At 46.9% G+C, this 142,715-nt stretch overlaps 1 protein-coding gene across 8 annotated transcripts; it reads left to right on the top strand.

Annotated features, from left to right (window-relative positions):
* The first annotated feature begins 23,290 nt into the window (after positions 1–23,290).
* PRDM2 (PR/SET domain 2) lies at positions 23,291–132,292 on the top strand. 8 transcript variants are annotated; one of them, XM_047082921.1, is made up of 9 exons: positions 23,291–23,364; positions 40,632–40,749; positions 42,599–42,702; positions 54,412–54,564; positions 60,717–60,843; positions 85,304–85,441; positions 91,487–95,864; positions 125,656–125,799; positions 130,429–132,292. In XM_047082921.1, the coding sequence occupies exons 1-8, from the start codon at positions 23,356–23,358 to the stop codon at positions 125,774–125,776; spliced, it is 5,148 nt and encodes a 1,715-aa protein (XP_046938877.1). In that variant the 5' UTR covers positions 23,291–23,355; the 3' UTR covers positions 125,777–125,799; positions 130,429–132,292. The 8 variants fall into 8 exon arrangements, with proteins under 8 accessions (XP_046938877.1, XP_046938882.1, XP_046938878.1 ...); XM_047082920.1 differs by lacking the exon at positions 23,291–23,364 and adding an exon at positions 36,373–36,471 and having other exon boundaries at positions 85,304–85,414; XM_047082919.1 differs by lacking the exon at positions 23,291–23,364 and adding an exon at positions 36,373–36,471.
* Positions 132,293–142,715: the final 10,423 nt, after the last annotated feature.

Raw genomic sequence — 142,715 nt, 5'->3', positions numbered from 1 at the left:
AAAAGGAAAGAAATTCTGACACACTCTACGATATGGATGAACCTTGAGGACATTATGCTAAGTGACATAAGCCAGGCACAATTTTAAAAAATTTAATGTTTTTATTTATTTTTGAGAGGGAGGCACAGGGTACGAGTGGGGGAGGGGCACAGAGAGAGAGCAGGCTCCAGGCTCTGAGCTGTCAGCACATGAACCGTGAGATCATGACCTGAGCCGAAGTCGGATGCCCAACCAACCGACTGAGCCACCCAGGTACTCCAGGCATAATTAAAGACAAAATACGGTATGAATCTTCCAATTATATGAGGTACCTACACTAGTTTAATAACGACAGAAAGTAGAATGGAGGTTGCCAGGGGCTGGGGTTGAGGTGGAATGGGGGGTGATTTTTTGATGGGTGTAGAGTTCCAGTTTGGGACAATGAAAAGAGTTCTGGACAGGGACGGTAGTGATGGCCGCTCAAGCATGTGGATGTACTTAATACCACTGAGCTAAACACTTAAAAATGGTTAAGATGGTAAATTTTACGTTATGTGCATTTCACTATAACTTTTTAAAAAGCTGTCTATAATCTCATGTAAAAGATTAGCTTATTCTCTGATAAAATATTTGTTTGCTCTTTCATTATTGTGGCTGTAGTATTTCACCAGGGAGCACAGATACACACATGGTCCATAAACAGGTACACAGTATATCTGTGATATTAAAATTTCATGGTGAGGGAGGCATAAGTTAGAAAGAAATGTCTAGAAAGGCTTCTGGGAATACAGGATGTCATAACAACAACAAAAGGTTGAGGTATACTCCTTTTCCTTGACAAGTTCTTGTTTCATATTCCAATAGAGCAGGCAAATGTCTGAAGGTGAGACTAGAAACTCAGACGCAGAATAATCTATGGTAGGATTTCTCAACATTTTGACATCTTGGCCAAATAATTCTTTGCTGTGGGAGCAGCTGTCCTGTGTATCATAGAATGTTTAGCAACTTCCCTGGGCTCTACACATTAGAGGCCAGTAGTATCTCTCACCCAGTTCTGAGAATCCAAAGCATCTCCAGACATTGGGAAGTGTCGCCTTGGGATCAAATCTCACTCTAGTTGAGAACCACTGCTCTGCAATTAGTTAACGTTAATCATAACGTGGCCAATGGGTAGGTTTTGCATAGAAGCTCAGACAGGTTGATTACAATGTTTAGGATTCCAGCTCAGGTGTCTCAGCCCTGGCAAGTATTGGCAGGTGCCATCTCGCCTGTGACATTTGTATGACTCAGTACTGTATAAACGATGACCTCTGTGACAAAGGAATGCCATGCCTTCTGACACTTGTTTGTGAAGCTTTAGAAAGGTTGAGGAGGGGGGAGGGATACACAGCCAAATTAAATTGGAAGAAAAATGAATTCAAAGCACAGGCCCTGAGCTCTTTGTAAGTTATGGCTGAAGTGTTTCTATTTCACAGATTAGATTTAAATTATAACACAGTGCACAGATCTCTATCAATCAACAATATTTAAAAATTTTTTTTAATGTTTTTATTTTATTTTTGAGAGAGAGAGAGAGAGAGAGACAGAGCATGAGCCGGCAAGGGGCAGAAAGAGACACACACACAGAATGTGAAGCAGGCTCCAGGCTCTGAGCTATCAGCACAGAGCCTGATGCAGGGCTTTAACTTACGGACCGTGAGATCACGACCTGAGCTGAAGTTGGATGCTTAACCAATTGAGCCACCCAGATTCCCCTCAATCAACAATATTGATGAAGGGAAGACTCTCCTCTACCAGTGTTTGGGTAATGGAAGCGTGTACAACTGTTTTCATTAAGGGCTTAGAATAGGTTTGGGACTTGAAACATCTACATGCAGTAATTGGACCACAGTGGGACGGAGCATATGGATAATTGCTGATGGTGCATATGTAGGGATTCATAAAGAGAGAACGTGATCAATGTGGGGTTCACATCTGCACTGATTGAATAGTGTGCCCCCAAATTCATATCCACCTGCAACCTCAGAACGGGATCTTATTTGGAAATACTGCCTTTGCAGATGTAATTAGTTAAGATGAGGTCATAAACTCATGGCCCATGGATAGGGCCTTAAATCCAGGGACTGGTGTCCTCCTAAGAAGGCCATGTTGAAGACACAGAGAGACAGAGGGAAGAAGGCCATGGGAGCATGGAGACAGATTTGGAGTGATGTGTCTAGAAGCCAAGGAACACCAAGACAACCAGCAGAATCTAGGAGAGAGGCGTGGAACAGATTCTTCCTCAGAACCTCCGGTGGGAACCAATTCTGCCAACACTTTGATTTCAGACCTCCGGCCTCCAGAACTGTGAGAGAGTTAAATTTCCGTTGATTTCAGCCATCCAGCCTGCGGTGCTTCGTTAAGGCAGTCCTAGGGATCTTATGTAACTCCTAAAGGAAAATTTCATCAAAATGCTGGCTTCTGAGAGGTGAAATTCAGATGGAGGAGAGAAGGAGTGACAGGTGAATTCTAGACAAAAAAAAGCTGAAGAAAACCAGAAGGGTGGGGGCGGTGGGAAGTGAGGACTCACAGAGCATCTGATTCATGTCAATGGTGAATGAATGCTGTCTGGGTAGGTAGGACGGGCCAACCTGTTCATAGACACCCCTGTAAAGGGACACACAGGAGCTTCCTATCTGGGGAAACAAATGCAGGCTTTACCACCTCAATGCTTTGTGCATATTTCTGTACGTAATTTATCTTCTATTCCTTCCCGTGCTGCTTGCTATTTCCTGCTGAAAAATATTTTCACTCTATGTTTTCGTTGCCAACCTATATGTTTTATTCATGTTCTCATGGTGGCGTATTAGTGAATTAATTCCGCCTTCAAGGAAAATGAAGACTTCAATAAACTTCTCTTTGTATTCTCTCGAACAAAACTACATGGGCCTTCGAGCCTGTTATACTAGGGGCTCTGAGACAGGAGTGGGTGCTGCTACTCAGGGACGTCTGCATGGCAAATTCTGAACTTTGAAACTGATTAATTAACATGTTTCATTCTAAAAATGTGGTGTAAGGAGTGTGATGGGAAAATCTAGAAACGGTGCTCTGAATTTTCTTTTTTTTTTTTAAGTTTATTTATTTTGAGACGGAGAGCAAGTGGGGGAGGGGGAGAGATTTTCTTTTTTTTTTTAAGTTTATTTATTTATTTTGAGACGGAGAGCAAGTGGGGGAGGGGGGGGAGAGAGAGGAAGAGAGAGAATCCCAAAAACTGGAAGTTTGGACCTTCTGATTACTTTCACCCATTTTGCCCACGCTCCACACCCTGCCTCTGGCAACTACCAAACTGTTCTCTGTATCTATGACTTTGGTTTTGTTTGGTTGTTTGTTTTAGATTTCATATATAAATGGGATAGTATGGTATCTGTCTTTCTCTGAGTTATTTTGCTTAGCATAATGCCCTCAAGGTTCACCCAGCTTGTTGCAAGTGCCAAGATTTTATTTTTCTTTATGGCTGAATAATATTCCATTGTGGTTATCTGTCTATCATGCTATATATAATATATATGGGCAGATATAGGAGAAGTACAATATGCATATCTTATACTGATGATATATACCGACATCCATATATATCTACCCATCCATTGATGGACACTTAGGTTGTCTCCATATCTTGGTTATTGTAAATAATGCTGCAATAAACATGGGAGTGCATCTATTTTTTTCAAATGAGTGTTTTCATTTTCTTTGGCTGAATACCCAGAAGTACATTGCTGGATCACGTAGTAATTCTAATTTTAATTTTTTTTTTGAGGAACCTCCACACTGCTTTCCAGGGTGGCTGCACTCTACATTCCCACCAGCAGTGTACGTGGGTTCCCGTTTCTCTGCCTCCTCAGCAACATTTGTTATTTCTTGTCCTTTCGATAATAGCCATTCTCACAGGTGTGAGGTGATCGCTCATTTTGGTTTTAATCTGCATTTCCCTGATGATCAGTGTTGAACATGTTTTCATGTACCTGTTGGCCATTTTTACATCTTCTTTGGAAAAACGTCTATTCAGATCCTCTGCCTGTTGTTTTTAATCGCTTTTTTTTTTTCTGTTGAGTTGTATGCGTTCTTTATATATTTTGGATATTAACCCCTTATCAGATGTATGATTCGCAGATGTTTTTTTCCCATTTAGTAGGCCGCCTTAAAGTAATACTGAAGAACAAAAAGCAGTGGGGATCAACCCCCCATGGGGCACACAGGGAGCATAGAGATGTTGTTCTAGTCTTATACAATGCTCTGCAGGGCTTTTGTAAGCAAGCCCAGACTGCTCCACTAGAAGCTAAGTTCTTGGAGGGCAGGGATGGTGTCTTTGTCCCTTTGTGCTTTCCTCACTGCCCAGAGATTGTAGTGCTAAGAGCATTACGGTGACTGGGAAGCAGTGGCCAGTAGACAGCTCATGGACCGTGACACCAGACGAGTTCTTGAACCCTACCTCTCTGGCACTCACCAGGCTGTGCCCTTCGACAACCTGGGCTTCTGTTTCTTCATCTGTGAAACGGCAGCCGTCGTTCGTGCTGTGCTGAGGACTTCATGAGAAGGGCAGGCTGGTCCTCGGTGGAGGTCACCTCCTTTCCCCTTTCTGCCTTTCAGTCTTACTGCTGCTAAGGCTCCTCTGTACATTTGGAGGCTGCAGAAATTTTCACACGAAAATTATGCAGCCCAAAGCGTCCGGTACACAAGAAGATGTATCATTAGCCTCCTGAGTTTCTATCTTTGAGCTTCATTCATTCATCTCTAACCAGAACCCAGAATCCAAGTTCCAAATCTTTTGGTTGCTGGTCTGCTTGCTGGGATGTTGTTCCTTGCTTAGGTAAACGACATGGCAGAGGGATGCTGAGTGGAGAGGGAGAGGTGAAGAGGTTGAGAGAAGAGACTCTGGGTCTCATTGGAAACAATATACGGTCACCAGGAAAGGAGACCCAGGCGATGTGTTCTTTGGACAAAATGTGAGTTGATGTGATGCTGTTGCCCTTAGACACCCAATCCCCTTTCCCGTGTTCATGAGACATTCTTGTGGGACAGCCCAGAGGGACTATTTAGAATGGTCTCCTTATGCAGATATTAAAAAAAAATACATCCCAATTCCTACCCCAAGTATCTGGGTTCAGGAATGACTAGTTGAGCGCACGTAGTGGCAGAATTACCTGTTACCAGCTCTCAGGCTTTTTAGTGTATGTGTGTGTGTGTGTGCGTGTGTGTGAAAGAGAGAGAGAGAGAGTGTATGTGTGTGTGTGTGTGGGGGGGGAGTATAGTTTACTTGTTAAGCCTGCAGCTTACTAGGGAGCTAAGTTGTCTGGGTTGAAAACCTGGTTCTGTGACTAACTAGACAGGCTCTTTCACTTTTCCTGGCCTCAGTTTTCTCAGTTGTAAAATGGGGATAGTTTATCGTGTAGGGTTGCTACGAGAATGAATGAGAGATGGTCTGTGTAAAATACCTAGAATAGAAGCCAGTGGAAAATAAGCACTGTTATCATCCGAGGAATTTGAAAAGTCCACTTACATTCACGTTGGTGATGTGTTGTAAATTCCTTAATCTTGGTTGTAAAATCTTTCATCTTTTTGAGGGGCTCCGCTGTAAGTCTTCTGGCTGCTATCCTGAGCAGGAGTTCTGTGGTTTCCATTATAGCCATATGTTGTCTTTTAAGTGCATGATGTCTTTGGTCCCACATACTTGCTGTAATCCGGCCGCTTCAGAAGAGTCAGAGAGAAGGCTTTCCCCTCCCCCCCCGCCCCATTAAAAACATCTCTCTAGTGTCTGCTATGTGCCAGACAGTTCTGGGTACCGGGATGTGGTGATGAATGATGATACATGCTCTATAATGCTACCGCACACCGAAGTACAAAACTGGCCAGGATCTATACTAGATGCACCTGTGTAGAGTGGAGTTCCAGCCGTGTTATAGATTTAGACAAAGAGTGCATTTTATACTTCTGTCCCAATATAGAAATTGCCCGTAAGATGTGGTGAAAATGTCTGAATTTCCTTCCCTCACCCTTTAGCAATATATTTCACCTTTTCAACAAGGCAGAAGAGTAATACTTAGCATATCGGATAATAAACACTCATGAAATTACATTGTATTTTCGACAGAGAGTGTCTTTTTTGGGTTAAGTTGGTAACATATACATAGTATTTATCCTGAGAAGTGGGACAGGTTGGAAAATATAAGCCCGTTCAAGAAAAGCACACAGGGGAAAAATTTGCAATGGCTGATTAGGGGGTAATTTAGAAGCCGAGGATGTACCCAAGTGTGGCAGGCTAAATAATGGTCCCCAAAGATTTGTCCGCATCCTAATCCCCATATGGAAGGAGGTCTTTGCAGAGGTGATTAAGTGAAGGATTTTGACATGGGGAGACTACCCTGGATTATCTGGGTGGATCCTAAATGCAATCACATATATCTTCATAAAAGGGATACAAATGGAAATTTGACCACACCCGGACAAGGTGATGCAGAGATGGAGTAGGGAGATTTAAAGATGCTGGCCTTAAAGACTAAAGTGATGTGACCACAAGCCTATGAATGCAGGCAGCCATCAGAAGCTGGAAGAGGTAAGGAATGATTCTCCCCTAGAGCCTCCAGCGGGAGTGCGACCCTCCTGATGCCTGAATTTTGGTCCATTGATACAGATGTTGGACTCTTGGCCTCTAGAACTGAGAGAGAGTCCATTTCTGGTGTTTGGAGCCACACAGCTTATGGTAATTTGTTACAAGAGCCACAGGGAACTAATACACCCAGTCATCTTAATGACAGGAGGACAACCACGGGCTACTCGGTCAACCATCTCTTGGCATGATGGTCTCTAGTATATGTCAAGTATATGTCACCATGGTCCTTCTAACCTGATGCTCCTTCATTTTCCTTTGTACTCTATTAAATGCCAGATGGCATAGAGTTCTTCTTTTAATTTTTTTGATTTGTATGTCAGTGTCTTATTTTTTAATTTTTGTTTATTTTAGAGAGAGAGACAGACAGACAGAGCATGAGTGGGGGAGGGGCAGAGAGAGAGGGAGACACAGAATCTGAAGCAGGCTCCAGGCTCTAAGCTTTCAGCACAGACCCCAATGTGGGGCTCGAACTGATGAACTGTGAGATCGTGACCTGAGCCGAAGTCAGGTGCTTAACAGACTGAGCTAAGGTGCCCCTGTATGTCAGTGTTTTCAGTGGATGGAATGGTGGCGTCTCTCTCTCTTTCTGTTTTGCAGATACTCCAGATAATTTTAATGTATGGATCATGTTGCAAGGCATCGATTTAGGTAAAGGATGGAAAGTCTGATGTCGTCTTTGATCCACAGCAGAGTATGCTATTTTAGTAACATACCTAGATAGGAGTATCTCCCAGATCTGGGACCTCTTTCCCTGGAATGGTAGCAGAAAAAAGGCAAACACTTGAGGCTTGATTTCTTTTTTTCCCTAGGCTCTGTACTGACCCTATCACTTTCAAAGGCCTTGATGAAATTTATTCTGATGAGATTATCTTGATTTTTTTTTTAACTATGCCTGACTAGGTCATTGGCTACATCATCCCTTTGCAGTAAGATTATAACATACTGTATGTTAGATACATCAGGTTTTCTTAAGATTAAAACCCCAGTTAACTAAGTGGACTTGCACACCTGCATCTAATTTAGTGTCTATTCTTTCCGGTGGGTCCTTAACACAGAGGCTTAATGTTACCCATTACATTTTAAATTCTCCCTGATTTCATTCTCAGGGCGTAAGTTTATCTTGAAGTGCTCACGGCTTTAGATACCACCCACATTTGAGAACCCCCAATTTTCTCTCCCTGACTCCAGACTCCTTTCTAACTACCTGCTAAACATCTCCGACTCAACCCAGTCCGCCTCCATGACAGCATTTATTCGTAGCCACCCACCCCATCTATTTGTAAATAATAAGATCCATCAGGACAAGGCCAATGTCACGTTCTGGGCCGGATGTAGCTGCAGCACCGAGAACAGTGCCAGGCACATGGTGGGCAGGCAATAAATACTTGCTCCAAATGAATAAGCAACTAAATCCAGGTGCATCTGCCTCCTTGGAGCTTGAGCTTTTTGGGTGAGGCAAGGTTGGTCCTTTCGAGACGCGCGAAGAATGGGATCGACGCTTCTTTGCCAGGAACTCGGTGATGAACCCATTTTTCGCCTCCCCGCACCTTTTTATTAAAGGCTATAGATTCCCGTAGTAACTTTTAATCGTGCAGAATTACCTCCCCCCCTCCCCGGGTGCGGTCGGGCTGGTCGTGGCGAGGCGAGGCGCCGCCCGTGGGGTCCGCGCTGTCCCTGCGAGGGCGACCGGGCCAGCGCGAGACCGAGGGGCGGCAGCGCCTCGGGGTCGGGGCGGCCGGAGGTCGTCGGGGCGCGTGCGTCCCGGGGTGGGTGCCCGCGCGGCCAGGGGTCGCGGCCCTCGGCGACGGCGCGGGCGGTGTGGGCTCTCGCGGCCGCGGCCGGCACCGCCCGACGTCACTTCCGACCGGAGCCAAGATGGCGGCGGCGCGGCCGCGGACGCCGGGGCGGGCGGAGGGGCGGCAGCAGCGGCGGCGCGGGCGGCGGCTCTCGGCGCTCTGAGGCGCGGGGCGCGGCGGGCGCAGGTAAGGGGCGGCCGGGACGGGCGGCTTCCGGGACGGCGGCGGGCTCGACGCCGGGACGCCCGTCCCTGCCCGCGAAGAGCGAGGCGGCGGCGGGGGCGACCCGCGGGGACCGGGCGCGCAGGGCTGGGCGGGCCGGCGGACGCGCCCCCACGGAGGACCGGGCGTCCCGGGCCGGCGGGGTCCCGGAACCAGGCGCGGGCCTGCCCGGGGCTCCCCGCTTCCTCCCTCCCGCGCCCGAGCCCCCGGGCCGGCCTTGGGGCCCGCGGCGGCGAAGTTGTGCGGTTGGCTTTGTGGCCGTTGGATCGCCGCGCGCCCCGCGAGGGGGACGCGTGTGGGCGGCGGGGCCGGGCGGCGGCTGCGAGTCCACCCGGGACCCGCGTCCCCGGACAGCGAAGGCGCACGCGGGGTCCCTGGGCCGTGCCAGCTTTTTGCTTTTTCTCTTTTGTGTTCAAGGCGAATGTGCCTTTCACACTTGCATTCTTAATTTGTTTTGTGTCTTGCGTCTTTGTGTTTCCTAAATAGTTTTTGTGTGGTTTCACCCTGCAAATTGTCTCCCTTCGGTATTCCTATCTTAGACCCACCGGTGTTTTGTTTTTGTTTTTAACAGACGTGCACTTATGTATTATTAATTTTGTTACTAAAGATATCCACGAACCTATTTTTTGATGGTGGCGAGTGAGACCCGAAGTATAACTAACAGTTACGGGTATTCCCAAATCTCCGTGGTTCCTTCCGACCCACGAGTGAGCCGCTGAACTGCGACTGGCCCCCTTTTGTCGGGCGGTGAGCTTGGGGAATAAACCCACATTTACCCGGGAAGCCCAAATTCCTTTAACCTCGCAGCTGTAATCCCCCGCCCCGAGAAGGGAGATTCATGCTGGCCCCTCATTTTCCATTCCGTGTTGTATTCAGGTTTTGGTTTTATTTCATAAGTGGAATTCCTTTGGTGAGTTCCAGTAGATCTTTAGGCCCCTTAAATCAGACCCTAAAATGGTTGTACCCAGAACACGACTAATATATTTCATAAAGTTTTTGTTGACTACAGGTTTATTGTTAAAAACAACCCTAACGTTGAACAAGAAACCTAACCTTTCAGTGATTCTCTTACCTACCATACCAGACTTCATATCCAACTGATCAGATACGGCCAAGTATTGGGAAAATGTAAGGCTTTAGAATTTATTTCTAACATGTTATGAAATTTGTTGTACAGATACTGAGGAGGAACTGAGACGCATAATCATGTTCTTTTTAAGTAGGGTTTTGTGTTTGAGATGGCATGCAGCTGCCCCATCATTCTCTAGAAGCTTCCTTACAAACGTGCAACCATATTCATCATGTGTAGAATCTCATTGTAGCCTTGAGAGGACCTTTAAAGATCATCTGATTAAACACTCATTTCAATCTATAGAAGCCGAGATTGAAATTCACACGGGGACTAAAATGGTTCACAGCCTCTGTTATTCCAGGGCTCATCTTTTTTTTCCGTATCTCTTTTGGTTTGATTTAAATAAGTTAATACATTGAAGTGTTTAGAAGAATACCAGACACATAATAACAACTCCGTGAAAGTTCGCTTTTGTGGATTCTGAAGGTGGTTTCTTTAATTGAAAGGTTGGCATATTCAGATTTGTTTTTTTCTCATTTTGTGGACGGTTCCTGAAACAGTACGGTTTAAATTTGTATTTGTGATAATCTATTCGCTTTGTAAGTAAAAAACTAACAAATGATTCTCAGTGTAGGATGATATGAAAATAGAGAAAGGCACAAAGAAGGAAAAGAAACCAGCTCTGATCTTCTTGTTCTTCAGATAACCGCCGTTAACATTTTGGCGGACCTCCTCCTTGTCTGTCTTGTGCATGTGTGTGTTTCTTGTATGTATTTATTTGCTTTTATATTTTATACAGAATCGATACCAGATTGTGTATATTATCCATAACCTGTCTTTTTACTATATTGTGAGCGTCTATTCATGCCATTAAATATTCTTCGATGTGATTTTTAATGGCTGTGTAATATATGGATGGGCCATAATTTATTTATCAATTCTGTATTGATCAGTAAGGTTTCTAAAGCCTGAGATTCTCTTTTCATTAAGATTGTTTAGGTTTTTCCATTGTGAATTTTGAAGTTTTGTAATCTTTTAAGGTATGTGAAAATGTAAATTATGTTTTTTAGCCTCTAAATAGGTATTTTTCCTGCCAATGCAGTTATAGGAAGCAGCACTCAATTTCAGCTTCCTTTTATTCTCTTCTCCCTGAGCCGGGTCTGTGCAGTTCCATATATATGTATGCACGCATATTCTTTTGATGATTATTTTACGTTAGATGTTTATTTATTCATGGGACTGTTTCTTTAAGCTGCCGATCTCTTTTCAAGTTCCAGTTCTGATTTACAAACCTTTTAAGTCCCGTTAAATCATAGACTTTCCGGGATGGAAAGCACCTTAGGTTATTTACTATTTTTGTGTCTTCCAACTTGCTTTTCATGCTATTTTTAATACCCAGGCAGGGAAAAAAGCCCGTGGGCTGCATGGGAAAACTCCATAGTGGGGAGTGCAAGGGGAGTAGGTGGACGGTGGGGGGAAATTGTCAAACTTGTGAGGCGATGTGCAGATACAGGGAGTTTCCAGATGATGGGGACATTACCTGACAGTCATTACTGCTGATACTGCTGACGTGTGGCCAGTGCTCTGTGGTTTGCGTGGTGCCTGTCAGTTACGCTGTCACTCCTCATAGCATTTGGTTAGAGATCTGGCTCTCTCCTTTTGAAGTGAGAAGTTTATAATTAGAGCCGCTAAAATCATCTTCCTAGAGCGACTGAAAGCTATGGACTCCATTACTGAAAAAGCATCACTTAGGTTCCGTTAAAGCAGGATTTCTTAACCTTGGCACGATTGACAAGTGGGGCTGGATAATTTTTTCTTTTGGGGGCGGTCCTGCACATTGGAGGATGTTTGGCAGCCTCCCTGGCTCCTACCTGTGAGATGCCAGTAACAGCTCCCCCCAGCCGACACAACTGATGAAGTCTCCAGACGTTGCCAGATGTCCCTTGGTGGGGACCCAGTGGTCAACCACAGCCTTAAAGAAAGGCCCATCTGATGGGATGGTTGAACCACTAAAGCAGTGTATGGAGTCGCTTTAGGCAAAGAACTGGAAGAATAGACTACGGTTTACATGAAGCCCACCTTGAAGTTGGGGAATAGACTTACTCCCCCGTGGAGGTTCCTTCCTGTGTGTGTGCCTGTGATTTTATCGAATCGTACACTTTTCAGCAGTTCTGTGGCAAGAGATAAAGCAATTTGAGATAACCTGGAGAGTATGAGGGGGTTTTCATGACATAGTCTGTAGATTAAATTATTACGGATTTAAATCAATTTGTATAGAGTTGATGCGTGGTGAATGATGTAAGCTTGTTGCCTGTTATCCCGAATGGCACAGAAACAACCGTCTTCTAGAAAATGAGGGTGAAGCAACCCCTTGAAGATAGATGTAGGCAGCCAGACTAGTTTTTCTAAGATCTTTCCCCGCCCCCAACCAGTTCAGGTTATGCATTGAAAGCGATAAGTTTGTCTTGAGGAAATAAAGTTTACTTTTGAAGTGCTTACCCAACTTCAGCTTAGTACTTTATAATTTAAAGATAGCTATTGATCTTCATGGCATACATGCATCATTAATGCAACTACCCCCGGGCAAAAAAAGTATAGGTTATCCAATCTACATTTGCAGTCTTTGGAGGAGCAGAATAGATTGAGTTTTTATCGTGGCATAAATAATTAGCTAGGGCTTAGTGATAAGGAAAATGTAAAAAAAAGAGATGTCCTGTTGGACCACATTTGGTAATGGGGTGGTTTTCTCAATTACGGAATATCTGCATAATTTCGCTGGAATGAATGCATGTGCCATTCAAGTATGCTTTCTTAAAGAGAATGCCTTTCATTCCTCACCCCACTTCCCTGAACTGTGAATTAGTTATTGTACGTGGTAAATCTGGTTCATTTGGAGTGAAATATGCTTATCGTATTTTCCTCAGTACTGTATAGTGTTTATTCTCAGAGTCTCGGTTCATGTCATACCTATGCTGTGTTTCATTTGTTAGTCTTTTTGGAACGTGCAGTAAAGGAGGTTTCACTGAATTACTTACATATTTGCCAGCCATTTTGGTGAAAAGAATATTTTGGAGCTCTTGCACTAAATTGTACGATAGGCTTTGCTTTGAAAGAGCTAAATTGCTTCTTGGCACAGCTTGCCTGAAATATGTAAAACTAAGTGCAACTGTTAGTTTGATTATTGTGGGCAGCTTGTCTGGGAATTGGTAAAACCTACAGCTTTTCCGTGTGCGTGTAAGTAGTTCCACTAAGACGACATTAAACTCTGGTGGGAAAACTCCATGGCATTTTCAAGTAATTTAAATGATGCTATTAAAATTTGAAAAGAAATTGGAGGTTCACCAAACCCTTACATACTTCAGTGTGAATCCTGTGCATTGCCCGGGAGGTTATTAAGACAGTATAAATCAAGTGTAACTTGGAGTATCAGTATAAATGTGACATTCTGAACGTTTCTCTGAGGCTTATTTTAGGGAATTCGCTATAATTCAGAAAGGCCTAGTTTTAACGTACATCTGAAGATAGGAATTTTAAGAAGGGGGGCTCTTGGGATAAATTTAGATTTTTAATTATGAAGCTGTCTTACCATTTGTTAGAGGACATTGAGCAAGTCAGTTTTACCTGTTTTGGGAGAGGACTGTCGTATCCGTGCGGTCCCATAGTAATTTAATTGAGCCCTGCCTTGATGCACAGAATAAACCGTATCACAGATTGAGCGCAGGGCCTGGGTTATTTCTGGCAGTGGTGGGGGGCAGGTCGGTTATCCTCTCCTCTTCCTGTCTGTAAAGTGGGGACAATGATTACTTCTTTCTTTCGTCGGGATGTTCTGAGGCGAATAGATGAAGAATATGAAAGCAATTTCAGTTACTTTAGGTTTTTTCAAAAATATTAATAGCGTTTTTCTTAGCTACTTCTCTCAGTGCAGTAAGTCTTGTGGGATAACATGGCAAAATTATTGCTGAGAGAAACCCTTCCGAGTTACCTCTGAGTCCTTAAGCTTTTTGCCTCCTCCCCCCCCCCCCCCCCCGCCCCGACATGGTGGAGGGGGCAAGTTTCTTTCTAGTCCCTTCCATGCCTGTCATAAAGCCAAATCCTTAGAAATCCTTAGTCTTCTCTTCTCTGTGGATATTTTTTCCTTTGGCAGTTTCCTTAATCCCTAGGCACCCCCTTGTGGCTGAAGACTTCTAGATCTCCATCCCCAGCCATCCCCAGCCATCCCCAGCCTTGAAGGCAATCTGTGCTGGGACTTTTTCCCCCTCATTTAATGGATGCAGCTTTCTGTGTGGATGTCTGGCCTCGCCTCAAAGTCTAAAATGGAGCTCACCACCTTCCACTTAAATACTGTCCCTACTCTGGCTGCTCGATCTTTAAAAACATATTCATTCTTCCGCTCAGTCACGTTGCATATTCTGGACTCCTCTTCACCATCTCTGTTTACTTCCTGTTTAGTTCGAAGACACGTTTTGTCTATTCTTCCTGTGTGTGGCGTTGGTCATATCACACCTTCATCACATAACATCTTGGATTCTTAACCGACTTGCCCAGTCCCAGTCTTTCTGGCTGCCGTGTCCCCACCTCGCTCTTTCCTGTCCATTTAATCTTTCTAAACTGTTAGACGTTGTTTTGTTTGTAGCATTCCTCAGTCAGAAACTCCCGGTGGCTCCACGCTGCTCATCCCAGGTGGCGGAAGCTGCTTGCCTGACAGACAGTCATGGAATCAGGCTCTTGGCCCTGGTCTCCCAGGTGCACGTGTTCACGGGCTGTGCCTTTAATTCCTCTTGCATCTTTCCTTAAAGACCTCCCGGGCTTTTGCAACGTTTTTTTTTTTTTTTTTTTTTTTTTTTGGGACAGAGAGAGACAGAGCATGAACGGGGGAGGGGCAGAGAGAGAGGGAGACACAGAATCGGAAACAGGCTCCAGGCTCCGAGCCATCAGCCCAGAGCCTGACGCGGGGCTCGAACTCACGGACCGCGAGATCGTGACCTGGCTGAAGTCGGACGCTGAACCGACTGCGCCACCCAGGCGCCCCGACCTCCCGGGCTTTTGGAGTGGGTCCAGAGGGAGGATGGGTGGGATACTAACTCCTCACACGACATCTGGGGAGCCTGACCCACAGGGTCAGATTTACATTTAACCTGGGACTCACACCCCTCCGGAACTCTCCCATTTAATCTGTTAGTGCTTTTTGCACACAGTCTCGCGTGAGTCGCGCTCTTTGGTTTACCACTGCTCGTAGTACCAAGAGATAGGCTTTCATTCTTTCTATCATAAGCGGGGGAGTTACATATCTTTACCTTGAAACGAGAACTACAGATGATTTATTTGGAATCCTGCTTTCCCTTAAAAAGTAAAAACTTATGTATGTACCAGAGCCACTTAAACTGCAGAGCAATTCACAAACATTGCTCTGCAGACAGTAGGTGTTGCTGTTCTTTCAAAACGCTCTTGAGAACAGAAGTACTTGTATATTTAGAGGAGCGACCCTAAACCTCAGCCTTTATTTAAAGTGGAGTGAGTCACTCCCTCCCAAAATAATAAATACCTTAATAAACTCTTGGGAGAAGACCTTGAATCTTGTAGTGACATAAAGCGTGTCTGGGATCTTAGCAAGGTACGGTGGAAGTTGTCAGTCTGTCTGGGATAACTTGCAATTTTACTTTAGGTTCTTCGCTGATGAATTCAGGAAGCCTTGTCATTTCCGTGTAGCTTGTGGAAGATGAGTTTTCCTACGTATTTTATTGTGTGGGAAAAACCAGAAAAGCTGTCAGCAGCCACTTGTAAGGTGATTCCGTTCACTTGCTTAGAGAGTCCTTGCGTGAGAAAATGAATACTTGAGTGCCAGGACCAGAGCATCGTGTTGCAGAAGGTTGCTTCCGTTTTCCAGGAAATTCAGAAGTATTTTGTAGGGTTCCTGAAGATCCCTCCGTTTTAAGTGTTTAATCACAGAAGTGACATCTGTATTGGCAATGACAGTGGAAAAACATTGACTCAAAGGGGTCAACTGAGAAGTCCTTGTATTTTAGGGATTGTGAAATGAACTACCATGTGGCATCTTGCTTTAGAAATTTTGTGTTTGAGTTGGAAGCTTGACATTTAAGTGTTAGGGAAGAATTGACTTAATTTTCCTTTGAAAATAACTTAAAAGTTTTGCATGTCTAACATAGGGAAATATCAGAAAAGTATCATTTTATAGAAACTGCTTTGGTTTGAATGCTGTTTGGCAGAATGTACAGCCAGCATTTGGTTAAGCTGAACTTCTAGGAGAGATGGGAGCCCAGCTGTGTTACAGAGCTGGGGGCTGGCATTTGTGTTCTTACCCACCCGTCTCCCCAGGTGGAGTTTTACATCTAGACTTCTTGTCAGGTAGCCTTGAAAATAAGGAAAGGAAAGTAACTTTTTAATTCAAGCATATTTTAAATTGATGGAGTTAGTTCATCTGGGAAAATGGACAGTGATTCTTTAGTTTTTAGTGCCTTGAGGAAGGATATCAGAGGAATATGTTAAAGTGGGCATAATATGTTTTAATTTCTGTAGAGAAACTGGGTATTTTAAATTGTGGGGTTAGAGGGTATTATTGTAGAAACGCTAAACAAAACCTGAAATTTGTGATGTAATGTAATATGATGACATGGGTGTATAAATATAATCCAAAGAAAGGAGAGCATTTGTTAGTAGCTGCCCATGACATAAACCACGTAAGCGATAATCAGCATTTGCTATACGTTTATGAGAGCTAAGCTAGCTCTTCATTAATGGGTGCTTGAAGCAATATTTTATGAAAAAGTTTTCTTGAATCTCTCTCTCTCTCTTTTTTTTTTTTTTTTTTTTTTTCCTGTAGAGATATTCTAAGGGAGGAAAAAACCCCCAGGGCGCCATAATCTAAATTCGGCTTTATAGTACTTTCCTCGCACATCCACAGATCTCTTAACATTCTTCCGTGGTGTTAACTTACATATTTCAAACAAAAGCTCTAATCAACCTCATTTTCTCATTGATTTCTGCAGCTCTGAAGCCATTCAGAACGGCAGACTTTCTGTTTTTTCCCTTCCTTCTTGTGGAAACCGTGTTGTCAGGATCAGATTCTCCCACCAGGAGTAGATTCGCTGGACTCTGCTTCCCTGTTTAGGTTTGTGTCAGGACACCTTGCTCCAAGAATTTGGAAGATCAGGCCCTGAGGTATTTTTGTCCATAGTGTTCTAGGCCTCGTTGGGGAAATCGCTTCATTGAAGTAGGAGAACGTACAGATTTATTTGTGAGCGTTCTCTTCAAATCTCGTTTACTTTTCAGGCAGAGAAATTCCTGTGTGATCTAGTGTGTTGCATGATTGCCTTTTTGCCTTGGGTAGAAATCGTTCTAGATGGGGAGAGAGGCGGGAGGGTGGGGTGTCAAGAAGCAAGAGTTCACACTGGCCGAATCTTTGCCGTGTTCTGGGTCTCTTTCTCTTTACGCACACAACGGGTGCACGTGACCTCTTTATTCTTAAAATGATAAACATATCCGGTTTGATTTTTCACTTTGGCTGATTTAATATGGTAATAGAATCTGCCTTTTATGAGGGGAGTTGGGAGTATGTTTTTTAGTGTGAAACTAGATGTTCTAGATGATTATTCTTGTGAAATTGTGTTTGTATTTGACAAATTCCTGGGCAGATTCAGTATTTATGAATTACGTGTTTTTGCTTAATCTGAATAAGTGCCAACTGTTTTCGTTATTGATACCTAGAGTTTATAGATTGTAACTTGGTGATTCCATTCTTCTGGTAGGAATTAGGAGTGGTAGTTTTGAATGTCAAATATGCTAGCTGTGTTTGTAAATTAATGAAAACTGCTTTTGAGAAGTCGGCATAGTTTAGATATTTTTACTGTTTTTTTCTAGAAGTTTCTGGATTTCAAGAATCTTCTGGTCAGAGTAAGTTGAAATCAGTGTTAAACACTGTAAATCTACTCCACTAAAAGCTGAATCATCTCTGCATTTGCTACAATGGTACTTACTTACCATGAAAGATCTACTTTATGCTGTGATTAGTTTAGAATATATATATATATATATATATATATTTTATCTTATATAGGCCATAAACTTTCTAAGACTTCTTTCACAAATTGGTATTTAAAAATTTTTTTTTTTAACTTTTATTCATTTTTGAGACAGAGAGAGACAGAGCATGAACGGGGAGGGTCAGAGAGAGGGGGAGACACAGAATCCGAAATAGGCTCCGGGCTCTGAGCTGTCAGCACAAAGCCCGATGCGGGGCTCAAACTCACGGACCATGAGATCATGACCTGAGCCGAAGTCAGATGCTTAACCGACTGAGCCACCCAGGCGCCCCACAGATTGGTATTTTTAAAACTTTTCTTTGCATCTAGCCCACATTTTTAGGGCATTTATGATCTTTTGCATTTTGATATACCATACTGGTTTTTTAATTTTTCTTTTAGTATTTGCCTGTAAGCTCTATGTTGCTTCCTGAGTCTTAAAAGTTAGTTTCTTCTGAGTCTTGATGTTACAATATGCATTTTTTTATAACTTAAAATAATTATAAAATAATATTAATGACTTTGTTGCAAATTTAATTAATTATTTTCCAGATAGCTCCAAAAGATCTAAAATGACCCGAGAGAATAGTTGTAAAATAACATCAGTGACTAAAAGGTGAATATGCAAATCAAATCAAATAATTATCTTCCTAATTCTCCCCCTTCCTTCTCAGATTTAGACTGATCGTAAAGAATCTGCTGTTGCTTTTACTCTGCCTCTCATGTAGTTTTGTAGATGGACGGGTCTACAAGGGTAGATGTGACTGTTTAACCTGTTCTGTGTATTGCATTCATGTTACTTTGTGTTTGTCTTCAGTTTAATCTGCCTTATCTCTGAGGATGGGTGATGGGTGATGGTGGTGTGCCCTGGTGGGGCTGCCGGGCTGGTCTGACCCAGGGACGGGGGTGTCCCACGTATCTCTCCCTTTTCTGGTCTCTGGCCTCCATGTCAGAAGACAGCAACTTACGGTTCTTGACGTTGTTTTGCCACTTCAAGGGACCATTGTTGGAATAAAGACCCTAATTATTTTATTGTTGCTGCATTGATACTGATCACGTATAATCAAATCATCTCTATAATATTAAATTAAATACTTGTGAGGATGATTTGCCCTAGAATTTGGAAGCAATATCTTGAAAAGTTAAGTACGTGTATATTATTAAAGCCATGGATATGTAAAATCAAGATCAAGCTCTTATTTTTCTAAGAATGTATGCTATTAGTAAAGTACAGTTGATGATAAAGATTCCCATACTCTTAGTCTGTGTATCTGCCTCATGTACTTTATCTGATAAATGTCAGGAAGCTGGAATTCAAGGAGGTTTGGTCAGGTACAGAAATCCAAAAAAGAAACTAAGGCATAAGCCAGGGTAGGAGAAATCCTCGTGATTTTAAGATTTTCAATATTTACCATTGGAAAACCAGAGGCACTTAACTGTTTAGCTATTTTTTTTCCCCTAACTTGATAGAATTAGTAAGTTTCAGTGATAGGTATGGAAAGATTTTTCTCTGCCACTGCACTGATAGGATTGTTGGTTCAAGTTTGTACATATGATAAAACTTTGACCTTGAGATTCTATGTTAGTTAGGTGGGTATGTGAAAATAATGCTGTTGAAGTCAGCACTGAATATGAAAATAGGTAGGATTGCCAGGACGCTTCCACAGGGGTTTTGAATCTAAAGTTACTTCAGTAACAACTTTCAGAGTCTGTAGTTGCTTTTAAACATACTGTCATATTGCAGCTAGTTACATGATTATTACAGTTCAGAGGTTCTCAGCTAGGAGGTTATTTGGGAGGTGTGTAGGTATTTGTGATTTTCAAAACAGTCAGAGGCACTGCCGGCATTGATTGTGCAGGCATGGCCATGGCCATGATAGAAGGGACAGACAAGGCCATGGCCATGATAGAAGGGACAGACAAGGATTAGTTGCCCAGTCCAAAATGCAGTGGTCTTCTATTGAGAGCCACTGCCAAATTCTCAGTTCTTGTGTTTAACATCCCTTGTTTTCAGTATAATTTAGTAAAAGATTTAATTTTTAAAGTATCATTTGAGAAGTCAGTGTCGGATTTGCAATGCTTTTCACGTAAAATATTTTAGATATATAATTGACGATGTCGTGAGTTAAGAGAGAAAAAAAATGAGACTCTGGTTTTTGGCAATTGGGATTAGAAGTGATGGAGAGGAGGGTCCAAGCATGCATGTATATAAGTGAACTCTTAAAAAAAAAAAAAGATGTTACGATCCTTTTCTCTGGAAAGAAATGATAAGCGGATTCCTATTAGGACAAGGAAGGAACAGATAGTGCGGAAAGTCAGAGAGAAGCTTATTAATCATTTAACAACCTGAATTATGTTGTAACTTTTTATTAAGAGAAAGTCAGATTCATTGAGAAACAAATGAAAGACTGAAACATTCTGAATACTTTAGTATTTGAGTTCTTTGGGATTAGAGGCCATCGTATCTCAGTTATTTGTGCCTGTGAACCAGCAACTACAAAAGGGGAGGGAAAGGAAAGGAAGAAAATGTTAAGTGAAGAGGAAAAAAGCAAGGAAAAGCAGATGGAAAGGAAGAGGCAGCATCTCCTTCTATGACAGAAAATGGCAGCTCCAGCCTTCCTTGTCCTTAGGATAACAATCTTGGTGTCATCCCTGACTTCCTCTTCTTTCATACCTGATATCTCCGGTGGCAGCAAATCTTGGGGGCTCTGTTTTAAAAATATATCCGGGATCTGATTACTTCTCACATCTCTTCTGTGCGGGCCAAGCCAGCATCATCTCTTGCCTAGATTGGGGCATTAGCCTCCTGAGAGATCTGCCTGCCTCCACCCTCTTCCCTTACAGTCTCTTTTTAAACCTAAGTCACACGAGGTCGGCCACCTTGAGCCTCCCAACGGCTTTCTATCCCTGGATGGAAAAGCTCCAGCCATTCTGGTGAGCAGTGCTTACCTTGCTAAACCCATACTTTATCTGCCTTCCCTGCCTTTCTGAATCCCCTCCTCCACTTTCCCTGTCTGCATCCTTGCCCTCCCTGAAACACCTGGGCATGGGCATGCTGCCGAATGGGGTTTCTCACTTCATGTTCCCATACCGTCCTGGCCCATAGCTCTCCTTCCGGCTTTTATGCAGATGTCCTTTTCTTACAGTGGCCTTTTCTGACCATACTTACTCTTGGTTTCACAGGCATAGAGACAGAGATGGTAATTCCTACCTCCTTCTCCCTACCACCTCTTCATTTTTCCCTAAAGCACTTTCATTATCTCATCTACTGCACATTTTACTGATTTTTTTTTTTGTTGTTGTTGCGGGTCTGCGGGTCCCTTTCCCCAGAGGCAGGGATTTTCTGCTTACTGCTGAAAACAGTGGTTGACACAAAGATAGTAGGAGTTACGGTGAGATGGGAGTAAAAGTTGGTGAAGTGTGGTTAAGAAGCAATAGCAGAAGGGCACCTGGGTGGCTCAGTCGGTTAAGCATCCAACTCTTGATATCAGGTCGTGTCGTGATCTCATCGTTCATGAGATTGAGCCCCAAGTTGTGCTCTGTCCTTATAGAACGGAGCCTGCTTGGGATTCTCCCCCCCTCCCCCCCCAGAATAAACAGGTAAACAATTTTTTTAAGAAGAAGCACTAATAGAAACCAGTTATGAGACTCAGTTATGGCTGAGTTATCCAACCTCCTTGAACTTGTTTGTTGAGGGTGCTAGTACTTATCTTTGTAAAAATCAGCTGGACTGATTTACGTGACCATAGCACAGTGCCTGCTGGTCTTGGGAGGAGCATCATAAGTGATAGTTACGATGATGATACCGAAGATTCTCATGGGAAGGACAAGACCATCTGAAGGGAATGGTAAAGCATCATAGCTCTTTCCAAAAGATCTTTCATTACAGTACTGGCATTTACTGCATTTTTTTTTTTTTTTTTTTTTTGGTTCCTTAAAGAGAGCTCCCTATGGCCGATGTTACTAAATCCATCCATAAAAGCTTCGTAAGAGGGCAGGTGAAACCATTGATATTTTATTCACTTCTGGGTGCCAGGGTGTCCCTCATGGCCCTCCTAGTGGACTGTGTGGCATTCAGTAGGCATTGGTGACAGAAGGGGTTGAGGGACGCACACCTCGGGCCACTAACCTCATCACTGTTTGACACCCAAATACACTTTGAACTTTATAATGATTCCAAGTCTCATAGAAAAGGATCCATTATGTTCAATGGGAGATGTATACTACAGAAAGACATGGTAAATATATATGAGAAAGATGCTCGATATTAAAATTTAAAGGAATGGACCTCATGGGCTAAGCTCCAGTTACCTGAAATCATATTCTCTGAGTATTTCCTCATTAAGAGTTTGTATTGGTTGGGCTAGCACTGAGCTCTCTAACAAGATGCAAGTTACAGAATACATTTCCCTGTGCCATTTGTGAATAAAAACTAGTTCAGATGACCAGGCCCTAACTTAAATACAGTACCTTTGATTATTAAAGCTGATCAAGGTGAGTGTGGTGAAGTAGCTCAAGGGGAAATAAAAACCCAAAATCTTCATATTAATGAACTGGGACAAAATGTCAAAGCGCTGTTTTTTATGATAGTGGGCAGGCAGCATATTTTGAGATGAAAAATGTCCCACGTTCCTTGGTTTATTAACAATTAGAACATAAAGTTCTACAATGTGAGTGGAGTCTTGTGGATCTAGGAAGGAAGGATAATTTATTAAAGCAAGTTCGTGAAAAAATAGGCCTATGACTGATGGTATGTGTGCCTGTACCTGCCAGAAACATTTAGAACGTTTCTGTGGAAGTGCTACTTAAAGCAGCACGACTCTCATTTATTGTGAGTGACTTCCAGTGCCTCCTAGGATGTACGTGGCAGAAAGGACTGTCTTCGTAGATCGTCATTTAGAAACAAGTATGTCACATGCATTTACAAGAAATGATTTTGTCGTATCGTTTTAGTGTACTGTGAATATACGAATAAAGATTGTAAAGGAATATTGCAGTTCTTTCCAAACAGTTTTTATGAAAACATTTGTATTTTACTACATGGTTTTTGTTTTATTCCTCAAAGAGAACTCCCCATGGAAATGTTAGTAAATTCACCTCTGTACTTCAGGAACTTGAAAAACTAAATAATGTAAAGGGTCTAATTGTGTTTGCATTCAACACAGTATTGATATAAGTAAAAGAAAAACATTTACATTGCATAATAAATTACTCAGCAGTGCTTTGTGTTTCTATTAACAGAGCTAATCTGTTTCTTCTTAGGAATGATGCAATTTCACAGCAAAAATTTGATGTCATTCTAATGAGTCTGCTTTCAATTGTAGAGTACAATGAGGGCCTAGTAAAGATTAGTAAGAAATCTATTTTATTGTAGATAATAAATCTGCAAAGTAAGCTCTCAGCATAGATTGAAGTTGACCTGGCATGGAGTTGCTTTATGAATAGCCCTTTGAGCAAACTCTACAGTTCTGTATGTGGTTTGAAATCACTGTAAATGTGTAGGCAGGTACATATTACAATTGTCTGTTTTTCTTTTTAGGGCTCATGTAATCAAAGAAGTTTCTTTGTTGTGTGTAACTTTTCAGAACACAACAGGAATTGAAAATGAATCAGGTGAGTTTAAAAATAAGAATTTATACAAATACATTACCTAGATGCTAGACCAGTTCTTGATTTTTGAAGGATCAAAACACACACATTCATTTTCCCCTGATTTTCTTTTCTGTTTCTTCGCACCATTAACTAGCTCATTGCTTTCATAGTGTGCATTTGTTTGTGGAGTGGCCTGTGCTCTGTTTGGGCGTGGCTTGGCCTTTCTGAGGAAGCCTGCTCAGGGGACAGAGTCTTTGAGACCTTAGTTCAGACTTTCTGTTTTTACCTTTCCCCTGCCACGTTGTAGTGTTCATTTTTTGGTTTTGTTTTGAAGCTTATTAAGCTTTCATTCTTAATATTTTTTTTATTTTGTAAATTATCCATTGGTTGAAAAGGGAAGATTGAAATTTATTTTTAGAAGCTGAAACTGATCAAGTGGGAGACTTTATAAGCACTCTGTCCTTGAAAACCCTGTTAATAGAATACAAACAAGAAGTCAGATATTGAAATGTAAGATGTGTTTCTTAGTGGAAGAGGGTGTGGAGCTACCTGGGGATTAAACAATTCTGCTGTGGAGATTTCTGGAGCCTCAGGGCTGTTCTGATAAGTAAAACCAGTTATATGGACTTAATGTATTCTAAACGAGGATTCTTATTTTCTGGTTTATTATCATTTTACTTGTAGTTAACAGAAATTCATGGGTGTTAGAGACACTCTCTTGAGATCTTGATAAACATTTAAAAAATATGAAAGACAAACTTGAAAATGTGAAGTCCAATTAGTAGTGTTGAGCTTAAAACTACCAGACTTGAAAACATTTTGTATCCCTCACTATCTGAGATTTTGGACACCTTTTCATCATTCACAGGTGCTTCTAACTGGAGTCCCACTTTTATTGGGGTGGGCTGCATAAAGTTCAGTCCCGGGTTGCATTGAGAGATGTGACTTTTTTGGAATGGATTCTTTTGATTTTGTTTCATTACTTTTCTTTATCAAAAATATGTTTATTTTAATGCGGAGGACCATACATCATAAAAAATGAATCTGGCGAACACATGGGGCACATGGTTCCTATTATTTTACAACTTGCAGATTTACTGACATGCTTTTGAAGCCAAATTAGTTTTGAAATGGTCAGATGGGGGAGGGGAAAAGAGAACAGTGGATTGCCCTAGTCATTGTTCCTCAAAGTTATGTGCACATATATGTCCTAGATTTCATTTCTCTTTCTCTCCTAAGACTGGTTCTATATGTGAACTTGGTCACCCAAAGGAACTTGCTTTTCTCCTGCCTAGGAACTGTTGTTAGGAGTCTTGATTCTGGATTAGAACGATTGCGAGTGCTTCCATAGTGGAATCCAAATGTTGACATTGCTTTTGTTGTATTGCTAATCAGCAGCCAGTTATTTTCAGGTGGCTACAGCTTTACCGGTAGGCTTACTAACGCATTAATTCTTACACCATATTAGGCTACTAATATTTTCTTTCTAACGTGTCTCGACCTGTTGGACACCTCATACTTTTCACTCTGTGGCTCCCCTTACATCACACGACCTTGTGTGTGGAGAAAGTCCACATGCCATTCAGAAGAGTTGTAGCAATAACCATTTCTTTTTTGGCTCTTTTACAATTTCATTTTGTTTTTGACAAGTTTTCATATCAGATCTGCAGAAGACTGCCTTTGATGCCAAATGCCAAATATCAGGGGAAAAGTGTCCTCTTATGTTTCTAATGGTTAGCACATTTCTGATTTGGATGTAATTTACGTGGTCTGGTAGTAATGAAACTTTCATTTGGAGTATAAAAGTTGTCCACTTTTTATGAGTAAAATTTTCAGCATCTTTAGTTATATTTTCATTATCTGAGGAATATCAGTTGTATGACATTTAGACCTGATTATTATGTCATGGCATAAAATCTCTGAGTGTTTTTCAGCAGTTGTCTCAGTAATTTTGAAAAGTTAAGGATTGTTTCAGGACATTTTATCTTTTTCCCTCTTATATTTATTTTCCCCTTTTCAGCCAGTGAAAATGAGCAATCAGTGCTTGAGAAACTTGGAAGTAACTACACAAAAATTCGGATATTAAAGTCTTAACTTGAATCAGATTGATTTTTGTTTTTTTTTTAGTTTATTTATTTAAGCAATCTCTGTACCCAGCGTGGGGCTCGAACTCGTGACCCTGAGATCAAGAGCTGCATGCTCCACCAACTGAGCCAGGCAGGCGCCCCTGAACCAGATTGACTTTTAATTAAAATCTTAATGGTGATGTTACGCTGAGATTATTCCCTGTAGGTACCAAGCAGCTTTGCTTAGATGAACTTTAGCAGTCAGAGCAATCTCTTATAGTGGGAATGGTCTCAAAGAGAGTAGTACTGTATCATTTATTCATGTGTTTGCTGGTTGAGTTTTAGGGACTGAAGGATCCTCTGAGTGAGCAGACCATACTGTTTGTAAATGAGTCCTTTAGAAGAAACAACAGACTCCAGAGTCTCACGGTATATTAAACACTAACTATTGGAGCAACATTCAGAACTGCTCAGCCTTACCAGTGTGTTCCAAGTCGTTTCTGGTGTGGTAGCTCACCAGGCTCTCTCTCTGACCCTAGCCCAGGGCTGCACAAAGCCTCCGGATCCACATGTTCTTTGTCCTTCTTTCTCTTCCAGTTTGTTCTCCATTCAACACTTAGCCCTTCTCCTCTCTTCCCAACTCGGAACTCCACTCGTGTTGCCCGTGAGCCTTTGTTCCAACTCAGTCCAGGCTGGTTGGCAGACAAGAGGAGAGCCATTCTGCTTCCCGACTTCCTTCTCCCAGTTTCTTTTCTCTCCCGTTTTAAATCACAGGTGTCCTTTACTTCATTAACATTCTACACCCATCCCAATATTTAACTTTTGAGATGTTCCACTATTTTCTTTCTTTTTTCCCCCATAGATTTATCTAGGAGCATCCAAAACTTTAAAAATTACTTTCTCGTTGAATAAAGAGTTTAGAATGCTTTACTTTATAGAATATCAAAGGTGAGCAAAGTTCCATAATGTGAATATGCTTATAGTAGCTTAAAATAGGTATGCTAGAGTTTAATACCACTTGCTGTCTACTGAGTGCTTAACCAACAGGCCAGGCACTCCATTAAATATTGCATATGTACTTTCTCACTAATTGAGTCTTTGCATCCACTCTATGAAGTGTAGGTAGTATAACAATTTTATGGACGAAGGCAGTTAAAGCCCAGAGAGGTGGCCGTGGTTTGCCCATGGCCACTCAAACAGTAAGTGATTGAGCTCTGATTCACACCGTCACTCGTCAAATTCCAAAGCTAAGGTTCTAGGTCACCATTTTATACTGCCGTTATTAGTCAGGATAAGCTCTGTTATGCTGTGCTAACAAAAAGCAGCTCCAAAATCTCAGGGGCTTAATACAACATTTGTTTATTTCTTGTTCTTGCTACACATCCTGTGTGGATCTGCCTTTGTAGTTGCTCAAGAACCAGAGATGATGAAGGCTTTGTCTCAATATACATCACTTCTACTCACATCTGATTAGCCAAAGTTAGTCATATGGCCACATCTGACTTAAAACTCTGGTATTAGGGGCTGGCTGGGGGGCAGTGCAATCCTGCGGGGAAGAGAGGAGAACTGTGGCATCTTGGGTATAGCCTCGGTGATTTGTTTCCCCAGCTTTATTGAGATCTAATTGACACGGGGCATTGTGTAAGTTTTAGCCCTAATGAGGTAATACAGCTGCCTTGATTTCTGATTTATTGAATCACATGTAGGTGGTTTTTTTTTTTTTTTTTTGAATCTTTGCGTAACTCAGGTTGTTACTGACACTTGAAACTTTCTGTCAACAAAGCAGCTTATGAGTGCAGCATTTCTACATCCAGATGAACGATCTGCTATTGCCAGTAGCAAAACAGTTTCAGCAGCTTAGCCTTCCAGACTTTAAATAAAAGTTTTGTACAGTGAAATAACAAAAGAAGCTTTTAATCACTGGGTGCTGCAGATCCAACCCTGAGCACTGGGATAAGCAGTCCCCGGTTCCATTCTCTTCTCTGTTCTGGGTGTTCACTTGCTCCCTCATTCATCCTGCCGTTGATGGACTGGACGGCACCCCTGGGTGTTGTGGGTTCCACAGTGAACTAGATAGGCCAGGGCTCTGCTCTGCTGCTTACCTACTCAGAGAGAGTTGAAAAGCGGAAGACGAGACCATTTTAGATAGCGAAAAGTGCCGTGAGGACGGCGAAACAAGGCGGTGTGATAAAGAGTGATGAATGGAGGCAGCGGAGAGTTTCTTCGGATTACATGGTCAGAGAAGGCTGCTCTGAAGAGGTGACTAACGGTTCAAACAGACTCAAGTGGTAGCCAAGAACCAGGTATGTGAAGATCCAGGGAGAGAAAATTCTAGGTAGAGCGATCAGTAGTGAGTGCAAAGGCTCTGAGGTGGGAATGAGCTTGCTGGTTCAAACACAGAACAGGCCAGGGCCTGGAGCTTGGCAGGCATCAGGGGGGCTCTGAGGCAAGATGGAGTTGGGGAGAGGCTGGGGTCAGATTTATAGAGCCTTAAGGGCCATAGGAAGAAGCTTATGTTTTACTCTAAGTGCAGTGGGAAGCGACTGGACAGTGACGTGATCTGGTTTCCGTTTTTTAGAGTAGCACCTTTATCTTTATTGGGCAAGAGTATAGTAATATGTTTGTTCACTATTGAGATTAATGCCGTAGTTGAAGATAGTTTCTTCAGGCGGACAATTTAAAGGGCCTGCCAGCTTTTTGAAAGAGGGTACTTTTTTGGTGTGTTTTAGAACTCTTTGGCTACTGTTGTTTTCCAGAGACCGTGTAAAGGTTGTTTTGTTTGGTGTCCGCATCTCTTTATTGTTATTGCGGTCGTATTCTTCTGCTCATTCCTTAACCAAACACGATTTAATGCTGTTTCAGTAAACTGAAGCTTGTTTCATCCTCTCTCCCCCTCACTGTTTGCTCCCAGAATAGTAGCTAAGAGTCTTGTTTGCAAGTTTAAACAAAGAAGACTTGTTCATAGAATTTGAAATATTAGCGCTCTAATTCTTGGATGTCTTTTGCTGGTGACAACAATGAACTGTGGTACTTATCATTAGTCTGTTGTAGAATAGCATGTATCTTAGTGTGATATACTATGACACATTCTCGATGTCAAGTCATGTTCATGTTTAGTCTAAACTCTTCTGTCAGACACTGCTGTTGCTCTCCAGTGTTGATGTTTACGTTGATGTTTAAGGGGCGCCTGGGTGGCTCACTCAGTTGAACATCCGACTTTGTCTCAGGTCACGATCTCATGGTTTGTGGTTCGAGCCCCATGTCGGGCTCTGTGCTGACAGCTCAGAGCCTGGAGCCTGCTTCGGATTCTGTGTCTCCCTCTCTCTCTGCCGCTCCTCTGCTCATACTGTCTGTCTCTCTCAAAAATAAATAAACATTAAAATTTAAAATAAAGTTCATGTTTAAGAAACTAGGTGCTTTAATTAAATTGATGAAAACGGGTATGATCATTTATGGTCGTTTTCTGGATAGAGTATGTAAAAAGAGTTTGATACAAATTTATTTTATTAAAAATTTTTTTAAATTTATTTTTGAGAGAGAGAGAGAGACAGGGTATGAGTGGGAGAGGGGCAGAGAGAGAGACAGGCAGACACAGAGTCTGAAGCAGGATCCAGGCTCTGAGCTGTCGGCACAGAGCCCGATGCAGGGCTCTAACCCATGAACTGCGAGATCATGACCTGAGCCGAAGTCGGACGCTTATCCAACTGAGCCACCCAGGTGCCCCTAGTTACTGATACAAATTTAAATGAGATACCAGTAAAACATGCTTATTTTTATATTTTTAAAAATGAAAACATCAGTACATATTGTCTATGTCAGGTCGTACTTGCAGCCTCCTGTAACAGCAGCCAATGCCAATGCCATGCTATATATATAACGCCATGTAGTGGAGTTACCTTCCTGATCCCAGTGGATGTGTATCTAAGAGGTGGGGGCTGGCTAGGGAGCAGAGCAGGCTGGTTCTAGGGCACCTGTGTGCTTGGAGCAGAGCAGATGAAGGAGGAGAGGTGTGGGCTCAGCTCTGTGGTCATTGTAAAGAACAGAGTAGACTTTGCCTAAGGAGATGGGAGACCGTCGGAGGGTTTTGAGCAGAGGAATGCTTGAGTTGGGTATGAAAAAAATTTTGATTAAATAATTTTTTTTACTACGTCATCAGTATTTTTATCTTTGGTTTTCTGGGACCATTACAGTTTCATTTGGACATGATTTAAAGAGGACAGTGTATAATTCATTTACTTATTTTACTTTAAAAGCCCAACATTGAGGTATCATTTGTGTGCATTAAATATACTCATTTGAGAGACGTCTGGGTGGCTCAGTTGGTTAAGCAACTGACTCTTAATGTCAGCTCAGGTCATGATCTCACGGTTTGTGAGTTCAGGCCCCACATTGGGCTCTGCATTGGCAGTGCAGAGCCTGCTTGAGATTCTCTTTCTCTCTCTCTGCTCTTCCCACACACTCTCAAAATAAATCAATAAAGTTTAAAAAAATTTAATTTTCATTTTTTATAATGTTTATTTTTGAGAGAGAGAGGGAGAGAGAGCAAGAGCACAAGTGAACAGGCGTCAACAGGGGAGGGGCAGAGAGAGGGAGACGCAGAATCCGAAGCAGGCTCCAGGCTCTGAGCTGTCAGCACAGAGCCCGACACGGGGCTCGAACTCACGAACCAGGAGATCATGACCTGAGCCAGACTTGGATGCTTAACTGACTGAGCCACCCAGGTGCCCCTAAAATTTTTTTTAAATGTACCTGTTTGAAGTGTGCAAGTCTTAAGATTGCCAGATACCTGCACTCAGTTCTCTCAAGGTACAGAACTCTTCCATTACCCCAAAAATTCTTTCCTGCTGCTCTGCAGTTAGTGTCACTTCCCCACCCACCCAGTCCTTACCCCAGGCAGGCACTGATTGGCTTTCTGTCCCTGTGGATTTTTTCCTGTTCTAGAATTTCACGTGAGTGGAATTGTTAGTACTTGCCCTTTTGTATTTGTCCCCCCTCCTTTTTTTTTTTTTTTTAATGTTTATTTATTTACTTAGAGCACGAGCAAGGGAGGGGCAAAGAGAGAGGGAGAGAGAGAATCCCATATAGGCTCTGCACTGTCAGTACAGGGCCTGAATTGGGGCTCAATCCTATGAACTCTGAGATCATGACCTGAGCTGAAATCAAGAGTTGGACACTCAACCGACTGAGCTACCCAGGCGCCCCTGTGTTTGTCTCCTTTTGATCAGCGTGGTGTTTTTGAGATTCATCCATGTTGTTATAGGTGGTAGTTTATTCCTTTCACAGAGGATGTTTTATGGGGGGCAGCAGACCATGTGACCCTTCAGATACATCTATTCATAGATGTATTTCCAAAGATTTGGTAAAGCCTTGAATGGCTTTCTATCTTTGGTTTTAGGTTATCTTCCCCACTTTTTTCCTAATCCTGGGTATATATGCATAATGAGGTATAAAACATTGAAACCACTTTTGCCGTTGTAGCATATTATTAATATAGAATTAGATTTTTATAAGTAATTATAAATGCAAATTTGATTTTTCAGGCTTTTTATTTTTTTTTTTTAATTTTTTTTTTTTTCAACGTTTATTTATTTTTGGGACAGAGAGAGACAGAGCATGAACGGGGGAGGGGCAGAGAGAGAGGGAGACACAGAATCGGAAACAGACTCCAGGCTCTGAGCCATCAGCCCAGAACCCGACGTGGGGCTCGAACTCACGGACCGCGAGATCGTGACCTGGCTGAAGTCGGACGCTTAACCGACTGCGCCACCCAGGCGCCCCTTTCAGGCTCTTTAAAAAGAGACTTCCAAGTAAGGTGATTCTTATGTGTTATGACTTAAACTTCGATTAATGAATGTATAGTTTAGAAAATTAACATGTTTAATAATGATGGCACTTAAATCTCATTTTGAATCATGTATTCTACTAGATAAATTGGCAGTTTTTATAAGATCTGGGACATTGTCTTTGTGAATGAAAATATTAGATTATTTCTGAAATTTGAAAAAGAATTAGCATCTTGGATGACATTTTTCTTATATAACTGTGGGAGGAACTCTGGCAAGAAGGTTTACATTTTTTGTTATTCTGATATTAATGCTTTGGCAAAGAAAAAGGTTTTGCAGGATTGTTTTGCTCTTCCTCAACTTTGCTGTGTGGTGACTCACTTTCACCCTCAGTCCTTCACAGGACTCCACAGGGAGTGGACTTTCGTCCTTCACAGCCACTCCATCTGTGTGACCTTGGGCAAGTCACTTGACCTCTTGGTATTTGCTTTCCTACCTGTTAAATAGAGATAATAGTGGTGACCACCCCATGTGGTTGTGGTCAAGAGTAAATGAGTTAATAAACGTCAAGGCCAGCGCCTGGCATGTAGGAAACACTGTAGGTATCATCATCACCATTATTTTCAGCTCGTAAGCAAGTGCTGATTCTGCCCTGTAACATACTTTTCTAAGCACTGTTAGTGCTTTAGTTCAGACCAAGTCATTACTTTGGATTTTCACAGAAACCCCCTCATTGAGCACTGCTTGGCTGACGGTCTCTCTCTCTGTGGGACCATTCTCTGTATGTCTTGAGTACTGTATTCATACAACATAAACCTGAGCATATAGGAAATTAGAAAAGCAGGCAATTATCGTGAGTTGTTTGGAATGTCTTCATGGATGAATGGATTTGAACTTGACCTGGAAGGATATAGAAGATATTGACTGGTCAGAAGAATTGAGGGCCAGAAGGATCAGTGGTCTGGGGCCCTGTTGGCTAAAAGCCTGATCTGTGAAAGACGCCAAGGAGTAGGAGGACCTCCAGAGAGTGGTGCCTGTAGGGACTAGGGAGGAACTTTGAGAGTAAAATCGAGATTTTTCTGTGATTTCTTCCAGTAGAATTTTTCTTTTTCTTTTTCTTTTCTTTTCTTTTTTTTTTTTTAAGGCTGTGGCTAGACCAAGCAAACTCCCACCTGACTTGAAAGGCTGTTGCTCCTTGATTTGCTGCCTTGGATGAAGGTGGTTTGAAATTTGGCAGCTCAGTCTCAGCAGTAACAGACTCCCTAGGAGGCAGCAGAACCCTCCTTCAGGGGCATGTCAGGTTGAGAAGAGCTCTTAGGTCTAATTTACTTTGCTTCTCTTCAACCTCGAGAGACTCTACAACCAGTAAAGTAACCACTGGTTTATTTAGAAAGTTAAAAAAAAAAAAAAAGGAATTCTGAACCGGATGCTTTTATAGGATGATTAATCAAGAAGGCAGAGGGTTTAGAGAAGTTGAATAGGGAACAGACTGGAAGCCAGAAGACCTTCTCATCACGTCATGTCACTCCCCTGCCCAAGACCTTCTAGTTGTGTCCCGCTGCTCTCTAAATGAGCTCCAGTCTCTCTCTACCCTGACCTTCAAGGTTCTGCAGGTTCTGGCGGCAGCCGCCTCTGCTTTCTCCCTGGCTCGCTGTGACCTGGCCACGGTGGTCTCATTTTATTCCTGAACGTGCCAAGCCCTTTGTCCCCTTAGTATGTTTCCCTGGAATGCTCGATCCTTAACGAGTGGCCATTCTCATCTTTCAGGTCCAAGTGTCTGTGTGTGATCTTCTCTAAGATGTCCCCCCGCACGCAGCTGCCCTGACGAGGACAGTGCCCCCTCCTTATCTGTTTATCATACTCTTTTTAAAAAAAAAAAATTTTTTTTTAAAGTCTTTATTTATTTTTGAAAGAGAGAGACAGAGTGTGAGCAGGGAAGGAGTAGAGAGAGAGGGAGACACAGAATCCGAAGCAGGCTCCAGGCCCTGAGCTGTCAGCACAGAGCCCAACGCGGGGCTGGAACTTACGAACCGTGAGATCATGACCTGAGCCGAAGTCGGAGCTCAACCGACTGAGCTGCCGAGGTGCCCCATCACACTCTTTATTTCACTGGTCCCAGTGGAATACCCGGTCAGGTGGGCAGAACCCATCTGTCTTCGCCGCTGCTTTCCTCGGTAGCGCAGTGCTGGCACGCGGGGTGCTCGTCTGCCCTTCGCAGGATGAGGGGATTGCTGTGTTATTTCAGGCTGAAGGGTGACTACAGTGGTGGGAAGTGGAGAAGGATCAGATACCACACATACTGCAAGCTCACCAGCAGATTCGACTGTTGACTTCTCCCCCTTCGTGGAACCTTTTCCCCAGCCTTTCTGACATCATGTTCTTGATGCCCCTTCTGCCACGGTGACATCGTGCCTGGTCTTACCTCCCACTCTTAGATAGTGACATCCTGAGGGCTTTGTCCTTGCTTGTCTCTCTTCTCTGATCTCATCCACTCCCCTGGACTCCATGGCCAGTTGAGTCTGTACACCCTCACAGCCATCTCTGTGCACACAGACCTCCTGCACTTGACTGCCAGGTACTTGTTTGTTGACAGCAACCACTGCTCGGGGCTCGGCATCCTGTGCCAGGCGCCGGGTGCAGCGGTGAGTGAAACGGAACCTGCCCCCTGGGTCTGCAGCTTAAACCTGCCTCTGGTGGAGAGGCCATTAAACCAGCCAGCCAGTAAGTGCTTACAAAGTGCAAAGTGCTGGGGGAGGTGGGGAGAGGTGGGGCGTGTGGTAATGGAGCCTTGAGGGAAATCCTGCTTGGTAGGACAGCAGGGACTGGCTTCCTTAGGGCAGGGCAGAGGCCCAGAGCCCTGCAGGCAAAATGACACCCTCCTGCCTTGATAGGTCTTGGCCCAACCAGGCTGGTGCTTAAAGTAAGGGGTAGGAACTCTCTTCTGCTTTTCTATCCGACCCGGGCAGGAGCCCCGAAGGGGCATGGACAATAACTGGTTGCCTTTAATTGCCTTTGAAGCTATTTATCCCAGGTTGTTCTGGTATGCTTTGCTTGTTCTCCGTTAGCGATTCAGAGTGAAACCCTTAAAACGGACCCCCCCCCCTTGCCTGTAGGGAACAGCCCCTCGAGTTGTAGTGGAGAAGTTGGGGAGGTAGGGTGCGAATGTGCGGACCCCATCCTCCTTCCTCCTCTTGGTTTAGTTAGTCTCTCAGAATCTCTCCTGATCTCTACTTCTCAGTCCTGAGATGGGAGGTGCTGGAAGAGCAGAGGTGGTCTCTTTCGTGCAGCAATCATCAGGCTTTTGTTTATGTGCATTAGATCTTTGGATATTTACCATGTGAGAAATTGAAGCAATTTTTTTTTCTTTTTTGTGAAGTAAACTCTGCAGCCACTGTGGGGCTTGAACTCACGACCCCAAGATCAAGAGCCCCAAGCTCTGCCGAATGAGCAAGCTCTACCGAATGCGCCCCTTGAAACAAAAATTCTTTGAACAATGTTGAGGGAGTATAGCTTCACAGGAAGTAGCAGAAATAGTACAGAGCCCTATACTCTTCTTCACTCAGTTTTTCGCGGTGGTAACATCTTACTTTATTACAGTATCAAAACCAGGAACTAGACCTAGTTCAGGAGTTGGTTAGACTACAGTCCTTACTCATAGTTCAGAAATTTTTAAAACATGAGATTAGACAATCACACATCCATTAGCCAGTGGAATGATGACATCATCACTTGTCATAAACCCTGAAAACCTCCCCTCTACATGCCTGAGAATGAAAAAGGCAGGTAACATCCTAGGACTATTGTTGAAATAGCCCTGACCCTGTGGCCCCCCCAAAGGTGGCCCTAAATGACCGTGAGATACCCCACTGGCTTGGTTGGAACGTGCACTCTGGAGTCTGTCTGGACTTTATCTTGGCTCTGCTACTTTATTTTTCTTATTTTTATTTTTTTTTATTTTATTTTTTTTTATATATGAAATTTATTGTCAAATTGGTTTCCATACAACACCCAGTGCTCATCCCAAAAGGTGCCCTCCTCAATACCCATCACCCACCCTCCCCTCCCTCCCACCCCCCTTATTTTTATTTTTTATGTATTTTTAAAAATTTTATTTTAGAGAAAGAGAGTGTAAGAGGGGAGGGGCAGAGGGAGAGAGAGAGAATTAAGCAGGTTCCACACGCAACTCAGAGCCTGATGCAGGGCTCGATCCCTTGACCCTGGGATCATGACCCGACATCAGGAGTCCGACACTCAACCGACTGAGCCACTCAGGTGCCCCTTGGCTCTGCTACTTTAAAACCACGCAGCTTGGGAGAGTTACTTGACAGGGCAGCTCTGTGGCATAGTATTTGAGAACCCAGACCCTGAAGCCTGACTGTCTGGGTTTGAATCCTGCTTCTGCCGCTTACTAGCCATAACTGTGGGCAGGTCTCAGTTTCATCTGTAGAGTGAGGATCATGAAGGTGCCCACAGCCAGAGTGGCGGTGTAAAGATTAAACGAGCTGGTTAAAAGATTAAAAGAGCTTGCAATAGCATCCGAATGGCGTCCTGAACATCCATCGGTGTTAGCTGTGATTATTGCGAGGTAATGCAGGAAAAACATTTAGCGCAGAGCTTGGTCCAGAGGAGGGAGTAAAAGTCATACTCCTGATGCTCCCCCACCATCCAGCATGGGAAGTCATCGTGAGCCAAAGGAAAGGTGTTAGGTATTAGGGGAAGGGAAAAAGCAGTTCTCTGAAAACTTTGTGAGCAGAGGGCCCGGATCAGCTTTGTGGACCATCGTACCTTCACTGCTCAGCGCAGGGCCAGCCTGGAGCGGGCTCTCAGGAAGTGTTTGTTAATGACTGAGTGATGGACTGAGTGAAGGAGAGCTGCTTGTGGCCACGAGTCGGGGAGGGGAAGGAATACTGACTGCCTTCTTTTGAGTTTGAGTTAGGAAGTTGGAGACCTTGATTTAATGAGATCAGTAACAAAGCTTATTAAGTTAACTTAAATTTAACACATTAAATTTAACATACGCTGTTCTAGATCAGTTCACTGATACATGTTTGGAGCCTTTACTTCATCAAGCGGTGAAATAAACGAGCTTTTCTGTTTCCTGTTACGTAATAGGAAAGTAGAGAAGTCCTTGTAACGTCCTCTGTGCTTACCACAGTGATCGGTGTCCAGAAACCCTTGAAACAGGAACGTGCCTTTGTTCTGGGATGGCAAGGATGGGCGGTTGGCCACTCCAGAAGGGGGAGCAAGGGTCCTTCCTGGAGCCTGCAGTTTGGTCTCTGGTTGGTCACCTTCTATTCTTCATATTCTGTGTAGTTCAGCAGGTGATCCATTTCTCCTAAGGTGTTACCCCTACCTACCTCTCTCTCCCGCGTCAGCTCCAGCTGCTTTTCCCTCACCTTCTCTGCTCTGGACTCGCTGGTCTTTTTGCCTGTCTGTTCTGTGATCATATCAAGCTTATTCTTGAGTCAGCAAGGGTCCTTGCTGATTACCTGTCCTGGTGTGTTTGCCCCCCATACTGTCACATGGTGCCCTTCTACTTCTTGAAGCTCTCTGTTTAAAATAGCACCCTACCCATCTCCGTCACTGTGTCCTCCTCTTGTGCCTAATTTTTCTTCAGAGCATCAGAAAGTACCAGGCATTGTATATCCTTGGTTGATTTTGTTGGTCTTCCTCCATAGAGTGACACATTGTTAAGGCAAAGGAGGTGCTTAAAACATTGCCTGGCCCGTAGAAGGGACTCAGAAATTGAGTAGATGCTGCAATTTCTTTTAGAGAAAAATTGACGTGGGAAGTAGTCCCAGGATCAAATGGTGATCTTCAGTGTAGGAACCAACATGACCTTGTTTAGAGTATAATATTACATCTAATACTCTAAGGATGTTCATATATATAAATAGATGTGTATATGTATGTTTGTGTGTGTAAATGAGATCCTAGTTTATATATGGGTGGGGGAGAGAAATTTTCTTTTAAATAGTCTTTTGTTCTAAAGGTTTACTTGTAAATTGCGTGCTAAGAATTGAAAGCATATATCACATTTTCTAAAAAAGAATTCTCATGTTGACCTAGAAATATACCTACCTCACATTCAAGAAATTCAGGCACATGGAAAAAATGCTTTCCCATAGATGACCCAGCTGTTTTATTTATTTCTAGCCCTCCTTTTTCTAAAAAAGTTTTAAGTTGGTTTACAAGAATTATGTATTCATTCAATTATTTAAATGACAACAAACATGTTGTGTCCCCTGCTAAGCATTGGGAACGCAACATCGAATAAGATAGATACCATCTGGGGCGCCTGGGTGGCTCAGTCGGTTGAGCGTCCGACTTCGGCTCAGGTCATGATCTCACGGTCCGTGAGTTCGAGCCCTGCGTCGGGCTCTGTGCTGACAGCTCAGAGCCTGGAGCCTATTTCGGATTCTGTGTCTCCCTGTCTCTCTGACCCTCCCCCATTCATGCTCTGTCTCTGTCTCAAAAATAAATAAATGTTAAAAAAAAAAAAGATACCATCTGTCTTCACTGTAGTTTATCAGAGGAGGTACGTTAAACACATAATTTTACAACTAATTATTTAAAATTGTGATAAGAACTATGAAGGTAAACTAAGGAAGGGAAGAGTCAGTTTCCAGCTGGAGCCATCGCAGCTGGAAAGGTGAGAGCCAGGTCCTGGGGCTGCCAGGGTTGGCTTGGTGTGGTTGGAAGTCTGCAAATTTTAGTTGAGTCTTGTAGTGTGAAGGCTACTAAAATATAAAAAAAAGCTTTCCTCCACTAGGTAAATGAGCCCAAATTTACAAGCAGAGAGGGGTTCACCAAAAGCAGGTAAATAAATGCATAGGAATTTGTCTTTTCTTTTTTCTTGTGGCAGTTCTGCTGAGGTCCTTTCTGTTCACAGGTGTATCAGAAATGTTAACACACGTGGTCTCCAGATTACACTCCAGTGACACATTTCCCGTGGGAATGACCATTCCTGCCTGCTGTCACTGCCATGGAAGTTGGGAGGTTTTAGGGCAGAGGTTCTCAGATTCTGTTCCAGCAGAATTTTTTTCTTTTTTTTTTTTTTTTCAGGTTTATTGAGGTATAATTGACGAATTGTAAGATATATGAAGTATACATAGTGGTAATTTGATATATGTGTAACCATCTAGTTAATTACCCCATCCATCATCTCTCATATTTATCCTTGTCCTTTTTTTTTTTTTTTTTTTTTTTTGTGAGAACATTTCTCTTAGCAGATTTCAATTCTATAATACAGTGCTATCACCTAGAGTTAACATGTTTTACATTAGATCCTCAGACCTTATCCAGCAGAATCTTAACTGGAAAGAGCACAGTAGTTATGAACATGGGCTCAGGGTCAGACAGACAAAGGTTCAAATCCTGGCCTTGAGCAACTTAGACCACTTCCCTAAGCCTCAATTTCCTCCTTAATGGGTGTGTTGGTGTGGGGGGTGGGGGTGAGGGGATAGGGCAGGGGCGGTGCCAGAGGAAGCAATGACAGTCCCTGCCCCTTGAGCTGTTTGGAGTAAATGCCATCATGCATAGAAGACGGTTAGTACATTGCCTTGTACTGAGGCCCTGAGGACTTTCTCAGGAAATGCTAACTTATTAGTATTATTGTCATTGTGTCTGGAAGTACCAGTTTAGAGTAGCTGATGCACTGTCTTTTCAAAGCTCCTAGGGAGGTTAAATGGTGTCAGGTCCTTTTAAATCTTAGGCTAGGGTCCTATCTGAGGAAGGAGAAGAAAACTTCCTCACGCTGCTAAGTGGCCACGTGCTGATGGGACTCAGAGCCTTAGCTAAGTACTTCTTCATGTTTGTCCATGTTATTATTTGTCCAGTAATCATTATGTAGCCTAGGGTGCCCACTGCCAGTTTAATACCTGTTCCCCCTTTGGAAAAAAGATTCCTGTTTCCAGAATCACCATTTATAGATTAAAGTTTTAAAAATGGGGTACCATATTTAGAAGTGAGAAATTTGTGTGCTGAATTTATTCACACTGTAGCTAATTAAAAACACCATCAGACCCATTTTCGGGGGCAGTTTTGGCATTCTTGTGTTTTGAAAGGCATTTAACGTGTGCTTGGTATTATTGTCAGAACCAAGCTGTAGATCCAGCAGGATCACGGCGCTCGTGCTTCCGCAGTGCCGGCACTGTGAGCTTTTGCCCTGTTTGAGAAGGGAATCTCCGTCCCTGGGGGCCCGCTTGTGCGCATCCCGACTCGAAAAAGGCCAGAGAGTGGACCTTCATAATGAGTTGCTCCTTGCTGGCGGATTTATTTCTCTTAAAGCAGCCTATTGATACTTTAAACAAACAAACAAACAAACAAACAGCACAGAAAACATCAAAAAAAATAATGTTGGGATTACACAAACGTGGATGATTTCTTGTCTTTGTACAAAACATTCTTAAAAGCTGTAAGAGCTTCATTGTGGGGAAGTTAACTTCCTTAGGTTGGAGTTTGCTTTTTGCTTACTTTGGTATCTTTGAAAATCCTTGAGAAGTGTTTCCCTTTGCAGTGAAATAAAAAACACCTAAGACTAAAGGACCCATCATTCTTAGTGGTGTTATGATATGTACATCGGTTCTTTGGGAGTATGTGGGATAACAGTCAATACAAACTTGGCTTTCCTTTGATTGAACGTTATTTTCAAAGTAACAGTCATGTTTTACCAGTTGCCTCAGATTTTTGCTTCCTCTTCCCTTATATAATACGTACCTAATAGTAATGTTATCTCTGAAGATTAAAGTGAATTTTGGTTAGTAATTATATACAATTCTCTATTTCTTGGAGACTGTGATATTCTGGCAACTTTGCTGTTTAATGTGACTTGATAGAAGCGGTAAATTACTGCTTCCGGGAAAGGTTGCATTTCCATTGAGGGCCCAGAAAAAGTTGTGGTGTTCTTGTCGGAATATTCAAGCCCCTGTTAAAGGGGGTGTTGCTGCCAGAAGGATGAAAACATAGGTGGGGTGGGGTCTGGCCGGCTGGCTGGGCCTTTGCAGTGTGTGCCAGAAGTATTCGTTTCAGTAGGAGTGTTGATTTTTATTTTTTAAGCGTTCTAAAATGCTGGTGGTAGCCTTTGACCGAAAAGGAAGCTGAAGCCGTATTTTACTTCCAGATTCTGTGGGAGTTGAAAACAGTGTGGTGCCAGAGATTCACATAGTTTGAAAGTGACTACAGGTGGCTGAACAAAACAGATTAACACAGACAGACTTGAAGGTTGCAGTCGTTTCCTTTGGAGACTCACAACAGTGAAAGCAACTCCTGAAATGCTCTGCATCTCGCATCTTGTAGTCTCCGTCTGGCTTGCCAGCTTCAGGTTGCAGTTACAGTTTTGCATATTTGCTTATTGGACCAGAAAAAAGAAAAAAACCAAAAAACCCACCAACTGGGTTTGCTTCCCTCTGCTCTGATCCTTCTGTTCCTTGACTTGCAGAACGCCACCGAGCCTGTCGCAGCTGCTGAGAGCCTGGCTGAGGTACCTGAACATGTGCTTCGAGGACTTCCGGAGGAAGTGAGGCTTTTCCCATCTGCTGTTGACAAGACTCGGATTGGTGAGTACTAGGGTCCCCAGAGGGGATGGGGAGGAGAAGGGAGCAGCCTCTGTGGAGGTGGGGAGCTCATCATAAAAGCAACAGGTTTACACTTTGATTTAGAACACTGTGTGGTGTTTCTGCATTTTCCAGTGAAGAATCCAGGGTGGACATAGATTATAAAACTGAACCAGAAATATCTCCACGCCCACCACCTCCCGTCCTTCGTGATTCAGCCCGCGTGTTCCCTTCCACGTTTCCTCGGGGCTCTTCGTACTACAGAGCGTATTCCTTCCTGTCTTGTTTCACTGGGACTTGAGTGTGATTGTGCTGTTATATTTAATTTCATCCTTGTGTATCGTCACATCTGCCCTTGCATTGATTTGAGTGCCTTCATTTCTCATTTCTCTTTATGTCTCCAGTACCTGACGCATTATGGACCTCAGCAGGTACTTGAACGAATGATGATCCGAGTGTCTCTGAATGCTTCTGGCTGGGATTTCTCATTGAATACAAACCGAGCTTTTGTGTATTTGGTTTTGCTTTTGTGACCTAATCTTTAGACGGAAGGCTAATAAGGAAGTAAATCATAAAAATTTAGTCAAAGTACATTTTTGGAATCTATCATGTTTGTATCCCTTTTCGTTTTTTTGTTTTTTTTTTTAAGATGTGTTTTTGATACTCCAGTTTATGTGTATATGTGTGTGAATAAATTGTTAATAAATGCTTTTCCTAATTCTCACTGAAAAAGTATTCAGTAAGCAACTTGAGCGCTTACATCATTCACATGAAAGTGGTTGATTTTATAGCTCCACTAACTGATCGTTAGCTCTGTTATCAAACTGGATTCATAGACTTACAGAAGAGGGAAACTTGAACCTCCTAGCTGGGCAGGACTGGCTCAGTCTCCGCCTTCCTTCTGTGCCTGAGGAAACGGAGACCAGAAGATGAGGGAACTTGTCCAAAGGGATGTTGTCGGGGAGCGTCACCTCTGGGTGCCGGTTCCCTTGGCCCCACCGCCACCTTCCGCCGTTTGGCCTGCTGCCTTCTTCGGCCCGTCTGTTTGCCTGTGGGTAGTGCACAGAAAAACAACAGCCTAGGAATACCATGGAGCAAGCAGGAGCAGCAGGAACGGCAGCGTATAACTCTTGGCTGTTTGCAACTCTGAAGAGTGAGTTGTTACAGTAGCCAAGTTTTCAGGAGACCTAGCTGGAGAGGAAAGAGTGTTCCGTTGTGAGCGAACTTCAGAAATACTTATTCACAAAACTGTATTTCTCAGCCTTTGTAAAAGCAGTTCATGTTCATTGGAGATCATTCCAAATCTGCGGAAAAGTAGAAAGAGTTAAAAATTATTTATAGTTTCGGGGCGCCTGGCTGGCTCAGTTGGTGGAGCGTGTGGCTCTTGATCTCGGGGCCATGAGTTTGAGCCCTGTGTTGAGTGTAGAGATTACTTAAATAAATAAATACATCTTAAAACAAAAACATTCCCTCGAAAAATTATAGTTTCACTCCTCGTATTTTTTCTCGTTAAGTTGTTATTGTGCAGTTCTCTGGGTGTTTGTGATTGTGCCATCTGGGTAATTTTACATGTGAGAAATAGAAACAAACAGATATAAAACATTCTTTCCTGCTTATAAAACAGTGTAGGTTCTTTACAGGCTATTTGGGAAGTACAGAAGAATACAAAGAAGAAAAATAAAAATCCTCCTGGAAGACTTGATTTCATTTAATTTCACTTGCTCTCCATTGATTTAACGTTATCTTGCTTTTAGACTGGCTAGCCTTTTAACTATTTTGTGAAACAGAATTGACTTTAATGCTTTGATCTTTAACCACAATACTTTATAAAAATATTGGTTTTATTTTCTAGGTGTCTGGGCCACTAAACCAATTTTAAAAGGCAAAAAGTTTGGGCCATTTGTTGGTGATAAGAAAAAAAGATCTCAGGTTAAGAATAATGTGTACATGTGGGAGGTAAGAAAGAATTCTGGTTCTTTGTTTATCAGCATTCAGTACGTTTTTAAAGAAATCATTCTATTCTCTCAGGATTCGACATTTGAAATTAAAATAGTTTGCTTACTACGTTCTTTAAAATAAAAAATGTTTTTATTAAAGAGAAAATGTGTCTCTTTGGATACAGACCGCCGTTTACATTTGTATTTTGAAGCGGCTTGGGTGTCCTCAACGATGAATGTCAAATCCAGTTTTTACATTGCCTTGTTCAGGGTGTTTTGCTTTACAACCAAGACTTTGGTCTGTCCCTTTGCAGGCTTCCAAATAGGTACCATAAAAGAACACTCTGAGGTGACCACAAATAAAACACTGTTAGGGTCTTCTCTGTGTTTTAGAAAATAATCTCTGTGTTGCTGGAATATTCAGAATTGGATGTGTTTAGCACATGGCATATTTATAGAGTGCTTCGGACTTCTCAGGAGGCTTTAATTTTGTGCATTTCCTATTCTCACTATGATCCTGGAGGACAGAGTAGGGCATTAGCACATTCCTTACAGAGGTGAGGCCGTCAGGAACAGAGGTGAATTGTTCCTCCCCGTGAGGACCCGTGTCGAGAGTGGTGTTGATGCAGAGCTAGGACCCATGTCTCCTGCCCGACAGTAAGACATTTAAAAATGTTTCATTGGATTACCTGGTTTCAGATCCTACCTTTATTTTAGCCTTGTGACTCTGGGTGTAGGGTACTTAACCTCTGGGCCCTAAAATCCTCAATTTAAAAACGGGGACAAGAAGAAATCCCTCATTAAGATAGCTGTGCAGGTAAATAGGTTGTTACTGCTTCCTGGAGCGTTGCATGCAAATTCATCATTCTTGTGGAATTTTGTTCAGATCAGGTGCTCTGGGGAAGCTCTCGTGGTCTGATAGGATCTCAGTGGTGTGTGACTCCCTTTGCAAAGCAAGTGAAGTTTTTCGGTGGTTAGGAAAAGCATTCCTATCAGATTGTCTTAAATGGAATCACATCTGTTTCACACGTAAACATACACAGACCTAAAAACAAAATATGCCTAGGAAATGTCTGGATACTTTACATCAAGAAGTTCTGTGACATTTGTACATCAGGTATGTCGCTGCTGTTCTCAGTGTTCAGAGCAGTGTTTCTTAACTTGAAGATTCCTCTGGTTTCTTCCAGTAATTTTTGAGGTTCTGTGTTTGTCGTGAGTCCCTTATAATAAATCTGATGACAGTTAACCCGAAGGGCCTTAGGAAATGAGGAGTTAGCGTGAGAATAATCACATTATGCTATTTCACTACTTTTGAGGTGAAAAGAGCGCTTATATTTGTAGAAAAACTGCCCAGCCAAAAAATGATATTAATTACTCAAGATAATGCCTGTATGATTAAAAATGTCTGGACCACAAAAGTATGCCCCCAGATAAACTGCATTTTTAATTTTAGAAATTTCCCAGGGAAGCTAACAGATATGTTCTACTGGGTCCACGCTAATCTTAGTGAGGACAGTATCTGGAAACCAGGAGATGTGTTCTCTAGTTCCGTGTGTGTATTGCTGAGCTTGAACAAATGTCATTAATATTACACCTAAGTTTATTGTACCTAGTTTACCCCCCTTAACAGTTTGTTATTGTTGGGCATAGTATATAAATCATTAATAGTGTCTTTTGTAAATTAAGCTTCGTTTGTATTGAAATTCGTACGTAGTATGAGTTCATAGTAGCTTGGTGAGTATCCTAATTTGGAGCCATGACATATTAGGGATTCGATTTCTACTTACAAACATGTTAAGATCGCATTGTTAACTTAGGTACTTCTACTTCTATACCACCACAGTTTGTGAGTCTTCTGACATTGCCAGTTCTTGTTATATTTAAAACTTTAGTTCTTGTCAAGGCTGGCTTTTCCTTCTTGGAATTAAAAACAACTGGATGTCATTCAGGTAGTTCCGACTACAAGGTACATAGTATTCCGTACAGAAACCTGCAAGCCTTTGCTCTGTTAAAATAAAAGTAGATACATGTATATGTAGAGGCATGCATTCGGCAAAATACAGGAAGCAGCAGTTATAATGTCCATGTGTCTTGTAAAGAAGGTAAAACACCAAGTAAAATTTAGTATATCCCCAGTGATTTCTTCCAGCCTTGGTCTGATCCTCAGACTTGCATCAGAATGGCTTGTATTCAAGTAAGAGAAACTGCTTATCATTAAAATCTCATCTTGGCATTTTTTCTTCTATTAAAGCCCCTTAAGACCTGCTTGTCTTTTAGCAGCCTCGTCTTTTGCCCCAGCTAGAACTCCATTTTAAAGCTAACTAAGACCAAGTGTTAAGTTGCTTTTCTTGAGCGCTTGGTTGTCTCACAGAGTCTTACGTCCCCTAAGCTTTCACTGAAAACATTCTAGTAAATCAGAAACAACAGAAGAGAAACAATAAAGTATCCTCAGGGTGATGCCCCAAACAGTCAGGTTCTCCTAAGAGGAGAGCAGTTGTTCGAGCAGTTTCTGGTGGGGAACTGCTTGCTGGCAGCTGGAGTGCTGGACTTGGTGTGATACTCCCGGGACTGCCCCCACCCGTGCCGAGAGGTCTGCGGTGATCTGCGCTTCTGACAAAAGCCTTTCAGATTCGCTTTCGTGGGTCTCAGATGGCTTCTGTTGCACTTGTGAGTTGTTTGCATGTGAATTGTTTTGATGCGTTTTTTTCCCCCCTAGATTTTATTTTTTTAGAGTAGTTTTAGGTTCAGAGCAAATTGAGCAGAAAGTACAGAGTGTGCCTGCATACCCCATCCCCCCCTTCCTCCCACCATCGCACCAGGGTGGTGCATTGGTTAGACTTTCAGAGAGCCTGCACTTATGACACATCACTGTCACTTAAAGCTCATAGTTTTCATTAGGGTTCATTCTTGGTGTACATTCTGATAAGTCTCTTTTAAATTATAAAAGTAATACATGCTCATTGGAAAATAACGTAAACATTACAGAACACTATAAACAAGAAAGTAAAAATCATCTGTGAATCTTTTGGTGAACGTTCCAAGTCTGTGCTTCTCTGCCCGTTTTTCTTCTGTCTCTCACACAGGCTGGTGCATATACAAACACCATATAGAGATGCTTCGTGCAACTGAGATCAAAGCGCACATGCAGTCTTGTGACGGGTTTTTCTCTTTCAGTTTGCTGTGGACGTGCCCATGTCAAACAGTTTCATCTGCATCATTATGTCCTGTGGCCACATAGAATTCCATTGCATTCTTCCACTATTCAACCATTTGTCATTTAAATAGTTTTCATCTCTTCATGGTATTAACAACTCTTCTGACTATGAAACTCACCGTGTATACATGTGTGCTGACTTGTCTGGTTATCTTCTTAAGATAAATTCCTGGAAGTATAAATGTTAAGTCAGAAGTTATTTACATTTTAGTCTCTGGTGAATTTTGCTAACAGACCTCCAGAAGGATTGCACTGATTTGTATACCCACCAAAAGTACCTATTTTTTTCTAGCTTTTTAAAACCCAGTATTGTTAATCTTTTTAATGGTCCCCTCCTCCGCCCCATTCTTAGAAGTGAAAACTGATAGTTCACTACTTCTGTTTGCATGTTATTCATTTAGGCAAATAACGTTTGAATCGGGGATGGTGGGAAGATGTAGAATTGTATTTCAACTAAAATTGATAAATTACTGCTCTTCAATGAGAAGACTTTCATCATTTGAGGAAGTGAAAAACGTTTTATCCATCTGCACTGTTCAGATTAGACATGAGCAAGTGCATTCCCTAGTCTTGGCTAGCTCAACACTTCTTTTTTTTTTTTTTTTTAATGTTTATTTATTTATTTTGAGAGAGAGAGAGAGAAAGCTTGCGCACGTCCATGTGCACAGGGGAGAGGCAGAGAGAGGTCCCAAGCAGGCTCTGTCTGCACTGAGCGCAGAGCCCGGCACAGGGCTCTATCTCACGAACCGTGAGATCGTGACCTGAGACGAAGTCAAGAGTCTCACACTTAAACGACTGAGTCAGCCCTGGTGCCCCCTAGCTCAACACTTCGAATTTCAGATTATTTCTAAGTTAAAAATGGAGCCAAGAAGAAAAAAGAGCAGAGAAGTCAGCCAGCTGATCCTGTAGAACCTTTTTCTAGAAAGTACTGCTCAGCTCTTCTTTCCATCTTCCAAACCTGCACCAGAGGGGGGGGTGCCAGAGGAAGAGACCTGGGTCCCATGGAAATCAACCTGCCACCTGTTGTTTACAGTCCCACAGCCAAGAGTGCTTTTTACGTTTGTAAGTGGTTTAAACAAAAAATCAAATGTTTCGTGACACATAAAAATCATATGAAACTCAGATGTCCGCTCACAAATCAAGATTTATTAGAACATAGCTGCGTTCATTTGTTTGTATGTTATCGATGGCTGCTTTGGCCCTACGGTGGCAGAGTTGAGGAGTTTAGACAAGAGTCCGTGCAGCCTGCAAAGCTGAAAATATTTATTGCTAGTTCTTTACAGAAAAAGTTAGCTGAGCCCTGGTCTCAGTGTGTAGAAAGGAGAAGCAAGTGGGGATGAGTGTGGTGATGACTGGTGTCTTAGGTTTACTGTGAAGCTATGTGGTTGATGGCAGTGAAAAGATTTTTTTTTAATTTTTTAAATGTTTATTCATTTTTGAGAGAGACAGAGACAGAATGCGAGTGCGTTAGGGGCAGAGAGGGAGGGAGACACAGAATCCGAAGCAGGTTCCAGGCTCTGAGCTGTCAGCACAGAGCCCGACCGGGGACTCGAACTCAAGACACGAGATCATGACCTGAGCTGAAGTCGGACGCCCAACCGACTGAGCCACCCAGGCACCCCGGGAGTGAAAAGATTTTGAACTTGGTAGTTACCAGTGGAGTAGCTGTACAGTTGGTGGTCGTAGAAGCTTCTAGGCCGATCATACTCTTTTCTGTGGAACTTTAGGGCAGATGAGGGCATTGCAATACAGAGAAGTAAGTGAGCCTCCCAAATAAGTTAACTTTTACGCAGATTGGCAGCTTGGTCTGGTGCAAAAAAAAAAAAGAGTCTCTGGGAGGGGCTTTATTTTAGCCCCTATTTGTTAAGCCTTTGGCATGTGCTTTTACCAGTGTCCTGAGTTCTGGAGCACTGAGTCTGACATACAATATTCGTGGTATTGCATAGATTACTGGCAGTACCCAATGGAGATTTTTGTTTGTGGAATAATAGGGCACTGGAAATGCCCTGAGTCTTTCGACAGGTGAGAAATCTGTGTGAGGTGGCTTGCTTCATGCCTTCAAGCTGCCAGTCCCAGAGTCTGGCCTCGCGTCCAGGCTTCCTGGTTGCCTGTTCTGTGCCCTTCCCTCTAGCAGAGCCCGGAGGTTCTTACTTTTTTTGTGGGTTGTGGGCCCTTTTGAAAATTTCCGCAGAAAATGTACAAGTGTGTGTATGTACACAACATTTTGCATATCATATATAGGGTTATATGGGATTCTTAAGCATCTGTAGTCCAGAGTTGGAATTTCTAATTTATTTGTTTGTTTTTAAAAAATTGTTTATTTAAAAAAAAATTTTTTTTTTCAACGTTTATTTATTTTTGGGACAGAGAGAGACAGAGCATGAACGGGCGAGGGGCAGAGAGAGAGGGAGACACAGAATCGGAAACAGGCTCCAGGCTCTGAGCCATCAGCCCAGAGCCCGACGCGGGGCTCGAACTCACGGACCGCGAGATTGTGACCTGGCTGAAGTCGGACGCTTAACTGACTGCGCCACCCAGGCGCCCCCAAAAAATTGTTTATTTTTGAGAGACAGAGCGAGTGAGCATGTGAGCACACGAGTTGGGAGGGGCAAAGAGAGAGAGGGACAGAATCTGAACAGATTCCACACTGTTAGCACCGAGCCCGATATGGGGCCCGAACTCAAGAATTGGGAGATCATGACCCGAGCTGAAGTTGGAGGCTTAACCGACTGAGCCACCCCAGGTGCCCTGAATTTTTTTCTTGTCTTTTTTTTTTTTTTACATTTATTTATTTTTGAGAGACAGAGCACAAGTCGGGGAGGGGTGGAGAGAGAAGGAGACACAGAATCTGAAGAAGGCTCCAGGCTCTGAACTGTCAGTATAGAGCCCGACGCAGGGCTCAAACTCACGAACCGTGAGATCATGACCTGGGCCAAAGTCGGACGCCCAGCCAACTGAGCCACCCAGGTGGTCCGAATTTTTTTCTCTTCTAATGTTAGAGAGTATGGCTGTATTTTGAACCAAAAAGCTCTAACACAGTGTGTGTGTGGGGGGGGGGGGGGCAGGAGGAATCCTGAAAGTGACTTCTACAAGCTGAGTTACTGTTTACTTATGGAACACATGAGAAGTAAATGCTCTGCAAGTTGGGCCTGTAGAGACACGAGCCTCCTGTCTCCCCTTTACTCCTTTTGTCAGTCTCCACAAGTGGAAATAGATATTGTCTCTTCCCGGGAACAGGTGGGGAAAGTGGCAAACAGTGTATGGATCATAATGTTGGAAATTCAGTAAGCTAGATCCCCAGAGGTATAAAGATGGAAAGGAGCCTCAGGAGCATGGACCTCCCGGAGAGGTTCTGTCCCACCATTAGTAATGTATCAGAGCTGTTTGAAGGGCAAGTCCAGAGAACAGCCAACAGAAAGGCTGTATCACTGTAGACTCTAATTTGCAGGGGGCTGGGGGGTTGTTTGGATGAATGCAAGACGTATCTCAGCATGAGAGTCGATTCAGTATAAGGAAGCATCTTTAGTGCTCTGTCTTAATTCCTGGCAGTGATTTGTGTCAGAGTAAAGTTCGTTACTGTAAGTTGAGAGTGGGTAAGGATCTCCTAGACAAACAGTTGAGGATTCAAATGATGAATGTTTGCATTAATTGAATGAGAGGTTTTTGAGTTTACAAATTTGAATGAACACATGTAGCATATAACAAGTAAATGATAAGGACGGATCTAAATGAAAACCCTCACCCCCAACCCAGGAAGTAAGTATGTTTTATCAGTTTGGTTCGTCCTTTGCAAAGCATCCTCTGTTCTTCAGGAGTCTTTAACTTTGATGCATTTTTAGATTGCGGTGTGTATTGGATTTTGAGTGTAGGTGGTTTTATGGCTATTTCAAAAGGATTGGATTAAATTGCATGGCAATTAGGTGGTGTGAAAATTATGTTTTGTTCGACAAAGAGTTAATACCCAGGCTGTGCTCAGTGGTAAGGGCAGAAGGGAGGTCAGGCTTGGGTGACTGAGGGAAGGTCCAGGATGGGAGGAGAGGTTTGGAAAAAGGGAAATTGAAATGGAAGCATAACTGAGGGGACCGGGTTTGAATCCTGGCTCAGACTTTTAGTGACTTCAGTGTTCTAGTAAAATTAGCAGCCTTTCCTAGTGTCTCGATTTATAAAAGGGGCTTACTTCTATATCATAGGGTTCCTGTAAAAGCTAAATAAAATCCCTCATTAAGCATCTAGCCCGGGGCTTGGTGTGGAGATGCTTCTCCCTGAGCTCTGTTTCTCCGAGGAAGGAATTTCCACTTGGAAGTTAATTTGTAAAAATTGTTTTGTATATACACAATCAGGTATCCTTGCCTTGCCTTGTATAAAAGGTGTACCTTTTGTTATGCCTTGTTAAAGGGTATACCTTGCTTTGTTAAAAGGGACTCCTATAGATTGGATGAGGAAAAATTATTGATTATATGAAAATATTTCTCTCTGGGATCAAGTCAGCCGAATATTTTTTGGTCATTATAAAGATTTGGAAATTGGTTGGTTGCATATCATTTATTGAGCTGGAGCTGGAGTGGGCGTTTGACCTGCCTTTGCACTCGCTTTGTGTGAAAGAAGGGATTCTAGTTCGTTTCCCGCTACCCTAGCCTAACAGTGCTGCAGCGCCTTTGTGGTCTAGTTTTGGCGGTTAACGTGAAGCCAGAGCTGTCACATGTTACCGTTTGGGTTCTGTGTGTCAGCCACTGAAATTGATTCTGATTGGAAGCCCAGGTTTGGCCAGCTAAGGTAGAAATTGTATCAAAACATGTTTTCATACCGGTTTCTATTTATAAGGTTAGACTCTCAATAAAAACGAGAAAGCTGCAGATTTAAACTGTGTGTGATGACGGTGGTGATGGCAGGAGGAAGGAGGAGCATCGGTAGGGCCTCTGAGGCCTTCAGTCCAACGTGGGGTTTCACGCCGGAGACGAATTTGCTCTCCCACCCTGTCCCTTCTTTACTTTGAGATCACACGAAGTCAGTGGAGGAAAGGCGGAAAATTCAGATAAACAGAAGAAAGAAAACAAAAACTATGGATGATCCCACTTCTCGGAGAAAACCGTTGCTGACAGTTTCATGTATTTAGTGTCAGCTTATTTTTCTCCTCAGGCAATTCACATGTTGAAACACAAATGGTGCCATCTTAAGCCATACTTTCTATAACCAGCTTTATTCAGTCATCACTAGTTTTGTGTCCGCCCTTTGCACCAGTAAAAATACTTCCCCAGCTCGTGGTTATCTTGGTTTTCTTCCAATTGTACAAATCATGTGTGTTCATTGGAAAAATTCTTAAGGGATATAGAATTATCTAGCAAAATAAAAGATTCCACATAAACTGACAGTTTGTACAAAAGTGCTTTTTAGGTCTGCTTAGTGTTCTGCTCTGTGCATGGATTATCATACTGCGCTAATCCGTAGTGGTTTTCACTTAGCAACTGATTGGAAACAGTCTGTAATAAACCACACCGTTAGGAACATTTTTGTACATACGTCTTGGTACAATTGCCAATTATCTCATGAGAATAAATTCCTGCAAGTGTGTATGCTCACTAAAGTGTGTGTACATGTTAAAGCTTTTTTTTTTGTCATCGACTGTTAATAAATTCCATCCAAAAAATGATACCAGTTTATTCTCTGATCAGCATTGTTTGGGAGAATGTCTACTCTCTGGTCCTGTGTTTTTTTCCTTTTTCTCTTAAAAATTTCTTTTTACCAGTCTGCTAGGTAGAAATGATCTAATTTGAACTTATTTTATGATTATTAGGTAAACTTAATTTATTTCCATGAGATTTTGGTCCTGTGTATTCCTTTGTGAATTATTTTTGCACGTTAAAAAAATTGAAGTGTTCATCTTTTTCTGTGAAATACGTATTTCAGTTTAAGTATGACTTAGCAGATGCTGCCATCGATTTTGAAACAAAATGAACCCTACGTAAATAAATAATTCACTCGAGTGGGCTGCCTTGCTCTTTGCAGAGGTCAGTGTTGACCAGGGTGTCGGGAAATTCTGGCATGGCTCATGCTGATATCCTCAGGTTGGTGGGTGGGCTTCGTGTCTCTCCCCAGCTGCCCTCTTTGACTGTGTGGGGTTTTCCAGCACCATCTGTCTCCCGTTGGTTTCCTGGAGCGGTGTCAGGACGTCGGATGGGGTGTGAGTAGGACCATGCCATCCTCTGTGATAAACCGAAGCAACGCTTTTGATCCCTAAATGAGTCCAAAGTCACTACCTACTGTGGACTGACTGTTAAAGTAGCGACGGCTCCCATTTTCCTTAATTCACCATGCTGACAAATGTGACAGACGTCTCTTAAACATTTTAAAGTAAAGCCACTTCTGTTATTTTGGCATTTAAAATTTAACTTTAAAATTTGCATTGTGAGGCTCTTGGTAACACACCGTTTGGGGCTTCCCTTTCTCTTTGTTTAGAGGGAGAGGAGCGGATGGCCCGCGCAGGTGGCCCAGTCGGTTAAGCGTCTGACTTGATTTCGGCTCAGGTCACGATCTCATGGCTCGTGAGTTCGGGTCCCACGTCGGGCTCCGTACTGACAGTGTGGAGGCTGCTTGGGAATCTCTGTCTTCCCCCCCAACTCTCAAAAAGAAATAAGTATTAAAAAAAAGGGGGGGGGGAGTGTGTGTGCACGCATACTTGTATGCGCTGAGGGTGAATGAGAGTGAGTTTGAAGAGGGGTCTGCAGCAACAGGGAGAGCTTTTCTTTGGAGTGGTACAGAGAGGGGTTTCAGTAAACAGACAGTTTTTGAAGAAACTCACAGGGGATGGCCCTGAATACCTTTATGTATAACGGCATCCTTACATCCGTTCCATAGTTATTTATTGAGGGCCTGCTCGGTGCCAGGTACCAGTCAAGATACTGGAAGCACTGCAGTGAGTGAAAAAAGGCTAACATGTCTTCTCTTCATGGAGCCCATACTCTGGTGTGACGATGCAGTCACCAGATAAAAAAAGTAAGTCCCTGAGTAGATCTCATACTTTACAAGAGCATAAGTGCTATGGAGAAAACCAAATTGGGGGGGTGACTGGGGGCTGATGGGAAGAGAGGGATTCGTAGTTTTTAACCAGGATGGTCAAGGAAGGTGCTGATAAGTATGGTAGAGGTCAGGCAGATTTTCTTTTCTTTTTTTTAATTGGGTGACTTTGGGAAAGTTCAATTGAATTTTGATCCTCACCTTCCACATGTTAAAAAAGGAGATGATAACGAACCTACCCTGTTCAATGAGATAAGATGCAAAGCATATAGCACTGTGCCTGACATCCAGTTCCCAATAGGAAGGAAATATGGTTAGTACCCAGTAAGGTTGGGCGCTGCCCCCTGCCAGACACAGGCTTGGAGATGCAGGTATGGTCAGAAGAGCTGAGAGTGGAGAGTGGGAGTTTTGTTCCAGAAGGAAAGTTGCAGTAAAGAAGAGTATGCAATGTGGGTGGGAGAGGAGAGAAGAAATGAGTGGCGGGAGTCTTCGCTTCATATACATAGGGAAGGAGTGGAAGCATCGAGAGTCTTTCCTTTCTTTCCTAAAGAGAAGTAAAAGACTCATTTCTTTTGCTTTATTTTTGACAGGTCTATCACCAGTTGGTCCTGCAGCTCTAGTTCAGTGCCTAATCAAGTGTTTTTACGGTCTAGTTTGGGGGAAGTAAAAAAAAAAAAAAAATCCATATATGTGTGTGTGTGTGTGTACAAAGATAAAAATAGTTGCTAAATAGATTTTCTTTAAAATGACGGAATGAGAAGTGCTGGACGCGTGGTAGAGGCCAGTGGGGCGGGGACATTGACCAAGAGTGGATGATCAGGGAAAGTTTCTTGCAGGAGTAAGTTTGATCTGAGTCCTGAAAAGCGGCTTGGGTTTCCGGTCTTGGAAGGACACTGATATTTCCCGAAGTATGTTCCATGATACCTTAGTCCTGACAGACGCTTAGATAAGGTTTGGAGAGTCAGCTGGGTCTGCCAGGGCTTCGTACGCCGTCACTCACGTGGACCTTCGTACTGCACGTTCACTCACTGAAGTTCTTTTTCAGCCTTGCAGTAAAGGGACCCGCCAAACCGTGTGGTCTGGCAGGACCAGGCCCCTGCACTTGACTTGCAGAACAACCCAGAACACTCAGGGGATTTGGGTGCGGTGGGGCATTGCTGGGCGCTCACTCTTCTTCTCAAGTTCATGTAGGGACTAGGACTGTCACTCGTCTTTGTGTACATACAGTATTTGCAGAGCATTTAGAGATCATTAAACACAATTACTACAGTTGTTTAGGTTTAGGAGAGAAAAATGACTCAAGTCCAGATAGAAAAATGAGTAGTGAGGATTATCTGTTTTTATCTTTTCTTTTTCTTTTCTTTGCTGCTAATTTAGTTTCTGTGAAGTGTTTTGTAGAGTACTTGGATATGACGAAAAAGAGTTGTCTTAAAAGTTGAAACTGGAAACATTTTAAAGACATTTCTATTTTAACAAAGGTGTTTACCTCCCCCTCCCCCCCAGGTGTATTACCCAAATTTGGGATGGATGTGCATTGATGCCACCGATCCAGAGAAGGGAAACTGGCTGCGGTATGTGAATTGGGCTTGCTCAGGAGAAGAGCAGAATTTGTTTCCGCTGGAAATCAACAGGGCCATTTACTATAAAACTTTAAAGGTAAGAGTGTTAAAGCTGGTCTGCTCTAGTCACTCTGCGTGCAGTTTTGCAAAAACTGTCCTCACTTGGGACTGACAAGAATGACTTTGCCGACCTTGAAAGGATTATATTTGAAAGTGGTTCATCAACACATGGGAAGGTCTTTGTTTTAAATCTACAGTTGCCACCGCTTTGTGTGCGCTAAAGCACGAAGATCGCGTTAAGTAATTACACCCTGCCCCCTCGCAGAGACCAATGAGTGAGGTGTGTGGCAACTACTTCCCTCCTCCTACGAAACGGAGGCGTCACGAACGGTCTGACTGGCAGACGTGTCGACTGTAAGCAGCTGTCGCCAGCTGCGGTGGTTCTGTGCTGACCAAAAACGTGCACTTGGTCTTCGGTATAAGGCAGCCTTGGATTATTAGCTTTTCTCTTCTGTAGATGTGATTCAGAATGGAAATTAAACAGAGCGGGTTTCTTCTTCCTGCCAAGTTTTTATTTAGAGACGTTAATTGTTGAGATGAAAAGAAGAGGCAAATCATTTTTTAGAGTTTGTGGTGAGGTCACAGGTCACCGAGTGCATTCAGGGTACTGAGTACATTGGGAAGCACTGAGTATCGTCGTATTTCTGCAACAGGCGAGTCTGGGTCTTTGTCCCTGCTCTCAGGTTCTCTGGGAAGGCGAATCTGTATCGATCGTGCACGGAAATGTTCTCTAAAGAGTCTTACGGCTCTAAAGATAGATGATGATTGCTTTTTGGAATACATATGTTTACTAAAATTGCTGTAATTCACATTTCTGTTTATTCACTTCCATTTAAAAATGTCATAGGCTGGGGGACATTCCGTGAAAACAGATTATCTCCACGGAGTTGAAATCTCTCGATGAGCAAGCATTGAAGACCGTGGTCAGCTTTGCAACATGCTGAAATTTGCCTGTGCGGGGGCACTAGGACTTCTGGAAGTTCAGTTAGCACGGAGCTGTTTAATTTTCCTCTGCTGTATTTTTCCTGTCATCTGTAGCCAGTGGGACTGCCCTTTACTTCAGATACACCCATGTCCTTGATTCTAATCCCTGCAGGAGATATTTTTCTGTGGTGTATTCTCATTTAAAACGTCTACAACCTTCGTTCCTCATTTTCTTTCTGGTGACGGTAATAGCGTGATTTCCTAGTAGGTACTACTATACGGTTTTGTTACACCACAGTTTGAAATTGGAGTCAAAATTTGATTGGAGAATTCACACGTTGTCTCTCAAATTTACGTAAAGTGAGCATTACATCTGGTTAAATCGAGGTAGGATCCTGGTGGAGATGAAGGGCGGGCGAAGGGATGAATAGGAGAGGATCGAGGGAGTAGAAGCGAGGTTCCAAGGGAGAGCATGTCCGGGGTGACGTTCCCTCACTGCGGTTCCTTTGCAAGACTTCCGGTTAAAATGTGTTCACCTCCCTGGTGGCAAATCTGAGAAACAGCGAGAAGCAAGAGAGAATAGTGTTTGGGAGAGTGAACTCTGAAGCCCGACTGCTGCATTAAATCTGGGCTTGCTGTGTGACCCAGGGCAAGCCATTGGGACTTTACCTAGCTGTGCAACCGTAGGCAGCTCACCTTTCTGTGCCTTAGTTCCCTCATTTGTAAGATACAGAGAAATACAGTATCGACCTCACGGTGTTACCATGATTACACAGGTCAGTAGAGGTAGAGCTCTAGCGCCTGCTCAGGGCTAAGTGCCGGCTGTTATTTTTGGTGAGGTGGTATAATGCCGTGGTTAGGAGTGGGGACCCTGGAGCAGACTGGCTTGTGAGTGAATCTGGGCTTCTAGATGTGCGAGCATGAGAAGTTGCTTACACCGTTTTCGTTTTCTCCTCTGTAAAAATGGAGTTAATAGTACAGTTAACACGTCTAGGTGTCGTGAAGGTTAAACGAGCCACTGTAGGTGAGGTTCTGTGAGCAGTTCCTAGCCTAACCGAAGTGCTCCCAAGCGCACGACTACCACCATTCTTACCTGTCTCTGTCTGAAGTGACATAGTTCTGTCTTTGCAGACTTCCCCTGGTCCTGACCTTTGGTGTTTGCTCACGTATGCGCAAGACCTTTCAGATTCCTTGCTAGTGATTATCTGACTACAATCTTCCGGATAAAGCTTTCTGTGGGTTAGGTTTTGTAAATGAAACTACATGTGATGTTCTTCTTGGCTATGTATAGCCTCCTCAACTATTACCCAGATAATTAGGAAATCTCAAGACTGGTTTTGTTTGTAGTATGATGAGAAACTATTTTAAATTTCTGAAAGTTAGTTGTTAGCCTGTCATCCATTCATTCATCTCTTCATTACTTTGATAAGCATTTATTGAGAGTCTACTGTGTACTAGGTGTTCTCCTGTGATAGTGAACAGGACAGTCTCTGGTCTCCTGGGACTGCAGTTTATGGCAGAGGAGGCAGATAATAAACAATGAATAAAATGATAATTTTGTGAAATTACATAGTTATACGTATATATATATACATACATATATATATATATATATATATATATATATATATATATGTATATCTCCATCCCTCCTCGTGGGTCAGGGAAGACAAGACAAATGTGAAGCCCCTCTCCCCACCCTCGTACCATAGGAAGGAGCCAGGCACACAGAGATCTCTGCAGAAAGAACAGTCTAGGAAGAGGGGCCCCAGTAGAAGCAAAGGCCTTGAAGTAGGGATAAGCTAGACTTTTTTTTTTTAAGGAATAGAACAAAGGCCAGTGTGGCTAGAGCGAGGAGAGGAATGATAGATGAGGCTAGTGAGGTGGCCAGGGGTCAGATCAGGTGCGGCCTAGTGGCCTGCAGGGAGAAAGGTGAATTTCAGTCTTCAGTTCATCCATTTGAGAGTTGAGGCGTCTGATCTGTGACTTTGAAGAGAGCATATGTTGGGGATAGATTGTAGGTGGCTGAGCGTTGACGTGCTTTGTGTGTTCCTGTAATTCTGGAGTATTTCTCTTATTTTGACCTCGTGTCAGGAATATTTATTGGAACCTTGCCTCTTCCTAATTGGTCTGGTAAGATTTCAGGTTTATATTTGCTGATATTTCGATAAGAGAGTGTGCTTGGTTCTTCTGTAAGCCTGTCAGAACCCAAAGGAAACACTGACAGATCTTAAAGTCTTCTTGTTGTTGTTTTGTTGAACATCAAAATACAACATACAAAAAAGAGGTTTTTTGGACTTTAAACTTTACTTTTTATTTTTTTGTTTATTTATCAAAAAAAAATTTTTTAGATGTTAATTTATTTTTTGAAGGAGAGGGAGACAGAGTGCGAGTGGGGGAGGGGCAGAGGGAGAGGGAGACACAGAATCCGAAGCAGGTTCCAGGCTCTGAGCTGCCAGCACAGAGCCCGATGTGGGGCTCGAACCCCCAAACCACGAGATCATGACCTGAGCCGAAGTCAGATGCTCAACTGTCTGAGACACCCAGGCACCCCATCAACTTTACTTTTTAAAATGTGGGTTTGTATTTAATGTGTTTAGGACATAATTTTTCTTCTCTGAAATTTGACTTACAAAATCTTAACTGTGCTCTTATAAATAAAATAGATTGTTTTCCTCTTCATAAAGGTCTCTTGTGTAGCTGTTTTACTACGAAGTTGGGAAGGCTGTAACTCCATAATACAATAATCTCCCACTTGCTAACAGTTTTGCAGGTTGTTCAACAGCTGACAAATCGGGTTGCTCTTAACCTAGATGTTCACCAGCTCATTAGCTATTTAGACATGTTATATTAGATTTAAGAACAGATTCTGTTGTGTTTTTACATTGTGTGCTTTGCAACAAAGGCGTACCGTCCTAAATGAAGAGTTTGTGTTGTTTATCTTCACACAGTTGCTAGTACAGTTAGTACTGTGCAGAAGATTGCAGTGGATGAGCAAGGAAACTTAAGCTCAGAGTCTGGGAGGTGTCTTGAAAATGCCCAGTGGGTGTCTTGTAGCCGTTGTTCCTGTTATGCTGTTTAGGTTAGGAATAAATTTGGAATAACTTTGCCTCCCTCCTTTGCATGTTTCTTTTCTTACTTTGGTCTTATTGAAGTCCTCACTTGCTTATATGAACCCTAATCATTTCAAATATTACAGGATACCACCATTTCATAAATATGTGGCTTACAAAATAGTAGAGAAGCAAACTATACATTTGGAACTAGAAATAGCTGACTTAAATAAAAAAGCCTGTCCTTCAGCAGAAACAGATTTAGCTCATTAGAATGCCAAAAGACATCTGTAATGATTACTTCAACTCATTAAAAGCCCATATATTAGATTAAGTTTTTTTGGTTTAGGTGCAGCTGATTCAAGAAGGAAAGTAATAGTACATTGGTTTAAAGATGAGAAAATGGCAGGTTTTAGCCTTCTCTGGGGGAGCAAAGAAAACAGTCATTATATTCTTTTAAAGAATTCAGAATATCTTAAATGTGGACTATATGAACGGAGTTTTGCAGAGAAGGAAACAAAGTAATGTCTACTTTCAAGGGCTTTATCTAGATGGGAAGGTATGTTCAAATGAGGAGCTATGCTGTTTCTCAACAGGCATCTCCGATGGAATTCACCTGCACTTAAGAACAGGGCCATCGCCTTCCATAATCATAGTGCAGTGATCAAAATCGGGAGGCTAATACTGACACAATATTTTATTAGCTGATCTATACACCTTTTCACATTCTGTTAGTTGTTCCGTTCATGTCCTTACAGGGAAAGAATGCTCAGTTGCATTCAGTTATAATGTCTTGTCAGTCTCCTTAGTTTGGACAGTACTTCAGTCTTTATCTTTTATAACCTTTCAGTTTTGAGAGACTGTCAGTTATTTTGTAGAATGTCGCACAGTTTGGGCTTTTCTTAGGTCTCATGATTAAATTATGGTTATGCTCTTCAGGCAGAGATCTCCATAAGTGATGTTCTTTTCTGTGCGTTATATCAGGAGGCACATGATGTTGATTTATGTAATTATAAGGATACTGTTTTTCCCTTTGTAATTAATGAATGTTCTGTGAGGAGATATTTTGAGACCATGCTAATAGTCAGTTACACCCAAAATTTACTTCCTAGTTTTAGCATCTATTGATGAGTCAATTATTACTGCACTGATTGCCAAATGGTGATTTTCGAATTCCATTATTTGTTTTTCATTGATTAGTTGGGATCTACTTTAAGGAAGAGCTTTCCTTCTTATTGACTTCATTCATTTATTTGTATCAGTATGGGCTGATGGATTCTGACTGTATTCAGTGGGCTTTACTTGGAATTTTACTTGTATTGTTACTCTTGGAACTTTCTGAATAGATGAGTCATTGTGCATAGATGAGAAACCACTAAGCCATTCCTTAAATTCTGTTGAGGAATGTGATGTGTCCACACTCGGTGTGTTTTTTTTCTTCAAGATCTTCTAGGCGTAATCAGCATGGTGGTGGTATATGTCCTCGCTACTCACATGGCTGTTAAGAGTTAATGTTTTAGGAGCATAGTACCTGTGAGGTACTTTTAGAAATTTAAAAGTTGTCTGGTGCAGAGGGTGAGGCAGTGGCTTCTCCCTGGGTCGGAGCAGGTCGGTGGCAGATCCTAGAGAGTAGAGTGCGCGGACGCCTGCGTCTTCCGTGCCGCCTCTTACTTTAGCATTTCCGTGATCTCGTTAGCTGTGCGTTTTTAAATGTGCAATGACATACACTTCTTCCTTAACATGCTGAACTTGCTCTTGGCATCCGAAACGTACGCTGGTAATTAATTAGCGTTCAACACTTCTCTTCGCAAAGCACCTGGTTCTGTTAAATTACGTTTTCTATTTCTCATCAGCTCCGATTTCGTGGGCAAAATGGTTCCGTGTTTTATTTTTCCTTATGCGTGGGCAGTCGTGAGGCTGCGAACAGTGAGCTGCTTCGGTAGTGTAGGGCAGTTTGGAGTGGACGGCGGTCGCGCCCAGCCGGGTCCGTAGGTCCGCCCGCGCGGACCCGGGGGAAGAGGAGGCGGGCCGGGAAATGAGGTCCTCCCTCCAGCAGAGGGGCCCTGCCCGCGGCCGCCAAGGGTTAAGGAGCCCTTCCTGCCGGGCTGGCCTGGCTCGCCGCCCCAGCTGGGAGCGCCGCCCCCGCCCCGCCCCGCCCCGCCAACAACCGCCGCTCTGATTGGCCCGGCGCCTGTCTCTTCTCTCCCCGCAGCCAATCGCGCCGGGCGAGGAGCTCCTGGTCTGGTACAATGGGGAAGACAACCCCGAGATAGCAGCTGCGATTGAGGAAGAGCGAGCCAGCGCCCGGAGCAAGCGGAGCTCCCCGAAAAGCAGGAAAGGTAGGAGCCCGCGCCGCCCCGGCTCCCCCGCCGCCGTCGGACCGGACCGGGCCCGGGCTCGGCCGAAGCCCGCGGCGCTCCGTGACCTTCCCCGGCCCGGCCCGGCCCCAGCCCGCGATCCCGGCCCCCGGTCGTCCCCCTCCCTCCTCCCCTCCCCAGGGCCGCTGCTGAATCACGGCCGGACGCCGCGCTCGGGCTCTTGGCTAACTTGGGGCCGAGAAGCCGGGCGCGCAAAAGTGAGCGGATCGAGCGCCGGGAGGGTCGGCCGAGGGCTACTTGTCACTTCGCTCGGAACCTCCGGAATAGCCGCACTTGCGGGAGGGAGCGGCGGCCGGTCTCTTCCAAAGCCCTGCGCACCCGGCGTATTCTTAGCTTTTTTTGTGTGTGCCGTTCGCCAGCGAACGCGTCACGAAATGTGTTCCGAGGGTGACATTTCCAGGTCTGCAGATTCGTGCGGCCAGGGCCGGGCCGGGCGCGCGGCGGCGGGTGCGCTCGTCTCCGGGGGCAGAGAGCGGGCCGGGCGGGCCGTGCCCCGCCGCTCTGTCCCCCGCGCCGCCCTGGCCCGGCCCGGCCCGGCCCCGGACGGAGCTGGGCGCCTCGGCTCGGGGCCGCGCGGCGCCGGGCCCGCCGCTCCTCACTGCCCTCGGCGCGGGGCCGGGCCGGGCCGGGCCGGGACAGGCCCCGCCACTCCTGTCCGCGCCGGGCCGGGCCGGGCCGGGCCGCGCCGCGCCGCGCACGATTGCAACACTTGGGGTGGGCGAAGGTCTGAGCGCAGCAGACCTCGAAATTAGGCCAGTAACAAAATGGAAGTTGAAGACTGTGCCGTTTTGTCACTTTTGACTCAACTCTAATAGTTTTAGTTTGTTTTACGATGTTTTCGAACAAAAGGCAAAGCGTAGTCACACTTATAAGGGGGAGGGGATAATTTCTGGGTAGGAAAATAGTTTGGTTGGATGTATCATATTTCCAGCTGGCATTCGGACACGTTGGGATTTTTTTTTTTAATGACGAATTTTAATGTGAATTCGCGAATCTTTCGTAGAGCCCAGTTTGAATATAAGCCAAGGCACGGTATGGTAGTTTCGTGCTAATATAAATCCTCTTTTGCTCGTTTTTTTTTTTCCCCCTTTTTTTGGCCTGCTTTAGGTCTTACGTAAATTTTTGTAGTCATCAGAACTCTCGAGTTCGTCCTTTATTCAGAACATTGCCAAGTGAGTTGTGGAAGTCCGATTGTAAATAAAATCATAACATAAACCTGATTTTGGAGGAATGTAAAAATAATATTTGAAAACATAGGCAAGAAGTTCATTCTGATTTTTTCCATTACATATTCTCTGTATTTCTCAGTGTAACGTGAATACAGCTAACTCATCCCAGGAGACAGTTGGTGGGTCTTTTATTCAATACATGTTTTTAATTTACTGAATGTTATTTTTGTCACTTTTTTAGGTCATTAAATGCTTTGATCTTGAATCAGATGATCAGGGTCTAGAAAATTCCTAAGTGTTTTTTCTACTGTTGTAACTGAGTTTTACAATTTTTGTTGATTTTAGGCTTAGTGAATAATTGTTTACATATTTTAGTTCCTTTATTTAGTGTTCTTTTTGTAAGTGATGCCACCAGCCTCTCCAGGTAAGTTGCGATTTATTTGCAGGGACTAGAGTTTGAGGGGAAGGGAGATCTTTACTCTGCTAAGTATAACTAGTCATATATTTAGATATATTCATAGCTTATTCGCAGCTTCTCTCAGGATTTTCTCTGTTCAACGTACTTTAGCGTGCATGTTTAGAACATTTCATCATTTTCTGCTTTTTTATTTATTCCTGAATTTTATTTTCTCTTCTTTTAGAAGGATGTGGAAAAAAAAAAACACCTGAAAATAAACTTTTTGTTTTATTAGTGATAGATGAATTTACACATGTTCATTTTTATACATGCCTAGATTGCTGGGTTTTCCTGTTGAGTGAAGTAGTTTGTACTTAACTCTGGGAAGCCTATAATCCACTGAATCTTAGGTTTTAATGAAAATACTTGCATGAAGCTTACTCTTGGAACTTAACAGTCTGTTTTGAACCACTTACTGGTAGAGTCCTGAAGTTTAAGAGAGTTTAAATAATGAGTCAAAGCTTTTTTGCTTTTAAGTTAAATACTCTGAAAGCTAATTTATTGCTTGCAAAGAACTGAAGCGGAGAACTGTTCATTTTAACTCGGTTCTGTTTAGGTCTTATGTGTGACCTCAGACATTTAAATAGTTTTGCAGGCAGTGATGTCAGAGAGTTAATCGACATAAATTTCATCCAGTAGCATGTTAATTTAGTAATTCTGAAAGCCAGATGTTGAAGGCACGCAGCTGACAGGTAGACTGACAGTGGCCTTCGCTTCATTTTGGCTATGAGGCCGGCAGACAGAAACAAAGGGCTGAATTCTTCAGAGTTCTGGGCCTCGGCTCCTTTGCATGACAGCTGCTGTGCCTACAGCTGTGCGATGCATGTGGCGCCTTTCAGAATTCATCACATCGCTAGTGGGTCATGAGGCGTGTTCTGGGCAGTAAAAAGCCCTGCTTCCTTTACAGAGTGGCCTCTTCTCTCTGTTTTTGTCTCTCTCACTCATTCATTCATTTGTTCCTTCATTCACCTAATGTTTCTCTTCTTTTTTAAAAAAATTTAAAAAAATGTTTATTTCTGAGAGAGAGAGACACACAGGCAGACAGACAGATCATGAGCAGGGAGGGGCAGGTCCGGAGAGGGACACAGAATCCGAAGCAGGCTCCAGGCTCCGAGCTGTCAGCACAGAGCCCGGTATGGGGCTCGAACTCACAAACCGTGAGATCATGACCTGAGCTGAAGTCGGACGCTTAACCGGCTGAGCCACCCAGGTGCCCTACAACTAATGTTTCTTGAGCCCCTGCCGTGTGCCAGGCGCTCTGCTAAGTTGTATGGTGTGCACTGGTGAGCAGAAAAGAAGCGGTGGCCTGGAGTCTAGTTGGGGGAGACCAACATTAAATCTGCGAGTTGCTGATCAGCGCCTGGATGGTTGGCACGGAACAGGCCCTCAGTCAGTATTGGTTGATTGGCAAAGACCCACACAAACTTGTAGCGAAGGAAGAGAGCACAGTGTTGTGAGAATACAGTTCATATTGTCTCTGACCAGGGAGCGTGTAGGTTTGCCATGGGCCAAAGATGTGCATACATTGGGTATTTCAAACTAGAATTTTGGATTCTCAGCTTTGTTATTCAGCCTCGCTTCTTACATGTCTGAGCAGCCCGTTAGGAGATTGAGCATGAGAATTTCTTGGATGGGACAGATCAGCCTTTCCAGGTAGAGAAGAAGGGAGGGCTTTTAGTGCCAGATGTTTCAGCGATTTCGACTTGAACTGTAGGAAGATTATAATCTGTGAAGTAACCTAGAACGTATTTCCAAGGATTTACCGTCTTCTCGATTTGTGCCGTTACTGTGAGAAGAGATGGGATTTGCGTGTTAGCAGTAAATAATGACTGTTGGCAAAAGTGCTTTTAAAGCACAGAACGTAAGAGCAGGATCCGAATGTGGTGTTGCCCTGCTGTCTCTTGGCTACAGAAGATCCTTACCTGAAGTTCTTTTCCCCTAAGGAAACAGTAGCGGCTCCCACAGATGGGCTCAGTGGAAGGAATGCAGAACTTGGGGCTCCGGGCTTTTGACCAGGTGTATCACTGGGGAAATCGTGTCACCTTTCTGGGGGTCCAGTTTCCATAGCTTTAAAAATGGGCGTCCTAACGCGGAGTAGTCTCTGTGCTACCTAACCTCGTGGGGTTGCTGTCAAGAACAAACGAGATCATACAGAACAGCCTGGCGCACGCCTGTCCGTTGGAGCAGTAAGTGCCACCGATGGAATGTGGCTGACAGTTCGTGTTTCTTGCGGAGGAACTACCGAGTTTGTGACTCATTTAATCAGCTGGTATTTGTGGAGGATTTCTGTAAGCCCAAAATAAGCAGCGGGCCTCTCCACTCCTGTTTCACATGGCAGAGCCTAACTGTGGCCCTTCACCCTTATTTTAGGCCTACTGCTACCCTTTTCGTGCTCACAGCAGATTCGAGAGAAGGAGGTATTTCTACACTTGATCTTGGCCGAAAGGCCGAGAAGCGATGAGGAGGTATTTCTAGCAGCAAATAGTTTTGATGCCTGATAGCTGGACAGTGAAGGAGGCAGTTTATACCAGAAGCGGCAGTGAATTGGAAGAGTATATATAGCTCCTTAAGGTTACCCGAGAGGCTTAGAAGAATGTAAATAGTCCCTGAGAATACCAACTAGTTAATAGTATTTATCTAGGTGACTCGTAGTACTCACAGAACAGTTAGATTATAATCCGTTTCAAGAGGAAATCTTTCACGTATCTCTGTAATCAGAGTCATTCAAGTAAAAAACCGTGGTGCCGGGAAGAACACTTGAAGTTTTCTATAGTTGCACATATTTCGAATTCTTTCTTCTCCAAAGGTGACAAAGCCTATATACACACTTGAATGGGAGGTAAGAGAGCCACGTGCAAAGTGACTTGGTCTGAGGCCATTTAAGGAAACAAAGTGTCTGGGCAACAGGGAAGGAGAAGGGGACTCGGCTGGGCTCCCCGGGTGGTCTCTTTCCAAAGGGTGGAGGGACGAGAGTGGGGAGGATGTGCGCAGGAGCCCTAGGGGACTGTCAGCAGGTCGGAGAAGTGGCGGAGGTCTGGAGGGTCTCCCTGATGTGACAGGCATTGGCCGTGTCCGACACTGCTAGGTGCCCAAGTTACAGCGGAGAACGAGAATGGCCAGGGTTTCTGCTCTCATGGAATGTATGTTCTAAAGAGCAGGGGGATGACCAGTCAACCGATGAACAGTATGAGTTTTGTCACGTTTCATGTGTATGAGACACGGTGTGACTGTAGATGGGTAGCCAGAGGTGGCCTTCCTGAGGCTTTGGCATGAATGACACAGGGGTGGGCCCGGGCAAGTTCAGCTCCAGGGAGAGGGACCAAGCTGGAGGTTCCGTCAGCAGTTGGGGAAATTTCTTGCTGGGGTCGGGGCGGGAGAGGGGAGGTGGTGGGTGCATGGAGGGGCCACTTAGAAACCCGCACAAGTGTGGTGGTGTCATGAAACTCAGCTCTGTAAATGGACGTATTGGCCTTTGTTTCTGCCAGGCACTCACTGCACTTAGTGGCTGGATTGGTACGGAAAATTAGAGAGATGAGTAAAACATTCAGGGAGGAGCTTTTCATCCATCTTAACGTGGCTCAGTGCAGGTCAGCCTCACTAGGTGTTCCAGTCTGCGTGTGTTGGGGGGGGTCCTGGGTAGGGAGGGGGGCAGGCGGGAGGACGTGCTGCTGCTGTGTAGTGACGAAGCAGCGCACAGTGGGGGGGACTTCTAGGAAGGATATTGAGGAGGGAAGGAGGAAAGACCAATGCATGAGTTGGGGAAGGAAAAACTCGGGGGGACACAGGAGGTCACGGGTCACTGCTGGGCAACAGGTAAAAGACAGATGTGGCGAGAGGCTCTGACGGAGGCATGGAGCGTGCTCCCTCCTGGGCACCGGCCCATGGGGCTGCAGCCGGGAGCCCCAGGTAGTGCTGCGCTCTCTCCCTCGGGCATTCCTGCTCAGCCTCTACTTCTGTGGTGTGCACACCTTCTCCGGAGGAGGAGACCGACACTTAGCGAGGTTGGGTAACTTGTCCAAGCTCCTTGCCGGTGGCCGTCAGCGTCAGAACTTGAACCCAGGTTTTCCATGCCTTTTCTTCTACAGGATAATGCTGCTTTTCGTCCAGGTCTCCATGGGGCGGGCAGCAGCAGCAGATGTGACAACACTGGTTCCGTTTAAAGTTAAAATTAAGGAATATGTGTAGTAAAAGCTGAGAGGACAAGGGTACTTTGGTGGTGTTTGCCGCCCTGGTGTCTTATAGCAGCCGATGGCTCTTTTTAATGTCTGTTTATTTTTGACGGAGAGAGAGAGCATGAGTGGGAGAGGGGCAGAGAGAGAGAGGGAGACACAGAATGGGAAGCAGGCTCCAGGCTGAGGTGTCGGCACAGAGCCCGACGTGGGTCTTGAACCCACGAACCACGAGACCCTGACCTGAGCTGAACGAAGTCGGACGCTCAACCGCCTGAGCCACCCAGGCACCCCCGGATGGCTCTTTTTGAGGCTCTGGCCAAAGCTGAAGGGCAGAGGCCTGTCTGAATGATGGATGCCTGGCCGTGGTGCCTGAGGATGATGGCAGATGGGCCCTGAACCTTGTGGGCATCTGGTGGGCAGGTCCTGTGCCTACTTCAGGGGCACTCCTTGGTAGTTCTTGTTTGCTTGTAGGGCACGGGCAGTTGGAGGTGGTGACTTTCCTGTGGAAATGTGGCCTCAGCATTAAATGCTTGCAAGCCTGCCGTGTTGAACCCAAGTGAGCAGTGTCCTGGTTGGTCCCCACGATGGCTCTCACTTGTCTCTGGCTGAGTGATGCCTTTGCTGAGCGTTGGGTCCCATCTCTGATGGTTGCGTGCCAGGTTGGTCCATGTTGCTGTTCCCATGGCCTGTCTTTATTTTTTAATTTTAATTAAAAAAAGTTTCTTTTTTAATCTTGAAGTAATCTGTACAGCCAACGTGGGACTTGAACTGAACAACCCCGAGGTCAGGAATTGCATGCTGTTCCAAGTGACCCAGCCAGGCACCCCTACGGTGGCCTCTTTTTAAAAGCTTGATACAGTTTTGGTAGTTTTTCAATAGTTGGAGACAGGACTTTTTTTTTTTTTTTTTTTTTTTAATTTCTAATTCTGTTGCTACGGATTTGCTCCAAATTTAGGTAATAAATTGGTCGGTAGCTTTGTACCTTTCATGTTTGCTATGTATAACCTTGTTCATAGGGAAATTAAGTGGATTAACTAGAATTTTTCAAAGCCTTTTGCACATTTCAACTGTAGTTCAGTGGATGAACTTGGAAAAAATCCTAATACATGCCATGATTAAAAACTGCTTCAAACATCATAACTGAGCATATTAGGAAATCTGCTGTGCTCCGTGTGTACTTAGGCTGTTAATTCTGGGTCTCCTGTCCATATATAAATTGGAAGGTAAAATTTACCCTAATCCAGAAGATAGATTTGATCATCACTAAGTTTTCTAAAAGGAAAAAAGAAATGAGACCCTTAATGCAATGAGCTCAAAGTAGTTTAGTTGATACTAAAAATTTAGTTGTAATTTGAAAGTAAAAAACAAAACAATTTCCCGTGCTTTCCCTAAATCGGAGTACTAGGTTCTTTTTCTAAATTACAGATTAATTGTTGTTTTTAAAACTCATGGAGTGCCTCCTTTCTGAACTAGGTGGTTTCGTGTTCTGGTTTACAGAGGGGCTATTGCACACATGCGCTTAGTAGAATTACAGAAGGGCCTATAGTTGTATATGTGAAGTTGCCTGTGAAGAAGTGAGGAATTGGGTAAGTACTCCAAGGACTTACGTTAGTAGTCCTTAGTAGGTTAAACGTTAGTAGTTCTCCAGACAACCTTAGGCTGGAAGAAGTGTTTGCCCGTGTTGGTTTCAGATAGGCTGGCGTGCTCGCGTGGCACTCACGCTGTCTGTTCACGTTTTACATGCTGCCAAGGAGAGTTCTAAAGTTTGATTTGATTAATGTTAATAAGCTGGTTGACACAGTTTAGGGAATCTGAGTGGAGAAGCAAGAGTTACTTGAAAACACTACCGTTGTTTCTCAAAGTAAAAAAGATGAATGAATACTGAAAGCAGCCGTTTCTCGTCATTGCCACTCCGATTCAAACACGGTCAGACCTTACAAGGGTTCTTGGCTGGAATTCATTCCTTCTGATGTATTTTGATTCGGACCTATCTCGTGATTTGACATTTAACCTGCGCATCCCGTCGTTAATGTGTCGAGTTGCTGCTTTCTGTTAATGGCGGGAGTGACGGCAGTGACTCCATGAGTGTGTATCACACGTGCCTGGCCCTGTGCTTGGTGCTCCGTAGACAGCATTGCTGATGCTCCCAGTAGCACGGCAAGGAGTGGATCCTTCTCTGTAGATGAGGGAACTGGTGCTTGGGGCCGGGGTTATGTGGTTGGCCCAAGTTCACGTGGCTCCTACAATATTTGGCTCTGTCTTGCCTAAATCCAGTGTTTATTCATAGTGTTTCTGAGTGGGACAGCTATACTGAATAAGTAGCAGTGTTTTATAAGGCTTTACTAATTAGCCAGGATGTATTTTCACTACTCACTGTAGAATTGCCCACTTTAATCCTGAATAATCAGGCAGTGTGATTAAGTGAAGCCTTTGGTATTAGAAAGCTACCTTATGGTGAGAACTAATGCCTTCAGTTATTTTTGCTTTGGGGGTTTATGGATTGAAGAGATTTATTGTGTTCCTTTGAGCACCTCAAACAAACAGTTTTTAAAAACACTAACATTACGTTTTTGTCCCTTGTTAGCTGTTGTTTGTTAAGTGTTTTTTTAATGGCATTTGTTGGTTTGGGCTTCAGATGAATGGGATTCATTCCATTTTTCTTAAGTTGTACATTGTTTTTGAAGTCATTTTAGAAACCACAAGAACAGAGAGAGACATTGCCTTGGCCTAGGTCCCTGTGCAGTGTGGACGGTGGGCAGGGAGGAGCTCTTTTCACTTCGTCTTATTGGTGATTTCAAGATGATGATGTGTTGTTCTGCTTCCTTCTTGCACCAGTGTGCTTTTGTGGAGAATGATGGGCTCTTAAACTGAATACAATATAGTTTTTAAAAAGTTTTCTTAAGCTGAGTGTTCTGGATCATTAACATGTTTTAATTTACGTACACTCCAAAAATTAAATCTAGAAACTGATGGCAAGTGCAGTTCTGATTTGTTGTGGGGTTAAATCATGCTTATTGTTAGTTTCTTTCACTCTTACGATGTGACACTAACAAAAGAGAGGGACTTTGTTTTATTTATTTTTTTTGTTTTGTTTTGTCAAAGTGTTTATTGGGGTGGAGGGGGTAGTAGCTTTTTTATTTATTAAGAGGAGCTCATTTGAACTGTTTGAAGCAGCACTTTGTTAAGCGACTTTGTTTGCTGTTCCCATTCTAGTGGCTTGACTCATTTAGGAGGAAAAGCATGAAAAGAAACAGCGAGAAAGGAGTTGCCCTAACCTGTCCTTGTGCACTCTTGAATTTTCCTAACGAGGGGCAGGGGTTGGTTTCTTAATTGTAATTATTCCACCGCAGAGTCTTTGGAACATGTATGCGTATGTAAGAATTTTGAAACTTCTTGAATTTGTAACAAAATGTAATACAGCCTTTTCTGCCTGAACTTTTTTTTGAAGTTTATTTATTTTGAGAGTGAATGAGCGTGAGCAGGGAAGGGGCAGAGAGAAAGAGAGAGAATCCCAAGCGGACTCCGTGCTGCCAGCGCAAAGTCCGGTGCGGGGCTCGATCCCGTGAACTGTGAGATCATGACTTGAACCTAAATCAAGACTCAGATGCTTAACTGACTGAGCCACTCAGGCGACCTTACCTGAAACTTTTAATAAGAGTATTTACTCTGTCCTTAAAGATTTGGTCTTTTTAAAAAAACGTTTCTTTATTTTTGAGAGAGCAAGCTGGGGAGGGGCAGAGAGAAAGGGAGACAGAATCCCAAGCAGGCTCTGCACTGTCAGCACAGAGCCCAACTTGGGGCTTGATCTCATGAACTGTGAGATCATGACCTAAGCCAAAATCAAGAGTCGATAATTTAATTAACTGAGCCACTGGGTGCCCCAAGATTTAGTCTTTAATCCTTAACACCCCACCCCCATGCCTCAAACACACATGGTAAACTGGACAAAACCTTCGCTTTGTAATCTGTGCTTTCATTTTCCAAAGGCATTTTCCTTTCTGTTCTGTCCTTTTTTTCTCTAAGTTAGGAGGCACCTTTGTTTTAAAAGGTTAAAACTTGGCACATATATTAAGAAGGGTTATTAAACGTCTTGAAGGGTTATGGGGTAAGAGACTAGAAAATTCCCAGCCTTCTGAAGCATCTGTTGTATCTATTTCCACTTCCCATTTTTTTGTAGGCACGGACCCTGAAATTTAAAAAAAAATTTTGATGGAAATTTTCATAATAAGCTGGTACATGTATAGTTATTTTAAGTATTATGTTTATATATATATATATATTTATTTATTTAATGTTTATTTATTTTTGAGACAGAGAGAGACAAAGCATGAACAGGGGAAGGGCAGAGAGAGAGGGAGACACAGAATCTGAAACGGGCTCCAGGCTCTGAGCTGTCAGCACAGAGCACGACGCAGGGCTCGAACCCACGGACCGTGAGATCATGACCTGAGCCGAAGTTGGACGCTTAACTGACTGAGCCACCCAGGCGCCCCTGTTTTAATATATTTTATTTTTTTATTTTTTATATGTTTATTTACTTTTGAGAGAGCATGCGAGCAGGGGAGGGGCAGAGAGAGAGGGGGACAGACAGAATCTTTGAATAGTTTCAGAGGTTAGAGACTTATTCTAATGATAAAATCATGATACTGTGTGTGTGTGGTATATAAAAATACCAGTTTCTAAAATAAGATTATGATATCTAAAGTCCTTGCAAATTCAATACTTTAAAAACTTTCGCTTACAGGCTTTGATTAATTTAATCAGTGTCTGAATGGTCCAAACCTAATTTGCTAGGTTTAATAAATTAAATGTGTGACACCAGTTATGTGTAGTTGCAGAGGATTATCTTTGCTTTGGTTAAAAAGAAAACCAGTGGATGCCTACTTAGGCTAAAATGCCTCCCCCCCGCCCCTTCTGTTAAAGCTGCAGTGATAGTCTTTCCCCTTGTCCTTCTAATCCTTCCTATTGCTGCAGTCTTTTGTAGGTTTCCTGAGACACCACCTGCCACAAAAATGAAGACAGACTGGTTTGTTTTGTTCACCGGTGTTTAGAACCCCAAAACCAATCGTGCAGTGTTTGAAGTGGCGATACAGTTTGGAACGGGCAACAATGCAGTTCCTGTGCCTTCTGTTATTTTTTTCCTACCGTTTGGCTTCTTAGGTTCAGATTTCATTCTCTTGCCAGTTTGAGGTGGAGAGTATGCCCTTTCTGGTTCTTTTGGCTGTATTTTTGCTTTTAACATATAAGATCTTTAGACCCTGTTTCTCTGTGCAGTCAAGCGACTGCTGGTGTTAGGCAGAACGTCTGAGGATCCCTGTGAGGGCTGAGGGCTTCTACCTCCACCCCCTGCCTCTGGTACCTTCTCTGTAAGCCTAATAATGCTGGCATTAGTGTAGACCAAAGTCTCACATTCATCTCTACCAGGTTTATGCTGCCCGGGGTTTATGCTGTGGGCAGCGTGGCGCTGGTTAGCCGCAGCTCTGATCTTTTACACACAGAACTCTCCGGAACTCTCCTCGTGTAGTTACATATTGTGGATTGTAATTTTTGTAGGTTTAACAATGGGGTCAAAATTAAAGTGTCTCTCTCACTGGCATTCAAAACAAATAATAAAAGGGAGTAACTATAAATCAATCTTGGAGTTTTGAACAGGGGGGTTAAAATGCCAAATTTGTCTTTAGCAGTTTTATTAGCTGCTAAATACATTGTCACAGAAAGTCTTCCTTGCGTGTGATCATGGAGTTGATAACAAGATCAAATTTGGGTGTGAAGCTTAGTATCTATTTATAGTTTTGGGGTGCACTCTCTCGCTCTCAAAATAAACTTAAAAAGAATTCAGGATTAAAAAATGCAAATTGGGGGCACCTGGGTGGCTCAGTTGGTTAAGCAACCGGCTCTTGATTTCAGCTCAGGTCAGGATCTCATGGTTCATGGGTTTGAGCCCTGCATTGGGCTCTGCACTGACAGCTCCAAGCCTGCTTGGGATTCTTTCTCTCCCCCCTACTCTCTCTGCCCCTTCCCTGCTCACTGGTTTGCTCTCTGTCAAAATAATAAACATTAAAAAAAAAAAAAGCCTTAGAAATGGAAATTGCTGTCTGTGTGTCACGGTGAATTCAATTTATGGTTGCAGTAGAGGGTAGAATATATTAAAATCAAGAAAAAGTGATGCTTAATTAAAACACTTTCTGACCCTCTTCAGTTTTAGAGAGACAGGATCCTCTGAATCTCATGGGCAGTTGTCAGAAGTGCATGGAGTTGGTAAACTTTGTTTTTATAGTGACTGATTGTTGTGCTATGTCCAACTTAAATTTCTGTGCTAAAGTACATGAGTGTACTGCTTGGGCTTCGTTATTGCTTCTGTATTAGATACAGCTTGATCAATACTTTGCAAACGGATAACCTGCTAAAATGAGCCTGAATCGTGTGTGTCTGTTGTGGGGAGGCGAGCAGGGAAAAATTGCTGACCCAGCTATACCTTTGAGTTCCAGAAGATGTACAGCATGTGGACTTCATTGTGGCATGCCAGAACACGGCCTTGGAATCGTGAGGCCGGGTTCATATCCTGGCTCCACCAGTTAATAGCAGTATGACTTTGGACAGGTTACTCCACATGTTTTGATCTTCACTTTACTTGTTGGTAAAATGGGGTAAGATCTGCCTTGTGGGATCACTGCGAGCATTAAGTGAGAGCCTCGTAGGAAGATGCCTGCACACTGACCTTGGTCCCATCTTAATTGGTGGGCACTGGTACAATTAGCTCCGTGGTGACTCTGCCCGTGCTTGGACTTATCACAGCACTTCGAAAAATAAAGGAATAGTTCCGGTATCTTTTAACGTGGCTTATTGAAATCCATCTGTTTTGCTTCGGTGACATGAAGTGGATTAAGTCGATTGAAAATCAGGTAAGAGGTAAGATGTTATTTGGATCTGCAGCTAGGTACACACCATGGCCCTGGAGAACTCCTCATGTGCTAGAGACCCGCTTTTCTCTCAAAAGCTGTCTTGTTTTACTAGTTACCCAAACTGGGACACCTGTGGTTACATAGATTGGTGGATTAGATAACTCCTGGAATTTGATTTGTTGCGTTTGCCTGGGCAAAAGTAAACATGTTTGTTGCCTAAATGAAGTGTTTACTGTTTTCTTCTCGTTTTTCTGTCACCTCTCTGTGGTCGTAACCACTCGTGACTACCATACTGTTAGGACCAAATTTCATGCGGTTGACATTTTGGGTGTATTTTGGATACGTTTCCTTAAACATTAAATGATCAGACCGCCTCGAAAGTAAATGTGTGGGAGCAATTTCCGTGCTGCACATGACAGATTAGGAAATCTGTCATTTCACATCTCTCTGGATGTGCAGTCAGGAAAAAACAAAACTGTGAAAGAGTCCTTTTCTTACAAGTTACCAGTAAAACCGACAAGACCGTTTTAAGGAAACAAATGCCCCGATTTTCTCTGCGGCAATTTTATTGAATAGTCTAAGGAGTTGGGGTATTTTTCAGGGATCACACAGGTGTACCCCTCCATATGCACGTTCACATAGACTCAGAACTGAACTTGGTGATGACGTAGAGGTCTCTGGGTCTCCAAGTGTATTTATGTCTCTGTGTGACCACCTGGAAAGAGGGGCCTTCACTGTTGCCTGATTTTCAAAGGGGTCTAAGGTTTCTTTCCCAAAAGATTAAGAACCACGAAGTGAGCTGGTATGTTTAGACAGTTGGTTGGAAGCAATAAAATTTCAAGGTTACAGGTTAAAAAAAACCTGAAATGTACCTCCAGCTTCTGTGGGAGCATTACTGCATATTGATGGGAGCATTAGTGAGTGTTTGAAGCACTCCGTTCAACCTCTGTCCTCATCCGGACTCGCACATTTCCATAGTGATATCTGGGTGGGATCGTGTGAATCACTGTATAGGACAAATGAACAAAACAAATGGATGAATTCGGGATTGTTAGTGGAAGCAGAATGTCATTGTCTTCCTAAGAAGGAACATATGCCGACAATTTAGACTTTTGGGCGTGGGGTTTCTGAAATTTGTTTAGTAGAATCTCCTGTGGCTAATCCTTACAGTTGGTTCCATTGAGTCTGCGTCAGGCACTGTGCAGCATTCTTTTTATGCATTGTCAGATTTACTCCTCCTGGTGACAGTATCAGGTAGTGGTCACTAGTGTGTCCATGGTTTGTTCCTGTCTGCCTTAACCAGGAGTATTTCTCCTTAATCAGATCATGGCCCAAGGCTGTGCAATATCGTTTTAGTTTTGTGGATTTCAAGTTGTGTGAGTTTGTGCCCTTCAGGAACCTGTTTTAATCAGAGTGCCACCCCAACAGTGGGGAGGGACAGGAGAGCCCATTCCAGTGTCTTACATTAGTTGGGGTCAGACCATCTGCAGGAAAGATGTGTGACTTTGGGGGCACAGGAACCTTTTGGGAGCAGGTGAAATGTGACCGGAGTGAGAGGGAGGCCCTTTCTCCTTGCCTTGGGCACCGGCCTGGGAGGCAGCCGTTTAAAATCCTAGTCTTCCGTGAGCCCTTCCTCCCAAGCTTCTTTGTTCCCTGGGGGCGTTATTTTCCCCGTGTGTTGGCAAAAGATAGAAGCAGCATCGAGTCAGGATAATGTGGCCTAACCCTGGGACACCAGCCCTGAGAAGATTTTAGTGTGTCTGAAAGGCTGTCGTCTCAGGCCGCACTCCTGAGGAGGGCCCAGCTGCGCCAGGGGTCTTCGCTTTACCTGGCTGGCCGGCGATCTACATCATCCCCTCCCCTGTCTCTCTCTGCCCCTTCCCTCTCCCTCCCACCTCTCTGGCTCTCCCTCTTCCTACCTCTCTCTTCCCTTCCCCTCCCTTGTTTTTATTTTTAATGAGATTCAGATTCTCTTGAACATCTCTTCCGTTCAAAATTTGCTTCTTGTTGACATTAGGTAGAGCCTTTCTGCAAAGGGGCTTGGCTTTTCACAGAGTTGGGCATAACTTCAATTTTAAGTTATACACACACATACACCCACCCACCCTATATAGCTCTTAACAAAGTGCTTTGTAGATAATAAGCACCCAGGAAAAATCCAAATACTTCTGCTTCACCATGGTTCCAGAAACCTTACAAAGTATGTCAAGGAAAAAATTCTAATCATGCAAGAATTGAGCTAAATTTGAACAGTAGTCTGATACATGCTAGTGCATCTGAGTGCGAGATGTGTTGTCAAATAGGCTGGTTAGTGGGATTTTGTTTTTAGGTGCAGATCTTAGGAGAAAAAAATCTTGAATTTAAATGTAATCTGTGACCATAATTTATGAGGAGAATACATTTTAGTTCCTTCTCTGCTTGTGAATCTCTAAAAGACAGCATTTTGAGTTCTCCGAGTAGGCAGATTTGTGCTAGTTGGTGCACATGCATGAGCCTCCAGAGGTCCAGGCTCTGCTCCGGTGGAGTGATGATGTGTCCGTTCACAAGCTCTGATAGGGGCACATCTGCAGGTGTGGCGGAGGCCAGAAGACAGTTGAGGTCTTGGAAAGAAGGGAATGAGATTGCTCCGCTGTAGTGATGAATAGTCTTAAGAACTATACCCGAATAAAATGTCTCATGGTAGATCTAAGTGAGGAGTAGTTTAGTGTCTCTGTAAATGGTCTTATTTTCATAACCTGTTTCTTCAACCTCTATCAAAATGTGGCATATGAATTTTGCATTTTTAGGAGAAGCAAAATAAAAGCCAGGAAACCATACTCTCATGATTATCATGGCTGACTGCCAAAACATTGACCCTTCGCTTACACCTGGGAGGCACTCAGCACGATTATTTAAATTAGCTTTTTGGTTTAAATAAAGATGGGTGTCATAACCATGAAGATGGGTATCATAACCGAGTGCAGTGAAACAAGAAAAAGAATACAAGGTATGTGGCTGCTCAAAAGGAGGAGGGAAATTAAATTTTTGTTTGAAGCAATGTGATGCACAGGGAAAAGAGTTGAATGAAGACCCACCAGAAGGTTAGCAGTGGCAGTTTGAATGCTTACCCAGTGTCGTCTGTTGAATGATGTCTCTTGTGACTACACCCCCTTTAAATGTGCGTCTGTTGTGGATTTGGTGTTTCTGGAGCTAGTGCTTGTTTTCTGGACCCTTAACAGCAGGTGTACAGGTAGGAGATAGAGAACAGAGGAGCACTTCAGTACTTTCTGCCGTGTAGACAGAGTGGACAGTTGAGACCTTTTCCAAATTGTATGGGTATAAATGGCATATATTAATCTCAATCCATAGTGGCCATTTTTTCAGTTGCCTCATTAATTTTGCCTTTGTTAGTCATTTCTTTCAAAAATAATGTATTCATTTATTTTTTGCATAATAGAACCAAATGTTCATCTAGAAAAGTTAGAAAATATGAACACATAAACAGGTCTCCTACCTTCACCAATAGTCTCATTGCTGGGAGCCACCTGCCAGCATCCTAATCTTCTTGGTTTACATCTGTGGATACATTGTAGCCTGATTTGATTAATTAGTGCTGTGGCTTGATCATTGTTCCTGTAAACATTTCTGTAAACAAATCTAGACAATGATCTTAAGTGTGGTAATTGTGTCTTCTTTCAGATTTATATCTAGATTTTATTTCCTGAAAGTATTTTTAATCTAAATTGCGCAGTTAATGCATCCGGATATAGAATTGTAAAATTTATCATAAATGACTTTCCTTTTAGCTGAGGATAACCAGTTCTTGAGGGTGTGGCTGTGCACTCTGTTTTACCAGTTGCCAGGCTCATGCCGTCACCACCTCCCTACCTAGTTCCCAGTCCTGTTTGTGTGGCCTCCGGGGACTGACACTTGAATTTAAGGTTTTTACTTTGTAGTTGCCCATTCACTTTTTATATGCAAGGTTTTCAGACTTAGATACATTTTTTCCCTGTAAAATAAAAGCTACTGAAGATCCTTGAGAAGAACCCTAGAAATTAAAATAATTATAAAGAAGAACAGGCTGGCAGCTTGTTTAAGTTTCAGGGGTATTTGGTTAGTCTCTAGACTCATTTTGTTCATGCCACAAGACTTTGAGGTTCCGAACAGTATAAGGAAATTTAATGCTTTCTTAATTTGAATTTATTAAAGTTTATTTGGGGAGCCTCTTCTGGTATTTGGATTTATCCAGTCAAAGCCACTAAAAGCCTTTTTTAGAGAAATTCAAAGCTCCCTTCAGATGTGATCCTTGCTGCTACTGCCGTCAGCCTGGCACTTGGAAGAGTTGCTGGCTGGACCCTCCACAGGGGCAGAGGCTGTGCACCCCCCCCCCCCCCCCCGGCGCGACACAAGCATCCCAGGAATTTACACCGGGATCTGCAGCACTGAAAAATCCAGAACTTTTCCATTGTTTCTGTTGGAAGCAAAGCCTAGAGCCCTGTTTTAATACTATGAGCAATTTAAAACCAGAGAGGTTTTATTTTCGTAATTTGCCTCTGGGATTACAGACAGCTCTTGGAGAGCTTAACTCCAGGAAAAGGTTGAAATTGTGCCCGAGCTGCTTAACAGAATTTTTTTAGTGTCAGGTACATTTCAAGTTACTTTAAATATGAAAGAAATGTATAGAAAATGGAGAGCATATTTCATAAAAACCAGTTGCTGCATAGCATCTTGCCACTTCAGAGCGTTCTGCCCAAAACACCGTGGGGCAGCAGGACTAGGCCCCCAGTAGCTCGGTTTCCCCCTGAGACCCCCTTGGGCAGCTGTAACGTCCACCCTGACCATCTGATGGACACACCCCGACCCGTGTGCAGCTTGGCCGACCTTTGCGGGTGCCTTTCTGGCTGTGGTCTTGGAGGCCCTGTTCTCACTTTGGTCCTGCTGCCCAGCTTCCCCGTTGCCCAGATTGTGACTTCCGTGGACGTCCAGGTTACTGAGTCATTCGTTATCTTCTTGTTTTCTTTTTTAAGCATATGTTACAGTGGTCTAAACGGACTGCTGATTCCTTGTGGAAGACGGACTGTCATATGTGTTTCTGGCTTGTGTCCTCTGTACCCATCACACCAACTGTAGAAGGTTAACCACCCCCAGATAGAAAACAAGGGCCGGGGGTCTGACTCCCTGCCTCCCGTTACCAGGTCACATGGCACGTTTCGGCCATTCTTTCAGCCCATGACTTGGCTGTTACCTTTGATGCACTGTCCTCACTGCGTGGTCTGTTAGAGTTCGTGAGTGTGTGTGTGTGTGTGTGTGTGTGTGTTTCTTTTGATCCTATAAAGAAGTCATTTAACATGAACTTTATGCCTTTTAAATAAAAAAAAAAAAAAGAATGTTTTAAGTAGGCTCCACGACCAGCGTGGGACTGAACTCAGGACCCTGAGATCAAGAGTCGCATGCCCTACTGCCTGAGGCAGCCGGGCGCCCCTGAACTTTATGCTTTTTTCCAAGCAAGTGTTTTACCTTGCCCGTGAACTCTGATTTACCTCTACAGCAGGTGTTCTGAGAGTTGCTGTCAGTGCCAGGCCAGCCTGCTGCCATGGAAGCCACACCCTTGCCTTTCAAAAATTTGAAAAGCTGTATACTGACTTTATAGTTTTATGATAAAGTTCTCAATGTAGCTTGCAATGAACATGGCACTATTATCTTTCTTTTTTATTTTATTATTTTATTTTAGAGCGTGAACAGGGGAGGGGGCAGAGGGAGGGAGGGAGAGAGAAAGAGGGAGAGAGAGAGAGAGACAGACAGACAGACAGACAGACAGACAGACAGACTGTCTTAAGCAGGCTCCACACTTAGTGTGGAGCCCCATGTGGGGCTCGATCCCACGACCCTGGGATCATGACCTGAGCTGAAATCAAGAGTTGGACTCTCAACTGAGCCACCCAGGTGCACCATTATCTTTCTTAGGGTGAAAAAATTAGGACCCAGAAAAAATTAGTGAATTGGGTGGGAATAAAAATCCCAGTTTTGCTGCCAACTTGCTCTGAGATTTTAGGCAATGTCATACAATGAGATAAAGCTTTGAGAAGCATTTTTGTGGAGTTTGGGGAGCAGACTAAGATCAGCTTTAAAGGCTCCTTCTGTGTCAAATCTTAGGGTTCTTCTTCCTTACCTTTTAACATAGCCATTATTTCCGTTATTCCATGTCTGTTCTCTTCTCTAAGATCTGTACCCTCGGCTCAGCTGAATACTTTGTTGAAGCCTTTCTCCAGCCTTGTACGAAAGCCCCCGATCTTCAGATTTCCTATAAGGGACCCACTTGTCTGAGGGCAGGAAGAAGAGGAAGATTCTGCAAAAAAAGTGGTCACAAAAGGAGATCCTAAATGGTGGTGTCATAAGGCTGGGGAGAGGAATCTAAAGAATGTAAGACCCACGAAACTGTCAGACACAAAAGGGGGAACTTGAGGCAAATGGAGCCTAAAGAGATTTCGGGTTTTGTAATTATGAGATCAGGGGGAACCGTGGAGAGTGGATCTTCAGTGGAGGAGAGAGGACGAAGGCTCATTTGCTGAGATGAAGGGCTGAGTGAGAGGTGAGGCACCAGAGAGAGGCAGGACGGGCACAGCCCGTCCTTTGGGGAGTCCTTCGGGGAGTCCGTGGTGGCTCCAGTTCGGGGCAGCTCATGTTCTCCATGACCTTTCATGGTAAGAGCTCAGAGACGGGGCCTCACCTGGTGCGGAATCAGCTGTGTATCTGAGTAAGGTGGTGAGCTCCCTCAACAAAGATCAGATAGACCGGCTTCTGTGCACCAGTACTGAATTCTGATTTTATACGTAGGAGTTGGGTAGCTCCCAGTGAGGAGGCAGCACATGTAGAGTTACATATGGCTCTAAATTTAATTCACTTAAATCACGAAATTCGTGAGCCTTCACTGTTGTGATGAATTTTTAATGTAACCTGAGCATGCCTTCTAGAATTTTGTGTTTTCTCTGATGCCTGCACATTTTTAAGTGAAACATTATTCTCTAGATTTTCCTAGTGTTTGACCAGTTTTATTAGACTAGTAGAACACAGTCCAGACCTAGGTTAAATTATTTATGTGATGCCTTAGGCAATTCTGGTTTTGCAACTTGCATCCAGGCATCAGAGGTATAATGCTAGACATTATCTTTAAAGAGTAGTCATTATGACTGTTGGTTTTCTCTCTACAGTAGCTATTTCACTAGAAAACCCAGTTCTGTTACGGTGAATCATACTTGCTTAGATTGAGCTTCTGGGCTGTTGACTTATAAGTGTTTCTGGCATAAGATACAATTGAAATGGGGAAAATAATCTGCATTCCAATTTGATTGCTGTTCCTTTCCCATAAATGCACTGAATGTCTCTACCACTTTTTTCTTTCATTTGCCCTTGAAACCAAGTGAGACAACGCATAGAAAGAGTGCTTTCTAAAGAATATGGTATTGATTGTGCCATTACAGGTCTTAAGAAATAACACTTTTTGTAGTAGAAGGAACACTTTTAGCGTCGTCATCCTCAGGTTTTAATTCTGGCTCTAGAGCTGATTTAGTTACATGACCTTGGGCAGATGACTTCACGGCTTTGGTCCTTGGGTAACTGTAAGATGAGCGGCATGATTGGGACTTCGGGGTCTCTGGCAGAATGGTGCCGTCAGCGGTAAGAGCATCTGTTTTGCGACACGGGTGTGGCAGAGGCATAAGAGTAAGTATGCCGAGTGAGCCCTCCTGTCAGCAGCTGAGATCACAGTTAAAGATTCATTTATTTTTTATTTTGTGTGTGCGTGAGAACTTTGATTCGGTAGGTAACTGCTCATTTCCTTCTGTTTCATTTAGTTTTCTTCATAACTTTGTGTGCATTTCTTTTCCTTATATACATAAAGTTTGTCCTGTCCTTCATTATGTTCTTCGTTGTCGTTTCCATTTCACTTTCCTTGTGTTTCATTCCTGTATCTTTCTTGTTTAGACCAAGTGGAACACGCAGCTGGCAGTAGCTTCTATGTAGGACCCTTCAGGAACCCGATGGTAAGTGCACACGTGTGCTTACCAGGCTCCCAGCGGGCTCTGCCGGACCAGTGCTAGAGGCACGTCCTGCCTCCCAGACACTAACGAGCCCCCGCTCCCCTTTGTAAGAGTCATTACAGGTTGTTTTTGGTTATAGGCTTGTTTTTGTTTTTAAATTTGATTACAAATAGAACAGAAACCAAGTATGGGGGGGGGGATTGCTTATCTAAGGAAACGTAGAAGGTTCCACCACCTGTTCCTCTGTTCCCATTGTGGTATTTGGCTTTGTGAGTGACACCAAGCATACCTAAGTGTGAGTCGGGACACCTGGGTCCTACTTTCTGTTCTCTCGTGGACTGATTAGTCCCCCGTGGGCCCTGGCTTTCACTTTCTCTCAAAATGGCAGGTAGGACAGGTGGTTTCGATACAGCCTCTTCCATCTCCAGTCTACAATCCTAATGGGAAGTAACTTGGGTGTTAGATGGTTCCGATTAAGATCGTGAGAATCATTTCATGTGTCAGGTAATATCAGTGTCATGAGTCATCTCTTAGATTCATGATAGACTCATGTCCCTGAAAAACTAAGTGTCAGCATTCACTGAAGTCACTTTGGAGGGAAGTTCAATTGTCCCGTACTTTGCTTTTTGCAATTCTTCAGATACTTTTAAAATTCTTAACTATGTAGACTGCAGAGCCCCCGTTGTGTCTTTAGTGGCCTGTATTGGTTCAGCCCAGTGGTTCTTCACCTGGGGAGACCTCCCCAGACATTTGGCCACGCCTGGGGATCTGCCTGTCAACAGTTAAAAGTGGAGGTGCTGCTGGCGTCTAGTGAGTGGATGCTGCTCAGTGTCCTTCCTTCAGTGCATCACACAGCCCCACGACCGAGAGGATCATTCGCGGGACGCCCAGGCAGCCTGTGGCCATCTGAATAGGATGCAGATGTCCCTACTTCAAATGGTTTCTCTTCACAGGGGATCAAGGGCTTCCTGGTCTTGTTTTTTAAAGAGGGTGCCTGGAAGTGGGGGGAGGGGGGTGGGGCACTTCTCACTAATTAGGTTTGGAGAGTCCAGAAGTAGACCTTGACGTTCAGTATCAGCTAGATGTTTTCCTATTCTTTTAGGCAGAGAATAAAACTTAAAAGAGTACTTTTACGTAGCAGGCAGTTACGTGATTTCAGTGTGAATATGTATTAGTGAATGATATTATTAAAGTTGTGCTGTTTTATTGTAAGTTATATCTAGAAACTTCACTTATTTCATACCGTTTACATATAGGCCAGTTTTTTGTATGGCCTGCTAACCAGCTTTGTATAGCATTTGAGAGGTTGCAGAAAAACTTTGAATTGCTTCTGTAAGGGATTGTATTACAACAGATTGACATCTGTTTTTCTATTAAATTTCACGGTGTGGCTTTTTAAGAAATATATATGCATAACAGGCACAGTTTACACTATACCTCCATTTTTACTTATTTCAAAAGCCCATACCTATACAAAGTAGAAAGTTAGAGGTAAGAAAGTTAGAGGTAAGAAAGCCCATTTCTTGGGCTGTTTGGGGTACATGAGGTGGTGCTGATGATGTCTTACAACAACTTTGTGGTTTTGGTCCAGGGAAAAACTTTACTGAATAAAACTTCAGAATTAAGCATCCTAGGGCACCAGGAGTCCTTTACGTGGTTCTCAGCAGACATGAACTGCAGCATTGGGGCAATTGTGTTAGCAGCCAGTGATCATTTATATTTGTATTGTTTGCTACCGGTAATCTGATCTGCACTGGGTATCACACACAGGGAAGGGCATAGGTCATCGTGAGGATAAGAAAACTAGCTGAAAGTAGATAGAATCCAAACTTCCTAAAGCACAGCTGGATTCCTCAAGAACCTTGTCATCACAGATTTAAGCTCAGTGCTGTTAAGGTGGCAAAAGGAGAAAGAATTGAAAGAGGAGGTTACCTCTTTTAGTGTGAAAAGGTGTTTTCATGTCCTTGCCCTTTTCCAGGGGATTGGTTTATAATCTTTCCGCCTGCAGGCTCTTGGCTTCTGTTGCCACCAGAGTGTGGTTCCAGTAAAGTGCTTGCTTGTGTCCCGAGGTCCATTTTAGATGCCTTTGGAAATGAGGGATGGACATGTTAGCAGGAATTTATTTGGGCAAACTCTTTAATATAGTTGCAGAATGCATCAGTTTTTTTTTTTTAAATGGGCTTAAAGAATTAGGGATTTAAAATGGTATTTAAACATTTTTTTATGTCTGTTTTTGAGAGAGAGAGACAGACAGACAGACAGACATAGAATCTGAAGCCGGCTCCAGCACAGAGTCGCTGCAGGGCTGGAACTCAGGAACCGCGAGATCATGACCTGAGCAGAAGTCGGGCGTTTAACCTTGACTCATTTAGCCACCTATGCGCCCCTAAAATAGTACTTTAGAGTTTGCTTTTTAAGACTGACAAATTAAATGGCTGATTATGAAGTATTTTGTACTTTTTTCCTCTTTGTTTCATCTCTTAAATATCTGTCAGAATCTAGTGGTGCTTTTTGAGGATTCCTATGTGCTTGTTGCTATCATCGATGCTTCCATTTTTACGTTCTGCACTGTTCAGTGTTATTTGTGCGTCTCACCTCATTTTTATCTGCTGTCTGTATTTTAGTTAACTGGGCTTCTCTGTAGTGATGTTCTGTTATGGAGAACACCATTTTCCAGGAGCAGTGAGCGAGTGCGTTCTGGTTTGTCATTTTAGTAATTCAGAGATGGAGGTGGCGGGAGGCTTGTTTTGTGAGAGGAAAGGACAGGTCTGCCAGGCCCAGCGGGAGAGTGCTGCTGAAGGAGAAGGAGGGGTTTGGGGGAAGACGAAGATGAGCCTGTTCTGACTCTGAAAACTACAAACCCAAGAGCTACCAGGAAAAAGAACCTTAGAGTTGAAAAAATAGAAACAAAGGGCCACAAATTCTGGCCAAATCCCAAAGAGACAGAGCTTCCAAACCTTCAGCATTTGTACTTTTCTAGAGAAGGGCTTGTCCCTGTGGACTGTCTAGTGACCTGAGCTCGTTCCAGCTTGTCCGAACTGTGTTGCTTTTTAATCTTCCCTTCTGAACTGTGCTGTCGGTTGGAATGCAGCGGGTGTTTCCTGAATTCCATTTTTGCAGTTGTTAATGAAGTTAATGAAATCCTGAATCGTACTGAACTTGGAGTCGGGTCCCTGGGGACCCTCAGAATTCCTGCTGTCCTGACAGTGAATTCTTCATAATTCCTCTGCATGTGATATCTGAGCTGTTGCACACACGGATCCTTTGTAGTCCAACAGAGTCTGCTTCTCTTGCTTCACTTTCACAATTGTGGACAAGCTTATCTCAACTAAAAGGGACCCAAGTTATACCATATTGTCTTCCCCTAAAGGGCTTCTTGCACCTAATCAGACTTTTGCCAGTCCCTGTTATTTGTGTGGTACTGAAATTCAGTGTTAGTATCCAGTTTTCCTCTGACATCAATATTGTTACGTTTTCTCGAATAGATGATTTATTAGTTTGAGGAGTCTCAAAAATACAGGGTTTTGGGTTTCTTTTTCTTCTCTGACATGATTTACACGTATTCATATTCATCATCTGTTCATTTCTTGAGAAATCTGACGTGATAATTGTCCAGAAGTATACAGTTTGCTGTCATTGGATTAGTAATTGTCTTTTTCAAGAATTCAGGGTAATAGTAAGTAAACAAATAAATATTGTGTTTTAGGGAAGAAAAAATCCCAGGAAAGTAAAAACAAAGCAAACAAAGCTGAAGACACACCCCTGAAGACAAGCGAGCCAGATTCTGCTTCTGCAAATATGAGAGATTCTGCGGAAGGTAAGCTTCGAAGTTGGACTTGTTCGGGTATGTATCACCAGTTACTGTAAATCACAGATACTGTAAATCTCCTTGGAATGCCCTTCTGAGAATCCCCCAAGAACTGTAAAGGGTTAACAGCGAAAAGCCTGCCTGTATTAATTAATTTTTTATTTTTATTTTTTAGCCGTATTTATTGAGGGGGAGGAGTGGGGCGTGAGCCAGGGAGGGGCAGAGATAGAGAGGGAGAGATAATCCCAAGCCGGCTCGGTGCTGTCAGTGCAGAGCCTGATGCAGGGCTTGCTCTCCGGACCCTGAGGTTATGACCTGAAATCAGGAGTCCGATGCTTAACCCACTGAACCGCCCAGGTGCCCCAAGGCTGCCTGAATTTAATAACGGTGAACTGAGCCTCCACATCCCACCTTCCCTTAAAAGTATTTTTAAAGACCTTCTTTGTTAAAAATAAAATTATTCCCTGGTTAAAATAAAATGAAATGTACTATATGATCACATTTATAAATAATTTATGAAGTTCAAAACCATCAAAACAAATCTCTGGTGATAGAATCAGACTGGTAGCGATGCCAGAAGGCTTCTGGGACGGTGGTGCTAGTCCACCCCTGAGCTGTGGGGTGACCTGTGGACTGTGGGCATCAGTATTGACTTTGTAAACATTTTATTTAGCTGAATGCTTCTGGTTTACACACTTAAATCGTTTGTTTTGCACTTCAGTTAAGAGTTTACTTGAAATACCGAACACCTTTGATTTTATACATCAGCATGAAAAGTGTGCAGAGTGAAAAAAAGCGTTCTTGTTTTTTGTTAGAAATTAACTTCCTAGTTTATTCTTTGTGTTTCTCCACACAAAATTTTCTTTTTTATCATCCCTTCTGAGGATTAACATTCTAGGCCCTCCATGATGGAAGAATTCAGAGAGAGGCAAGGATTGAAAGTCAATCAGAAAGGCTGGTGGCTCTGTGCTCTTGGCAGTTGAGCAACTATATTGAGACTGTTGATGATAGAAATGAGGGAGGTGTGTCTTCTGATCTGGTACGTGGCAGATACATGCTTGCTAAGAATTGCTCATAGTGACCCAAACAGGCAGATTTCAATAGAGCCTTGTGACTCTTTCGAGAACATTCATAGGTACCCGCCTGGGTAGACGCTCAGTTAGTTAAGCGTCTGACTCTTGGTTTTGGCTCAGGTCACGATCTCACGGTTCACGGGATCGAGCCCCTGCATCGGGCTCTGTGCTGCTGGTGCAGAACCTGCTTGGGATTCTCGGTCTCTGTCTCTGTCTCACTCACTCACTCTCTCTCCCCCTCCCCTGCTTGCGCAATCTGTTTTTCTCTCAAATAAATAAAAAAAATTTGTAGAGAAAAAAACGCAACAAAATATTTTGGATGCCTTTTAAACCACTTTATTAGCACTGTTGGAGGTGATGACATTCATAAAAGATTATAATTTTCTGTGGCATTTTATGAAGCAAGAACAGATAGGTTGACTAAGTTCTACATGCTGATAGCAGATTTGCTAAGTAAGTCTTTTGTTTGAACACTAAAGAATGTCACTGCCTTTAGTGGCAGAATTAAAAAAGAAAATCCGACTGTCCTATCTCCTTCAGTACTTGGAGACAGGTTTTTATTCCTCATATAACACTAGGTCCTATGAAGAAAAGTACTTAATATTTACCTGTTTGTGGAATAGCTGGTCAGAGCGCAATTGGTTCCTTAATAGGGTAAAGCCTCTCCTGAATGTTCTGCATTGTCCCCAGCAAGTGGTCTGTGTACTGAGCAAACAGTCCAGACTCTTCCTTGTGTTTCCCAAACCTTCCTTTATTTTTAAAACTCAGCAGACCTCATCGAGTGCGTGGACACACGTTGGTGTGGGCCTTACTAGTTAATAAATAGGGCTCTGCATGTTTTGCTTCTTATTACTTTAGACAGTTATAAGTCTGGAATTGTTTACCAGTCACAGGGAAAGAATCCTCCCCCCCCCCCATAAAAGAAGCCACAGATTTTGACTTAAAACGAACCCTAAAATTTCTAAGGCTTAGAGATGTTATTTTCATTTTCTGTTGTTATATTTGACATTTTTAGCAGTGTGCTGTTGAAAATGTATTTGGAAAGGGTGTTAGTTCCTACCAACATAAAATGACTGGTGTGTCCCAGTATGTGGAGAACTTGGGGGATTGATGGCAGTTTGTCTTGGGGGAGAGAAGGCTGGTCTGTGGGGAGACAGGCAGTAAATGTAGTGGTGGACGGATGGGTGAGGGTAAGACTGACGTTCCTAGGGCAACGCTGGGGTGGGGGGTGGGGGGACTAGGACTGAGCAGGTGAGCTTGTGCGAACACCTTGTGTTCACAGAGCTGGAAACACTTGGCCTTTTTAGCTCCCCTCCCCCACATCCTGGTGGTCACCAGGTCTTTTGACAGGCCTCTTGTCCACAGCCTGGCCACTCTCCTGTGTCCGCTGTTTCCTTTCATTCCCATCCCTGTTTCAGGCCCCGTCCTCTCCCTTCGAATGTCCCTGCCTTAGGATCAGTCTCCTGCCTCCAATCTCGTTATCCATATTGTAGCCACATCTCCAAATGGCTCTCTCCTGCTTTAACATACCTTTAATGGGGGCGCCTGGGTGGCTCAGTCGGTTAAGCATGTGACTTTTGTTTTGGCTCAGGTCATGATCTCATGGTTAGTGAGTTTGAGCCTCGCATCGGGCTGTGCACTGACAGTGTGGAGCCTGCTTGGGATTTTCTCTCTCCCTCTCTCTGCCCCTTCCCTGCTGGCGCGGTCTCTGTCTCTCTCAAAATGAATAAATAAACTTAAAACAAAATACCTTAGTGGATCCCCCTCCCCCACTGCCCCAGGTAAGTCCAAACTAATTTATGGTGTGCTACAAGTTTTGATTTCCTCCTGCTTGCTTCTCCTCTTCTGTCCTTGACCTTCAGGCAGTCTGTACTTTCTCTCAGTAGCCTTCCCTGATTAACCAAGCCATTCTTAGATGCTTCTCCTGTTATGCTTCTGGAGCAACCTGTACCTCCACAAAGCGTGAGCGTTCGTTGATGACAGTATTGTTGCCTGCTTGCTTGTACGTAGTGCCTGTTAAAGTGAAGCCCTGTAAGAATAAGGGCCTTGACAGTCTTACCTGCTGTTGGCATACAGTAAATTTTGCCCAGTGAATGAACAGCCAGAATTCAGAGTAGCTCAGCCTCCTTTGCAGAGCCTTTTCTTAACTCTTGTAGAACTTTCTTAAAAGGGGCCTAATTTAGCAAGGGCTCAGGGGGTACTGTAGAGAAAGCAGCACCGGGGACCACCCCCATCAGCATTAAATGGGCTTATAACAGTGCCCATCTGAGAGTCCCTTGCTATCCCTGTGATTCCTTCCAGCCATTGCCCCATTTCTCAGCTTTCCTTTATAGCTACACTTGAAAGAGTTGTTTATAGTCTCCCTGTCTTCCCACTCCATCCATTATCTTAGGAACTCCGTTAGCCGTTTGTCCCCACAGTTCCCCAAAACTGTTGTCCATGATCAGCACACCAGTTACCTTGGTATATCGGATGTTGAATTCTCTGTCCTCTTTTTAGCCAACCCAACTCTCACTTATGGACACAGCTGATTGCTCCCTCCTGGAAACTTTCTTTACTCTTCTTGGCTCTCCAGATACCTCACTATCCAATCTTCTGACTTCTAAGTACCAGAGTCACCTGGGGGACTATCTTCCCGTCTCTCTTCTATCTGCATTCGCTCTCCAGATGGCCTCGTGCAGTTCCGTGTTCCAAGTACAGTTCTGGGCTCAGCCTCTTTATTGAACTTGAGTCCTGTAAAACCAACCACTTAATATCTTCACTCAGGTGTATGTTGGGTACCACAAACTTCAACACATCCAACGTAGCTCTTGATTTCCCTTCAGTGCACACACGCGCACACAGAGAGAGAGTGCACGCGCAAGATCAGACCCACTTTTCCCTCAGTCTTCCAGTAGAGAGGATTATCACAGTTGTTGTGGAATCTTCCTTGCCTCCTCCCTCCCTCTCCCATGTGCCACAGCCAGTCCGCAATCTTGTCATTTTTGTCTTCAAAATATATCTAGAGTCTGACCACCTCCCACCACCTCTCCCTGCCCTCACCCTTGTCCATTGTTTTCTGTTTCTATTGTCCAAGAGTTTTCTATCTTCTACTCCCCACCCCACCTTTCCGACTTGTTGCTATTTTTTTTTTTTTTTAACACATCTAGCACATTCTTGACTCAGAGCTTATGCATCTGCTATTTCCTCTGTCTGGAGAGCTTCCCTCCCCCAGATACGTGCATGACTCGTTTTCTTCAGGCCTCTGTTCCACTGTTTCCTTACTAGTGAGTCCTTCCCTGACCACCTGTCTGCCGTCCACCTCAGGTTGGGCTCACATGGGTGTCTCCTGGGCATAGAGGCTCAGAAGTGACTTCAGGTCTCTGTTTCCTTCTCGAGGTGCTCCTGAGTTCTTTTGTCTTTTTATTAAGTTTTTATTTTAATTCCAGTAAAGTTTCCATGCAGTTTTGTATTGGTTTCAGGTGTCCAGTATAGTGATTCAACCATTCTGTATGTTACTCTCTCATCATAAGTGTGCTCTTTAATCCCCTTCACCTATTTCACCCATCCCCCCACCCAGCACCCCTCTGGTAACCACCAGTTTGTCCTCTATAGTTAAGAGTCTGTTTCTTGGTTTGTGTTTTTCTTTTTTTTCCTTTGCTCATTTCTTTCTTTTTCTTTTTCTTTTCTTTTTTTCATGTTTGTTTATTTTTGAGAGAGAGACAGAGTGCGAGCAGGGGAGGGGCAGAGAGAGACAGAGAGAGGGAGACACGGGATCTGAAGCAGGCTCCAGGCTCTGAGCTTTCAACACAGAGCCAGACGTGTGGCTTGAACTCCCGGACTGGGCTGTGAGATCATGACCTGAGCCAAAGTTGGATGCCTAACTGTCTGATTCACTCAGGCGCCCCTGTTTTGTCTCTTAAATTCTACATGTGTGTGAGGTCATAGGGTATTTGTCTTTGTCTTTCTCTGCTGACTGACTTTGCTTAGCATGATACTTTTTAGCTCCATTCATGCTGTTGCACGTGGCGAGGTTTCATTCTTTTTTGTGGCTGAATAATGTCCGTGTGTGTGTACCACATCTTCTTTATCCATTCCTCTCTGGATGGACACTTGGGCTGCTTCCGTTATGTGGCTGTTGAAAATAATGCTGAAATAAACACAGGGGTGCATGCATCCCTTTGAATTAGCGTTTTTTCTTTTTTCTTTTTTGGGGGTGGGGGGTAAATATCCAGTGGTGCAATTATTGTGGATTGTGGGGTAGTTCTATTTTTAATTTTCTGAGGAATCTCCATACTGTATCCCACGGTGGCCGCACCAGTTTGCGTTCATACCAACAGTGCGTGAGGGTTCCCTTTTTTCCACAGCTCCTGAATTCTTAATAATTTGATTAGGCTTGGAAGAAGTGATCTCTGAAGTTTCTTTTACTTGAAAAAAACTCTGGTCACCGGGTTCTGGAAAAATGTCCTAGCTTCTGTATACACAGTTTTGGTCAGGAGGGAGGGAGAGAATCCATTCTATTCCAGACAGGCTACTGAGAACCTAACCTGGTAATATGATGAACGGTTTCCTGCTTCCAGTTTGGAATCGTGAGAAATTAGACTTCACAACTAGACTCCTGAAACTCAGTATCACACACACCGTAACGGTGACTTCAGTATTGTGTCAGTATCCGGCACAATTTTAAGCTCTACGATTTGTTAACAAAATTGTATTTGTGTGTGTGTGTGGCTGAACAGAGAAAAGAATCGAAGCCCCACGTGAGCACTCTTGGTTCACATACGTGTCCTCGCTGCACAGCATGTTGTCTGGTATGTGCCAGGTGCTCCAAAAATGTTTGTTGAGTGAATGAGCGAAGTGGATTCCTATCCAGCACAGCTTTCTAAGCGGGAAAAGAGCACTCTGTCTGGTTGGTCACACTCTCTCACATTGTAGGTGATAAGAGAAATCACTTGCACAGTAAGAGTTGAGCATAACGTGGCTAGTTTTTGCCCTTACGCCCATGCTTCTGCTTCCCTGTGCTTTCTAGGTCCCAAAGAGGACGAGAAGCCTTCGGCCTCAACAGCTGAGCAGACCGCCGTTCTTCAGGAAGCGGTTAGTCAGGATGTGCTTCCAGAACCGGTAGTCTCCCCCACTGCCTGCGCGCCCCACGCGGAACCCGAGGAGAAGCCAGAAGCAGCGAACTGTGAGGCGAACGATTTGGAGGAAGAGGAGGAGGAGGAAGAAGATGAAGATGATGAGCTGGAAGAAGAGGGGGAGGAAGAAGCTGACACGCCAAATGAAAGTTCTGTGAAAGAGCCGGAAATTCGGTGTGACGAGAAGCCTGAAGATTTGTTAGAGGAACCAAAAAATGTTTCGAAAGACGCTCTCGAAGGCTCTCCAGGGCTGACGCCTGTCAGCAGAACTCCTAAAACTAAGGAAGAGGCCAATGGTGATATGTTTGAAACGTTTATGTTTCCGTGTCAGCATTGTGAAAGGAAGTTTACAACCAAGCAGGGGCTTGAACGCCACATGCACATCCACATATCCACCGTCAATCACGCCTTCAAGTGCAAGTACTGCGGGAAGGCGTTCGGCACCCAGATCAACAGGCGGAGGCACGAGCGGCGCCACGAGGCGGGGCTGAAGCGCAAGCCTGGCCTCACGCTCCAGCCGTCGGAAGACCCGGCTGATGGCAGATCGTCCGGAGACAGCGTGGCTCCAAAGGACGACTCGACTCCTTCCGGTCTCGGGCAAGACTCTCTGCTCTTGCGTTCAGAGAAGGCTCCGCAAGAAAATGTCGGTTCTTCTGTTGCAGAAGAGAATGGGGAAGTGAAGGAGCTTCATCCGTGCAAATACTGTAAGAAGGTCTTCGGGACGCATACCAACATGAGGCGGCATCAGCGCAGAGTCCACGAACGCCATCTGATTCCCAAGGGCGTGCGGCGGAAAGGGGGCCTCCTGGAGGAGCCGCACCCCCCCGCGGAGCAGGCCCCGCCCGCCCAGAGTGTCTACGTGCCCAGCACGGAGCCCGAGGAGGACGGGGAGGCCGACGACGTGTACATCATGGACATCTCCAGCAACATCTCTGAAAACTTAAATTTCTACATCGATGGCAAAATTCAGACCAGCAGCAGCACGAGTAACTGTGACGTGATTGAGATGGAGTCCGGTTCGGCCGACTTGTACGGCATCAATTGCCTGCTTACTCCGGTCACGGTGGAAATCACTCAGAATGTAAAGGCCACACAGGCCCCCGTAGCCGACGATCTTCCTAAAGAGCCTTCCAGCGGCACGAACAGTGAGTCCAAGAAACGGAGAACGGCGAGTCCTCCCGCGCTCCCTAAAATCAAAGCCGAGACGGAGTCTGAGCCCTCGGTGCCCGCGTGTTCCTTACTGCCTCTCAGCATATCAACTTCGGAGGCGGTGTCTTTCCACAAAGAGAAGAGTGTGTACCTGTCGTCGAAGCTCAAACAACTGCTTCAGACCAAGGACAAACTAACGCCTCCTGCGGGCATTTCGGCCACCGAAATACCGAAGTTAGGTCCCGTTTGCGTGTCTGCTCCCGCGTCGATGCTGCCCGTGACCTCGAGTAGGTTTAAGCGGCGGACCAGCTCTCCCCCCAGTTCCCCACAACACAGTCCTGCCCTCCGAGACTTTGGAAAGCAAAGTGATGGCAAAGCGGTGTGGACCGATGCCGTTCTGGGTTCCAAAAAACCCAAATTAGAAAGTCATAGCAACTCACCAGCGTGGAGTTTGTCTGGGAGAGAGGAGAGAGAAACGGTGAGCCCGCCAGGCTTTGATGAATACAAAGTGTCTAAGGAGTGGGCAGCCGGTCCTACTTTCAGCAATGTGTGCAACCAACAGCCGCTGGACTTATCCAGTGGTGTCAAACAGAAGGCCGAGGGCACAGGCAAGACCCCGGTCCATTGGGAATCTGTATTAGACCTCAGTGTGCATAAGAAGGCTTGTAGTGACTCTGAAGGCAAGGAGTCGAAAGAAAACCATCTGGTGCAGCCAGCCTGCAGTGTCATAAAGAAAAAGAAGCCAACCACCCGCATGCTGCAGAAGGTTCTTCTCAACGAGTACAATGGCGTCGATTTACCCGCAGAGAATGCTGCAGACGTGACCCGGAGCCCGAGTCCTTGTCAATCCCTGGATCCCCAGCCAGACTCTGGCCTCGGCCCTGACGCTGGTTTATCGGCCCCCGTGGTCGAGTCCCCACCTGATGTCTCTCCTTCCTCGCCTGCCCTGCAGACATCTTCCCTTTCTGCCGGGCAGCTGCCTCCTCTCTTGATCCCAACGCATCCCTCCTCCCCCCCGGCCTGTCCTCCTGTGTTGACTGTTGCCACGCCACCCCCTCCACTCCTTCCTACTGTCCCTCTTCCGGCCTCCTCTTCTGGGGCGTCTCCCCGTCCGTGTCCCTCTCCGCTCTCGAATGCTACCGTGCAGTCGCCACTTCCCATTCTGTCCCCTACGGTGTCCCCCTCGCCGTCTCCCATCCCTTCCGTGGAACCTCTCACGTCTGCTGCTTCGCCCGGACCCCCGACCCTTTCCTCATCTTCTTCCTCGTCTTCTTCCTCATCTTCGTTCTCCTCTTCTTCCTCCTCCTCTTCCCCCTCGCCGCCGCCGCTCTCGGCAGTGTCATCCGTTGTTTCCTCTGGGGATAATCTGGAAGCTTCTCTCCCCATGATAACTTTCAAGCAGGAGGAACTAGAGAATGAAGAGCTGAACCCCAGGGAAGAGCCCCAGTCTGCAGTTGAGCAGGAGATTGTTCAGGAGACGTTCAACAAAAACTTTGTCTGCAATGTCTGTGAATCACCTTTTCTTTCCATTAAAGATCTAACCAAACATTTATCTATCCATGCTGAAGAATGGCCCTTCAAATGTGAATTTTGTGTGCAGCTCTTTAAGGCTAAAACTGATCTGTCGGAACATCGCTTTTTGCTTCATGGAGTTGGGAATATCTTTGTGTGTTCGGTTTGTAAAAAAGAGTTTGCTTTTTTGTGCAATTTGCAGCAGCACCAGCGAGATCTCCACCCCGATAAGGTGTGCACACACCATGAGTTTGAGAGCGGCACGCTCAGGCCCCAGAACTTCACAGACCCCAGCAAGGCCCACGTAGAGCACATGCAGAGTTTGCCGGAAGACCCTCTAGAAACCTCGAAAGAAGAAGAAGAATTAAATGATTCCTCTGAAGAGCTCTACACGACCATAAAAATAATGGCTTCTGGAATAAAGACAAAAGACCCAGATGTTCGACTGGGTCTCAATCAACATTACCCAAGCTTTAAACCACCTCCATTTCAGTACCATCACCGAAACCCCATGGGGATCGGCGTGACGGCCACAAATTTCACTACGCACAATATCCCGCAGACTTTCACCACTGCCATTCGCTGCACAAAGTGTGGGAAGGGTGTAGACAACATGCCAGAGTTACACAAACACATCCTGGCATGTGCCTCTGCTAGTGACAAGAAGAGGTATACCCCTAAGAAAAACCCAGTCCCCTTGAAACAGACTGTGCAGCCCAAGAACGGCGTGGTGGTTTTCGATAACTCGGGGAAAAATGCCTTCAGACGGATGGGACAGCCCAAGAGACTGAACTTCAGTGTCGAGCTCAGCAAGATGTCCTCAAACAAGCTCAAGCTAAATGCATTGAAGAAAAAAAACCAGCTTGTCCAGAAAGCAATCCTGCAAAAAAACAAATCTGCAAAGCAGAAGGCCGACCTAAAAACCGCCTCCGAGTGCTCCTCGCACATCTGCCCGTACTGTCACAGAGAGTTCACGTACATCGGGAGCCTGAATAAGCACGCCGCTTTCAGCTGCCCCAAAAAACCTCTTTCTCCTTCCAAAAAAAAAGCTGCCCACTCATCCAAGAAAGGTGGACACCCGTCACCTGCAAGTAACGACAAAAACAATAGCGGCCACCGCAGGCGGACCGCGGACGCTGAGATCAAGATGCAAAGTGTGCAGGCACCCCTGGGCAAGACCAGGGCGCGCAGCTCAGGCCCGGCACAAGTCCCGCTGCCCTCGTCGGCCTTCAGGTCCAAGCAGAATGTCAAGTTCACGGCTTCGGTGAAGTCCAAAAAGCCAAGCTCCTCCTTAAGGAACTCAAGCCCCATAAGAATGGCCAAAATAACCCACGGCGAGGGGAAAAAACCCAAAGCTGTGGCCAAGAATCATTCTGCTCAGCTCGCGAGCAAGACGTCCCGGAGCCTGCACGTGAGGGTACAGAAAAGCAAAGCCGTCTTACAGAGCAAATCCGCTCTGGCCAGTAAGAAAAGAACAGACCGGTTCAATGTAAAATCTAGAGAACGGAGTGGGGGGCCAGTCACCCGAAGCCTCCAGCTGGCAGCTGCTGCCGAGCCGGGCGACAGCAGGAGGGAGGATGGTGGTGGCAAGCAGGAGCTGAAGGACTTCAGGTAAGCCGAGGCTTCCAGGGCCACAGGAGAGCCGAGCTGCCGAGCGCGGGGGGGAAGACGGTCAGAAGACAACAATATTCTTGCCCGATGGCTGTTTTTTCCTTTTTTCCTGTAGAATTTTGACATAAGCATTTAAAGGAAGTAGCTGTTGGTTAATTACGTTGGAGGCACGAAGAAGGGTCACTGCTGGGCTGCCTCAGCCACGAATTCCCAGCTTTTGTTTCAGACCTAGGACTCAGCACGTGGTACCATTTCTCTAACAGGGCCAGTTGTGAATTGAACCATGAAAAGCGTTCAGAATCACAAGTACCCTATTAATGAAAAGATGAAATTCTCTCACACTTCCTTCGTATCTCGGGTAACATCTCAGTGTCTCTTGTTATTATTCCGGATCATAGATCATTGCTTAGAGTTAAGGTAGATCATTGAGTTCATTGAAACCACACTGCAATCTTGTTGACTATTTCTGTGACTGGAGCCTAGTTACAGTCACTGAGGATGCTTTTATTATCATGTCTTCTTTTTATTGTGTTTTAATTTGAAAAACTTGCTTCAGATTGGTTATGGAACAAAACACGACACCATATTCCTTTTTAAGATGCCTTACGTCCCCTGACCCGCGCCCCGCCACCAGGTATAGGATAATGAAACAGGCCAGATTCTGAAGAAAGGAGAGGAGGGGGCGCTGAGAGCCGTGCGGAGCCGGGCAGTTCCCTCGGGCCGGTGTGGCAGCCCAGGGCAGGTCAGCCCCGTGGGTCAGCGCCTTCGTTCCCCCAGCAATGGTGTAAGAGTTCGTCTTAGGTGGGAGGTGATTTCACAATTTTATTCCGTGTCCTCCCCGTATTAAGACTGTCCTCAGCGACACATAAAAACACAGGGCAGTAGTTCAACTTGTTATATTGGCTTCTCAGACTTTCCAAGTTACTCAAGTAACCCGAGTTGATAGGAGTTTCCTGCATAATGCCTACAGGTGAATCCCGCGTGAAGTGCTCAACCTCAGAATTTCTGTAAGACACTCTAAAAGCTTGTCCTTTCAGGGTGAGCTGCTGGGCTCTAGGCTTTCTTGGCGATCACTTTCAGTGTCTGAAGCTCTTCGGTGTTTCAGGCAAACCATTAGAGTGAATTCTGGGGCGTGTCTGCCGTTTCGGAGACTCGGAGGTGCTGTTCTCAGCGCGCAGGTGATGAGGTGGCGTTCTTGGGGCTGGTGTGCCTTACGTGGTGGCTGAAGAAAGAGGTGGAGAAGGGTCATTAGCCAAAGGCCGATTGGAATGATTTACTGTAGGAGTGAAGGGTTCCATTTCAACAAGCGATTTTCGTAAGTGAACTAAATGATCAGTTGTGATAGTTCCAGTTCGGCATCTGGTCTCTGGCCACGGCACAGGCCTGTGTGTAGCATCTTGGAGCTTCGCCCTGGTGAAAATATGCACCTGTTTATCGGCTGTTCAAGCTGCCTGCCTGTAGCAGTTTAACGGCGTACCTGTTTGTGCTCATTCTGTGTTCCGGAAGTTCCACAACAACAGGGTGTTCTTAAGCCGAGTTTTGTTTTTTTTTTTTTTTAAGGTTAGAGAACCAGAAAATGCCATCATGTTCACTGACTATACTGAAAAAACATCTCCCAGGTGGTTGATGCTTTAGAATGTACTGTGTGCATCCCTGTTTGTCTGCAATATTACCTAAAAGAATCACTCATTTTTGTACTGGTTCCTATTTCTACAATTCAAGAGTGAGGTTATGAAAAATCAAAGTACTATAAAGAGAAACTCTCTGAGTAACCATACAGTTATGAGGTTCATTCCCTTAGCTCTTCCTCCTCCAGTGCTTTTTTGAAGAACCCTTAACAGTGCAAAGGACCAAAGTGCCTAATAAAATTGTGTCTCTCTCCTTTGCTCCGGTTTAATTTTCATTATTTTGCTTTATTTGATAGTTAACAGGGGGTTACGTTGCTGGACTGGATTGAGCCTAAAAGGAAACACGGAAGAGTCTGTTAAGCAAACATGGCTATCGTTTCTGACAGGCAGATGGGAGCAGCAGGCCTCCCTGTTTGCAGGAGTCGCTGGAACTGTATTGTGGGCACATCTGAAGGATGTGTGTCTCACACGGGGAGCTGCTTACAAGTGACCATAAACTTGTGAAGTATTTTTGGGACGTAAAAACCAAATGTTCAGTAGGACATCATACTTAACTCATCTGGACACAAGAGTGGGCATTTCCTCAGAGAGTTTATTCTTCTTAGCGCCTTATACAAGGTGCATTAGGTATGAAACCGGGATTCCTGAGCTCTGGCCTGGGGAAGGTGGTGGGTCATCACTGGCCAGCCCAGGGCTCTTGGAAAGCCAGCCTCATCATCCTCGCAGGTTGGACGTGTTACACTGGAAAGGAGCTGTTTTAATCTGTAGTCTCTGTCCTTTCTCAATATGTTCCTGCTTGTAAATTTTATTCAGGGATGGTGTCATGGCGCATATTTAGAAATACTTGCTTTGACTTTGTTTTCAGCATTAGCCCCTTGCGTATTCAAGGACCTCACAGAACTGGCAGCACATGTTTTCCTGGGTGTTTCGTTAAAACAGACTGATGAAGAGCTAGTCTCCAGCACTCAGACATTTTACATTTAAATGCCAGTTGAGGATTCCACAGGTTTTTGAAGCCATGTGAGTGAAGTCAGAGTTTCCCATTCAGTGCTGAGGGTTCAGCAGAACTTGCCAGTCGGTCATTTCCTGGAGCACAAGACATTGTGCCAATCAGGGTGTCAGAAAGACCTGTGTTCCAAATCCTCCTCTTAGGACAGAGCAGCAGAGGGCACCAGGCATGCCACCCTTCTTTAGGTTGTCCTGTCACACCTTTCAGCCCAGTGAACCCTGTGTTGGGCTCCCCTTCCTCAGTTAGCAGCCGGAACCCCTCTGCGTCCTATGGGACCGAAGTTCCATCTGTCACTGAGGGCTCATTGCCACCTGGCGTAAGACAGAAAGACGAGGAGAGAGATGCATTCTCTCCTCCTATCTACCCCTCTTCAGTCTTTGTAAATTTCAAGGTGTTTTTACATTTTTTTAATGCTCCTTTTAGAGCAGCTTCTAAAAAGTACTTATGTTCCCATTGAACACTAAAAGGTGAAAAGGCAAACTGAAATAACAGACCAAGTTTTCCCATTTGCCATGAATTGATTTAAAAACTACAGTGATGCTAATTTTTTTACATGCCCACCTCTGCCATACACCAGTCCAAAGAGACCCGCTTGTGGTCCCTTCCAGCCTTTTTTGCGTAGGATGCCCAGGTTCCTGTATACCTTCAGAGGTGTTCTTTTGCTGTCATGGTAACATCTGTTGAATGGTCTGCTTGTCTTTTCCTGAACGTGGTCAGTTCATACTGGGTTACGTTGCGTTGGCATTTATCTTCAGTTTTCTTGTTTTCTAGGAACTTCCTGTAGAAAAGCCCCCAAACAAAACAAACTTTAATTGACTAAATAAGACATTGCATGCTCAACTTAGGATAAGCACTACAGCGAAGGATACGAAATCTGCCAAGCTTGCGAGGCCAGTTGAAGCTGTCTCGCAAATCCTAACACAACTGATTGTCGGCAGGCTTCTTGTTGCCCGGGTTAGGGTCAGGGTCTCCTGCTTCGCTGGAGCCCGGCTCCTGCCGTGTGCCTGGCTCCTGGCGTGTGCCTGGCTCCTGGGTGATGGGGCTACAAGGAGGAGGGCACGTCGCCATGGCACTGGGGGCTCGGATCTAAGTGCGGCCCTGGCGCTTGGCACACAGCAGAGAAAGGAACGATTTGAACTTCTTACCTTGCAAAGCAAGTTCAGTTTTAGGAGAAGTTTTTGTAGATTTCAGGGATGACAAATTCTGATGCACTCATTCTAGAATGTTTTGGTCACACACCAGCTCTTTATGCCTTTCTTTTAAATGAGTTCTGTAGGGAGAGGCACTTAGCGTCTTGCAGCCTTTTTTTTTTTTTTTTTTTGTTTTGTTTAAATATATATCACAAGCAGATTGCCAGCGTAATGGAGAGGAAACCAGATCAGGATCGGATATGGACTTTTTAAAAAATGCTTTATCCAGCATCATGTTTATATATCCAAATGGACCTTGTCCTCTCGGTTGATTATCTGGCACTAATTCATAACCATTATATTACCGGACACTGCGTAGCAATATGTCCGCGCCCAGGATGCACCCCAGGCCTCTCTAGATGCATATCTACACGTAAGTATAAATGAATTTATACATGCCAGGTTTTACACTTCGGTCTCTAAGAGCAAAAAACCCACAGATTGGCCTCTTCCAGAGGATGTAAGTGTCATTTCTCCGTGCATTCTATGCCTCCCTTTTTAATGACTGAGTTGGTGGAAAATGGCTTGGTTTTATTCATGTTGATTTTTGTTCTCAACTTTAAAAGTAATCTACCTCTGAAAATGTAGTTTGATGCTTGTTCGGTGACTTTGTGCCACTTCAATCCTCTCACGACCATTCCCGTTTTGTTACATTTCTGTTATGGGGACTTTGTGTTGAAATGTTGTGTAAAGCATTTGTAGCAGTTTAAAAATAAAATATTTAAAATTATTTAAATTGTTTTGGACACTTCAATTGTATTATATATGATTTACGTTTTACATTTCTGTTCGCGTTGTTAATCTGGAGAGTGTTCTTGTATTGAAGTTTGCTGTGAGTTGTTTTATTGTTCTTGTTGGAGAGTGATATAAAAGACTATTCTAACACAAACATTAAAATTTACAATTTGACGTACAAAAGGGGTTGTCCGTTGACTTTAACCGATGTAGCCTTGAGAGAGAGAGAGAGAGGGAGAGGGTCATTATAGACAGGCGTGCCATTCGCTATTTTCCCCCTTCTGGCGTGAAATAAATCATTGAGCTTGTCAGCTGTATAAAGAGTGTGTTTATGCTGTTACCAGCGAGCACTTAATAACTAAGAGGGGATTCAAGCGATACGTTTTATATCATTGTAACCAATAAAACCACTTTCTAAACCCTCGTGAAAGGACTGCTTTTGTACATCCTGGGGAGCAGTGAGGGAGGAGGCCGAAGGGGCGGGAGGAGCCGCGGAGGCTGCGCTGTGCAGAAGTGCGGCGGGCACAGCCCGCCCGGACCACCTCTCTTCCCTTGCTCCTGTTTGGCAGTCACTGAACGTTAAACTCACATCCCGTCTAGAGGGTAGACGCGCAGTCGGGACCGTGGTGCTGAGAAATAACCTTGTGAACTCCTTTTGCCAAGAGGGAAATAAAGAATTTCCTACGTGGGGTCTCCGCTTCCTCTCTGCTTGGTAACTGTTCACGCTAGTTTGGGGGTTTTTATTTTTATGAATCCCTGGAAGAATGAAACAGGCTGTAACATTTGTATCAAGCTTAATATGGAATTGCTGTTTTGTTTGTTTGTTTTTAATTGATTGAAGATCAGCAGTTTCATCAAGCCCTCCACGGCAGCCCTTGCTTTGTCATACCTTCTTCCTGTCTCTGCGTGTTCTTGCGTCCGAGGGAAAAGCAGTGAAGCTGAAGGTGCGAGCGGCCTGCCTTGGCCAGATGGTCCCACCTCTGGCCGAGGATACTCCTATGTTGCAAAAACCCAGGGACGAGGAGGCATGTGGGGGGGAGGGGCGGGGGGAGAGGGGTGCTGAGGGAGCTTTGCAATAGCTTTCGGTGTCCCCTTGTTTTAAATGTTCCGCTAAACTGAGCACCGAACTCGCCCAGTGTCCCGTGCAGGAGCTGGGCCTTGTGAGATGAAGCGCTGCCCTGGGAAGGAGAAGCGGGTTTCCGTCCTGTGCTCCTCGTTCGTCCCTCCCTCCACGTGCCAGTTAACAGGCGTCTAACAGGTGCCCTCCGCGTCCCTGCCAGTGGGCAGGTTCTTTTACCCTCCAAATCTCAGTTCCCAATGTGCCCAAGTGGGTCACGGATGAGATGGTCTCTGAGCCTTCCTTCCAGAAGGAGGTCTTTTTTTTTACTGGGTATGGATGCTCACAGGCTGTCTCACCAGACTGAAAAGAGCGGGACTGGGTCTGTCTCCTTGGGCCCCCGGTGCTGACAGCAGTGCTGGAGCGTGACAGGCACACGGACAGTTCCTCGGGAGGAGTCCCCAGGAAGCCCTGTAGCTCCCACCCCGCCAGGAACGAGCCGCCCGAGAGTCTGGTTGCTTTTACTCTTCGTGGAGTGCAACGTTTTAAAACATTCAGAAGGCTGGTAATTGAAGCCTTACGTTTTTGCTCTTTTGAAGCACCTCTCGTTGTGATTACAAACCCCTCTCTGGGCTGGCTGTTTTAACCTGGTTGCTGCAGGTGCTTTCTAGTCAGATGTTCTACAGAATCACGGTTTACTGAGCACCTACTGTATACCGGGCTGTGTTGAGGTCCCTGGTTACATCAGCGGATTAAAAATCCTGGCCCTGGTGGAACTTTACATTTGTTTGGCCGTCTCCCCTGTTTATACTTCCTATGGAAAATGTCACTTTGTCACAGCTTTCCAAAGGCTGGGTGCTCAAGAAGATCCCTCTAACTGCATATTTGAGGATGGATGTCTAGTTGGCTGCAGCCTTTTACTACTTGGTGAAAGTGACTTTAGTAAAACTGTAGCTCAGTTACTGCGTCTGCTACTCAGGTGGATTTTGATTTGATACCAAACCTTCGAATGGACCGACTTTATCCATAAAGCATAGACGTTGACCTCGAGAGTGGAGTGCAGGTGGGTGAGAGAAAGGCGGACTTGGATGCCAAGACCACATTTATTTATTTATTAAAAAAATTTATTTTAATGTTTTATTTTTGAGAGAGAGAGAGAGAGACAGAGTATGAGCGAGGGAGACCCAGAATCCGAAGCAGGCTCCAGGCTCCAGGCTCCGAGCCGTCCGCACAGAGCCCGACGCGGGGCTCGAACCCACGGACCGCGAGATCATGACCTGAGCCGAAGTCGGATGCTTAACTGACTGAGCCACCCAGGCGCCCCAACCGAGGTGGCATTTTAAAGACCGGGCTGATGGTTAGAGGAAGTGGTTTGCCACTTGTCCTTGTTTAGGAAACCCAGTAGCCTGTGGCCTCTTCCCTACCGGGTGGCAGCAGCCCGCTGCTCCCCCTTCGGGAATCTCCTCCTTCAGAGACTGTCTCCGGAAAGCACCGTTGAGGAGTGTGTCGTAGAGTGTAGACAGCGATCAGGTGGCCTGAGAGACTTGGGAGGTGGGGGTGGCTGGAGGGGACCTGGCGGGGATTGGCACGCTTGTTGGGCAGCAGGCCCGGCTGTCAGACGACGACGAGGAGCCACAGCCCTGCTGTCACGTGCTCGCCTCTCAGACTTTTCACCTAGAGAGGTGCCAGACGACCGGCTCCAAAGCTCTACGACCAACCTTTTAAAATAGACCGTGGGTGGGGCCTGGGTAGTCTGTCGTTTAAAGCCCCAGGTAATGTCAGCAGGCGTTGAGGAACCAGTGAATGGAGGTGGGGGAAAACGAGACCGTTAGTGTAGCCCTTCATGGCTCGAGCACTGATGTGTTGCTGTCTGAGCGTACAGTTCCCCTGCCGGTATTGTCTCGTCTTTCCCATTTTTCTGAAGGCGGTAGTGGGGAGGGGTCACCTGGGAGGTGGGGAGTAAAGGGCTAGTCTTGAGCCCTGGGCTGGGCTGTAGGTTATGGAAAGAAGAGGCGACCGGCCTCGGGAAGAGGAAGGTCGGCTGGGTGTGCAGTTTCTTCTCAGCCAGTATTCCAGGGTCACAGCCCCTGTTGGGTCCCCTCCCTCCTGGTGCCTCTTGACCTTCTTCTGGGAGTTTGCCTACAAGATGCAGGGCCTTTATGCTGTGCTAGGAGATAAAGAAAAAATAACATAGTAGGAGCGAGATCCAGCTGGTGGTCATGATCTCCATGTTACTGTTAAAATTCTTTTTTAGCCAAAATGAAAACAGTGTCAGGAAAGGTTTGACGGAACAAGAGAGATTTGAGTGGGTGTGACAGAGGGAAACCTGGAAAACTGCTCATTGGCGTATCCGTGGCCCGGTCTCCTGTCTGGGGGCTGCCCAGGTCCCCCACTGTGTAGCCCCTTCCCGTCTCCAGCCACACGTGCAACCCCAGCTCTTCCTCCCATCTTCCCAGCCTTGTGCTTGCTTCCTTTCCCTAGTGGTTTTGGAAACGACCTGATGAGCCTTGCGGACTTGACGACTTTCGAGTGCTTTCTGTGTTTGAGGGACCGTGCTTAAGCGTCTTTCAAACTTGACGATAGCACCTCGAAGTTGGTATCGTGTGCAGATGGGGAAATGGACCCCGGGGGAGTGATTTCCTTCAGAGACCACACCACTCTCAACTGGCCAGTTGGGATTTGAACTGCCTCCAGGCTACGCCATCCTGTTGATCGTTTTTATGGTTATCTATTATATGTATTTTTTTTTTTTTAAGTTTCATTTCCTCTAAACTTCGAATACAGGACTCGATACTTTCTCTACTAAGAGCTTTCTGGCTTAGTGAACAAGTAGAACCATCACTGTGGGTACGGAGTCTTCCCGGTGCAGCAAGACTGCAGACAGGAGCTGTCCCTTGGAGACCCGCGTCCAGCTTCATGCTGACCGCGGAATACGCTTCTCCCTGTCCCGGACCTTTCAGCTCTGACTGGCTTTGTAGGTCATTCTTCTTACTCATGAAAAATCTGCTTAACAGAAGCCAAGCTCGTTATAATAATAGCCTTTGATTTTGAAGGTGGTTCTAAAGAAGGCCCGGGCGTCATCAGGAGTCCTCCCTCAAATGTCACGTGAGAACCTTGACCTGTTGGGGCATTAGCCCAGAAAGATAGTAGTTGGTCCAGGCTTGCCTTCCCACCTCAGCAAAGAGTGCTGAAGAAAGGGTTGTTCGTAACTTTCTGCGGGTAGTTATTTCTGAAGTATAGGATTAAGAGCCTGGAGGGTATGTGTAGGTTTTGTTTCCTTTCCTGGTTAAGAATAAGAATAGGGAAAAGCTGTCATGACCGTGCATTAAATTTACTTGCAGTTGAAAAATTACACTCTGTTGTGAGCCACGTAAAGGGTTTTGGAAGTATTTTTATTAGAGTAAACTTGCTGAACTGTTGGGATAATAGCATTTGTCCATGCTGCTGTCTTCCGGCTTGTATAGAAAGTGACCCAAAATTCAGGCAGATGTTCCAGAAAACGTAAATATCTTATGGGAAGAGTTAGTGCCTAAATGTGCCTTCCCGTGTCCAGCTCACCATGTGCCACAGGAAACCACAGTGATGACCTGCCCAGTGAGGGGGGCGTTTCAGTAGTGAGAGAACGCTACGGTGTTTTTTTGTTTTTTTGTTTTTTAAGTAAAAAAATTTTTTTCATTAATGTTTATTTTTTTTTTTAATTTTTTTTTTCAACGTTTATTTATTTTTGGGACAGAGAGAGACACAGCATGAACGGGGGAGGGGCAGAGAGAGAGGGAGACACAGAATTGGAAACAGGCTCCAGGCCATCAGCCCAGAGCCTGACGCGGGGCTCGAACTCACGGACCGTGAGATCGTGACCTGGCTGAAGTCGGACGCTTAACCGACTGCGCCACCCAGGCGCCCCATTAATGTTTATTTTTGAGAGAGAGTGTGTGAGCAGGGGAGGGACAGAGAAAGAGGGAGTCCCAGAATTCGAAGCGGGCTCCAGGCTCTGAGCTGTCAGCACAAAGCCCGACACGGGGCTCGAACTCACGAACCGTGAGATCCTGACGTGAGCTGAAGTCAGACGCTTAACCGACTGAGCCACCCAGGCGCCCCTCCGGTGGGTTTTAAAGTATGGATTTATGCCGTGAGTCAGAACACATTTACGCTAAGCACATTTCCGTACCCACGTTTAGACAGGCACCTGTGTCATAATCTGGAATTCTGCTTGGGTAACTACCGAGTCTTAGCATTAAATCTAAATGTAAACTTTGAATAGGAATCACTGGAAAAAAAAGACCTGGTGTTTGTTATACAGGTAAGTTAATAACAAAAGGGGATTTGGGCCTTAGGATATAGTTGGGGCAATTTTGTTTTTTAATTTAAAAATAAGAACTTCAGTTTAAGATCATTGCATTTGTTGTCGTATTTAATAATTTGCCCCCGGTACACTATTTTAACATTCTTTGTCGGAATGAAGTTATTTGAGACTCATATGGGTTCGATTTTCCTCGCAGTAACATTCTGCTCTCACTTGCTTTTTATAATCACATCCAAACCTTGCCAACCCAGCTCGAGTTCAGGAACATTTTCATATGGCTTCTATTACCAAGCTATTATTGGACTTGTGAATTTAGGCACGTTCTCCTGGAGTGTTTGAGTCGGCCAGCCATTCAGAAAACATCTTCAATGGCTAGTCTGGGTCACGAGGGTGTCGGGCTGCAGATCTGATGGACTCTGTCTGTGTGCAGGCCCCCAAGAGGGCTCTGGGGTGTAGCCGGCCGCCGTGGGGCGCTGGGGGTGCTCCTTGGCCCAGCTTGTATGCCGGGCCCTGTTCTGACTGTCCAGCGGCACTTGTCTGCTCTGAAGCTCCCCCACCACCTGAGGGAGATAGCATGTCCGTTTACAGAGAAATCGACCACATCTGAGGGACATGGTCACTGGGTTTATGTCCCACAGCTGTAGCTGTAAGGGGCGCCTACAAACAGGCCATTTGATTCCATGCCCTTAACTACAGTGACACCACCCGATTCACCTTCCCCGCTTGGGTTTTGCACGGCTATCGTGTCTCCCAAATGACTGGTGCTGATGTCATCGCCCAGAGCGGGGGTTTGTTGCAGAGGCTGTGTAGCACAGTGGGAATAAACAGGCCTTGAACCCTAGTGATCTGGGTCTCAGTTCTCCTGGGACCCGCTGGTAACTGAGGCAGGGCAGGCTGCCGGCCGAGCCTCGGCCGCCTCACCTGCAGGTGGCTGTATCGAACGAAGGTCAGGTGTGTGCTTAGGACGCAGTAGCTGCTGGCCATGGTGGTGGTGATGGTGAGTCCTCCCCGTGGTAGACCCCAGAAGGCCCTGCCCCACTAAGGAAGCCCGCAGCCTAGCAACCATCCTGGTGGGAGGGGTGGAACTTGAGTGATGGTGATCCCTGAGCGACTCTTGGAAGAAGCTCCTGAAGAAACTGCTCATGCTTTTCAAGGCCTTGAAAGGAAAAGGATTACTTCATGGCAACTGACAAGCATCAGTTTATATTGGTTTCCCCAGAACAGACGAGATTAGAACTTGCGTCAGAACGTTAGAAACAGTCTTGAAGTCTTCCAGGGCGGGCTCCTTCCCTCCATCGAGGCGCACCGAGGTGTCGGGGAGCCCTTGGCGCTCTGGCCTCCCTGGAGACCCTCACAGTAGCAGTGGGGGTCCATGTAGAGCTTTGGTCCAGGGTGGCCGGCCGTGGCCACACAAGAATGGAATTCAAGGTTGAGAACTTTTCCAACGCCCTCTGGCCTTCCATGAGGGACAGTGTGGTGTAGGCCAGCCGTGGCCGGCTTTTGAGGTTTTGTTGTGATTTCGTTACAGGCAGTAGAATGCAGGTAAGGGTGTTGATTGGCTCCGGACCTGGAGCTGCTGAGCAGTTGTCCCTTCCTCCCAGAAGCCTTCCCTGACCATCCAGTTGGAAATACTGCCCTTGGCCCTCTCCATCTTCTCACTCTGCCCTACTGGTCTTGGGGGCCACTTAACTCCTCTGTGCATTGCTACCGACTTGTGACCTTTTGTTTACTAAACGTCTGCCTTCCCAGAGTGAACATTCTACCTGGGAGGAAGGACCTTTGTGTTGTTCGCTGCTGCGTTTCCAGCATCTGCAACAGTGCCTGGTGTGTAGCAGCCGGTCAGTATAAATACTTACTGACTGAATAAGATGTTTGAAGCCTGGCTTTGTCACTTACCAGCCCTGTGACCTCGGACAAATTACTTAAGGTCTCTGAGCCCTGCTTTTCCCTTCTGCGAAATGGCAGTAATGATCTGACCGCAGAGGCTGGTTGCGCGGACGGCAGGTGAGCCTGTGAGGACCACGGATGCCGCCTGCCGTAGCGAAGTGCTTCGAGAACGTTAGCCGCTGCGGCTGTTACCGAAAGGTGCCCTCTGGAATGTCCCTTGGGATTGGACGGAAGGTTGCGGCTGGCGCTCAAAGCCGACTTGCCACATAGGTTTTATGGCGGCACAGGTTGCAGTAGCTGGAACGTTCCCTCGTCGTCTGCTTCCGCTGCCCGTGCCCGGAGAGAAAGCGGTCAGGTGGCAAGGATGCTTTGCCGAGCGCCTGCCAGGCCGGAGCTCCTCCCTGTCTGCGTCAGGCACTCCCACCCGTCAGAAATAGAAGGAGCTATAAAACACGAAAACCACTTTTCAGATCAGGGCGAGGACGAAGATGACTGTAATTTTGTCACCGCCTCTCCACATAACTTGATTTCTCTTGGTTTTGAATTTCAAGGCCCAAGTGGCAGTTTTTAAAAGCCAGGTGCAGAAGAAGACCTCGGTTAGCTTGGTTGTAAAATCATGAAAACCTAACCAAGGAACTCCAGCCCCCTGAAATACTAGTGGAAGAATGATCCCTGATAATTTGAAGTGCTTGCTAGCCGCTGTCTTGGGGGTTTTCCATATATTCTCCCGCGTAGTCGTCGCATCGAGTCTGTGAAGTAAATACTTCTGTGTTCTCCCATTTTACGAACGGGGAAGCGGGGCCCAGACTCCTGACGCGGTTTGCCCGACGCCACAGCCGTGTGGTTCCATCTGCCCATCACGAGTCGTGTTCTCCCTCCCGCCCCTACCCGCAGATCTGGGGGTGAAAGCCCCTGACCTGCCTGCTTCTTCCTTCAGTGGTATGCTCTTTAAGAGGCGGGAAGGAGACGTGGCTTTAGTTTGTAGCTGCCTGTGTGTGGGTAGGAAGCAGCAGCTAATGCAGAGGAGCTCAAACCGGGGGGGAGGCGAGCACAAGTCCTGGCCCCTCATGGTCCTAGTGCGTTCTGTGAGTGCCTGGGAGACAGGAGCGAGTGGTTTCTGCTGTAGGCCTGGTGTGATGCCCCGTGCTCAGCCCCCATCTACACGGCTTTGTTAGGGAACGGGCAGATCCGGGTACTGACTCGTTCAGAGAGTCAAACCTTGCTGCTTCCTAGTGGCACCTTTTATCCCCTTGTCTTTCTGTTTGCAAGCCTTCCCAAGCCATGGCTGGCCGGTAGGTTTCCAGATGTGTGTGCGTGGGGAGGAAGGACCTGCTTGGGGTGCTGCACAGCCTTGCTTCGGAGGTGGGGTCGTGCTTGGGGAAGGAGGGCCAGGCTGAGTGCCTGGTGTCTGCCTCCCATGGCGGGAAGGGATGTCTGTGGTCTCACCCATCGGCTGCTTGCCTGCGTTTAAGAACTATGCTAGACTTGGGGCGCCTGGGTGGCGCAGTCGGTTAAGCGTCCGACTTCAGCCAGGTCACGATCTCGCAGTCTGTGAGTTCGAGCCCCGCGTCGGGCTCTGGGCTGATGGCTCAGAGCCTGTTTCTGATTCTGTGTCTCCCTCTCTCTCTGCCCCTCCCCCGTTCATACTCTGTCTCTCTCTGTCCCCAAAATAAATAAACGTTGAAAAAAAAATTTTTTTTTTAAAAAATAAAAAAAAATAATAAATAAATAAATAAAAAATAAAAAAAGAACTACGCTAGACCTAATTTCGCCTTTCCCTGAAGGCTCGAGGTGTAAGCATCGATTAATACTTGGTTGTGGAAAAGGGATGCCCTCAGATAATTCAGGTGTTCAGGATCCTGAAGTTTTTTTGAGAAGGATGTACTCCTCACTGTCTCCTTTTTCATCATTTATAGATCTTGTCTGCCCTCCTTGTGTCCCCAGATATGGTTCTGTTGATCGTCGGTGGTTACAGAAGCTAGATAGCGGTCCTGTTAATAGGATACGCAAACAAAGAAATGGTGGGCCCTGAGAGAACACCCAAGGACCTCCCTTGTGTGTCAGGTGTGCTAATATTAGAACGTGGGTTTTCTGGCATGATTTGCTTACTCATTAAAATTGGTCGTTGCTCTTGGTTCTTTGCTGGTAAGTGACGCTGCTGGACAAGCGACCTTGTAATAGGAGAGTGTTAGGTGTAACAAACACATAGAGACTGCTTTTTTTGGGTTTTGTTTTTCTTTCAAGCTCCTGAAAACATGTGAGTTAGAGAAATGATTTGTGAAGAGAGTGACGTGAACGTCCGGGTGACGTGTGCACAGGCTTCCTCGGCGAAGGCAAAGGTGTGCTGCTAGGGGAAGCGCCTTCGTTCCGAAACAGGATAGTTTTCCTCTCTTTGCTGGATGCCTGTCCTTTATGTTTGAGTGGCTACTCTGTTTAGTGCTAAGTGCTAGGAGGTGGTTGACTCTGGAAGGAAGTACGTGGAGTTCACCCATCTCCTTTCTTGGTGCACAGGCTGGTGAACCTGCCAGGGATTTTCCTCTCTGTTTCGGGATCTTGCTCCAGAAGCTTTTCAGAATTTCACATAATAACCAGTACATAGCTGTCTTATACTCCTACCTTTATCATTTATATTGAGGCTCTTTCGATCGAATTTTGCCAGCCGGTTTCGTGAAAACCTACGTTAACTGCTTTGCTGCAGGAACCAACCGCTTCGACTCATCTCAGTAAATTGCTGCCCAGATACTGTAGTTGAAGTATGTGCTGTTTTAAGTGACTTCATCGCCATGATTAGTATGACTGTGTGCCTTAAAAACTATTTATAAAAATTACGGACGCAGCCCATTAGGGCCAGCTGACAGCAGGTGTTTTATTAAGGCGATGCCCTGAATTGAGTTGGACAGCTGCTCGGGTGAGGGGTGGGGGTATTTTGCCCGGCCGGGCGTGTTGGTAACTTCAGCTCGAGGAGCTGCGTTCCCGCAAGGTGTTTCCAGGTGCGCGAAGGGGCCCTAGTTAGGGTTGTCCCCCACCCTGGCATGTTCACTTAGCGGACCACCTGCTTCAAAACCTAACCCAGGAGGCTTATTTAAAATTCCAGACCTACTAAATCATAATCTCCGGGGTGGGTCTTTGAACTCTTTTTGTTTTCATCGGCTTCTCAAATGCGTCTTTACCCAGAACTAAGGAGTTCTCCTTTGGGTCTTAAAAAGGACAAGTGACCGTGGTATCGCCCCCATCTCGTTAACTTAATTTGCTTCCAGTTTTCATTTGAAATTCTCTTCTTTTGGTTATTAGCAATGTCTTCGAGGTGGTAGTTTTCGGTTTTCAGAACGCATCAGTTAACGTTTTTCCTCGATCCTGATGAGTACCCCGTGACGGATGAGCAGGGTGGCGCTACAGTTAGGGACACTTCTAAGCGTCAGCCATGGTGAAAGTAAGGGTTTTCTGCCTTGTCCGTTGTTGCTCTTAGCGTGTCTTTCTGAGGGCGACAGGCGGCCTTTAGCTATTAACTAGTATAGTCTGGGCGCTGCGTCCCCCGCCAGTGTGGTCACCAGTCCCCAGCGCCCATGTAGCACCTAGCACGTGTAGGTGTCCACTCAGTGTTTGTGGAATAAAAAGGGAAAAAAAAAGTCTCTAGGAATAATAGTCTGAGCTACCATTTGCTTATCTGGCCCGAATTTAGGACTCTTTGGCCTAAAGTGTGAATTTGGGGGCAATTAATTGTTGGCAACAGAATAGATAACGTCCATTGGATAAGTAAATGACCAATTAAGATCGCGTTGAAAGAGGGGTGCCTGGGTGGCTCAGTCGGTTAAGCCTCTGACTTCGGCTCAGGGCGTGGTCTTGGAGTTCGTGGGTTCGAGTCTCGCGTCGGGCTCTGTGCTGACAGCTCAGAGCCTGGAGCCCGCTTCGGATTCTGTGTCTTCCTCTCTGCCCGTCCCCTATCCGTGCTCTGTGTCTCCCTCTCTGTCTTAAAAATAAATAAACATTAAATTTTTTTTTTTTAATCGGGTTGAAAGAAAAGGATTGGTTATTTGGTGATAGTTAATTACACCCAGCATTAAAGGGTTACCACCTCAGGGCACAGTCCTCAGGGTTACAGATGTCTAAGGAAAGCCAGTCAGTAAACGATAGAGGCCAGAAGGAAATTGCAGCTGCTGGCTCATTCATTCAGCCACGCTGGTGGCATTGTTTCTGCTCCGATCTACACCGGTGCGCACAGGCTGCCTGTGACTGATCTAGCACCCTTGATGCCCGGGTAGAACTATCTAAAAATTCCTTTACGGTTTTAAACCCTCTCCCCCCGATTTTTGGCTCTGAAAATAGGGTCACCCTCCCTGTGTCACCAGCTTTAATTCTGCCTCCTGACCCCGGACATCTCCTCAAGGGTCCCTCACTTGTAGATCCTCCAAAATACACGGCAGTGGAAGATTTTCTCATGTGTTTTCACTTTTGTTCGAAGCCTTTCCTCTTAGAGCTTAAACGCTGATTGATTTCACGATGTCCCACGCACCTGACGGGGCCGTGCTGAACAAGGCTGTTCCCCCAACTGGGCCTATGCCACAGCGTCACTCACCTTGGCCTTTCCCCCACACACTCGCTTTTGAGGTGCCGGGGGATATGATCCCACTGACGAGGCCGAAGGGGAAGCACAGGGCTCCCCTGTGTGCACGGCAGTCTTCAGGGCCAGCATGGTCACTGCCGCCTAAGGAATAGTGTGAGGTCATCTTGCAGAGTGCCAGGCCTGCCGGGGCACAGCGCTACCTGGAATCTTTCAGAACTTCTGGTACAATTCCAACCGTGGATAGAAAGACAGTGGAGGCTTAGTCAGTGTTTCCGTTTAGTCAGCCCTCCGTGTTAACGGATGCCCCGCGTTCCCAGTGATGGATCGCATCCTGACACCCTCGCGGGGAGAGCCCGTGCGTGTCCGTTCCCAGCGGTCAAGTTAATGCTGCCAGAAGTCCGTTGTATTTGTTCCCAAACCTGTTTATGCTACGTGTATCTGACTGTACTCGTATGACTCAATTAAATAGTACCCAAACCAACAAAATGGGAACGTAAGAGCTGTTTATGAAAAACAAGTTGAATGCTTAAGTCTCAGAGTAATTTGCTTAAAAACTGTCACTCAGTTATCATTCACTCAGTGGGTGAAAAATCATGAAAAATTTGCATGAAGGCAAAGGACGATTTCACACTCAGGCTGCTTTTTATAAGTCACTTAAGTTCTTTGCCCCACTTTATTTACTTCTTTACTATTTTAAAATACTTATTTTGAGAGAGCGAGCCTGGGGGAGGGGCAGACAGAGAGGGAGAGAGTGAATCCCAAGCAGGCTCCATGCTGTCAGCGCAGAGCCCAAAGGGGGGGCTCGAACTCCCCAAACCGTGAGATCATGACCTGGGCCAAAACCAAGATTTGGACACATAACCCACTGAGCCACCCAGGTGCCCCTGCCTGCCCCACTTGAAATAGTAACCGGAGGGGCACCTGGGTGGCTCAGTCGGTTAAGCGTCCGACTTCAGCTCAGGTCACGATCTCGCGGTCCGTGAGTTCGAGCCCCGTGTCAGGCTCTGGGCTGATGGCTCAGAGCCTGGAGCCTGCTTCCGATTCTGTGTCTCCCTCTCTCTCTGCCCCTCCCCTGTTCATGCTCTGTCTCTCTCTGTCCCAAAAATAAATAAACATTAAAAAAAAAAAAAAAAGAAATAGTAACCGGAACTCACAGGTGATTGCGGGTGTGATTTAGTCGGAAGGACAGTGCAGGTCTCAGGCCTTTGTGTGTTTGTTCCTTTACCCATCTGCTCGGGAGCGGGTGTAGGGTCAGCGCCTGGGGGTGTGTGCTGGTCAGTGTTGGGGGTTGTAGTGGTGAAAGAAACACGTTCTGGTGGGGAGACAGAGTGTGAACAAGCAAGGAGCTACACAGAATGTCAGGCGGTGAATGCTGTGGAGGGAAGGAAAACAGAGAAAGCGGGGTAGGGAGATCTGAAGCCAGAATCGGGGGCTACCACTGAAAATGTGAGGGCCAGAGAAAGTCTGGCTGAAAAGGGAACATTGAAGCAAAGAGTCGGAAGTGGGGAAGCAAGCGTGGGGACCTGGGGAGGAAAAGCACTTGGCAGAAGGATAGCAAGTGCGAAGGTCCTGCGGCAGAAGCATCCTTGGAATGCTCAGGGAACACTGGGGAGGCCGGGCTGTTTGTCTGGAGGGGAACAAGGCGGAGGGGAGAGGAATAGAAGATGAGGTCCGGGAGGTAACCCGGGGCCATTGCAGGCACTGTAACGACTTTTCTTGTACTCTTGAGTGGGAGCCATTGGGGGACTTCGAGGGCAGGGGTAGTATGGGATGCGTTGCCTTTTAAAAGAGTCTCCTTTGTTCATCTGGTGAGGATGAACTGGAAGGAGCCAAGAGTAGAAATACAGACTGGGAATCCAGTGTGGTAACCCAGCTCGGGAGTGATGGTGGATGGACGGGAGGGTAGCAGGAGTAGAAGTTCAGGATGACAGCAGGCTTTTTTCACCTATGCTTCCAGCACCCAGGTGCATTTTTATTTATTTTTTGCCCTTAAGTGAGGAGGTGGAAGACTGTTATTGGAGCCAGTATGTGGGATGCACGTGTGTGGGGCGTTCAGTTTTGGGCAGGTGAAGTTTGAGATGCTCTCAGACCATCAAGGGGGAGCTGTGGAAGGGGTAGTCGAGTATCCCGTTTGAAGTTCACAGGGAGGGGCCCTGCTGGAAATGTGAATTCTGGGGTCCTCAGAGTGCACACGATACTGAAAACCACGAGATTGCAGATCCCCGAGAGAGCGAGCGTAGGTAAAGAGGAGACGCCCAAGAACTGAGTCTGGGGGTCTCTGGGGTTGAAGGCTTGGGGAGATCGGGAAGGGCCTGGAGGTGTTCTGGGCCAAGGGTGTGCAGGGGACCTGTGTGGCTTCTGATGGCGGCAGCGGTGGTAGGTTCGGAGGCGGCTTCGTGTGCTACAGACCAGACCGTCTCTGGGCTTGCGCGGCAAGTGGAGACGCTCCCTGACTTATCGGGGGAGGCACCTCCATCACAGGCATCCCCAAGTTTCCTGCTATTTCCCCAGGGCTGTTTCTGTCTGAAAACCATCTGCAGCAAGGCAAGTGCCACCCCGTCAGAGATGCAGGCACTGGCCTCGGCTGCTCACATTCTGTCAGATCTGCTGCCTTGGAAAAGCAAAAGTCCGTTGTTCACAGTTCAGAGAAGCCCCCAGGGTAGAGACACTGGGTGAGTTCCTGCCCTGGTCTTCTTCAGATTTGCAGACTGCCCCAATTCCCTCGTGTAAAACTTGCTTTGAGACCCAGGTACAAGAGGACAGGAGAGATTCGGGGGTGAGAACTTGTGGTAACAGTTCTCCCCCCTTCCCCAAGCAGTGGCCTTCAGGGACAGAAACCCCTCTTCTGGAAGTCCCGTCTCTTCATCCAGGGGGTAAAGGAAGTTCTACAACCTGTGCTTGCTTTGTCTTCCCTCTCTCCCTACCCCATAAAGTAAAACAAGAGGCAACGTGGTAAAGAGAAGCAAATCCCAAAATACCAAAGTCTCAGGTTGTCAACAGGAACTGTGTGCATGTGCGCGCGTGCGCGCGCGCGCGCGCACACACACACACACACACACACACACACACACACACAGTGTTTCTGTGGTCTGTTCCCTTATTCTGAGCGCTCAGGTAGCCTCTGTTTTTCACACTCTGTAATTATGTATTCCTATGTTATGCAAATAACGACCTTCCCCTTCTGGGACACATGCCCCATGGGGACAGAGAGGAGGTCTGTTTGGTTTACGGCTGTGTCCCCCGGGCCTAGCACAGGGCCTTGTGTGTGTGTGTGTGTGTGTGTGTGTGTATAATAGGTGCTTGATTGAGCAATACTGATACACTTTAGTAAGTCTCAAGGCCCTCTCCCCACGAAGGCCCAGACCTGACTGCCACCCATTATACTAAATTAAATTCAGGACATACTTCTTCATATGGCTGATTTTAGGAAATTTCTGTTCAAAGAGGCTAAATTAAATTTGTGTGTGTGTGTGTGCACGCACGCGCCTGCCCTTTAGCAGGCCCTCCCGGAGTTTCACATGGATCAAAGCCATCCTCTTGCAGACTTCTCATTGTGTCTTCAGAGGGCACGTCTGCTTGGCTCTGCACTGTGTCCCACGGTACCTGGCACAGAGCAGGCACTCAGTAGCTAGTTAACCAGATTGACAGAGGAAGTAAGTTTGGAGTCCATGATGGCGTGCGTCCTCCTCTTGGGAGTTTATACCTCCTGTGAGCACATCAAAGGCCCAGTAATTCTGCACGGACACACCTGTATGGCCTCGGGAGCCCATGCTCTGGAGGTGAATGGCTTGGACTTTGATCCCAGCTCTGCCTCTTGCCGGGGGCGCGTTCTTGGGCAAGCTGCCGAACCTCTCTGTGCCTTGGGCCCTCGTGTATAAAACGGAGCAGTACCCATCTCATAAAGGGCTCGTGAAGGTTCAGTTTGTGACTGCCCATCAAACATTGGGCACAGCCCTCGACGCACAGCAAGCACGGAAACGTTGGCCGCCGTGACGCAGGTGGTAATGACACGTGTGGCATCTGGGGCAACTTGTTCTACTGAACCTTGGTTGGGGAAATGCCGGTTACACGGAAAAAACATTAGGAAGGTTTTCATTCCCTGTCTGCCGCTACCTGGCTGTGAGTCCCCAGGCCTCCCCGGTGTTGCCGGGCTGGGCGTCTGTCCCCGACAGGGAGGGAGCCTGTGTGAACGAGTGGTTCACACATCAGATGAAGCACACAGTCCTGGGAAGCCCAGCAGCCCGGAGTGGAGTCGGCTGGCCTGGGTCCCAAGTCTTCCAGCACCTGCGGGCATCCTCTGCTTGCCCGTCTGTAAAACAGGATGAACTGGCCCAGCCCTCCTCACTCCAGCCTGTTTGAGTCAGCCAGAATGCAGGGTGAGGGCTTTCGGGGATGGCGGGACAGTGCGGGGAGACGGGGCGGGTACGTGAGCAGACTCTGCCACCCAGACCCCTGCACTCTCTGAGGATGAGGCCTCCAGGCCCCGGGTCCACGGCGCCCTTGCCCCATGGGCTGCGTCATCGCTGGTGACCTGTGCCCCGTTCCAGCACAGGACACCCATGCCTTTCCTGTGGCGCAACCCAGGCCTCCCAAAATGAGCTGGTTGAGACACCTTGGTAGCCCAGGAACCCCCTGGGCTCCCACAAGCTTTCCCCCCTAAGGTAGCTACCTCTTGTCTAGTGTTCTGGGATGGGCACCAGACAGCAAGACCTAGAAACCCCGTTTACCAGGGCAGATCCACACACGGCTAATTAAGACTCTTGGCCCCCACGACTCCAAACCATGCAAGGGGTTTGTCCCTGGAGTTGACTTAGTCTCTTTTTCTTTGGCCTGTGTCAACTGTAAAAGACGGAATGGCCGTAATAACGAAGTCTTCGCATTTTCACAGAGTTTTGCCGTTTAAAAGAGCTTTTCCATCCGGCCCTCCGGGGAGGCTTATCAACCCGTTTCTGTCCCGAGATGGGAATCTGCTTTGTGTGTGTTCATCCGTCTTGTTCACGCTTCCTTTCGGCCTCCCTCCTGGTCTTAGCTGTTTCCTGTTGAGGAAAGCAGCCTGTTTCTGCTCAGTGAGAGGGGACAAGGGACGGCGTGTGGGGCGTGCTGGATGGAGCTGGGTGGCGGCCAGAGCAAAGTGCGGTGACAGGTGTCTGCATGAGGAGCCACTCCCCCATCTGTCCTGCTGGGGCCGAGAGGGCTCGGCTGGGGCGGTTGGCTGTGCTGTGCAGGTGCGGTGCCTGCAGAGTCGGGTTCAAAGAATTGTCATAAAAGTGGGGGACCTGGTCCCACGGTTTGGGTGGGGCCTTGGCAGTGAGAGAAGCCTTCCGGGAAGTTGGCTTTCTGGGTGGATTGGGTTTTCAAGCCATGTGGAGGTTGAACTGCATCAGGATCTGGGCTCCCTCCGGGTTTGCCGTTTGCTTGTTCAGGGAACACTGTCCAGGCACCTCTCGTGCCGGGCTTGGTGGCAGACGGGTGGGTGAGACCTGAGCACAGATGGAGCTCTCTGGGGCTGGAGTTCAGTCTCGCCCCAGGGGCACCCGCCTCCCACGGTCCTCGTTCCGAGGCCGTTGTGGCTTCTGCCCTTCTTTGCCATTTGTGTCCCCTCGCTGCTTCTGCAGAACAACTTGCTGTGTGATCTTGCGTCAGTGACCTCCTCGCTTGGCTCCGTTTCCTCACAGAGAGTGAAGGGCTGCTTGGCATGGCCGCTGGGGTCCCCTGCCCCTCTCCTAGTCTTGCCAGGGCAGGAGACGCCGCCACGGCAGGGATCTCCCCGCTGGCAGCTCCCTTTGGCTCAGGTCACCGCGGGCCGGGCCAGCCTTCCTGTCGACTGGCTTGCGTTATGAGCTGGCACGTGGCCTCCTTCAGAGCTGGTGGGAGGGAAGGAGGATCTGTGCCCGCAGGCCGACTTCAGCTCCGGGGTCAGATCTGTGTGAATCCTGGCTCCCTCCCTCCCTCCCTCCCTCCTTCCTTCCCCCTTTCCCATCTATTGCCACCTCTCTGTGTGACCCTGACCAAGTAACTTAACTTCTCTGTGCCGTCTTCTCAGCCAGAGAAAGGCCACGATAACCCTTCTCACGTGGTTACAGGGAATAGTGAGTGAAAACACCATCTAAGCACAGAGGGGGCCGGGCTGGCATTGCCCACCCCTGAGTGTTAGCTGCGGGCCTCCCTACCAGCACCCCCACATTCACCTGAAGGCCAGTGGTTTCAGACCTTTGCCCTTGTCCCCCCAGGGCCACCCCCATGGTCCTCTCTCAGGCTTTGGTGCCAGGCTCTCCTTAGGCACAGCCACCTAGTGGCCTGCACTCGACTCCCTGCTGAAGGTGTCCACTAGCCCCATGCTCCCCGGGCTTCAGATCCCCATACTCCCCCAGGGAGCTTATTAAAATGCAGGTTCTGACCCAGGAGGTCGCTGGGGAGGGGGCAGGGTGGGGGGGCGCTGAGCAGCTGCATTTCTTAACAGGCCCGCAGGGACTGTTGACGACACTTGGAGGAGACAGAAGCTCTCCAGCTCTGAGGAGACAGTGGCTCTCAGAGCTGGCTTCTAAAATTTTCAGTGCCTGGGATGCAAATCAGCTGAATTAAAATCTGTAGGGCTGAGGCTCCAGCCGCAGGATCGTTTCCATCTCTCCAGGTGATTCCAGTGAGCATTGGAGTTTGGAATTCCCCACGCCCCCCCCCCCCCGCCCCGCCCCGCCCCATCCCTGCCTCCTGATGCCAGGGTTCCTCTGAACTGACACAGTTCAGCCCAAAGCCCAACTTCTGTCCTCGTGGGTGGCTGTCCTGTGGGCAAAGGGTTAACCCCATTTGGCTTCTTGGAATATTGAAAAGAGCTCTTCGGTCCCCATCGGTACAAGAACTGTGTCAGGGAGGGGCACCCAGGCTTTGGGGTCAGATGGTCCTGGATTCGGAGTTTGGTTGCACCCCGGTTGGCTAAGAGAATGTGGTTTGGACGTTCACCTCTCTGAACCTGTCTCCTCCCCTGTAACACACAGATCATCCTGTCCCTGCCCCAAGGGCTGCTGGGAATATTCGAGGAGCTCCCATAAAGCACCCAGAGTAGCTCCCGGCACTTAGTAGGTGCTCACTAAATGATACTATTGCATAGTTTTTCTTGCTTGACATACTCATTTTATAGGTGGGATGGCTCAGGTTCAGAGAGGTGGAGGCATTTTCCAGAGGCCACTTAGCGAGTCAACAGTGGATCAGGGCTGAAACTCAGGTTCCCGCATCCCAGTGCCGTGTCCCTGTTCCTACCTCTGACTCCCGGCCTGGGGCCTCGTTCGGGTGGGAGGACCTCCCCAGAATGGAAGGGAAGGTGGAGTCACAAGGTGCCACCATTCCTGGAAATGGCCGGTGGCTGGCTCCAGGAAGCAGGCGGTGGCATCCACAGCCCCGACCAGGGGGCTGCACCCAGCCTCCAGGGAATTTCAGCATCGTCTCCGGTTGTCTTACTGCCGCACCGGCTCCCACGCACTTTGCCTCCCCTTTACCTCTGGCAAGAGTGCAGAACGTGAGACAGTGACTTCGAGTGAGCTGCACTCCCAAGAACTTCTGGAGAGTTGCGTAAGACTCCTGTGTGGCCTAACCAGCTGTGGGGACTGCGTTCCAGGACATCCCTCCTGACTGGTGCGGGAGGAAGGGGGTCTCTGCTCGGACCCGTCGGCCCCCCCTTGACCGAGCTCTCCTTGAGGGAGCTCTCTGGACCCTCTTCTTGTGAACTCACTCGGGGTTTTTCTCTACTGCGCCCTGGAGGCTGCTGTTACCACGGTTACCAGCAGGCTCTAGGCCACTGAACGTGTCCATGGCTCTCCGTCTTGGCCTCCTCGACCTTTGGCGACAGTAGATATTTAATGCTCCCCCTTCCTTGACATGCTTGCCCTTCTTGCCACCGCTCTCTCCGGGCTTCCCCAGGTCACCACTTGCCCCCCCCCCCCCCGCATCCCATCCTGGGTCCCTGCACTTTTCTCTGTGGCCCCTTTCCCTTTCGTGAGCCATCTGGACCCCCCAGATGCTGACCAACCCCAGAGTCCTGAGTTTCGTTTCAGCCGCCCACGTGACCTCTCCTTTGGGTCGAGTACACACTTTAAATGGAATCCCGTGCAAACTGATCTCTCTCTGAAGCGTCTCCTGCCATCTTCCCATCTTGGCTAAAGGCAGACCATCCTGCCCCGGGGTCTGTCCAGACTCCAGTGTCTTCCTGGCCCCTGCCCCAGCCCTGACATCCGGTTCATCAGCAAATCCTGTCTGCACCACTTCCAAACCATCCCTGGAGTCGGCCGCTTCTCACTGCCACCCCGGGGTCCAAGCTGCCATCCACTCCCACCTGGATGACGGCAGTCGCTTCCTAACTGGTCCCCCTCCCCCTCCCCACTTCCATTCTTGTCATCCTACAGTCTGTGCCCAACACAGTGGCCATGCCGGGTCATGTCCGTCTGCTGCCCAGAAGGACAACCTGGCTCCCACCTCATTCAGGGGTCATGAGACCCTCCCTTCTGCCCCTGCTTCTCTGACATTCCAGGCAAGTTCCACCTCAGGCCCTTTGCACGTACCGTTCGCACCACCCAGCCCAGGTTAGGCCCGGGTGTCCAAGCAGATCCGTCTCCCACGGCCTTCGGGTTTGATGCACATGGTTCTGTGAGGTGTTCCCTTCCGCCTTCCGGCCCTGCCTGCCCCCGCCGTGCACTCCTGAGCTCTCTCCTCGACGTCACTTCTCTCCGTGGGGGTCACTACAGTGTGGCCTGCCGCCTTTTCATTTATTCCCTTTCTGACTGAGGAGGTGGCCGGGGAAGGTGGAGGTGTGATCCCCGTGCTCCCTGCTCCGTATGCCTCGTTCACACGTGCTGAGCCGCAGTGACAGCTCATCCCTGGGGTCGGGGTTAGTAGCTCTGACTAATTGAATAGGCTCTGAGGAGGTGGCGTGGGGTGCTCGGCCCCCCAAGTGGCAGGGAATGGGGGCCGTCCTTGGCTCGGCCACCCTCCCTCACCTGCGGGCTCCGAGCTTACAGTGCACGTCCCCAGTCTGACCAGTGATCTTCTTGGACGATGGCGTCTTTTGCTGTTCATGAGCTTGGGGTTTCTCTGCAAATTGCCTCTCTGTGTCCTTAAACTATTTGTTTAGTGATTGGATCGCCTTTGCCTGTTTTTTTTTTTTTTTTTTAAGTTGTTTTGTTGTCACTTGACTCCCTCTCTGGTCCCTGCACCCTCTGTTCTTGGAAGGCCCCAGAGAGGCTCAGGTGTGGCTGCTGAGTCCCCTCCCTGGGGCTCCAGGAAGGCTGTGTGAGGGGACGGCGTGCCTTTGCCGTGACCCATGAGCTTATGGAGACGGCCCAGGCAAACCAACCAACCCTGGTAGGTCCTAGGGGTCCTTGAACTGGAACCTTCCACTCTTGGAATCCTCTCCCAGCCGTGGCCTTCATTCCTGTTTCTTCAGTTTTGTTTCTTGCGTGTAGACCCACGTGTCCAACTGTCCTCCTTACCAGAAACCAGTGGGGGCTGAATGAGAACGGGGTGGCCTGGGGGCCAGGGGGGCCCGAGTCTTGGCCTTGCGCTGGCATCAGACCCCCTTCCGAACCTGGGTGTTTTTCCCGTCTCGGCCGCACTAAGTCGCATGCGGACTGGGTGACATAAAGAACTGTCTGTCTTACTTCCCAGAGCTTCCTTGGCCAAGCACCTGGCCGGTGGTGGACCCCCTCCTGTGTGCCAGGCGAAGGTCCAGGTGCCGGGGATGCGTCAGTGATGAGAAGCCCCCCTGCGGAGCCAGCGAACAACCCAGTAGACTCTGAGTGTGTTGACGGTGCTGCACACGATAAAGGAAAAGGGCCTGGAGGCCTTTGGGAGGCCGTGTTGCAGCTTCAGACGGAGGGAGGCCTTGAGTAAGACCGTGAGGGAGGGGCGAGCCCCATGAGGACCTGGGGGGGCCTTCCTCAGCCCTGGGTAGGATCACTGGGGAGCTCACAGGTACCGACGCCCCTGCCACCCCCAGAGACGCTGACGCCACGGGCCTGGTGCGCAGACCTGGCCTCCCCGTGAGTAGCCGGGGCTGAGGGCCTCTAGGAGGAGGGCTGTGTGCAGACGGACAGAAGGACAGACGTGTTGAAGCAAGCCCAGCACGGCCCGGGTAACAGGAGCCCAAGGGGGCCGGGAGGCGATGCGCCCCCCCCCCCCCCCCCCCCGCCGTGTGTCGAGGAACGAGAACGGGGTCACTGTGCTGGGAGCCCGGGACTGACAGTTGCCGCAGGGGCGTGTCATGATCCAGGGTGCCTTTTGGGAAGGGGCAGCTTGCTGTTCTGTAGAAAGATGGCAGGGGAGGCCGCGCGTAGGAGCCAGGAGGCCGGTGAGGAGGGGGAGGGACTTGGCCGGTGGAGGGAGGGCCTGGCCCGCCTCCTGCTCTGATCCGCCACGTCAGTCATCACGTCAGTCATCACGGCACCAGGTGCCTCCCCCGTGTCCTGAATTCTTAGAAGGCCAGTGACCTCACATCCCGGTCCCAGGGCTCTTCCTAGCCCCGCTCTGCCTCCAGGCCAGCAGGGATGGTGTCCCGAGGTTCAGAGGCCCGGAGGCAGGGAGGTGGGCACGAGGATCGGGACTGACGGCCGTGCCGCCCCCTCCTCGGGCCGTGTCACTTGGCAGGCGCCCACGTCCCCGCCGACTGCCACAGTGCAGACACCGTGCTGGTGGATGTTGGAGAGTGCCAGCTTGTCCCGCGCTAAGAGCTTCCTCTGAATTTAATGGATGAAATGGCTAGCTTTGCACATGGGGAAACCAGAGCCCAGAGAGGCCCCTGACTTGCCGAGGTCACACAGCTAGAGAGTGGGAACCTCGAGTCAGGAGGTCTTTGTGTGTTAACCGCTACCTTGCTGGGAGCTGGAGAGATACGTGGTTCCCGAGATGCTGTTTCTCAGCACCTGACATCTCAGCTCTGGGCAGCCCCCGGGCTCTCAAGAGTTCTCTGACCACCGGAAGGGTTTTGTGACCAGGTGTCCTGCTGGATATCACTGCCCCAGTCTTAATAGGACACATCCAGGTGGTGACTTGGTGTCTCCCCAGAAATTGTGGTCCATGGAACTGAAAGGGCTGGGCTCTGCTGCCCCAGGAAAGTCTCCGAATCTGTCTGAGCCTCAGTGTCCTCATCTGTGAAATGGGTATAAAAAGCGCTTGTTCTCCCTACATCTTGAGCTGCCGGGAGGGTCCAGAGATAATAGCAGAGAAAGAAAGTACTTGGGAATTACAGGGGATGTGTGTGTGCCGGCTGGCGTTGCCCTCTGCTGGGCCTGGCCGTGCGCTGAGAGGTGGCAAGAGGGGCCTCCCTTCAGGCGCTTTGGCCCCCACCCCCCAATGTAACCTCTCCAACCACATGGATGCTGAGGGAGGGGCTGGGGAGAAAGCTCGCCCCCTAGCGGACAAGGCTGTGGTTGCCGCAGCTGCAGGAGCCTGAGGGTGGAACAGGTGTGCCAGGGAGCAGAGAAATGCCGGCCAACTGGAGAGGGCTGGGAGGCCAGGGCAGTTATCTTTGACGGATCTGGTGTCTGAGTGTTTAGTAGATGGGTAATGATGGTGACAGAGGGAGACGTAGACGTTGATGATGCAGGGTCTGCTCCCCTCCATTGGAGACATTTCTGCAGAGAGGGGACAGTGTAGGGGGATCCGCGGTGTCCCAGGACAGGGGCGTGCAGGTGGGCCAGGTTTCCAGCCAGCTGACTGTCTCTCCCACAGTCGGGTCGGCTGCCTGAGGGGCTGTGCTCACATTGGGGTACCAGCCAGCCCCCAGGCCACCCCATGGGCCTTGTGACCCTGGGGCTTTGGTGGTCCATCTGGGGCACAGGCTTGCCGCTGAGCATTGGGTCTTAGTTTTCTGCCTTGAATCTTGCTCAGATAGTAGAATAAGCTGACCACGGGCCTCGATCGCACAACTTGGGGGAGGAATTCACCCCGGGGGCAGCCCTGCGTCTTGACTTGGGGGCCAGATTCTCATTTGTCTGTTTATACGTTTGTTTGTTTACGCGTTCGCTTACTTCGTTTATCATAACAGGTGTTTCTTGGTGGCTGCAACTTTGACGCGGTTAGCGTTTGGATTGTTGTGGAACGTTTAGCAGTATCCCCGACCCCAGCCGCCAGCCGCCAGTAGCCACATCCCTTCCCTGAGATGTGACGACCAGAAATGTCTCTGGACACTGCCAAATGCTTGCCCTTGTTGAGAACCAGCGATCTAAACCCTGATGTTTCAGCTTCGAGACTGGCCCCATTCCCATCTCTCGCTCCCTCAGACAGCTGGCTCCGGGCCAACTCCCGGTGCAGGTGATGTGCCCGGAGTGTTCACCCTTCCTGCTTTCCCGCTCCCCTCACCTTCCACCTCTCCTGTCCGGAGGGCCTGCTCACTTCCATTCTTCCGTCTGGGGACAGAACTGGGACCTGAGACAAGTTACTTAACCTCTCTCTGTGCCTGTTTCCTTCTCTGTAAATTACGGCTAATATAGTAAATGCGCCTTGATAGATTGTATGTAGAGGGAGATAGTTGATGGACGTAAATACTTAGCACATTTCCGGCGTATGTGTGGTTCTTAGTCAACACATACTTATTTTTGTTGTGCTGAGTGGGTTGTGCTACGATATATCCGCAAGCGAGACAGAAGCCCTGACCTTGGGATTTCGCGGGCCAGGAGGGAGGCAGATCCGTTATGTTGCAGTTGTGACTCAGTGGAACAAGTGCTGTGGTGGGGAAGCCCCAGGGGGCAGCGGGAGCCTGCAGAAGAGACGCCTCACCCAGGGGTTAAAGAAGGAAGGCTTTCCGGAGGAAGCGGTATCCCAGCCAGGACCTGAAAGATGAGTCTGGGTTTGCCGGGTGAAGGGAGGGGAGGAATCGTGGTCTACGTTACCTACCTTTAAGAAAAGTTTTAAAGGCTTCCCTGGGAAAGAATAATCGAATTTAGCGGGCTGTGGTAGCAGATAGGGCCGGACCCGTGTCCCACGATCCGGGCTCAGAGATTCCCGGAATGAACGTGCTTGGCGCAGCGAGGCTGGGATAGGTGCCAAGTGCAGCGTTAGTGGCCTGGAGAGGACCCGCTGCAGGTGCTGGAGGCACCTTGGTACCAGGAGCCTCCAGATGCTTCCGAGGGGAGGACGTGCCTGGGAAGGCAGATGGGGAAACAGTGCAGCCGCTGTGTGCACAGCAGGGCTACGCCCCCAGCTCGCCCGTCCCTCTGCGGTGGGGGGGGGGTCCCCAGGACACCCCTGCCAAGTGCCGTGTCTCGGCACCCAGCTGGCAGATGCTTCCGCCATCACTTTCAAGGGGACGGAAGGTGGTGGGCCGAGCGCGGTGGAGCTCCCGCGGGTTGTTGAAGCTCACCTGCCGTAGGCCTCGGGGTGCTGTCTGGGGCACCGGGGTGGGCCCCTGGTGATGGTGTGTGTCGTTCTCTCCCCAACAGCTACAGTCTCCGCCTGGCGTCCCGGTGTCCTCCTCCAGCCGCCCCGTACATCACCAGGCAGTGTAGGAATGTCAAGGCGACGGCTGCAGCCCAGTTCCAGGGACCCCTCTTCAAAGAGTAGACACTTCGCCTGCTCCCTGACAGGTACGAGGAGGGTGGAGCAGCTTCTGGCACTGTGTGGGCGGCTCTGGGGCCCGGGAGGGCTGGGGCTTGGGTCTTTGGGCTGGGCTGGGAAGCAGGGAAGAGGGTGGGCCTGGTGTGTGCCGGGTGGAGCCCCTTCCTGCAGGTAGGTGCGGACCCTGGACCCCGCCCTCAGCTCTGCCACTTACTGGCGGTGGGACCTCAGCAAGATACTCAGCTTCTCTGAGTCTCAGTTTCCACATCTATAAAGTGGGGGTGACCTACTTCATAGGTTGTGAGAATTACAAGGGTCACATGTACGCAAAACATGTAGATCAGCGCCTGACACATAGAAAGCATCAGGTAAGTATTAGCTCTTGTTACTGATTGAATAAGAACAGCAACAATAACCAGCATTAATCGAGACCTCCAGAGGCTTTAAGCCCAGAAAAGATCGTGTAGTCTTTATTCGCACAACGTATTTGAAAGTGAAAGTAGTACTTTTCTGTAAGATACAAAGGTTAAATTTATGTTGAACCAGAAGTCTCTTTCTAGACTGTCTGATGGTAAAATCTGAATTCATTTATAGGAGCCGGACTTTCCATCTTTTGAGGGGAGGGCTGGGCTTTGCCAGTGACTTCGAGTAGGCTTGGGCTTCTTTTGTTGGTGACACGGCACATCTTCCTTCCTTGTGTCCCTGAGACCAGCCTCTAAAGAAACGATTGGAGGACTGCACGCACCTGTGCATTGGGGCACCGGTTAAAGATACCCCGAGGTGCAACTCCAGATTTGCTAAAAAGCATCCTTGGTGTGCAGGGCCTGGGAATCTGTGTTAGCAGGTGGCCCCGTGATTCTGGGACGCACTCAAGTTTGCGGATGCCTGCTTAATGCAGCCAGGGTCGTTCAGAATGAGAACATCGCTGTTTAAGGCAAGAATGGGCTGAACTCTGCAACTCTGGCGTCTTCTGTGTTCTACTTTCCTCCCTTCCACCTGCCCTGATGCCCACAGAGTGCACTCACTGCTTCCTTCCTGAAGCTGCTGGAGTCTCTGGGCTTGGCTTTATTTCTCTGGGGCTTGGGGAGGGGAACGGAAACAGAATCCACTTTCCCCAGAGAGTCTGTTGTCTTGAGCCAGAACCGAGCCCGCGTCTCCAGCACAGGCTCCTGAGAGGGCTCACGGCCCTGAGCTGGGGATGCTGGGGAGCCGAGTTGGAGTGGACGCTAGGATAGCACCCAGCTGGAAGGCCCGGGAGATCGTCCCTCCCCTCTCCCATCTTACAGATGGGAGGATTGGGGCCCGGAGACGAGAGGCTGGGCTGGAGTCTGCCAGAGAATGGGAGTCTGTGCCAGGATAATTCTGGGGCCCGGGACGTCCCTGTGGTGGCCGCTGGAGGTGTTCTTTGCAACCTGAAGGAGAGCCAGGTGCAACTGGGCTGATCCGTCCGCAGACAGGGTGCGTCCATTGGCCACTGCAGTCTCTGGTGGTGACACAGTGTTGGCCAAGCGTTGCTAATTCGGGCTCTGCCCAGGGGCCAGGGCACGACCCCGGAAGTATGCCTTGTCTTCCCTTATTTTCAAACAGGTGCAGCTTCCCCGGCAAGGTGCTCAGGTGAATAGAAGCCCAATGTAATTAGCATCTGCAGTTAACAGCCTCTATTCACCCATCAACAGTGAGCATTCGGAACTGAATGGCCTAATTTCTAAGTGACTGGCACTTGCCCCTTCAAGTCTTAAACTTTCTTATGTTTCTAATTTGTATTTACAACAAGCCTGTTGTGGATCTATCTATATAGATCTATCTATCTCTAGGTACATATACGTATATACAAATTAAAAGAACACCTTATTTATACTGTTTGTCTTGCTCGGGCCGCCATAACAAAATACCACAGACTGGGGCTTAAACATGCAGACATTTGTCTCTTACAGCTCTGGAGGCAGAAGTCTCAGGCCAGGGCGCCGGCACAGTCCTCACCAGAACCTTCTTCCAGGCTCACAGAGGCCATCTTCTGGCTGCATCCTCCGTGGTGCAGAGAGGAGGCCCTGGTGTCCCTTGTAAGGGCACTAATCCCATCACACGAGGGGTGAGGGCTTCCTCATATGAATCTTGAGGGGGACACAGTTCAGCCCATTGCCGTGTTTAACACATTTCCAGAATGATTTTTTTTCAGTGCTGTGACAAAGGATGTTAGCGTGGGCAGGGCATGTAGGTCACAGAGAGGCAGTTGGCAGAACTGGGGGCAGAACTTGAGTCGTCTGACTCCTAGAATGGATGGTGGACTTTTTAAGTGGCCTACGCTTGTCCCCTGAGACCCCGTGTGAGACTGTGTGTGCAGTGGGGTCTGTTATGAGGAACGGGTGACATCCTGGAAGCGCCCAGGCCCCGGGACTGCCCCTCACCTGTTGCTCTTGCCGGCTTAGAGGCTCTGACCACTTTACTCGACGGTCCGAACCGAGCTAGGAGCTCGGCTTTCCTCCTGTGACTGTTGTCTGCGGGCACCTCCCTTTTCTGGGCTTTATCGGTGCCATGGGCAAAGCCCAGAGCTTTCTGTTCGCTTTCAGGTATAAAACGTGCCACTTTGCCCAGTCCAGCGTGAAGCCTGCCCCTGCACGTCCTGTCCGCCTCTGTCTCTTTCTGTTGCTTGGGGCCAGCTGCACTTGGGCCCCGGGGTCTTCGAGGGGACGTCCGGGGAAGGGACTGGCACCTCTCACTCATCTGGCTGCCTCCGTGATCTTCCCCTCAGCTGTCGCTGGCCTCGGGGCAGGCTTCCTAGCGCTGGCCTCTTATGGGGTCCCAGGAGTGGGGTGGGTGGGGTGTCTCCCCCTGCCCGCCTACCTGATAAGAGAGCTCCCCTCTAGCAAATTCTGCCCAGCTCCAGCACCAGTGGTCCAGCCCACGGCCCCTGCTGCTGGGGTCCCCTCCCTGAAGGGCTGCCCCTCGGGCTGGGGACTGGTAAGATGGCTTCTTTTGTGGGTCCCGCTCGATGACCCACAGGTAATACACACATAACACCAGCCACACCGGCCCGAGGACATGCAGGCCACTCCATGGCTGGCCCCTGTCTCTGCGTTCTTTTTCTCCCCCGGCTTGTGCGGGGATGGGCCTGGGCACACGTGGGCCCCCACCGGGAAGGGAGGCCCCCTCTCTTGAAGGCGCCCTCCTGTACTGCAAGCGGTCCTCCTTCCAGCCCCATCAAGAGGTTTCGGGGGGTGGGGGTTGGAATGGATCGTGGTCAAGTGTGCATTTTCTGGAAGCAAATCCTGGCTCCAACAGTCCTGGTAGGTACTTCACTTCTCTGCGTTTCAATTTGCCCATCTGCAAAATGGGTTAATGGTATACCTGTGTCATAGGTCTGCTGCAAGGACTGCGTAGGTTAGTACGTGAGACGCCCTTAGGAAAGTGGCTGGTGTGTGGTCAGCCTGCCTTGAATCAGCCCTGCTGTTTCTGCTCCCACTGAGTTATCAGAGTAGTGGTAGGAAGAGGAATCGTAGTTGTAGTAGGAGTAGGAGTTACAGGAATGATGACCAGGTCCATGGGGTGAGAGAACGGAGCCCCTGAACTTGGCCCAGCACAACGCCATGCTCCTATTCCGCCCAGCGCAGCAGAAGTTACTGAGGACTGACTCACGAGCCTGGCTCTGTTGTCAAGTACTGCGAGTGGGGTTTCTGTGCAGGAGGCGCGCAGCCCAAGCCATTCGCTATGACGGAAAGCACACGTGGGCTCTGAGGTGGGCTCGGCTTGAGTTCCAGCCCCGCCTCTGCCCCTCGTTACCAGCCTGACCTGGTGAAAGCCGCTTGCCCTCTCTGAGCCTCTGTTTCTTCCATGCAAGATGGGGATCAGTGTCACCTGCCATGAGGGTCATTGGGACCATTAGAATGAAATCAGGTGATAGTGTAATCACTCCGGAAAAGCCTTTGGCAGTATTGATTGAAGTGGGACAAACGCATCCCCGGGACCCAGCAGTTACGCCACTAGGGAGACACTCAGCGGGTGTGTGCACACGCATGGGAGAGCTCCTATGTCATCCGTGCACACGCTACCAGCCAGCACTTCCACTTGGCGCAAACAGGCACGCATGGGCGCCACACGTGTCTTCCAGGCGTAGATAAGCGAGTCCTAGCCGCCCGCATCCCTCACGGTGGCCCCGGATCGGAAGCTGCCCGCTCGTGCACTGGTGGGGACCAGCTAGATGAAAGTGGCAGGATCCTGCGGTAGAATCTCCCAGCAAGGAGGTGGACAGAGCTGCACGCACGGGCTCCAAAGGGATGAATCCCCCAAATGCACCATGTGGAAGAAGCCCAGACGGGAAGGATGTGTGCTGGTTGATTCCATTTACTTCAGTTAAAAAACGGACAAAAATCAATCCCTGGTGATCGAGGGGAGGTAGTTATTCTGGGGGTGAGGGTTAGTGCTGGTCCTAAAAAGGAGCCTGGGCTGGGGGCTATGGGGAGGTTGGTCACGTTCTGTTTCTTGATCTGGGTGCTGGTTGCACGGGTGGAAATTCATCAAGCTGTGCTTTCTTTCTGTCCGCGTGGTGTATGTCAGTAAATTGTTGCATTAGAAGAACTGACTGAGCTGGTGCTTCAGCAGCCCAGGGAAGGCACTGAGGATGCGGCCACTGTTACCATTTTTCTTTTCTTTTTCTCCTTCAGCACCTGAAGTGACCTGGAGTCAGTGAAGCCAAAGGGACTGGCTGGCCCTCTGCCCCGCAGGGAGTACCGACCTATTCCAGTTTTACGAGCCTGCGAGAGAAAGGGAGGGAGTGTGTGCGTGCGTGGGTGTGCGTGTGCGGTCTTCAGACGAGGGTCCCAAACCCCAGGGAGGCGGGAAGGCAGCTGACTCCACAGCGTGGACGACACGTGGGTGCAGCCCCTGGGACCGTGTTCTGCAGCTCAGCCTTCCTGCTGGGGTGGGGCCTCTCCTACTATGCAATTTTTCAAGAGCTCCTTGATCCTGCTTTTTGCTTTCTCGAGTTGTCTTTTGCCATGGCGGGGACTGTGGTCTGGCTCAGGGGTCAGTTCTAGGCCTGTCCGAGGAAGGCCTTCAGGAGGAGGCCGAGTCTCCTTTCTCACCGCCCCACCTTCCCTAGCCTTCCAACGTCTCTGGGAATCAACGGCGTGTAGACACGTCAGAGCCTTGCTGTCGACCCCCTTGGCCTGCGCACTTCGAAAACCCCCCTTCTTTGCCTGAGCTGCTGGCTTGAGTCGTCTCCAGATTCGAAAGTCTAGTCAGTCCCTGGGCATCTGGGAGAGAAGTCCCCGCCCCCATTTGCAGACCTGGTTGCCCCCTTGGGAGAGGCAGGGGATGGGATGGCATGTGGCAGGAGGGGGGGGTCTCCCCAGTGCTTCTTTGCCTCACTTGGGACCATCAACATGTTAGCGACTGACCTTCCCAAATTAGCTGAAAAGGGAAACAAACAAAAATTGGGAAATGAAGATAAGCGGGAGGGTTAAGAAGCACAGGGGGAAGAAGAAGAGATTTCTAGAGGCCACCAGTCGCCTGCCAGGGAACGATGGAGCTGGCCCCTGCTTTGTGCAGGGACAGCCCATGTCTCGGAGAAACGGGTGAGCTGAGCTAGGAGTTTGGACCCAGTTCAGTGAGGGTCTTGGGTTTTGTGCCTTTGGGGCAGACCCCAGACACGGATGTCTGAGACCACTTTGGCGCTGTTTTCTCAGCTCCGTTTTCAGTAGTGATGTATCAGACCCACAGTGGAAGGAGAGAACTTGGGAGAACATGAGTGGTCACACACAAAAAGGGACTTTTTTTTTCCCCCAGGGCTACTATGGTTGATCTTGCAACTCTGTAAATATGTACGTAGACACTTTTAAAAGCACGTATTTATGTCCCTGACTGTAAATGCCCCCTTTTTAAAGTTTTATAACTTGTGTTATTTAATTACTCAGTCGACTGGCTGCAGTGTAGGGTCTGATCATGGTCCGGGAGAAAGGTCTCACGAGATCCTCACATGGACAGAAAAGTGCCGATGGCTGGCCCGCATCCCAGTTTTCCGTTTGCCACCCAGCTACACACCATTGTTTGTTGTAAATTCCCATAAGCTGGAATCCTTTTGCCCACTCCTAAAATTCACCCTCACAAGCATGGAAAGCTGTGGCTGTTCCTTATCCTCACGATACGATTTTGTCCCATCAATGTCGACACTCATCTTCTCCGTTCTGGAAGGTTTCCCCTTTCAGCAGCAAGGAAGGCTCACGAACCCAAAGCTTCGAAAGTTCACCTTCAGCCGATGGTGAATTCCAGGAAATGTCGCTGGGGGCTGGGGGCCACTCGTTTTTGCATGCGCAAAAGTGCCGGTCAGCTTTCCACCCTCTCAGACTAGTGGAAAGGGTTACACGAGTGTTCCGATCGCGACAACGGGGGTGGTCTTCTAAAGAGTGGTGTTTGCTGGTCAGTGGTGGTTTTGGGGGCGTGGGTTTGGATCACGGAAGAGGACGGTTCTGTATCTGCCATGTGAAGAAAAGTAACAATAAAAGTGTGAAGCCCGATTGTAAGGAACAAGCCTGGGAGTGATCGTTTTGGTTTCTGTGTTTTGTGTCTTCCATTTTGGCGATCTCTGTGGGGCGTAGGGTGGGAGTGGGATGAAGCGGCTTTGAAGGCCCCCTTCCAGCCGTGAGAGAAAGCCGAGGTTTCGAGGAAGCTCACTGTGGAAAAGCCTACCTGGTGAGTAGGGTCACTTGCCTTCAAAACCCTCTTCCACCTGCCAGCTAGTTAGTTAAGCCATTTCACTAAGGCTAGAAAGGCCTCTGTGATCATACATATATTCTTAGAGCAGCTTTATTGAGCTCACATTCACATACCATACAGTTAACCCACATCATTGTACAAATCAGTGCTTTTTAGTAGTAGAGTTGTACACCTGGCACTGCATTCAGTTCTACAACATTTCCAGTCACCCCAATAGAAACCTCCTACCCAGTCGCAGTCACTCCCCCTTTCTCCCCAAGCCGCTAGCCCTAGGCAACCACAAATCTACTTTGTATCCATGTAGATTTACCTCTCCTGGACATGCCACCGAAACGGGGTCACGCAGCATGTGATCTTTTGTGACCAGCTGCTTTCTCTTCGTATAGTATTTTCAAGGCTTACCCGGGTTGCAGCGTACATCGCTTCCTTCCGTTCTATGGCCAGATATCCCTTTGTTTGGATGTACTCGTGCAATATTTGGGACTTACTTAACACTTAGAAAAGGGAATCACTCACTGTTTATCTATAGGAATTCGTATCTAACAGGTCCGCTGGCTCTTACCTGGCAACTGTTACCTCTGCAGCAGTGCCTCTAGCTGTTGTTCTAGGGGCCGTTTACTGAGAATTGCCATGTGCCACCCATTCCCCACACATTCCCTCTCCTGTCACAGCAACCCAGCAGGACAGGTACTTCGACAGCCATCTCACAGGTGAAGAAACCGGCTCAGACGCATTAAGCCATTTGCCCAGGGCCACACAGCTGGCAGATGTAGACTGGGGGATTGGATTCAGCCCTTTCCGGCCCAAAGTGCAGTATTTCCTACTTGCCTCTCGCTGCTGCCTCTCATGTCACCCTTTGGTTTCTCCAGCTCTCAAGCCACGTGCAGGTAGAAACTGTGTACAACATGGGTCAGTCCCCCCCAGCTCCCCAGAACAGCAGTCAGCTACTGGACTTCTCCACCCCAGACTGGCCATAAGAGAAGCAGAGGTTTAAAAGTATGGGTGAAGATGTCCATCAACTGATGAATGGATAAAGATGTGGTTTATATATACAATGGAACATACTTGGCAATGAGAAAGAATGATATCTTGCCATTTGTGACAACGTGGATGGAACTGGAGGGTATTATGCTGAGTGAAATAAGTCCGAGAGAGACAGATCTGTGTTTTCACTCATATGTGGAACTTGAGAAACTTAACAGAACACCATGGCAGAAGGGAAAGGGAAAAAAATAGGTTCAAACAGAGAGGGAGGCAAACCCATAAGAGACTCTTAAATACAGAAAACAAACAGGGTTGATGGGAGGGGTGGGGGAGAGGGGAAAATGGATGATGGGCATTGAGGAGGGCACTTGCTGGGATGAGCACTGGGTGTTGTATGTAAGCGATGAGTCATGGGAATCTACCCCCGAAACCCAAGAGCACACTGTATATACGCTGTATATTGGCTAACTCGACAAATACATACATACACACACACACACACACACATACATACATACCATATATATATATATATATAAATATATATATATATATATAGTATGGGTGAAATCCCAACTCTGCTCACTCCAGCACATGTCACTGGCCTAGCCTTGGTTCCTCGTTTGTACAAGGGGATGACCACTCTGCCCACCTTCCTGATTTCTAGCTACTATGTGTTTGCTTAAAGGTAAGTGAATTTACCTGCCTCAGGGATCACCTGACTGATTGTTCAAGGAGAGATTCTTGGCCTCCAATTTCACATCTGCTGAATCAGAATCCCTGGGGGCGGGGCGGGGCGGGGTGTGGGGTGGGGTCTGGGCCACCTGCCTGGCCAACAGTTCTGCGCAGTCCACCAACTTTAACGCCGGGCAAAGGCCGTAGCATGTCTGCAAACAGGCAGACCAGTGAGTGAATCAGGGGCGCCCCTGGGGTTTGCATTAACCGGCTTCTCCAGTGCTTTTTCTGAGCGTCAGGCTGTGCCTGGCGCCCAGTCACCGCCAGGACTGGGGAGCGGGCTCCAGAGACGCCCACCCACCGGGTGCTTGGAAGATCCTTAAACCTGCGCCCCTGGGGGAGAGACCGGGAGCGAGGCGCTGGGGAGCAGGGAGCTCCGCATGGCCTGCGGCTGCGGCAGCTGGCAGCGCGGGGATGATAGGGTCCTCCGATCCCTCCTGGGGTCGCCTGAGGTCAGCACTCGCACCGAGGCGCAGACTCCACGCTGGCCGCGTCCCGGTTGCCCCGGCAACCGCCACCGGAAGCGGGTGCTACGTCTGACGTCAAGTCCCAGGTCCGGAGCAGCCTGCCGCTGCGTCACGCGGACGTCATGCGCCTCCGGGGGCGCCGTCACGTCACGTAGGCGTTTCCCCGCTTACGTCATCAGGGGCAGGGTGAGTACAGGGCCCTGAGGCGGTTTGAGAGCGCGCGAGCGCACCCACGACATTTCCTCCAGGTTGTTATAATTGTTCTATGTTGCTGTTAATCGTCCTGCATCCCTTGCTGCCCGTGATTTATAAGCTTTGTTTTTTTCAACGCTCGAGCTTTATCAGCGGTGTGCACCTGTGGGGAGACGCATAGTCCGTGCAGGGTGGGTGCTGGCCGTACCCCCCCCCCCCCCCCCCGCGGGTAAGGGGTCGCGCGAGCGCACTGCTTTCCGGACACAGGCCGGGCCACCCTCCTGGGCACCTGGGCGGGAGCGGATGGGGTCCTCCCTTGGCCCCGGGGTGAGCCGGCTGCCTCTCGTTCATGCCAATGGGCGTCAAGAGGAACGTGGAGGCCACGGACCGCTTGGGGGAGGGGTGGGTAGAGCAGGTCCCCGAGCTCCCTGCCCTGAAGAGGGTGGCTTGGCCCCCCCAGCCCCCACTCAGGTGTGAGATGAAGGCAGAGAGGCAGGGTCGGCCGTGGGGTGTCCGGCTCCTGACCCGTCGGGTCCTGAGGGCGCGAGTTCTCCAGGCTAGGAGCCTGGACGCCTCAGACCGCCCCCACCAGCCTTGCCTGGCCGTGGCTCAGCCGGAGGAGGCCTCTGCTCCAAGACGGCCGCCTGGCCCGGGGTCTGCCCCTTCTTTCCAAGAGGCTGGCGGGTGGGGGGTGAAGCACCCGGCCCAGGGGGAAGCGGCCTGTGCCTGAGACGGATGGAGCACAAAGTGAGTTTCTCTCCTCTGGCCTGCCCTCCACCTCCAGCAGCAGGGGCTGAGAAAGAGCAGGTTTGCTGATAGGGTGAGGCAGGGGAAGGTCACTCTCTGTCCTGTGACTTTGGGCCAGCTGACTTCCATGCGGGGGCTGTGGGACCACTGAGAGTCAGCGCTTGCACAAAGCTAAGAGTGAGGGTGTCCTTACATTTTGCACCCGGAAGTTGCCTCGTTTGTGCCCTCCTAGCCCTGATCTTGGCCTGTGATACTGTGTGTTTCTCTGGGCGGTGTGTACATGTCTGAATCAGTTATGTCACTGTAAAAATTCACCAAGGACTAGGGCGGCTGGGTGGCTCAATCGATTAAGCCTCTGACTTTGGCGCAGGTGGTGATCTTACAGTCTGTGAGTTCAACCCCCCCCCCCCCCCCCCCCCCCGCTTTGGGCTCTGTGTTGACAGCTCAGAGCCTGGAACTTACTTCAGATTCTGTGTCTCCCTCTCTCTCTCTCTCCCCCTCCCCTGCTCATGAACTCTCATGCTTAAAAATAAACATAAAAAAAAAAAAAAACCCTCCAAGGATTTTCTCTGCACTTAGGATAAAATCCAACTCCTTTTTCTGGTTTAGAAAACCCACTGACTCCAGCCTCACCTTAAACACCACCATCTTTTTCCTTGCTCTCTCTGTTCCAGCCATACCGATTGTGGTTTTGCTTCTGTCTTCTGCCACAGGACCTTTGCACTAACCGGTAACTTTCCACCCAGAAATCACATGACTCTCAGCTTAGGTGTAGTCCCCTCAGCCTCCTTTCCTGAGGTCTAATGTGGCCTCCCTGTCATTTGGTCTTGTTGATTTTATTCACTACCTGAGATTTTCTAGTTTCTCAGCTTCTCTAGAATGTCAGCTCAGAGGGAACAGACAGACCTTATCCCTCTATTTCTTTGTTGGCTACGGCATCCAGCACCCAGTAGGCCCTCAGGATTCACTGTGGGATGCTTTGAAAGGCATCCTGCGGGCAAAGTGACCTTAGAGGAAGGAGGCCTTGATGAGTTGGGGATTGAATGCAGCTTTGTGAGAATGGCTGGTTCGAGGTTGCCAACCTGGGTGATGGTCTGCTTCTGTGTAGGGGTCTGTCCATGCAGACCATTTTTGCAGAGGGGAAGTAAGGCGGCTTTTATTTTAAATGTCACTGCTGCAGAGATAACACTGCCAGGTAAGACCCAGCACACCGAGTTACATTTAAATGTCAGATAAATGAGTGATTTTTTTTTTTTAACTATAAATACGTACCGAATATTGTATGGGCCATACTTCCGCTAAAAATTTGTTGTTGGTCTGAAATGGAGATGTAATGGAGCCTTCTGAATTTTTATTTGCCAAATCTGGCAACCCTATTCAGAGGACTAAGGCCCTCAGCTGTGTTCTTCTGGGACCTCCTGCCCGGTTCCAGCTGTTCTCCCTGAACTTGTCAGCCAGGCCTGGCCCTCAGCCCAGCAGCTGGTGCAGTGGCTCCCCTTGCTCTCAATTATAGCTCATGCTGTGGATGTGAAGGTCAGCAATGTCAAGTGTGGCCCTGAGGACTCTAAAGAGTGTTCAAGTGGCTTTTGATGCCTGCCTACGTCTTGGAGTTGCGGCTCTGACCTTTGCTTGATGCATAAGATTTTTTTTTTTTTAAACCATCTTGTCTTTCCTGCCATCTGATGTGATTCCTTTGACAGTGGGGCAAACAAGTGGACCAGTTTTGGTGTCGGCAGGTAGGATGTTGCCAAATGCCATCATTCTTGGGCAAGGAAGGGCTTCTACAGCTGTGGGCCCCCTGCCCTGTCCCGGGGCCATGCTGGGTGAGCCCTTCTAAGCCAGCTGACACATGGCTCCCATCTGCTTCATTTTACCCAAGTGCCATTAGGTGACACTGGCCGCGCTAGGACGGGAACAGAGGGAAGGCAGGGACCCGGAGCATGTGAATGCTCACCGTGGGGCCCCGGGCGGGGCAGCTGCCCTTGGGCCATCCAGCCCTCCTGTGACTTTGTAAGCCTGGGGGCGTGTCCGGCTCCCAGTGAGCATCTAACCTGTGTGTGCCGCCTCCACACCCGAGGCACGGGGCCAATTTGGGGCCAATTCTGGTGTGATTCCTTAAACACCAAAATCTTAATTTGCTATTTGGAAAATACACATTGAAGTAACCTGAGAAAAATAGAATCTAAAGAAGTTCCCAGGTACCCATTGGCCCTTTAGGGCCTAATCCTCAAGGTTTTTATGTAAATAAGTGTCAGCTAACTGGCCATGCCACCAACCTGCTGGTGTGACCTTGAGATGCTGTTGGACCTCCTCCTGCCTCAGTTCCCTCATGTTTAGAGTGGGGATGATCGCAGACCTTCCCTGTAGGTGTCTGGGAAGATTAAGTTGATTGTTATCAAAGGCTCTTAGAAGAGTGCCCAGCTCCAGGTGTGGACTATCAGTGTTCATTATGATGTCATTTATATCGAACTTTTACACTTTAAGAGCATTGCTACTTGTGCATTTCTCTTAATGGTCACAGTGGTGGTGGAGGGTTCACATTATAGCTGTCATTTGGAATCTCCATTTTCATATGGACATCCTTGTGTTTGCCCACAGTATGATTTTTTTTTTTATCGGAATGGAAGTGGAATGGCCATGTTAAAAGGCAATAATTGATGATCGTTATTAAATACACACTGTGTACCAACCGCCGGGCTACGTGTCTGCCTAATGGAAACCCCATGGAGGTAAACTCCCATCATTGTTTCAATATTTATGGAGGAGGAAACCACCTTAAAGAGGCTGTACTCCTCTGAAGTCTCAAATGGTGGATGAAGCGACCTGCTTTTTTTTTTTTTTGATTAATTTTTTAATTTTGCATGATTGTATGGTATAAGGTAGTGTGGCCCAGTTTCACTCTCGTGCACGTGGCTGTTGAGTTTTCCCAACACCATTTATTGAAGAAGCCATCCTTCCCCCATTGTGCATTCTCGGCAACTTTGTTGTAACTGAATTGACCATATACGCGTGGGTTCAGGGTTTATTTCTTGGCTCTGCATTCTATGCCCTCGATCTATGTGTCTGTTTGTTTTTATGCCAGTACCATACTGTTTGATTACTAAGGCATCGTGCTAGAGTTTGAAAGCAGGAAGCATGCTATCTCTATTCCTGTTCTTCTTTCTCAAGACGGCTGGGGCAGTTTGGGGTCGTTCTATGCAAATTTTAGGATTATTCTTTTTCTGTGAGAACTGCCATTAGAATTTTGATGGGGATTGCATTGAATCTAGATGTCTTCAGATAGTGTGGGCATTTCATAAGTTCAGTGCTTCCAATCTGCGAGCACAGTACGTCTTTGCATTTGTGTCTTCACTTTTTTCATCAGGATCTTCTAGTTTTCAGCGTACAGGTGTCTCACTTCCTTGATTAAATTTATTCCTTAGGTCTTTTATCCTTTTTGATACCCTTGTAAATTGTTTTCTTAATTTCTCTTTCTGATAGCATGTAGAAACATAATTGATTTTTGGATATTGCTTCGGTATCCTGAGGCTTTACTGAATTTGTTGATTAGTTCTGACTACTGGTCTGTTCTTGAAGGTCTAAGTGGAAGATGTCCTGTGCCCCAGTCTCCATGGAACGTCCTCTAATTGCTGCAAATGTATGAGCTTCAAGGCTCTTCCTTGTCTTCCTAAGGCTCTTTGGTTTGCCCGATGCCACCCAAGGCCCCCATGCCCATCCTCTCTAAAGCAGGGCAGGCTATAGGACTCCTGGTGAGAGAGGTGGGGAGGGCTTTTGAGAGTATCTGAGAGCAGGGTCCTCCTGGCACAGGGCAGGGGTGAGTGGAAACCAGCTGCCCTGGGTTCTGTTTCCAGCTTGGTTCTGCAGTCTTTTTAAAATTTTTTTTTTTTCAACGTTTATTTATTTTTGGGACAGAGAGAGACAGAGCATGAACGGGGGAGGGGCAGAGAGAGAGGGAGACACAGAATCGGAAACAGGCTCCAGGCTCTGAGCCATCAGCCCAGAGCCCGACGCGGGGCCCGAACTCACGGACCGCGAGATCGTGACCTGGCTGAAGTCGGACGCTTAACCGACTGCGCCACCCAGGCGCCCCGGTTCTGCAGTCTTGAGGAAATCACCTTTTTGCCGAAGTACCCTTGGTCTCCTCCGAACAGCTACCTGGACAGAGGCGGGGAGAGAGCTCAAATGCAGGGGAGTCGCACAGGTGCTCTTTTCCCTTCCTGGGGACAGCCTCCCCAGCAAGGTGTCTCAGGTGGGCTTATCTGGTGCCAGCTCTGTGCTCTGCAGACCCACTGCTGCTCCCAAAAGTCTAGTAGAAATCTCCAGGCTCACGGGCACCGGGTGGCTCAGTCGGGTGAGCATCCGACGTCGGCTCAGGTCGTGATCTCGTGGTTCGTGAGTTCGAGCCCCGCATCGGGCTCATTGTTGTCAGCCTGTCAGCGCAGAGCCCACTTCAGATCCTCTGTCTTCCTCTCTCTGCTCCTCCCCTGCTTGGGCTCTCTCCCCAGTCAGGATGGATGTAAAAAAGGAAGGGAACCTGCAGAAGGTGCAGTCGGTGTGACCCAAGAGCCATACCCGGGATGGCCATGGCCAGATGCACGTGCTTTCTTCTGGCTTCTCTCCCTCTTGCTCTGGGAGCCCTTCTCCGGAATGTGCCAGCTGAGACGCAGTGTCCCTCGCTTCACTGTGCTGAGCTGGCGGTTGGGAGAGGCCTCTGGTTTTGCCCTTCCTGCCGGTGGAATGGGCCTGGGCTGCTTACGGCCCCTTGGCTCTGTCCTCTCCTCCTGACACCAGGCCTGTTCTGTGGTACGTCTCTTCAGAACGTCTTCCCTCTCTAGGTCCCCAGTGATGGGGTCAACCCCCAGTCCACATAGGAGCAGCCACCGTTGGGGGGAGTCCTGGGCCTTCTAGAAGGACATGAAGCTTTTTAACGTGGAGAATGATTGTGATTGTGTTTGTGTGCAGGAAGGATGGGTATTCTTGTCCCCCAGTGTTGAAGATATTTCTTCCATAACCAAACTCCAGGTGTGGCCCCAGGGCAGGGCTAGGACCTGTGGCATAGGACATGCAAGGGAGCAGACTTGGCCTCATGCGAAGGCTTGGTTACCTTTTAATCTAAAAACATGCCGGTGGTCAAGTCTGTGATGGGCAGTCATGATGCTGATCTTCTCCACCGTCCCAGCCCCACCTCGAGGTCAGTGCCATCTCATGGCCCACCTGTGACTGGGACCAGTCCCTCCCTGGCCATAGGATGTTGGGTGGAGCTGGGTTTGAACCTTGGGCCGGGGACATTTTTGCCCGGGAGCAGTGGGGAGACACCAAACAGCCACCTTCATTTCTCTTCAGCCTTTCACGGTTTGTTGTTTTTGTCTTTGTTTTTTATTTTATTAAAAAAAATTTTTTTTAAGTTTATTTTTTGAGAGAGAGAGAAAGAAAGAGAGAGGCAGACTGCAAGCGGGGGAGGGGCAGAGGCGGGGGGGGGGGCGGGGTACACAGAATCTGAAGCAGGCTCCAGGCTCAGAGCTGTCAGCACAGAGCCCGACACAGAGTTCGAACCCAGGAACCGTGAGATCATGACCTGAGCGGAAGTTGGACGCCCAGGGACCCAAGGACCGAGCCAACCAGGCGCCCCTTTGTCTGTTTTTTAAATCTGTTTTTGTTTTTGTTTTTTAAATCCCGCTCGGCTCGTTTAGCATGCTTGCTTATTACAGAGATTTCTTGTGCTTGGGATGCATTCAACCCTCTGAAAAGCAAAAGTCCCCACCCTTTGTGAAGGTGTGCATTCCCCAGTGACTGGACAAGTGAGAAGGGTCAGGTGACCGCTTGGACTGTGATGCTGGAGTGGGAGACTCCCCTTCTGGGTGGAAGAAGAAACGGGGGAGGGGGCCAGGAATGCGCTGTCCTTCCTGTGATCACAGAGGGGAGACCCCCGCTCCCTCCCCCAGCCCCGGATGAGGTCTGGTTAACCTCTGGAGACCTTAGTAGACCGAGGGGCCCTTGAAGCTCGTCAGAGCAAGCCGGGCGGCCCCCCCTCCAGGAGGGGGCTCTGCTGGAAGTGTGTCTTTTTGGAAGACCCTGCGTGCAGTCGGGCTGCTGGGCGGGAGGCACATCGGGCCGCCCTGACTCTGGACACGGGGGAGCAGGGGGGCCGCTCTGCGGCTTCTCAGCCCCCCTGCCTGAGCCGCTCATCCCTACGGTGCAGGCGGACCCGTCGGAGCCCGTACAGGCGATTCCCCACTGGCAAAAGGGCTGCGGCTGGCATTCCGGGTCGTGTTCCCACCAGAACGGGGTTTTCAGATATCCTCAGTGCTGGTTCCAGTCTGCCTGTCTAGTTTTACCCCTGTTGGGCGGTGCCCTGATCCCGCTCCTACCCCAGCCCGCCTCTGGGCCACCCCCCCTCCCTGCTGGGGGAGGCCGGGGCGTAACAAGCCGCAGAATGGTGAGGGTCTGATTCTGGCTCTGCCCCTGTCTGGCCTTGCACACGGAACCCCGCACGCCATGTGTGATCCCTGACGGCTAACGTGGGGGGTGTTCTGAGGGGCGAGGGCAGCCGTGGAAGGTGCGGGCTGGGGTGGGCCCCGTGGTAAGCCTTCATGGCGGGAGGCGCTGCTGGAAGGATCCAGTGCGATCCTGGGACGTTTCAGGGCGCAGCCTCTGTTCTCGATTGCCCTGGGCCACGTGGCTGCAATCAAGTACCACGGACTGGGGGGCTTAAGCAGCCCATTTATTGTCTCACAGCAGTGGGGGCTGGGAGGCCACGATCAGGCTGTCGGCAGCGCTGGTTTCTCCCGAGGCCTCTCCCCTCGGCTTGCAGGTGGCCGTCTTCTCGCTGTGGCATCACGCGGTCTCCCCTCTGTGCTCCCATCCCTGGTGTCTCTCCTCCTCCTCGTGAGCACGCCCGTCCTACAGGATTAGGGCTCACCCTTATGGCATTTGGCTTTAACTGCCTCTTTAAAGGCCCTGTCTCCAAATACAGTCGCATTCTCAGGTGTACTGGGAGTGAGGATTTCAACATACGAATTTGGGCAGGGGGCACAATTCAGTCCATGACATGAACATTCTGATAATTTTTCTGTCCCGTGGAAACTGCAGGCGAGATCCACGGAAGAGACAGC

The sequence above is a fragment of the Lynx rufus genome, unplaced genomic scaffold (genome assembly GCF_022079265.1).
Source record: "Lynx rufus isolate CCGP_SWC_20201006 ecotype Redwood Valley unplaced genomic scaffold, mLynRuf1.p SCAF_2, whole genome shotgun sequence".
Classification (NCBI taxonomy): domain Eukaryota; kingdom Metazoa; phylum Chordata; class Mammalia; order Carnivora; family Felidae; genus Lynx; species Lynx rufus.
Note: the sequence above shows the minus strand (reverse complement) of the source record. Positions and strands in the feature narration are given on the sequence as shown.

What these genes read in the sequence shown, in the direction of transcription:
- PRDM2 (XM_047082919.1), top strand. Translation starts at nt 36,397, where the DNA reads ATGGCAAGGATGGGCGGTTGGCCACTCCAGAAGGGGGAGCAAGGGTCC. An exon ending in TGTTGACAAGACTCGGATTG is followed by an intron (nt 40,750 to 42,598) that starts GTGAGTACTAGG and finishes TTTATTTTCTAG; the next exon opens with GTGTCTGGGCCACTAAACCA. An exon ending in CAGGAGCTGAAGGACTTCAG is followed by an intron (nt 95,865 to 125,655) that starts GTAAGCCGAGGC and finishes TCTCCCCAACAG; the next exon opens with CTACAGTCTCCGCCTGGCGT.